Source organism: Sciurus vulgaris (assembly GCF_902686455.1).
Source record: "Sciurus vulgaris genome assembly, chromosome: 19".
NCBI classification, from domain to species: Eukaryota; Metazoa; Chordata; class Mammalia; order Rodentia; family Sciuridae; genus Sciurus; species Sciurus vulgaris.
The window spans coordinates 22,433,627-22,577,805 of NC_136480.1; the positions used below are offsets into that span (position 1 = coordinate 22,433,627).

Below are 144,179 nucleotides of genomic sequence, written 5' to 3' on the forward strand. Positions count from 1 at the left end.
GATTGAACTAATAAGTGAATACTGTAATACAGACAAACAACAATGTAGGGTTCTTCCCCCTTCTTCAGTTATTTTCTTCAGTTATTACTATTTTTTTTTTTTTTACCCACCAAAGACCTCAGGAAATCTGAAAGCTGCAGTAAAGATATTATATGAATACAAATATAGGTAAAGGTAAAGGTAGCTGTCTGAATGTACCACTTAACCGTCATTAGTTAATTTCACTTTTTCCTGCACATTAGATTACTGATGTGGTCTCAAAGTGTTATAACTAATTATAGAATGAGATATGTGGGGTTTGAAAAATTTAGATCAACTATTATTTCCCCAAGATTTTAAAATATGACTTTAAAATGAAAAAAAAAAAAAAAAGTTTCTGTATTTATTGATATGACTGGTATTCAAGTGAAGGCTCAGACCCAGGGGAAAAGAGATTCAGGACCCTGGCAGGTGGAAGAAGATGCGAGATATTGTTGGGATGGTAGACATGCTGTGTTTGGGAGCGGCAGCAGCCCCCAGCCAGCCCTCGACATTCAGCTCTAGCCCCCTGAGTCCTGTTAGAGGCCTTTTTTATATGCAGACTGGACAGAGAAGGCACCCTGCAAACAGGCTACATCAGTGGTACATGCTCACAAGCAGATGTTGATGACGTCAAGTACAAAGTCTGACTCAGGGTACTCATGACCTTGGCTACACGCTGAAAACAGCCCACTGGAAGCCTGGGAGAGGAAGCCCAAGTATAGCCATCTTGGTCCTGCTGGATATCTCTATCGCTTCTCAAGTTTCCCTTAAAATCTATATATTCTTTCCAAATTAAGCTTATAATTGGTTCGTGTTAAAGAGAATCTACACATTTATTCAGAGTTTATTTCTTGTCTTTGAGAGTTAATTGTCCTTTTTGTCATTGGAATCAAGTTTTATATCCATTTTTTTTACATAGACTTAGATTATATTTCATCCTTTTAACCTGTGGGCTCCCAGGAATTTTCTTTTGCATATAAAATTACTTCAGGTTCTACCAACACATGACAACTGCTTTGAATGATCCAGGTGTTCTTCTGATAATTAAAAAAAATACAAAGATGAAATCACCCCAAATCATTCTGATTATCTAATGAGAAACATTTTATTTTGCTCAAGTTATAAGAAACTTCAACCAAGCAAACCAGAGAGAAACTGCCTTATTCAGTCCCCCTATTTTTTTTTAAAGAAAGTAAAAGATCCTGTTATATAATTTTGCTTCAATCCCAGAAAATATATCTGGGATTTTATTAAACATGCTCAAATTTGTACTTAATTTTCCTCAAATAGGGAATGTTTTCTAGTTTCTCTAGCACACTGAAGTCACCTGAAAGGCATCATTAAAACAGAAGTTTTATGCTGAAGTTACAATTTCAGTCATAAACCCCTGACATCTTGCTGCAGTCCACTGCTTTCACCATGATTCTGCCCAACTTCCTACTTGGACTTGGTGTACAGGACTGAATTCCTCCTAATTGATTAATGAAACCAGACATAAACTCAGTTACAAACCTTTCTTGTAGAACTGACTGATTGAAAAGGATTTAGAAAAATCAAGTGAAATAATAAAACAGTCTAATCATTAACTGACTTACTAATAGTGTTACTAAGTTTTCCGAATTCAATAAATAAAGACAAAAGTTAACAGAGCTTTTAAAATCTAGTAACAAAGACAGAAGATTAAACTCAAGGAATTCTTTGTTTTTTAAAATTTTTTCCCAACTTTACGTCTAAATACATCCAGGGATTTACTTTTGCTCTTGTCTCATGAAGATGAATGCAGAGCTGCAGCTCAGTGGTGGGCACTTTTGCAGCCCAGCCCCAGAAAAAATAAATAACAGGAATGCCCATGAGTGAGTATACGAAGTGCTTGTCAAAAGCTCTGCACTTGATTGATGGGCACAGAATTTGAAGCTGATTCTTTCCTTCCATGTTTAGAAAAGCTGCACCACCGCCTTCCAGTTTGCCTTGTTTCCAGTGAGCTGGCTGATGTCTATCATTTCTTTTAACCTATCTCTAACATATCATAACAGTACCTTCAGAAAGAATGACACATCTTTTTGCCCCAACTTTTAGATAATTTGATATGCTTTGATACAGTTTTAGTTCTGTTTCCTGTGTCGGCAGCTCATTAAACTTCTTTATTTAATTTGTAGGCTTATAATTTTCACCAAATTTGGAAAATTTTTGACTGTTAACATTTTTTTTATGTCTTTTTTCTTTCTTTTTGGTATTGGGGTTAAACCCAGGGGCACTTTACCACTGAGCTATATCCCCAGTCCTTTTATTTGTTATTTTGAGGCAGGGTCTTGCTAAGTTGCTGAGGCTGGCCTCAAAAATTTGATCCTCCTGCCTCAGCCTCCCAAGTCTCTGGGATGACAGGAATGCACCAACATACCTGGCTTTTTATGTCTCTTCACTGCATCTCTTTCTGGGTCTCATAGACTTTCTAAAGTTGTTCTAAAGCTCAGGGATGTTTCCTTCTCTCTTCATCTTTGTATGCTTATATTTTTAATTTGTGTAATATTTTGGAGAAATTCCATTGCTAGTTCTTCCAGATCACTAATCTTTTCTTCTGTAGTATTTAATTTGCTTTTAATCCAACTCAGTGTGATTTTTCATCTCAGAAACTGTATTTTTCATCTCCACAAGTTCCAACTGGTTCCTCTTTAGCTTGTCCATGTCTCTCCTTTTGCTGGCACCTTCTTCTACCTTTCAAAAGACGTAGAGTTCTGATAGCTGGCCTTAGGTCCTTGTCTACTTATTTTATCACATTGGCCATTTCTGGGTATATTTCTAGTAGTTTTTTATTTCCTACTTACAGAATTTTTTTTCTTGCCTGCTTCTTTGCATGCCTGGTAATTTTGGGTTGGATGTCAGACACTGTGATTGTATATTGTTGAGTTCTGGAGAATTCTTTATTTTTAAATATTTCCACCTTTGTTCGGGAGTAGAGTTAAATCACTTGGGGAAAAAAATTGATCTTTTTGTGGTTTGCTTCTACATTTTTTAGACTGATTCAAAGGCAAATTTTTTAATACGACTAGGTTAATGTTCTTCTAAAGACTGACTTCACACCCATGACGTTAGGGCTTTCCACCCTTCCTGGTCTCGTGTGAGCTCTGGGCTTGGTTTTTCCTCTTCCTTCCTGTAAGTCTTTCCTGGATTCTGCAGTTCCCTCACCTATATGCTAAGTCTTATTCACTCCCTAAGACTTGACATTGGCTCTGTGCACAGCTCTGTCCTCTTCAGTACTCTGACATGGAAATTCAATCCATCTTGGTTTTCCTGAGTTCTGAACTCTGTCAACTTTGGGGGACTTTCCGACTCTGTTTGTGTCCCCCCACTCTGAAATCTCTTCAGGCGGCAAGCTGGGACAATGACGAGTCTCAACCCTCCCCTTCTGATCAATGTCTGGTGCCTGCAGACTATATTTGTGGGTTTTATTTTTTTCAGATGGCAGAGTGAATCTGGTTCTTAGTCATTTTATGCAGAAGTACAAATTGCTTATTACCCACCCGACAGATGTGAATGGTGATAGTAACCATTACTGCCAGCATCAAATCTGCCTCGCCCTCCCTCAACTCCTGCAGAGCATTGAGTCCAGACCCCTCAAGTGTCCTGAAAAAAACCCCAAATCAGCAGGTGCTCAAGCTCCTTATATAAAATAGCCTATGCATGCCTTCTGATATGCTTTAAATCATCTGTTATTTATAATACCCAATATGATTAAAATGCTATATAAATAGTAGTTACACTATGTCGTTTAGGGAATAGTGACAAGAAAAAAAGTCTGTGCGTGTTCAGTACAGAGGCAAGATTTTAAATCCTTTCCATCATGGTTGGTCAAGTTCATGGATATGGAAAGTCGACTGCACATTTGATGTCCAAAAAGGGTAAAATGACTCTTATTCATAATTGTCCTGACATTGTGACGCAGCCTAAATGCTCATGGGAGATGTACACTGTGTTGATCTGCTTCTCTTCATTGTGACAAAGAACTGACGAGAACAACTCAGCAGAGGAGAAGTTTATTTTGGCTCCTGGTTTCGGAGGCTCAGTTCATGGCTGGCCAGCTGCCCAGCTCTGCACGCCAGATGAGGCAGAGTGCCGTGGTGGAAGGGCGCGGAGGAGCAGAGCTGCTCAGGACGTAACAAGCCAGAAGCAGCGCAGGCTCTGCTCGCAGGGACAGAACAGCACTCCGAAGGCATGCTGCGGGAGACCGGCTTCCTCCAGCCACACCCTGCCTGCCACAGCTGACACCCAGTTCACCCGTGTCCGTGGGTTAGCCCACTGATTAGGTCACATCTCTCGCAATCTAACCGCTTCACCTCTGAACATTCCTGCTCTGTCTTACCTTGAGTTTTCAGGGACACCTGTTATCCAAACGGTAACAGACAGCCCCTGGTTTACAATGTTTCCATGTGATTTTCTGGCTGTACAGAGGTGTGAGAGCAATATGCATTCAGCAGAAACCACACTTCAGTTCTGACTTTCACCATCTTCCCAGGCCACCACCGTGCCGGCCGCCACCTGATCAAAGGGGAAGCGACCAGTGCTCTCTGGTGGCCAGCAGTGTTTGGATACTGTGCTTCGGGGTCTTGCATCTTACTATGTCTAAAAAGATGCCTCCTTATCCCGCCTCTGGTGAGGAGCAAAGCCATTACTGAGACGAGGCTCCATGAACTGCCAGCACAAAGGCAGTCTCCAGAACGACCACAGCACGTGAGTCAGGACCTGTGCCCCATCCTCAAGGACAGGGAGGAGCTCATGGTGCGGCCTGGGAGTGTCAGCACTGGTTAAATCCACTGTCATCACACGGAAAAGGGTGGGGCCCCGTGGTGGTCTGGAAAATTCACTCGTCACGCAGTGGAAGGCCAGATACAGAGTGCATGCTACTGACTGATCTGAGCTGGGGCCAGAAGTGTTTTTGACATGCTAACAGATGATCCTATGCATATGCAAATGCAGAAAGCGAGTCAGAGGTGGTTCCAAGACTTCAAAAGTTATAATTGTCCTAATGTGAAGGCTGTGGTGGGGCAGCACGTGCCCATATGGAAGGTGCTGAGGCTTTGAGGGAGAGCTGCCTAGGATAATGAGGGAGGAGAACAATTTATCAGAACAACTAGTTAATATCAATGAAATGGCTTATCCTGAAAGTATATGCCAGAGTGTACACACATTCCTCAGCAATCCAAGACAAAGCCAGAATCCAAGGCAGGCAAAGACTGGGCAATGCTGCTTTAGGGCAGCAACGCACCAGGGTTCAATTTAAAGCCGTCCCCAGTCTACCACTGGAGAACTCCAGCACATTCGAGCTTGGGAGCAAGCGCGTGCCTCCTGTTTATGACAGCACTATTGTACAAAGACTGGTTTCTGAACTTGGTATTCCACGGGCAGCAGAATGTGCAGGCACCACAGCACGGTGTTCAAGACTCTGCCGGTTGTAGGCAATGCTCTAGGGCATCCACAGCACATCCGCAGCTCTCACCCTGAGCTGCTGAAAGCAATCGTGTTTGTGCAATCGGCGGAACAAGGGGCACTAACTGGGTGCAAGGCATGCTATTTATGCCACACATTTGCACAGGCTGTTGAAGGGATTGAATCTGGCCAAACGCGCTGAGAGTTTTGGAAAGGTTTTAACAGTCTAAATCTTCCCCGGAGCGCCATGGCAGCATGGGTTGGAGTCACACAGCAAAACATGAAGAGCATTTGGAAGAGAGCTTTGAAGACATATGTGAACACACTCAAGGGCTTTAACAAAGATCCTACTGTTGATGAAACAGTCGTGGCTGGGAAACAGCTGGCAGTGCACCCTGATGAGGAGGTTCCTGAGCCTGCCAGCATCGAGGCAGAAGGGCTTTCGGAGGAGCTGGTTGAACTGGAGGAAGAAAGAAGAAAATCAGTTGAGGCACTGAGGAAGTTCAGAGCAAGACCCTGGTGGCTGCTGCTGCTTTTGGCAGCGCCTTAGGGATGCTGGAAGAAACAGACCTCCATCAGGAGGTTTGCAAGAGTGGATGTGCCGATATAGGATGCTCTGATTTGCTGTGAGAAAAGACAACACAAACAGGAAACACGCTGTGGTCGAAGCTGGGGGTCTTCCTGCAAAACCGAGTGCCGGCTAACCCGTGCACAAGTGTCGGTGCCCAGTGCACTCTGCCCGCTATTCTTGAGCCTCAACGGGAGGGTTGATCGCTGTCATTGCTGCATGCCCAGCATCCAGGAGTCAAGTTTACTTCAAGGCTTCAAATGCCCGTCCAGTTCAGCCTACCTTCAGCTGTGCACTCAGGGGACACACATGCGATCATTCTGCTTTTCACTGTTGGTATGGATTTAAATAAATTATACGAGATAGGCAACTTCTTATTGTAAAATAGGGAGTTAGATGGTTTTGCCCACCTGTAGGGTAACCCAAGTCTTCTGGCACGTTCAAGGCCACGACTGAGGGCTGATGTTCCATAGGTGAGGTGCACTTCCAACTGGTGCTGCAACATTCGGTGATAATTTCAGCTACAGTGACACTAAGGGATGGTCACTCTTACTAGTTCTCATTCAACAGAAGAGGAAACTGGTGCAAAGAGTGGGTAAGCCACCCGCCCCAAGTCAATACCCAGCAAGTGGGGGTGCTGGGACATGGTGGCCCTCAGTCAGGGGCCATGTGAAGGATCTGTACCAATCACTCATGTGATAGCCTGAGCACAAATGACAGAGACAGAAAGAGTGACAGGAGGGAGGAAGGGAAAGAGAGAGGACTTTACAAATGAGATCGGAAAACCCAGCACTCAGATGTCGTGCAGGTGTGCCGTCCCAAATCCATCAAGCTGTGGCTGAAATCAAATGGGCTCAGCAAGCTGGGCACAGTGGTGCATGCCTCCCAGGAGGCTGAGGCAGGAGAATCACAAGTTCAAAGGAAGCCTCAGCAAAACCCAGGCCCTAAGCACCTCAGTGAGACCCTGTCTCTAAATAAAATACAAAATAGGGCTGGGATGTGGCTCCATGACCCAGTGCCCCCGAGTTCAATCCCCGGAACCACACTCCCCACCCAATTCCCCCAGTAAAACAAAATTGACTTCGCTAAGAACTAGAGAGAGGGATGAGGAAACAAAGAGTGAAAGAGGATGTAAGAAAGGAAACAAAATGTTTTAACAATAACCTGGATTGTAAATATGTGAAAGAAAATAAAAACAAAAACAGTTCAACACCAGGAAAAGTATCTATGCAAACCTAGAAGGAAAGTCAGAGAAGTTTATCAGACATTGCAGGCCCATCCAGGATAGGCCAAGGCTGCCGGTGGCCTGGAGTTCAGATGCAGTCTGCGTTATTGAGACAGAGATGTGAATACCGACCAGCCCTCCTCCAGGGCTGGCCCTCTGTTTTTAAAACATCAATTTACAAAAGCTAGAGGTTGATGCTAGGCAGGTGCAATATATATTAGGCATATCTTATTCTTTTGCAAGAGGGCACTGTGAGGAGAGGGACAGACTGGGAGATGGTAGGATTTGAAAGGAGCAAACTGGAACAGAAGAATAGATAGGTCTCAAAATTTCTCTCCATATAAGGGGACTACATTATTATTCTGATAAAATATTTTAATATATTTCGCTCTCGCTGCATCAATTAGTTAGAGACTCTTTTGAGCTGATTATTTTCTCTTTTGAAATGTAAATGAACACTTGAAAGTTGAAGTCGAGCCTTACTCAGCCTTTCAGCAATAACTTATATCAGCTCATCAGATCCATACCTGGTGGAGATACACACGGCTCTCACGGGTGCGGCGACTGGGATGGAAAAGGAAACACGCGGAAGCTGAAGGGACACTTCTACTGCGCTGCAACTGAGAGGCAGCTCGTCTGGGCCTGTTCTTTACTGGGCGGGGTCTTTTCTCGCATGGGAGGATACTCACACCCCAGGCACTGTCCTCGATATATCCGTGCGGTGGCCGCCCCCACCTGCCTGGAATTTTGGATGCGCTCAAATCCTTCACGTACTATCTTTTCTCCTGTACATACACACCTCTGATAAGCTCAATCTATAAATTAGACACAATAGAGATCAACGACATTAATGACATTAATCAGCTAGAATTGTAACAATATGCCGTGAAAGGCCATGTGGCTGTGGTGACTCTTTCTCCCTCGGGACACCCTACTGTGCTGCACCATGCGACGCACGATGTGCACGAGTTGATAGGATGCCTGCGGGTTGAGATGAAGTTGGGAGCTGCAGGGACAGTGGATCCAGCGTTGGGCTCCACGAGGGTTACTAGAAGCCAAACACGGTGGCAGCTGATGTGGCCACATGGAGGTCCGCTGAGCGGCTGCTGGGTGAGAAGCACAGTGTGGCTTACAGGAAAAGGAGTGATCCTCACCCTGGGTGGGATGAAGGAAGATGGTGCCATGCTTTACCACACCCCTCAGGATGCTGCACAATCTGACGCTTCAGAATTATTTCTGGAATTTCCCACTTAATACTGACAGACTGCAAGTGAGTGAACCCATGGGTAAATAAATGTGGGAAATGAAATTGCAGGTGGGGGGTCCGTGGCACTGTTTCCAGCCACTGCAGTGACCCAAGGCACTCTCTGTTGACCTCTGCCTGCTTTGACAAGGGACTCCGGGTGTGTCAACGAGGAGCCTGGTCTGGCCAGCCTCTGCCGAGCTGTCTGCCTGCAAGTGCAGAGTTCAGGTGCGCGCGCAGGGCGGCTGCCCCAGGCTCAGCTTTCCTGGTCTCCCACAAGGCTAACGGGCTTCTGGCTTTCCATGCCCAGTGCCCTGGTCTCCCCATTGACCTTTGCTCTTTCCAGTCATTTGCAGTCACCTCTGAGGAGGGAAAAGGAGCAGAGGAGGAGAGGAGACCTGACCCCCCCTTGCTCTTGGATTACCGTGGTACCTTCCCAGGTCAGGGGTGCTTTCTGCCGCTGGCCTTTCCCCAGCAGACACCAACAGAGGGGGATGTTGTGATTTGGACCTGGAATAACCCCAAAGTTTCCTGGTCCCCAAAAGCAGCAGTGTTCAAAGTTGGGGCTTCTGGGAAGTGACTGGATCGTGAGAGCTCTGACCTCCTCATGGGTTAACCCACTGATAGGGTCACGGCTGAGTGGACTCCTAGGACATGGGGGACTGCAGGAGGTGGGACCTGGTTGAAGGGCGTGTGGGCGTGTCCTTGGAACCATGTCTTGTCCTTGTGCCTTCTTCTTCCTCTCCCTCCTCTTTCTCCTTCTCTTCCTCTTATGCTCCTCCCCTCCCTTCCTTCTCTTCATTGTTCCCTCTCTCTCCCTCCCTCCTTCTTGGCTCTCATGAGCTGAGCAGCTTCCCTCCACCATCTCCCTCACCTCAGGCCCAATGCAACAAACAAAGCCAATCAAAGATCAGTCCTCTGAAACGGCCCAAATCAATCTTTCCTCTTCCTCTTCTGAGATGATTTTCTCTGCTGTTTCTGGCACACTGAAGGAAAGCTGGCTAAGATTTAGGGGTCTGCTGTGGGGATTTGACCTTACATGGTTAGGAAACCTAGGTGACTAGAAGCTGAACAGCTCTTGTCTTTCTAACATTGGATTCTAGCTGGCAGAGCAGATGGTCAGGGAGGCGAGACATCACTTAAAGAGGACAGTGGCAAGAGCAAGCCACATCACAGGGACAGGGGTAGGACCCTGAGTTTGCACTGAACCTTCACTGCTTCCTGCCTCCAGTCCTGAAGAGGCAGGTGTCCTACAGGAGAAGTGGATGTCTTTCATCCCAGGCCTACACATTTGACAGCTGGGGAGGCAGGGAGGGTGAAGGAGGAGATGGTTGGACACAGACTGGTAGTTGCCACATACCCATGAGGAGCCAGCAGATAAGGAACGATACTGAGGAGGTTCACAGGGGAGCCTCGGCCTTCAAGTGTGAAGAGGCAATGTAGCTAACACTGCACTGATGTCTTCTGAATCCCTAACAAAAATATTGTTCGTGGTGCTCCTAACTGGAAACATGCGAGGAAAGGACCTCTGGGAAATGTGTTGCAGCCTAGTCAAGCTGCCACCTTATAAGGCCGCCTTATATACTTGGAGTTTTACAGTGCACAGCCTGCACAACTGAATGTGCCAGCCTGGAGATCTGAATCAAGCAACCACTAAAACGTTCTGACTTGCAGGTCAGGGCTACAGATTATAGTGATGCAAAAGGCTGGCTAGAGACACCCTGCTTCTTCAGAGCAGCTGGCAGCCGGGAGAAACGAGCTGGCAATGCAGGAATTTGCCCTCTTAATGGTATTGTCTTAGTGGCCAAAAGCCTGCCCAGGAACCCCAGTCCTACCATGTAGAAGGAAATGGACGCTTTCATGTCACCTTTCACAATGGTGAAAGATCTTAGATTAATCCTATATGTTTCTTAACTTCAAACCAGATTCATAAGAAAAATAGCGTCTTTTCATTTTCTTCTTGTGTCCTATGCATCTTAGAGGAAATTTACTGTTGAAGAAAAAGAACCTTAGGCCTTTTATTTATTATAGAAGGAAAGAAATGCCCCTTTTAGTCTAATTGGTGGGAGGGACAGTTCCCTTTTCATCATCTCTACTTTGTCCCATTCCAACATTCAAACATGTTGTTTTTTGTGGTTTTGTTTTTTTATCTTTGCTCACTAAAATTTTCTCATCTCCAGAAGTCCCATTTTTTTTCCCTTAGAATTTGTATAACATTCACAATTGTGTATTCTTAGTATGCTGTGGCATTACCTATATATGCCCTATGTGGTTTTAACTTTATTGCATTCATCATTTAGGGACACACTGATATTCTTTTCCAATTAGTCTCTATGGCTCTTCAAAGAATTATTTTATCTCAGATAACATCAAATAAAACTGCTTACAATTTTTATTTGCTTTATAGTTCTTTAAAGGACACAAAGACATCATTTGTGAATAGCTGATCAAATGTTAGAATTTCCTTTTGGATCCAAACGTCCTGTTAAACAGATTGCATTTGAAGTTCAACTTATTTAAATATCTTGCTTTACGCCCGACCCATGAGGGGTGGTCTAGAGAAAAGACGGATAAAGATAAGGGGTTTTCTTTCTTCCCCTCTTGTCATGGATGCGGAGAGAAGCCCCAACACTGCCTGAGAGAAACGACGCTGTCTGTCCTAGTGGGGACGGAGTTCTCAGAATGGTAGGAGCAAAGACAGTCACGAAGAGGACAAAGAACTTGGCATTAAAACACCTCCAAGTCGGTTCCTATCTCCCTCCCCCAAAGAGGCAGACACTTCCAGATGTTAGCATTTAGGGAAAATTCTTCTGGCATGCTGTATTGATTAAATAAGATTTCACTTTCAGCATCATCATGCCTCTGTCGATAATATCTATTCATTTACATAATTATCTTAAATAATTATTGAGGATTTAGCAAGCGGTACTGTACTATAAGTATCTTATAAATCGATAGCTCCTCATTAATAAATGATGTCAAGATAATTTATGATACAAACTCAGGAACGTCTTAAAGGGGAAATGACATTTTGTATTGCTAGAATCACTGTCATCCAGGTATTGCAAAACATCTAGATCTGTCTTAATAAAACAACACTGCAATTTCTGTAATTTGTAAAATAAAATAGGTGAAGCTTGTTAATGTACCGAAAGTTCATACTTTTCAACAAGCAATACCCCACCTACAGGCGGAGGTATTCCTCATCTCTGCAACAGCCTCGCAAGGTTGAGGAGGAGAGTCTATTGCTGTCCTCAATTTTATATGCTTTTTCCCCTTCAGAGGGTTCTCCAGTTTATTTCAGTTTAGCAAAGACTTCATAGTAGTCAAACACTAAGGAAACTCACCTGGATCTGAACCAGTGTTTTAAAGGTAAAGCTGTATTCTCTAGGATAAAATGAATGGTTAATGAGGGCTGTTTTAAAGACTATGTTTTCTAATAATGGTTTTATTTATTTTAGGGGGTTGTCTCAGTTTTCCTCCCTTAAAAGTTTAATTGTGAAAAAAAGCATAAACCATAAAAATTAAAATCACAGACTTGTTCAAAAATTTTTGTAAGGTATTATCTGTAACAGCCAAAATGGAAAGTCACTCAAATATCCATCAAGGGTGAACATGTAAATAAATTGTGGTATATCCGTACAATGAAATGCAATAAAAGTCAATGAACTATTGACACAGACACACAAATATAGATGAATCTGAAGACAATTGTGGTTAGTCATGTTTACAGAGTGCAGATCGTAATAGTCAAGCTACAGACCTAGCCCAGGTGCCTGCCAAGAGATAAATAAAGAAAATGTGTTACATGCACACAATGAAATTTTGCTCTGCCATAAAGAATACAGTTATGGCATTTGCTGGTAAATGGATGAAACTGGAGAGCATCATGCTAAGTGAAATAAGCCAATCTCAGAAAGTCAAGGGACATGTGTTTTCTCTCAGGTGGAAGCTAAAGAGAAGAAAGGAATAAAAGAAGGATTTCACAAAAATAGAAGGGAGATCCACAGAGTGGAGGAAGGGAATTGGGGGAGAGAGGAGGAAGGGAAGAGAGGTCCTGGGGAATGAGACTGAGCAAATTATGTGCATGTAGGAATACATCACAATGAAGCCTGCTGCTGTGTATAATCATAATGCACCAACTTAAAAAAGAAAAAGATTATTATGCTTAATGAAAGACTTTAGGCAAACAAGAATCCATGCTGTATGATTCCATTTGTGTTTAGTTTAGAAAACACAAGCTGATTTATAGGGAATGACAAAGGAAGAGCAGCACTTGCCTGGAAGCGGATGGAGGGAGGATGCGAATACCAAGGGGTAAGGGGAGGGGGGACTAGGATGTTGGTTTTGATTACAGAAATGGTCTAGTGAGTGCACCAATGTCTCAAAACTGCCCCGACTACGCTTTAAATGTGTGTTATTGATGGGACTAGCCAGTTAGCTGCATGTCAATCATATCTCAGTGAAGTAGCAGAAAAGTGGCTCACATGAACACGTCTTCACTGCGTGCTTATCGTAGGCCAGACCCTTCTCTTCAAGGTCTTCACCTTGGTTAACTTGTTCAGCATCACAATCCCCCTCCCGACACAACTCCAAAATGGCTATAGAGGTTTTCTCTACAGCTGAAGAGACTGACACACACAGCTCGCCACTCAGCCCACAGGGTCCACTCTCCCACAACCCTCCCAGGCCACGCCTGCTCACAGCCCTGCCTGACCAACTCTACTGGCTGCTAACTGGCTGGATCCCAACTCCAAACTGGCAGGTAGGATTGGACTGGGCAGCTTAAATCAACCACATGGTCATGGCCAAGGAGCAGGGTAACCAGTGCTGCTGGACCCTCTTGCCACCCGAGATGGAAGCCCTTCTGACAGGACTCTCAGTTCTGGCTACATCGCTGAGCTCATTTTAGAAGTTTGGCAGAGAACGGGGGACTAGGATTGGAAGTGCTGAGGAAGACTATGTGTTCAGATAAAAAAATATATATTTATTTCTCTGTAAGTGAACTTAGCATCTGCACCCACATTTCTGCACCTGGGGAAACAAGTTTTCAAATTCGAGTTAAGTCAGTCTCTTTCGGCTCTCACAGTCAGTGTAACGCCCCCTTGCTTTGTGACTTTGAGAGCATGGTATCCCCATCACTGCTGGTCTTTCCCTACGTGGAACACTTCCTGCTGGCCTTTGGGGACGATCTCTTTCCCCACTGCTTCTTCTCTCCCTGTCTAACACCCTGTATTGCCTCTACTTGTGTCCTCTACTTGTCACCTACTAGACATCTCTTATTGTGACCCAAAGCCCTGTTCCTATTTGCTGGTGATTCTGAGCACCTCTCTCAAACCTGGAGAAGTTTAGAATTCTCCCCAGATGTCCTGATAATGAATTGACCTCCTGTACTTCCAACTAATACTTGTCATTGATCCACTGATACAAGGTGGGGTACAGAGACTTCCTGTAAGTCTTATCAGGCGTGGGGTGTAGCTCAGGGGTAAGGGGCATGCCTAGCATGCATGAGCCCTGAGTTCAATTCCCATCACCACAAAGAGTGACACAGAGAGAGAGAGAGAGACAGAGTCTGACTTAGTCTCAAAATTCACTACAATCCTTATAGAAAACTAGTTCTAGAAAACTGGCAAAGATTATTTAGGGATTCTATTGCTTCATTCTTCAGGATTGTATAGTAAAATATTATCCCAAGTCCCTTTTAAATGAACATCCAGTGTCTAAACAAACCTAGTCACACATCCTCTTCAAACTTTGCTCCTATTTCTTTTGTCAGAATTTAATTTTCTGGGATGGTTAGCTTAAATGCTACTTTCAAGCAATTTTATATTCTTATCTAATATATAATTTATGGTTTAAGTGGGATCGTGACTCTGTGGTACTTATCCTAAGAAGGACTTGCTTTTAAAATGACTGAGTCTTCTGTGAACCTAAAGTGAAATTCGAATCTCAAAGCTAAGTAGCCCTTTGTTCAAGACTGCATTTAATTTAAAAACTTCTCCTGCTCTTGGCCATGATGAAATAAATGGCACTGGATTTGTGTTTATTCAGGCAGAGTTACAAGGCCAGACAAAGTACACGAAGCCTCCGTTTTCAAGCACCGGACAAGAGGCCAAAAGCAAATATATATATATATATATATATATATATATCTCCACACTGATATAGATATAATGCCTACTATTTTGCTACTATCAGCAAAAGAGTAGGAGCTACACAAAAGAGCCCAACGAAAGGCCTAAAACTGAAAGAAGCCTGATGTGAGAGTGGGGTGTGGCAGAGGACTTGTGGCACGTTGGCTGCAGCTCTGCACTCGGCAGCCCCTCTTGGCTTTGGTGCAGGAGGGGACACAGGTGCAGGGCAGATTGCAGACCTGAGAACACAGACCAGAGCTGTGGAGTGTGGCTATGGGGAAGGGGCTGCCGAAGTGGGAGAGGCAGGTTCACCCCAGCTACATGGGGCGACGAGCTACCTTGTGCATGTGGAGGTGAGGGTTGAAGGAAATCTGGAGCCATGTGACGTGTGAGAGTGATCACTGAATGCAGGCCCTGTAGTGCTAGATGGCCTCTGGGACAACCAAGGGCAGACATCTTGCTGAGCATCCTGGGCGTTCAGCTCACACTAAGAAAAGACATGTGCTGGGCATGCCCACCAGTCCTAGAGCATGAACTATATCCTAGAACTAAGGGAGAAACTGAAAGGATCCACCCCAAGGAAAAACAAAACCAAGCCTACCAGGTGCAACCAAGTGTTAGAAGGAAAATCAGTGCTCTAAGAGAACACAGCACAGTCCAGACGCTGCAATGTGTCAATCATGATGTCCAATATAGAAAAAGGAACCCACAACACAGAAACAGGAAACAGAGGGTCCAGATGTGGGAGCTGCCCCATAACCAGGTAATATTAGTAATGATGTGTATGACCACGGAATTAAAGATGGTGAGGATAAACAAGACTGAGGAGTATCAGCAAAATAGCAGGAACTCACCAATGAACCAAATGGAAATCATGGAACTTAAGTTACATCTAAAATGAAAACACACACACACATACACACACACCAGGTAGCCTTAACAGTATATTAGGAGCTACAAAATAAAGCGCTAGTGACTCTGATGGAAAATCAAGACAAATTATTATATCCAAAGAACAGAGAGAAAGGGCTGGAAACAAATGAAGAGAGCCACCATGTGTGCAGACCTGGAGAGGTCTAGGCTGCAGAGGACTGGAATCCTGGGGGAGAGCAAGAGCACCTGGGACAGAGAAACAGTATTTAAAAAGCAAAGAGGTGCTGAACTTGGTGAAGAGCATCAATTTCCAGAACCAAGAATCTCAGCGACATGCAGGATAAAAATACAAAGAAAAGCATCAATATGTACAGCAAAGGGAGCTGCTAACCAAGGAAGAAGGAAAATGTCAAGTACCTAGACAGGACAAGATAGACATGATAAGTGTAGGGGACAGTAATAGGAAGAGAGAGAGGAAGAGGAAGGAGAGGAGGAAAAGGAGGAGAGGGAGGAGGAAGATGAGAAAGGAGGAGGAGGAAGATGAGAAAGGAGGAGGAGAAAGAAGAGGAGGAGAAGAGGAGGAGGAGGAAGGGGGGAAGGGAAAGAGGGGGGAGGAGATGGAAAGAAGGGGAGGAGATAAAACGGAGGGGAGAAAGAGGGGGAGGAGGTGAAGAGGAAGAGAGGAAGGGAGGAAGAGGAAGAATAGGAAGGGGGGAGGAGGAAGAGGAGGGGAGAGAGAAAAGGAAAGGGAAAAAGAAAAAACAAGAAGAAAAAGAAAGTCCCATCAACCAAGAATTAAATATCCAGGGTAAATGTCTTTCAAAAAGGACAGTGAACTAGACATTTTTAGATAACCAAAAATGGTGAGAGTCTCTCACCTGTAGATGGGCAAGACATGCTGAAGACAGTCCGTTAGGCTGAAGGGGAAGGGAGACAGATGAAGATACAGGTCTCACAGGAATGATACAGGAGAATGAACTGGACGTCACTTTCCTGTGTTCATATATGATCACACCACCAGTGAAAGTCCACGTCATAACAACCACAAGAATGGGATTCTAATTAGAATAAGTCATACTCCACCTACGTACAACATGTCAAAATACACTCTACTTTCATGCATATCTAAAAATAAAAAATAATAACAACAAATACAAATTAAAGTAAAAAGGTACAAGGAAAGAAAGATAGACAGCTAGATAGATAGCTAGAGGTCTCCGTGAGGGACGGAGAGAAATAGAAACAGAAACAGAAACTGAGTCGACTTAAGAAATTTCCTTCTCTAAATTTCAAGATTACCAGCTATAAATACAACTTGATTTGTATAAAATGTGTGTGTGTGCATATGAAATGATAAGTCATTACCCATGATAGTGAGGGGAACAATGGTTACACTAATATTTACTGTGCATATTGCCACTCTCACAGGAATGAGGAACCTTCAAAATAACGTCACCAACAAGCATCATCCACATTTAACTCTTAACATTTCTCACTGTCAACCAAGGTCCAAAGTGGTAAAAAAGAAAAACCCAACCCTGTAATGTATAAAAATAATTTGGTCAAGGTAAGCAGTTTTTTTAAAGACCTGGCATGATACAATGATAAAACTTACTCTTTTTATTTCCCTTACTATCTCACACTTAACTTATGATGAACTCTAACATGTACTAAATCCTCATGCTGGTATGCTGTGTGGTGTTGTGGAATTTTCTTCTTGTTTTATTTATCTTTGTCTTTGACATTTTCAGCCAATATTTATTTACTCCATGTGTATTCTTGTACCAAGGGCACAAAATCCCAAGGAGCAATTTTAGATGTAAAATATTTGATCACATACATTGGTTATTGGAATGAAGATGGAGAAAATTCAAATCAATCATACTAAATCATAAAGATTCCATTCTGCAGTTGAAAACATGCTTTCGAAGGAATGATACCACTTCCTGTGACACCTAATTTGTGTTTGCATCCAATGCACAAATGATTCAGAGAACTCCACTCTGCAAATTCATCCTCAAATCCATTAATCTGAGTTGGTGACATTATCTACACAATGATTAACAGTATAGCCTTACAGTATGCATGTAATTTCATTGTTTTACAAATAATGGGAAGCAAAAAGTGACTTTTTCAGTTCATAAAAAAGACTAACATGATAGCATGCACTTATTACTTCTTCAAAGTCTTAGCTTCACGCTGTGGATCCCATTTTAACAGGAACAAGAACATGTCACAGAATAACCTTGCAGGTTCTTCTCTTAACCAATGCTGGACAGTTTGCCCCTACAGTTTGCATTTTTGGATCAGATTTTGGTTATAAAGTAGAGATATTGAGGTGTGAATGAAAACAGAAGAAATAGAATAATAACAAGTTCATTCAGAGTGTCTCTATTCTAAAAAGAAAAGCAGAATTTAGCAAGAAAACTTGAGCCCTGAGACCACACCCCTGGAAAGGAACTGTGCACAGTAAACATTATTTGGACAGGGATTTTTTATTTTTAATGTGCTAGCCCACTGATTCTGACCTCTGAGGCTGGCCTGTGCATTTGGACTCCAGGATTGACTGCACATTGCCTCCTGGTTTGCCCTGCCTGAGCTACGCTAGACTCTGTGCTCTCTTTACTCAGCCATGAAGCGTAGGCTCACCTCCTTGATTCTAAGACCCAGCCCAGCTCAAGAGATTCAAATCCCAGTGCAAACCAGATTCCTCTACCCAGAAGGACACTCCTGTGGCCCAGAGACATCACTAGGCCGAGGAGTAAATTGTCCCAAGAGTAGAGTCAGTAAGGGACATGCTTAAACCATGCCCAACACCACTCATGCCGTTCAGATAATAGGAAGAGAGTCCGGGTGCCTGTCCTATCATCTTTACAGATAAGGTGCATGAGAAAATCAATCTGTGCTTGTTTAAATGCACAGCTCCCATAAAGAACAGCTGCTAGTGCTCAGAGACAGCAGCGCAATTCAAAGTGTATCATCCACCTGTGAAGGACAGGCTTTCCTAAGTCAAAGAAAATCCCATATGGAAAATTCAAAAGCAGGCTGGGGATGTGGCTCAGTGGTAGAATACTTGTCTAGCATGCTGGAGGCCTTGGGTTTGATCCCCGTACAGGGGAGAAATATGCTGAGAAACTAGAAAGTCTACCACATGTGACCTCTCAGAAAATTCGAGAAAGGTCATATACTGCTAAGAACAAATGCTATTTTAAAGAGCCAAGCCCAAGTTAAAGGACAGTGAGAGGCCATGCAGGGAAAAATAAGGCCAAACAACAGAAAAAAGTTTAGGTGTTAGGACTAACCCCATGTTTAAAATATATCAGTCGAGTTTAGTCATTGTTTTAAATTACAGAATTCATAAAATTTCTTTCCTCATAAAAAATTCACTCTTCATAATGAAGTCTTACTAGAATGAAGTCAAGGATTTGAAATTTTGAAACTTATTTAACCCTACGTTTCAAATATCATAGCCATTCCCTAAGTAAAACGTGTAGAATACGGTTATAGGTCAAGGATAATCAGAGAGAAACTGTCCAACAATCCGAAGCCTCTGAGGTGAGAAATGTGGACAAAAGATTGAGGAATAGACTGCTTTGAGACAGAAATATAGGAAAATGGATGAACCAAGTATAAAACATGGAAATGACCATGGGTCAGCAGGGCATGCTCCCGGGTGGGGACGGGTGGTCCAGCTCCTTAGGTGCCTGGGGAGCCATGCTTACCTGCCTCGTGCAGAGTCCACGTCCGTCTTGAAGACGAGACAGACGTTGCTTTCACTGAGGAGCAGTGCTAACGACATGGTCCAGTGTTCCAAGGGGTGTGGAGATGAGCGGGAAGGGTGTCTCGGCCCTGTCCTCACCACTCATTCCACGAAGGTACTCATCATCACTTTGGGTCTGCATGTGTCCACCTTAGCTCCTCCTTAGCTCCTACGCTGCCTCTGCTCGCTGCTTTAAGATCATCGTGATGCCTTCCAAATGTCTTTCTGGCCCCAATAAAATGCAAAATTTAGGTAATTTGCTTTACCCAAGAAGAGTGATTAAAGGGAAGCCGATCAGGGTTTCAAGTACATGAGGAGCTGGCATCTAACGCTATGGCTACAGAAAAGACAAATGAAAGGAGGCTGGTGATCCTGTGTACTCTGACTTTGGCATGAAGGAAAATCCTATCATCAACTTTTTTTTTAATCTACTGCTCTTGTTTATCTAGCAATTCTTCATTTGATGATCATGTCAAACATGGAGTAAGAGGCAGGAGACAGAGACAGATAGTGAGCTCTTGTGGATTTGGGATCTGGTCAGGATGATTGGACAGATTTACAGAGACTACAATGGAGGTACTCATACAAGAGCTCCGAGTGGGATCAGAGAAGGGAAAGGTCACTTTCAGATATATGAGATGGGAAAGGCTGTAGGGAGGTGGGGGACATGCAGAGGGAGGCCAGCCCAGGAGCATGTCTAGGAACCTACACAGAATTGTGACTGTCAGACTAGGTACGGCAAGTCCTTTAAAGAAACCTGACCATCCAAGGTCATCACCTGCTGTCTAAGCAATTGAAATTCACCTTATTTATAGAGGAGGAAATGAAAGTTATTTTGTATGAAAATTGACTGATCTAGGTTGATTTTAAAAGATGAGAATTCTTGAAACAAAGTACAAGAAGAAATGAAGTTGGGAAAGCAGAGGAAATGGACAAAGGCAATCCAATAAAATTGCTGTCCAGGCAGAATGCTGAAGGAGACAATCCACTTTGGGGCAAAGAAATAAGTATTTCACATGAAGAAGGAAATGACAACTTTTAGGAATGGGGAACTAATCATCACCCACTCCCAACATGGTGCTTTTAGTTTTTAATCTTCCACTGAAAATAGTATTATCCTTACTTAAGAACCTAACAATAAATGCTCCTTAGAATATTATTCCAATTTTTTAAATATCTGCACATGATTGAAATAACTTGAAATGTTTTCTGTTGCTAATAATATGCTAGAAAAAAAAAATCTTTTCAAAATACCAACCGCTAGATGAACTTCCAGAGACTGTAACTTCCTTTTAACCCAAATCAACTGTGTATACATTTCAATACATTTTTCTATATCTTTTAATATTAATGCTAAGCAATGAATGGACGGTGTGGAAAGAAGGGATGGAGGAATCTTTGTCCATTTGGAAAGAGTTTGTTATTTTACCCTGTTTTGCAGACTGTCATTTTAAATGAGTGCTGGCCTGGAGGATTCATTGTTTGGAACCACAGGCTTTATATTACCTTTAAAAAAAAAAAAAAAAAAAAAAACAACCTCTCAGCCACAAGTCGGAAGATTCTGGCAGCAATGCAAACCTAGCACCACCCAGGGAGCGAGCGTGTTTGCTCCTCCGCTCATTTCTGCCAGCACAGAGGAATGCTGGGCATCAGGAGAGCAGAGAGGCTGTAGCACGCTGCTCCCCAGCCCCACACCTTGGGCCTCCTGTTGGGACACACAGGTAAGCTCCTGGGCACTGATCCAAGTAGAGCATTACTTGGGAGCAAGCCCTGAAGGTCAACTGCACCGCGCTGGAGAAGACTCACAGGTCTCCTCAACACCTCCCTGCAGTTTGGCTGGTTAGGCCCTAGGCTTATTACTTCACCCATAAATTCCTAAAAGGTCCTTTTGCATGTTATTATTTATATCTTTGCATATTACTTTGCATCAGACTTTCCAGAATGCTATAAAGATATACTAAAACAGTAACTGAATGTGTTTGTTACAAATCCACAGCTAGTTATTAATCTGTTATTCTTTGTTATTCAGAAACTGGACAACCTTTCAGCAATCTTTGTTGCTTTAAACAATGAAATACTGTATCAAACAAAGTTCCATTCTCAATGTCAATGTTTTAAAATATCAAATGGATAAAGTATAAGAGAACAATGAAGTAAAACACCATAGAGATGAAAATTTCCCATAATATGGCAGTGGTCTCAAAATATAAGGCTTAATGTTATAAATTTGGGTTTTTAAGTGAATGTTTTATATCACAAATTCTGTTTACATTTAGATGTCAGAAACTGAGCTGGAAAAGATAAAACTAAGAACAGCCCAGCATTTTGAAAATGACAAAAAGAATGTGTCTTGGTTGAAGGAAGGTAAGTCCTCTTGCTCTTGATCTTTTATATTGGTGTAAAAACTGTACTTTTATTTATAAGCAAGAGACGCTGAGAAAGAAGAATGTGATAGGCCCCGAGAGTTCAAGTGACTTTTATACTTCTGATTTTCTTTTTGACATATAAGTGGCCGAGATAGTAGCTTAAGCATCTTCAGTACTGAAATCCCTGTTGAAGTCTCCTCGTGGCAGGAAATGGGTTACTCTGCTGGTAAGGTGTACTACTCATTTTTACCTTGGGAATGTATTCTCTTTGAGGGTCTTGTACTGCTGGGGGTTTTTCTCCTTTATGGGCAAGAATATTAAGTAATTGGAGGACAAGTATTTTTACATAATAATCACAGAAAGGAAAGCCTGCTGTAGGAAATGATGGCTACAAATAGAATCACCATTTACTGCAATTAGAGGCCACCTTCCCCCAGGAGAGCACAGCAGCCACCAGCACAGCACGAGTAAGACAGTGGCTTGAAACACACACAATTGATATCTCTCCTGTGAGGAGTACCCATGCATCCCTGTACTTTGGAAAATGGGTATAAAGTGATGAATTGCTAGAAGGCTTCATTTTCTCCTCTTTTTTTTTGTTTTAAATCCCTTTAACATCTCTTAATGAAAGTTGATTTGGTATTGCATCTAAAGGGATGCTCCGTCTTCTTCACCCTTTAATTAGTTTATTAAATTGCAAGGGAACAGCTCTTAAGTAGTTAAAATTCTTAATAATTGTCTTATAAGGTGGAAGGAGACTGATAAAAATATCAAGAAACTCATACAAACCCAAAGAGTAATAATGACGTAACTTTCGGTGTGTTTTGGCAACTGCTGAATCATTAATAAAATCCCATTCTGCATGCCCCTCATCTACTAGTGAGACAACAGAGCCTGACAGAGCTCCAGGGACTCGCCCAAAATTACAAAATTACAAATCCCAGGGGGTGTGACCCTGGGCCATGACTCTAACCACCACCACTACGTTCCCCAGGAAAGATGCCCGAGTCAGCTGTCAGGACGGGATCTCTGCCTACAAGGCTTTTTCTACAGTTCAAATCAACACTTCCAACAGCTTCACCAGACCCTCACTCCACTCCCATCCTACCTCCTCCCTTATATTAAAAATATTCCCTTTAAAAAAAATCCTTTCTTTTCTCCAAATGCCTGTGACTAAATTTAATATTAAGAACTCATTCTTTAAGGGACTTTATTTCTAATAAGATAGTAGGTACAGATATAAAGTACTCTCAGAATTACTCTCTTCAAAAACCACAGGGCCAGAAAATTTTCTAACTTCTTCTTATCAAAAGATCTGTTAAATAGAATCCTTTAAAAACAACGGGAAAGGAAAAAAATAACTTGGATCAAAGAGCCCCCTGCTTCTCTCATGAACCCCAAATCCACGGAGACAGAGCTATTCCTCACTGCTACTCACAGTGAAGCTCTTATTACTTATTTTTACTTTAATTGCTCCAAGCTGTAGGTATCTCACAGAAATATAGTGATGAAATTGATAGACCAATCAATTGTTTCCTGAAGAATTTTCTTTAAAAAAATTATGTCCATTAAGTACAACGTAGGCATTGAATTCTTGTAATCTATAAAGTCTAATTTCCCAGCTGACCTGTGTTATCCCATTTGGACACTTCATTTAAGCTACACTCAAATTATGTTTACAATATTTCATAAAAGGAAATTGAGCCAGATGCGACATGACAACATCTTAATTAGGAATTATCAGGATGGGTTAGTTTTCAAACATAACTGTCTTTCTTTTTTGCAATTAAGAAAAAGTGTATGGATATGGCTTATATTAAAAATAAAATAAAAGACAAATCGTGCAGTGAAAAAAGCCCACATCTGAAGCCAGGCAGACCTGGTGTTAGATCCACAATCTCCTGCTCGCTAGCTGTCTGACTGCAGTGTGTTACTTCACCTCCCTGGGCCTCAGTTTCCTTGCCTGGGGATTAGACTACCTGCTTTATGAGATTATGGGAATGAGATTTCATTATTTCTGCTTTTTTCCCTTTTTAAAGCATGATTCAATATAGTACAGTTACGTTTTTATTTATTTAGTTTTAGTTGTTGATGGACCTTTATTTTATTTATATGCAGTGCTGAGAACAGAACCCAGTGCCTCACACACGCTAGGCAAGCGTTCTACCACTGAGCCACAAACCCAGCCCTACAGTTGTGTTGTTTGAGAGTGTGGTTTGCAGCATGATCACCTGTGCCAGCCACAGCACTCTGTATTTTAGTGTTTTATGTTCATCCTTTCTATGCCTACAACCTGGTGTGCAGTAGAATTATCTCCATCTTATGGATTAAGGGATTGTGGTTGCGAGAAACTTTGCGTCTTGCTCAAACTTGCAGAACAGGCAAGTGGCAGACTGAATCTCAAACCCAGGCATCCAGATTCCAGATTCTATTCTTTTCATTAAACCACTTGATCAAGGGACTTCCCTAACAGCCATAAATAAAAAGTTTAAACTCATCAACCTTCTCCCCACCACCCTGATTTATTAAAGTGAAACTGAAGCTTTAAGGTTTTCAAAACAGTTTTCTTTAAGTGGTTGGGGCGATGTCTCTGTTGCCTCCAGAGGAAGCTTCCCCCCACATTGTTGCACTGAGCTGGGTTCAGGTAGAAGTACCATCCACAGGGCCGTGAGGACACAGAACCCAGTGCAGGGAAAGACCTTCTGCAAGCATGCAGCCAAGGAGAGTCAGCGCTTTTCCCATCCTGAGCACAGCTACTTTTCTAACTCCTCACCTCCAAACATCAGTCAAACATCTTTCAAATCCAACCCAGGGCTCATTAGCTCTGGCACTACCATGGACGAGGTCTGAGCGTGCCAGAGATAAGTATAGGAAACACGGCGAGCTTGCTTTCAGGGAGCTTGTTAGGTTCTTTAGCTTTTGTGGGAAAGAAGAAAGGCTCTTATCTGCCCTCACATGGATCATGGGCTTGATAGCTCAGGGGTTGTGTTAAAAGAACTGAGGAAAGCCACACCATAGCTATCTCAATAACTAAGGTGACACTGTTTGAGAAACACCACAGGCAGGCCTGGAACTGAATCCTATTTCACCCTCTCTCAAGCCATCCATCCAGTCAACTACCAATACCAGTCACTTTGCCCTGAACTTCTAATATTGCACACATGTCTGATTCCTGGGATCTATCTGAAGGAATTAGAAAATAATTCTTAAGAGCAAGACGGCTGATTCTAAAGTAAGATGTTCAGGGACATTTTTGGAGAAAATCTGCTTTAAGATAATCAGAAAACTAAGACATGATCTTTAAATAAACACCAAAAAAAAAAAAAAAAAAAAGGAACTGTACCATGTAACTGGACCCAGGAGACCTGAAGGCACTCACCATCTTTCTGTGCAGGTAAAGAGGAGGAGTTACAGCTGGGGGCAAAGCTACCAGGGAAGATGCCTCTGTTGATGCTAGGGAAATGGGTGTGTGGGCTAGCTGTTTGTGTGTGAATTAACACATTGGAAAGGGGAGAACCAACTGAATTCCAACTCTATGTCAAGTGGTTGGACATCGGTTCCATGTTGTCACTGTGGGTCTCAGAGCGGGGACTAATGTGCATGTCAGTCTGTAAAGCTAACTGGTGTGCAGAGTGGAATAGGGCAGGCAGAGGAAAGGAGGGGAAGGAGGAGGATGGTGGCTAAGACCTCAACACAGAACCCGAATGAAACTCAACACAAGAGGCCCTGATTTGAAAAACTATGTGGAGGAAAAACTGATGTAACATAGACCTTGAGGAGAAATTGCAGGTGGAAGAACGGGATGGTATGCAATACGCCATTAAGCCAGGGAGCATTCTGGGTAAGCATCTCAGTGCTTGCAGTTCACACCATTTGACAGGGAAGAGAAGAGTCAGATAAAGGGACGGAGGCCCTTAAATCGTTGCCATTTGCAGTTTGACATCACAGCATCGCCAGGGTTTGAGCTGCAGGAAAGCCTTAGTGTCTCCTGGTTTTACCGCAGAATTTGGAAGTCTGGGTTTCTATGAGAAATCTCTTGACTGCTAAAGATTAAGTAATAAAATGATAATAAATGATAACAAAGACAACAATAAGATAGCAGCCAGGTTTTGTGGGTCTCTTTCAGTCCATGGTTGCCAGTTGGTAATTGCTGCCAACTGAGTTTGTATCTAGACAAAATCTAATAAAATTTCCTGAAAACTACTTTTCCATAAATATGGCTGCCTCAGCACAGATAGGTGTCAATCAGTCAATCAGTCACCTCCCTCCCTACCTGTCTGTACTACCTGTCTGCACCACCTGTCAGGTACTTAGGTATATAAATGTGCATTTATATATATACATATGTATACATATATACATGTATATAATCATTTAACCTAAATAATGTGAAATTAAGAATATTTAAATAAAAACCCTTCTTCCAAAGACTAGCTACCTGTGATTGTTCTAGTGGAGCTTTCTCCTCATAGTCATCAATGGGGAAGGACAAAATCATGCCAAGATGCAAATCTACCCTCAGTGTACCAAAACAGTGATTTGGCATCTTGAATACACTCGTAATCATTTAATCAGAATTAATAAACATTAGAAACTAACTATCTAAAATACTGGAAAGTAACCTACAGGTCCGAAAATCCACATTCCCCAAGTTCCCTTCTGAGTATAAGGCAAAGCCTGAAATCCTGCCTCGCTCCTGACCTCATGCTTGTTTGCAAATGAGATGGAGAAAGTGAACATCTTACATTTATTGGCATTCATAAAACCATGGACTTTCCTTTAATTCCGAGTGAAGGCAATTTATTCAGTTGCTCAAAAATTAATTTGAGGTCAGGAACATTAAAATGATTCCCAAGCATTCATTTTATTCAATTTAGGAACCATCTGATGTGGCTCCTCTTGAACTTACAGACAATATGCTAGGCAAAGACCAAGATTCCAAAAGACGAAAATGTCAACAGTTCCAGCGCTTAAGGAACTAAGAGCTCTGCCGTAATGCCTAAATACTAATCCATGCTAATTCTGTCACTCAGATAAATCTTCCTAAAAGGGTCTTTTTTTTTTTTTTTTTTTTTTTTTTGGTGTCTGGTTTAAAGATGCAGCTCAGGTAATGCCTATTTTACATTGTTAATTTACCAGTAGCCTATCTGGACATCCCCTTACTATGTAAGCACAGGAAATACAATCATTAGCTCTTACTTCTATACTTTCCATTAATTTGTGAAAATGTGTTAGGTAGCAGTCACAGGAGGGGAGAGGAGAAGGCAACAGAGAAACTGAACGTTGTTTTGCTTCCTGCATGGCTAACGGGAGAAACCAGATATAAAGACGTGCCCAGGGGAGTCACGTGAGTGAGTACATCAAGGACCCTGCCTCAGTCTCTGTGGAACCCCACAGATACCAACAGAGCACCACAGATGGGGTGATTTGGGAGGAAATGAATTCTTGCAGTTTGGGGGGCAGGGAAATCTAAGGTCAAGCAAGGGCCACCAGCTGGTAACACCTCTGATGAGGTCAGCTGTTCCCACACATGCCTTCCGGGGACGTGCTTAACCCTCAGCAGACATTCAGATGAAAGTCCCACGAGGGCCACTGCTTGAAAGTCCTGGAACTGGACAGCGTGCAGGAGACTGGTATGGAACCAGCCCTGAGCATCAGCCCCCGTGGTCGTCGCCCCTGAGCGTGAGGCACTGAGCTGAGAATTCAGTCACAAAAAGGAGCCAGCTCTGAAAACCTCCAGGGAGCAGAGGCTGTGCTCGGATACCATGGCTCAGGGTGGCTGGACAGGAAGGACGAAAACAAAGAGATGGGGGAGGAAGGGCGGGGGGAGGGAAGTGCTTGAGTTGAAGCAAGGTGGGAGCTTGCTGACCAGGGGGCCGTTGGATAGTCTTCCTAATGGGAATGAGCAGCCACGGGAGATTCCAGGAGGGGGATGTGAGCAACCATGCACATTGCATGAGATGAAGACATGAACAGAGAGAAAACAGAAGACTGCAGTTGAAAGATGATGGCAGGCACAGGATGTCCCTGGGAAGGTGGAAGAATTAGATGAGCAAGCTAATTAGCACTGGAGCCTAAGGAACTGGCTGTGGCCTTGGCATGCAGTGACAGAAAGAAAGGAGGCCAAGGCTACTTCTGGTTTGAGACCCTGCATGACGGAAATGCTGGGTAGAGAAGAACAAGAGGCTGACCAGCCAAGGGAGGATCCAGGGCAGGTTAAGTATGAGAGGAATCAAACACCTCCATGAGCATTGCCACCTGGCCCACAGCACGGGCAGGGTAGGTAGCACCAGTGGACCTGGCAGAGTGACACAGACAAGGACATTCTCCTTGAGGTTTTGCTTAGGCCTGAAGCATGAGGAGGTATGTGTCATGGAGCAAGGAATGAAAATGAAATAAAATGTCTGGTTGAAGGAATGGCAAGTTCAAAGGTGCCACGCTCTAAAAAGGGACAGAAAGCAAGGGTGATGGAACATCTTGGCCAGAGAGAAGACTGGCATAGACAGGGACCTCAGCCAGTAAGGAGCCCTGGAGCCTTTCAACCACCTAGCTGAGCAACTGGACCGCTGACCTCTATCAGCTGGACCGCTGGAGACGCAGCTCGCGTCACAGTGACCATCCCTGAAGCACCCTGGCATGCTGCTTCTGACACTTAGCGGAACTAAAGGCAGATTTATCAGCTCTTGAGAGGAGAATGGTGGGTACTGACTCTGGCTAAGTGAGAAGGGGGTTTAGGAGAGGGCAGGAGAACGGCTCACAGTCCAGAAGGCAAGCTGCAGTCCACGTAAGGCAGGGCCTATCCAGCTCCTGAGAGCGTGAGAGGACGACAAGGCGTTCAGGTCACCCCTCCTGGAATAAAGGAGCTCCACAGGGCACTTCTGTCCTCAGCCCTCCTCAGGACTCCAAGTCCCTGTGAGAAAGGTCAGCAACTTTGACCCCAAAGCCACCTCCAGGCCAGGCCAGCAGTGCACCCTGAGTAACAAGGCTACACCCAGGAGAGGGACATGGTCCCCCACCAGCACAAAGGCGACCAGCTGCTGCCCTACCCCAAACAGCTCTACTCCAAGAGCCAGAACAGCAGTGACCCACTTCCAGAGCTTTGCTCCACGAGGGACAGTATTTTCTAAGTACAGGACGTGCTGCTGATGAAGCGCTGAACATTTCAGGAAGAAGCAGCACTTAAATGTCTTGGCTTCGACTAAAGGGCTAATGCCAGGATCATTTGATTCTCTGATAACCTTATTTTATGTTTAGAAAGTTCAGGGAAAGATGAGATCTTCTGTGTTCTCATAGGTTAACAAATTAAATTCCAGTGGCACATCCTACAGCTGGCGGTTGAAATTTCCTCCCAACTCAGCCTATAAAGCAGTCAGTCCATTTCGCATGAAATGATGCTCTGATCCCAATGGAGTGGAGGCCTAGAAGTTGCCATGTCAGCCTGAGACGGTGACCAGATGAATTAATTAGCACAAAGTCCCTATCAGTTGTTAAACAGCAGATTTAAAGACTCTCTTCCAATGATGATAGGGTAGTACATCAAATCCAGCATGATCTTAGCTCACCATTATTAATTGCGATTTTATGAACTAGGAGTGAAACAATCCATAGAGACTGGGAACCAATCTCTCCCATCTCAACAAGAAAAGGAAAATTGTACATAACTAGAAACTTTGAGAGATTTACGCCTTTCAGCAGAGATTTCCAGCCAAATCATTCATTTTTGCCTGTGTCACAACAGCCATCTATGTGATGCACTTAATCAACATGAGTAGAAAGAGCAATCTCACAGCGACAGGGAGACTTGGGTTCCATGCCTCAGGGATAAGGACATTGCGTTTCTTGTAAATTCCACAAAGAGATACTTTGCCTTTATATGATTATGGCCCATTTCTCTCAGCTTAGGAGCTGCATTTAGAGGGAATATACTCTCCAATAAAAGGCACCTCCACAAGGTGCTCACCAGACCATTAGTACAGAAAAGGAACGTGAACAGAGAGAATGGAGACATCACTCCACAGGCGTAAATCATTTCAAGCATTTCAACCATTATTTAAGTCTGCTGAGAAGTGAATGCAAAGACAAAAGCAAGGGCAAGCCTTGCCTGTGTGACTCCAAGCAGCGGCAGGGAGGACGTGTGGTGGCCTGGTGTCAAATAAGACACATGGCAGTGCTTCCTCCTGAACTGCACTGCACACCAGGTCAGCCAGCTCCGCATCACTGAGACCAAAGCATGACCTGAGCAACTTGGAGGAGGGAAGATTTATCTTGGGCTCATGGTTTCAGAGGTCCGGTCCATGGTCAGTGGACTCCACTGGTTTGAGCCCAGGTGAGGCAGAATGTCATGGCAGAGAAATACTGTCACCACCTGGTTGCCAGGAAGCAGAGAGCGAGCCAAAGGAGCCAGGGATGAAAGGCACAGCTCACCAGGCACAGCCCCAGTGACCCGCATCCTCAAGCCACAGCCCACCTGCCTGCAGTCACCACCCATAATCCATTCAAACTGTTAACCCATCAAGTGGATTAATCCCGATTAGGTTATGGTTCTCATAATCTAACCATTTCACCTCCTCCATTAACATTGGGATTTGGGGGTTCAACCTCGTAACCAAACCATGGGCTCTGAAACAAAGCAGGTGTGCTGGAGAATGTAAGAGAAGGCTTCATGACTTCCTATTTTTCTCTCTTTCCTGGTACTAGGGACTGAACCCAGGGCCACTCGGTCACTGAAATACATCCCAGCCCTTTTTATTGTCTTAAATTTTGAGACAGGATCTTGCTAAGTTCCCCAGGCTGACCTAGAACTTGAGATTCTCCTGCCTCAGCCTCCCGAGTCGCCAGGATTATAGGGAAGGAGGGAGGGAAGGAGGGAGGGAGGCAGGAAGGCAGGAAGTAAGAAAGGAAACCAGAGAAGAAAACATACATTTTAACTCCTCTTTCACTTCAGATATTTGTTTTTCTTATAAAGTTCAGCATTATAGATAGAAAAGCGAAGCTCTTCTAGAGATACCAAAAGATCAACATAAAACATCTTAAGTATAAATTTCATGATAATATAAAATGTATATAGATAGATAGATAGATAGATAGATAGATAGATAGATAGATAGATAGATAGACGCTTCTGGAGAATGAAGAATAAAGCAAATTCTATTTCCAGGTCACAATTTAAAAAAGTGATACTGCTGTTTACATGCATCTTAAAACTAATCTCCAACATGTGCATATCCAGATTGCCAAAACAAACCCTTCACACTATACAAGCAGCATTTGTTTTATAAAATAATATAAACTTAAGTAAACTAGATCAACAAATGTTCTCTACACATGGGATAGTCAGTGATTCTCACACTCGATGAACTTAGAATTTGGTTTGGGGAGCGAAACACCACAGGCACCTCCTGTCTGCTGTGGGATTAGACAAGCAGAGGTCTCTGGAGGGACCTCGAAGGCAGGAGATTGTGTGAAACCTGTGTGGATAGACATTTTCAGTATTAGCTCTCACACACAGGAGCAACCCACGTCCCCAGAGAGACCCAGCTTTCTCTTAAAATTAAAAGAGAAGGTGTTTGTTTTGCCTTTGATGGATTTAGCAGGTCTGGTCAAAAACAGCTACACAGAGAAGGCACTTCAAAACAGCAGGATTGATTTCAAAACATCAAATTACATTTCTTACGTTTATCTCTTTAAAAGACCTTTTGTGTAAATGTCCTTTTTATTTTGTCTTAGTGATTCTTTGAGTTATACATGAGGATTCATTTTGACAAAATTATAAAAGCATGGAATTAGTTTGCTCTAATTCAGTCCCCAGGACTTTCCCTTTGCCTCCCCTCCTCCCTCATCCTGATCCCTCCCCTCATGCTGCTGATCTTCCAGCAATTCTCTTAGTGGTTTTTTTTTTTTTTTTTTTTTTTTTTTTTAATCAGGGCCTTGTGGATACGCATGACAGTGAGATTCACCGTGGTCTACTCATCTATGTGCACAGGAAAGTTAGGTCAGATTCATCCCACTGTTTTTCCTATCCCACTCCTGCTCCTTCCCTTCTTTCCCCTTTGTCTACTCCACTGATCTTCCTTCTATTTTTTTTTTTTTAACTCTTCCCCCCCATTCCAGATAAACTTCTGCATATCAGAGAAAACATTCGACCTTTGCCTTTTTGGGACTGACTTATTTCACTTAGCATGAACATTTACTGGCAAGTGCCAGGTCATTTTTCTTTATGGCTGAGTAATACTCCATTGTGTATAAATACCACATTTTCTTTGTTCATCATCTATTGGAGAGCACCTGTGTTGGTTCCACAGCTTGCCTATTGTGAATTGAGGTGCTATAAATATTGATGTGGCTATATCACTGTAGTATGCTGAATTTAGTTCTTTTAGATAAATACAGAGTGGGATAACTGAGTCATATGGCAATCCCATTACTAGTTTTATGAGGAATCTCCATACTGCTTTCCAGAGTGGCTGCACTAATTTGCAGTCCCAGCAGCAATGTATGAGTGTACCTTTTCCCCACATTCTCACCAACATTTATTGTTATTTGTATTCTTGATAGTTGCCATGTAATATTCGTTATCACCTCATCCTTTTTCTTTAAAAATTAAAATAATGAATATCCTTTTTTTTAATGAAGAAAAACACAGCACACAGAGATAAACACAGGCATCTGCAGCTGGGTGGGATGTTGCCAGGGAGAGGTGGGTAAGGCGTGCTCCTGAAAGTCAGCAGACTCGGCCAAAGGGGAAATGCTGTGAAGAAGATGGCCACTTATTCCAGGTCAGGGGGCATCTGGTTTGTTTGCCTCTAAGATGTCCCTGGGGCATAGCAGATGCTCAAAAATAATACAAAGGAAAAGACAAATCCATGAAATTCAAGGAAGATATGGGGTTAAAGTTAACATCCGGAAGTCAGGAACACTGGGAGTAAATTTAGTTGGGATATGAGTGAGTGGATTTCGCAGGCAGCAATACTGCAGACTGAGGGATTTAGTGGCTTCAGATATGGAAGCAGGGATATATGGGGTGTGTTCTGCCCAGAGAACAAAACGCAGTTTGACAGGGCAAAGGGTGTAGAGAAAGGACTACCTAGACCTTGCCTATACAATGAAGGACTTCCTCTAGGCTGTGAGTGTAAACTGAATGTCACAGGAGGCAGGGGAACTATCTCCACCCTGGGACTAGGGCCAGGAAGGCAGGAAAGACCTAAGATAAAGACTCAGCTCTGCACTGGAGAAGAGAGATCTGTGATTGGAAGAGTTTCATGAAGATGGACTGGAAGAGAAGAGCCTGAGGACAAAGCACACGGCACACGCAGCTTACAAGGGGTGACTTCTGAACTGGGGTGCTGGTTTCCAGAGTGACAGATGCAACGGGGCTGGCCCCAAGAGAGTGCTGGCCTAGATACAGAATGGAATTTAAGGGGTGAGAGGGAGAAGTGTTGAGAGGTTATATAAACCTCTGTATTTAACTGAAATTTCTAAACCATACCTCTCTGTGTATGACTTCATGTAAATGATAAGCTTATTTTAGAAAAATGGGAGAATGCAAATGGCAAAAAAATTATTCCAGATCCCTACACCCATAGGTGGCCTCTGTATATATTATGAGGTTTAAATTTGTGTATGTCATGAATTTGTAGACTTAATAAGATATTAACACGCTATATACTTAGTACCATGTTTTTCTGAGTCAAAGTGGATGTGAATACCTTTCCAGGCAACAGATGCAGACTTGTAGTCATTCCAATGGCTATCACATAGTATTCCGTGAAGTCACAAAATATACGCAATACTTTTGGATATTCAAATTTTAGCTTTTAAATCTCAAGGGATACATTGCAATATATTTTGGAATCTCTTTATAAGTTGAAAAAACAAGATGCAAGGTCCTCATACCTTGCCTTTGTCTTCCCAGTGACAGTTTACTATCCATGGCACATCGGTGCCTCAGTTTACTTGCATAAAAGCAGTATGTAGAAAGTTTTGTCATACTTTTTTTTCTTCCATATACAATTTATTTATTCATTTAATTTTATTAGGGGTTTATAATTACACATAGTAGTTTGGTTCATCCCAATAAAATCATACATGTGTGACATGTGATTTCAGTTCACAATACCCACTTTCCCCTCCTGTCCTCTCACCCCTTATATTTTCCTTCCTTTACTGTTGACTTCCTTTCACTCATCTATTTACATTTGTCTCTTTTTACTTATAAAAAGGTGAAATTCCCTGTGGTGTATTTATACATGCACAAAGCATGATTTTTAAAATGATTCATTCCACAGTGCCTCGCCTTTCCCATCCTTCCACTCTGCTTCTCGATCTCCTCCTTCTACACTACTGGTCTTCTCTGTATCACTATATCATCCTATCCTTCCATTCCTCTTTCCTTTATTTTACTCTAGCTGCCATGTATGAGAAAAAACATTTGAACTTTTGAATTTCTGAGTCTGGCTTATTTTGCTTAGCATTATATTCTCCATTTCCATCCGTTTACCAGCAAATGTCACAATTTCTTCCTTCTTTATGGCTGAGTAGAACTCTATTGTGTATACATGCCATGATTTCTTAATCCATTCATCTATTAATAGGCATCTGGGTTGATTCCATAATTTAGCTGTTGTGAATTGAGCTGCTGTACACATTGAGGTGGCTATGTTGCCATAGTATGCTGATTTTAGATCTTTTAGGAAAATACCACGAAGTGGGATACCTGGGTCATATGGTGGTTCCATCCATAGTTTTTTAATGAATCTTCATACTGCTCCTACTCTCCAGAGCTCCAGAGTGGTCATGCTATTTCTAAAGTCCCACCAAAATGTATCTGTGTACCTTTTTCCCCAGATCCTCACCAGCATTTATTGTTGTTTGTATTTTTTTTTTTTTTTTGTACTGGGGATTAAACCCAGGGACACTGCACCACTGAGCCAGATCCCCAGCCATTTTTGTATGTTATTTAGAGACAGAGTCTCACTAAGTTGCTTAGGGCCTCACTAAGTTGGTGAGGATGGCTTTGAATTCATTATCCTCCCAAGTCGCTGAAATAACAGGTGAGCACCACTGTACCCAGTTTGTTGTTTGTATTCTTGATCATTACCATTCTGACTGAAGTAAGATAAAATCTTAGTGTAGTTTTTTTTTTTTAAATTAGTTTTTTTCTAATTAGTTGTACATGACAGTAGAATACATTTATACTTTTTGATAAATGGAGTACAATTTTTCATTTTTCTGATTGTATTATAGGATCATATCAGTCATGCAGTCATATATGTACATGAGGTAATAATGTCTGTTTATTTCCCTGATTGCTAGAGATATTCAGCATTTTCTCACATATTTGTTGGTCATTAGTATTTCTTCTTTTCTCAAGTTTCTGTTTAGCTCTTTTGCCCATTTATTAATTGGGGCTTTTTTTTTTTTTTTTTTTTTTTTGGTGTTAAGTTTTTTGAGTTCCGTATATACTCTGGTGTTAATCCCCTATTAGAGGAGTAGCTGGTCCCAATTTTCTACCATTCTCTAGGTTGTCTCTTCATGTTCTTGATCATTTCGTTTGCTGTGCAGAAGATTTTTAGTGTAAAAGCATCCCACTTACTGAGTTTTGGTTTTATTTCTTGTGTTTTGGGGGTCTTGTTACGGAAGTTGGTACCAGCACCATTATGATAAAGTGCTCACCCTGTTTTCTTCCAGGAGTTGTAAAGTTTCTGGTCTAATTCCTAAGTTTTTGATTCATTTCTATTTGAATTTATGCAGGGTGAGAGACAGGGATCTAGTTACATTTTTTTTCTACATATAGTCATCCAGTTTTCCCAAACAATTTGTTTAAAAGGCTGTCTTTTCTCCAAGATATGCTTTTGGCAGCTTTGGCACATATCAGATGGGTGTAAGTATGTGTGTGTGTGTCTCTGGGTCTTCTGTTCCATTGGTCTTCATGTCCATTTTGATGTCATTTTTGTTACTGTAGATCTGTAGTATAATTTCACATCAGGTATTCTGATGCCTCCTGCATTGCCATTTTCACAATATTAATTCTGCCTATTCAAGAACAGGGGTGATCTTTCCATCCTCTAAGTTCTTCGATTTCTTTCTTCAGTGGTTTATAAGTTTTCCTTGTAGAGCTCTTTTACCTCCTTGGTCAGATTAACTCACTTTTTTAAGGTTATTGTAAATGGGATGGTTTTCCTGACTTCTCAACTGCATCACTGTTGGAGTACAGGAAGACATTGATGTATGGGTGTTAATCTTGAATCCCGTTACTGTGCTGAACTCATCAATACATTCTAGAAGACTTCTGGTGGTGTTTTTGGGTCTTCTAGACATAAGATAATGTCATCAGCAAACAAAAATAGTTTGACTTCTTTTCCTATTTGTATCTCTTTGTTCCTTTTCTTGCCTGATCACTCTGGCTAATGTTTCAAGGATTATGCTTCGAGGATTATATTCTGGTAAGAATGGATAGTTTTTGTTGTGTTTGTGATTTTAGAAGAACTGTTTTTACTTTTCCTCTGTTCAGTATTATGCTGGCTTTGGGTTTGTCACAAATAGCCTTTATACTATTGAGGCAAGTTCCTTCCATCCCTAGCTTCTCCAGCATTTTTTAACGTGAATGGATACTAGATTATATCATAGATCTCTTCTGTATCTATTGAGATGATCATGTGATTCTTATCCTTAATTGTTTAAGCAATGAATTACAATTACTCATTTGTCTATGTTGAAACAAACTTACATCCCTGGAATGAAACCCATTTCATCATGTTGCACCATCTAATTGATTTTTTTAAGTGTTTTGGTAATGTTTTCTTAAGGGTCTTTGCATCTGTGTTCATGAGGGCTATTTGTCTTGTAGTTTTCTTTCCTTCGTGCATCTTTATCTGGTTTTGGAATCAGGGATATTCTGGCTTCATAGCATGTATTTGGGTGAGTTCTTTCCCTTTCAATTTCACGGAATAATCTGGGAAAGACTGGTGTTAGTTCTTCATTAAAGATGTAGAACTGAGCTGAAATCCATCTGATCCTGGGCTTCTCCTTTTTAGAAAGCTTTTCTTTTTTTTTTTTTTTTTTTTTTAATAAATTTAAAACACAGCACATTTATTTGAACTGTTAATTTTCACAATTCATTGACTCTTATCACAGGTCAATAGCTTCATTCCATACCATATTAGTACATTTACTGGTTTTACATAAAACTTCCTATAAAACTAAGAATTAAAAGTACAACCAAGAGAAAATACAGAAATTTCCCAAACACTTCCTTCCCTTATGTACGCACATATCAACATCCCAAAACAGTTTGGCCCATTTGTTACAATTGTCACTGTAGTTTTAATTTTCATCTACCTAATTTCCCTCTCCTTTATTGCCATTTTTATATCTTCTAGGTGAAGAGTTCAGAATTTTTGACCATTTTGTTATTTGGTTATTTTCTCATTGAATTTCAAGGGTTTTTAAATTTTATTCTGGATATCCATCTCAGTCAAAATGTAATTTGCAAATATTTTCTCTTAGTCTGTGGTTTGTCTTTTGTCTTTTGCAGAACAAAAGTATTCAGTTTTAATAAAGTCCAGAATATTTTTTTAAAAAGCACAACTAAGAACAGAGTCGGGATTTGTGTGTGAGGATTCACCATCATGCAATCCAGTCCCTAAGGTGGTTAATTTTTTTTCTGTTTCATTGGCCTCTCAACCTTAAACTCGCTTTCCTTTTAGGGAAAATAAAGCCTCTTCTCTGAGCTCGATCCCACCGCATGCCTGGCCACCATGCTAGAGTTTTGTGTTAACCCAGTGGTACCTGTCCACCCGGTGCCCAACGGCAGACCTGTAACATTTAAGATTCTTATGCAAGGCATGAGGAACATTCCCTTGGAGGCCCACACGCCCATCCATCACATTCTTTTTGCGGGGGATGTGGAACCAAGATTGAAAGGGCTGTTTTATGTTTTCAACCTGATAGATGCTCTTCGGATTGCTGACTTTAGGAATGATCCGAGGTTCCCTGCTACAACTTTCTTCATCAGAGGAAGTGCCAGAGAAATAGTCTAATGTGGCTCTATTAACAGCATAACTGATTTGTTGGGATAGTTCCCATTCCTTCCATCTACAGCACACTTCCAAGGGATCTACCCATGTGGTCATCTCCTTTGGAAGCCCCAGGTGAGAAAAATTCACATTACTCTCGACACAAGCCCTTTCTAAAATGGGGTCTTTATTCTGATTGTTTATCCTGATACACCTGAAGCCTTGCCCTTTAGAAGGGCAACCAGGGTGCTAGTGACCTCTGTATGTTTCAAACATGATTGTCATCAGCTTTTCTGCAAATTTTTCTATTTTCTCTTTACTCAGTTTTTCATGTTCCTTCACCAATCTTGTGACAAAGAAAACTGCTGCTGCAATTTCATCTCTCATGATTCAAGAACAATCTATAAGGAGACCTGAAACCACAGAAAAATCTCTTTAGTCCCCACAAAAGTAGACCAGAGTTCAAAGACCAAGTATGCCATACATTTCATGCCGCCAGATCTCACTCACACCTCTAGAAAGCTTTTAATTACTGTTTTGATTTCATTACTTGATAATTATCAGATCAGATTTTCTATATCTTCCTGGATCAATTTGGTGAGGTCATGTGTATCTACAAATTGGTCAATGTCATCTACATTTTTCAGTTCATTGGAGTATAAACTTTCAAAAGAATTTCTAATGACATTCTTAAAATTGTTCAATTTCCATATGTTTTTGTGGTCTCTTATTATTTTTCTTGCTGTTGATTTCTACTTTCATTCCATTATGATCTGATGGTATGCATGGACTTAACATTCATTTTTTAAAAAATATTTACTAAGATTTAATTTATAATCTAGAATATGGTCTACTTTTGAAAAAGTTCCATGAATTGTTGAAAAGGTAAATTCAGCTATTTGGAGGCAGAATATTTTGTAAATGTCTGTTAGATCTATTTCATTTATAATTTTCTTTAGGTTAGAAATATATTTATTGATTTGATATTGTGATGACCTGTCTATTGGTGATGAGGGTATGTTAAAAATTACCCAGTATTATTGTGTTGGGGTCTGTCTGGAATTTAATGTCATGGAGTATTTTTTTATGTAATTATGTGTGTCATTTGGGGGCATAAATATTTATTATTGTATCTTCTCATTGGATTGTTCCTTTACCAGGATGGAATGAATGGCCTTGTCTCCTCTGATGAATTTCTGCTTGAGATCTGCTTTGTCACATATGGGAATAGCTACCCCTGCTTCTATTTGGTGTCCATTTGCATGGAATATTTTTTCCATCCTTTCACCTTCATCCTACAAATGTCTTTGCCTGTGAGTCTCTTTTAAACAGCATATAGTTGGATCTAGGTTTCTGATCCATTTGTTAATCTATGTCTTTTAATTGGGGAGTAGAGGAACATTCAGTGTTAGTATGGATCTGTTTGTGGTTTTCTGCCATTCTGACTTTTTGCTATATTCACTACTTTCTTGATTGTCATTTACTGTATTATTATTCTATTTACCTTCCTATATTTGAGAGCTTTGGGATTTGTTTTTGAGTTCCCCTTCTTCTGTGTACAGTTTATCTTTGAGTATTCTTTGTATTACTGGTTTGGTGGTCACAAATTATTTATTTATTCTTGTCATGTAAGGTTTTTATTTTCCCCTTGAATTTTAAAGTGAGCTTTGGAGGATCCAGGAACTTTGGCTGGCAGCTGATTTCTTTAAGAGCTTGAAATATCTCATTCCATGCCCTCCGAGATTTTAGGGTCTCAATGTGTCTTATTGGTTTGCCTCTAAATGTGACCTGATGTTTCCCTCCTACAACGTTTAATATTCTTTCCTTATTTTATATGTTAGGCCTTTTAATTATAAAGTGTCTTGGAAAACTTTTTATTTGATAAGGTCTATTTGGGGTCCTGTATGGTTTCTTTATTTAGATGTCTATTTCATTTCTGATGTGGGAAAATGTTTGAAAATATTGAAAACATTTCAGCTACCTTTATCTTATATCTCTATATTCTCTTTTATTCTCAGGTTTGGTCTTTTAATGTTGTCCCAGAGGTCTTCTATATTTTGATCATGTTCTGTAACTTTTTTCCTTTGTTGCATTGTGTACTCAAGTTCACACACCCTATCTTCAAGGCCTGAAGTTTTATTTTCTATTCAATCTAATGTTAGTGATGCCTTCAAATGAGTGAATTTTTAATTTGTGTCTTTCACTGCTAGGAGTTCTGCTCAGTTTCTTTTTACTATTTCTTTATTGAAGTATATTTCCTTCTTAATACATTCCTAAGACCTTCTTTTAGTTCACTGAATATTTTAATAATCAGCATTTTATCATCTTTAAGATTTCATCCATGTCAGTGTGAATCCTTTGTTGGGGATTGTGGATTTTGGTGGGATATTTACCTGTTTCCTCATGGTTTCAGAGGTCTTGGACTTGAACATGAATTGAGGTAGATTCCCTTTCCTCTTTTTTACATGAGTCCTTTTGTGTGTAATTATCTGATTTGTTCTCAGACTTCTGTTTTTGATATGAGACATCAAGGGGTGGGACCCAAGGTCCTCTTTCTCCTTGGGTCCTTCTTGTTGGTTTGGGGATTTTGTCTCCTCTATTTTTGGAGTTGGAGTAATGTCAGTGCTCAGATGGGGTTAGATTCACTGTAGCTTGGTTGAGATGTAATTTTCAGCATCAGGACCTCTACTCTGTGATCTTCAAGGGTCACAATCTCTTTCCAGTCCTTCAATGAGGGAGGTTGGAGCAGTGTGGCACTAATGTCAGCAACAGATGTATATCCTTAAGAAAAGTGTCTTGTGTCTTCTCTGACATCTATGAGACTAACTGCCACCTATATAGGTGGGGGTGGCATTTGACAAGAGTACCAACAATAAAAAAATGTGAACTAGATCAAGCATTTGAGAGCAAATGTCTACTATGTTGTCCACTGTTTTAATAGTCACAACAACTTGAAGGAGGTGGGAATGACATAAACCAGTGGGTTCACAGTTTCTTAAGTAAGAGAAAACAGAATAGAAAAGTAAGAGAAAGTATGAGTGTTTGGAAAACTAAAAAATAACCAGAGGAGAGACAGAGGAGAGAGCTGGTGTCAGCAGTAAAGAAGGAATAATAAGCTAACTGAACATAGTGAAAAAGAGAGAGGAAGGGATGGGATATTTTGACTGTTACTGTGGAGAGAGAATGAAAAAGGGAAAATAGAAGGGTCCAGAACCCAGGTAAGAATGAACCAGCAAATGTAAGAACAAAACCACTGGAATAAAACTACCCCACCTAAGTCTAATATTGGTTGTATAATGAACACATGATTACACAACCACACATAAACACTCACACACAAAATCGTGCATAATGGAGGAAAAAATGAAGAATAATATAAGATGATGCTTGAAAAAAATGAAAATAAACATTAAAATTTTGAAAAAATTAAAAATGGGAAGATGAAGGGAAAAAGAAGAAAAAAGAAAAAAAAATAGGTGGTACAGAGTTTGTTTCTACTATGATGGTCAAATTTGCAGGCAGGGATGGACTTTTCAGTCTTTGTATTCTTTCTTTTTTTGGTTCTGTGGTTTTAGCCACTGTCCTTGTGTTCCTCGCCTTGCTGCCAGCTTCCAACCTCCCAGTGTTAGTTGGGATAGACTGGGGTGCTGATGAAGTGTGTGTTCCTGTAGTGGGGGGTGATGCAGAGCTCTTGACTGGAGCTTCCGGTTGGTGGGGATTGAACTTTGGTAGGTTTGGGGATTTTATTGGCAGGTACTGGAGATATGGTCACTCTTCTATTGCTGTGGTGCTTCCTATCTCTGCTGGGTTTCTGGATCTCTGGGGCTTCTGAGAAAAATCCACTTTAATGGCTAAACCTCTGCAGCTTTCACCCTCACCGCTGGGGATGCGACTTACCCGGTGTCCGTCCTGCGTGCAGGTGCGCTCCCACGGTTGGGGTGGAAGCGGCCCTTATGGGGCGCCAGCTCTTTCAGAGTTTTCTCCCTTGGGAGCCAGAGGCTGAGCGGTGCAGGTATACGACTCTGTGCCCATTTCAGCCTCAATGGTTCAGGTGCTGTGGGGAATGTTTGAGGCTGCTGGTAAGTTCTTCGAGTTCCCACTCTCGCGTCTGTGTTTGCAGCAGCACGAGCTGCAGGGCTGAGCTGCACGAGCTGCTGGGCCGCACTGCAGTCCGCGCCTGCGCACTGCTCCTCCGTGGGCAGCAAGCTACACAGTGGAGGGGCGCCGCTCCTCGCTGGCCTCGGCCGCCATCCTCAGGCACCACTTTCCGTCTGCTGTCACCTGGCCGGTCCCCACGACGCCTGCCCGTGGAAGTCGGCCTTCCTCCAGGGGGTTCCCTCCCGCCCGCCGCCTTGGCCGGCCTGCTCCGCCCTGCGGCCGGGCTGGCGCTCCAAGTCGTCCTCTGGGCTCCTGTCGCCCACGCCTGGGCCTCGCTCGGCTTGTTTTTTTCTTTACCGTTCAGCACTGTGACTGAGCGGGCTTCCTCGGCCGCTCGCCTGAGGCGCAGTCCGGCCTCGCAGGCCTGGCGGAGGCGCTTCCTCTCCTCTCCGCCATCTTGCCCGTCAGCCGCGCAGAGCTCCAAGGCGGAAGCGGAAGTCCCGCGGGGTCACGTGACGAGGGCGGAGGCTGAGCGGGTGATAGACAGAAGGCAGGGGCAGGGCGAGAGCCCGCCCTTCTGGGCCCCAAGGCGCTGGTTTTCCCAGAACTGAATTTGCTGAACTCAGGGTGAGAATCCATGACCAAGAGCCCCTCGTTTGCACCTGTTTTGACAACTAAAGTTAGAGGAGGCTGCAAAAGTTGGGCAAGACCCCGAAGTTGATGCATCTTTCCTCATTCTTCCTTTTCTCTAAACACCTATTTTCAGTACATTCCGTGATTTGAATGGTCAAAGATTCAGTGGCTGACTTACCTGGTAACTGCAGTCCTTAAACAGTGCAGAGTGAAGGGTGACTATGTAACATTGCTGCATTCATATTTGAGAAAAATTTTGGAGCTTAGCTTCCATAAGATCCAATCATTTAGGACACAGTAAATTACATGGGGCAATAATTTTACTATCTTCCCCTAGATGTTGGCTAACTAAGCAAAATCATGGCTGAGGGAGGAGGGAAGTAGAATTCTTATTTTGTTTGCTTTTCTTTGTGACACAAGCACTTGAAAATAAAACATAGCACATCAAAGTGTGTGGGGGGGAATAACTCCAGTGGCAGAATCAACTATGATCAGATTAAGCAAGAGCAATATTTTTTGCATGGCTAATTAGCAGATCAAACCCCTGCAAATCGAAGGATATTTGGATGACGACTCTAACTCTAATTTTCAAATACCCATATCTGGCAAAAACATCTCTCCAGCAATAAAATCATATCACATTCAGCCAGTTTCTCATATTCAGTATAAGTTGTGTCCACTGCAAATTTAGACGTGACTCTGATTTTCCTTTGTATATTTGAGATTTTTAAAAATGCATCTCCCTAAACCTTCAAATAGCAGGAATTAACAGAATAAAAGAAAATACAGTGTAGAAGCATTAACCCTAAACAGACTTAGACTCTTTCATATGACTATTATGAACTGAACCCATTGTTCTTTCCAATTCTGAATTAGGTTCAATGACACGTTGATGGTCAGAAGGCTGTGAATTGTGATAATTATTCTTTGTAACTGAACTTTTTTTTCTGACCATTAAATAATACTTTATAAAATGCATAATTTCTTAGTCTACCCTGCAAAATTAAAAAAAAATCACAAAATGCTTAAGGAAGGAAGAATTTTTAACTCCTCATTTTACATAAGAGAGGAAACTAAGTGAAATCATTTTACATCCTTGAAGAGATGTGGAGTGACTTTCTAGCAGAGCTAGAAAGACACAAAGTGAATCATACAGTAATAGCTTTATACCTTAAAAATGTTTGCCTTCTTTCAGATTAGAAATCATCCTCTCTTACATATGCTAGACAAAGCTTGACAAATGAATGCATCTTAGAAATAAAGTGGGGCCATTGCAAACCATTAGGCAGGATTTAAATAAGAGCTATACAGATAGCAAATGCATATCATTTTGAACTATTTTTTCCCCAGTGCTGTGAGTTGAGCCAGGGCTTCAGGCATGATGGATGTGTGCTTTACTACTGAGCCATATCCCAGCTCTCTTTTATATTGAGGCAGGGTCTCAGGTTGGCCTTGAACTTACAGTCCTCCTGCCTCAGCCTAAGAGTTGCTGGGATGACAGACATGCACCACCATACCCAGCTTTAAACTTTTATCAACTGTCAGTGACTCCCAGGGGTGCTGAGATGAAGCAGATTCTGAGCAGGACAAGCGTGTCTGAGTGCCTGAGGGAACAGCATTTGCAGGTTTGCAAAGGAGTCACCCTTCCTAGCTTCTGTTTGCAGCTCTGTGCTAAGGATGTCATCCTTTCTCAGAAAAATCTTGGAGGTTAGAGAGAGTTAGGGTGAAAGAGTCAGAAAAAGTACAATACACTGAAATGTACAAGAACAGAACCATGTCCAAGATACTGGGTCTATCCAGAGAAGAGAATTATGAGTTCTGCTGACAGATTAGACACTCAATCTATTAGTCGTTATGACAAAAACAGGTGCACATATTGAATGCTTACAATGTGCCCAACACAGTCCTGAGTATTTATATGCATTAACTCAGTAAATTGTCTCAAAGATCATGTGAGATTTTGCTGTTATTATCCCAAGTTAAAGATGAGAAAACTGAGTCCTCGATCAGTACCAGAGAGATGGGAGCTGGTTCTAAACCCTGATGCTCTGGCTCCAGAGATTTTCATGTTAACCATTAGAATGTGTGAAAAAATAATTTCACTGATAAAACTATCAGTTGGTAGAGTGCTTGCCTCACATGCACAAGGCCCTGGGGTCAATCCCCAGCACCACAAAAAAAAAAAAAAAAAAAAAAAAAATTGCTTCAAGAACATTTCTTTCCTTAGTAAAGAATCAGTATTATAGAAGTATATTGATTTCAGTTTAACCCATGTATCACTGGCAGTGAAACTTCAAACTGACAGGAATTAGTTAGTGGTATGAGTCGTGCAGATATTCGATATTTGTCATTCTCCAAAGACAGGGGTTGTTCTTTGTTTTTTATCTGTTTTCAGAAAGGCCAATGGGATTTTGCTGGAAGCATCTGGAAAGTCAAATGCAAACTTTGCTGGTTGACAATTTGGAATGGGCTAACTTGGTTCTATGAAAGCAAAAGGCAGGATTTCAGAAACGAGTCACAGGGACCAACAGCAACACACACCCTGGCCTTCTCTAGGGTGCTGTAAACATGTTTGCTGCCAGTGCTCAGTAGGTCTCTGTTACGAGGTAGAGCCTGTCAAGGATCCACCAGATGACCCTCAATTTCACAGAACTTTACAACAAGGTAACAGCTTTTAAGTCTAAATCAGCTTTAAAGCCAAGTTCTTTACAGGATTTCCAAGAGCCAGTAGTTGATTATGTAGCCCAGAGGTAGAGAGCTGACCCAGCATGTGTAAGGCCCTGGGTCCAGTCTCTGGCACCCCAGAAAAACAAAATAAACAAAAAATGAGAACTAGATAGCAAGTCAGAATCTTTGCCACCCAAAGTCACACAGAACCCTCAGCATGATGGTGGGGTGGAAGGACGCTGTGTCCAGGAGCAGAAACAAGAGCGAGTTGATAATCCTGCAGGGTTATTAAAGGAAAATATATCCACTATTTGATTTTTGACATTTCACACATTCTTTTAAAAATATATTATGTACTCGCCATCCAGATTTAACAGATGTTAACATTTGGCCATATTTACTTTCTTTCTGGAAAAAAAAAAAAAAAAGACTACTCACAGGGTAAGAGAGAATGATTCAAGATTCCAACTCGAAACTTTGAAATACATAAAGATATCCAGAACCCAGCCCTAAGGACCCCACCCAGTATGAAGCCCTTCCATCTGCCCAGGCTCCCGGGTGAGGGGGACACAGCCAATCCCCCCTGAACAGAAGCTGGCAGAGAGTGGGCATGGAATTGAATCAGCTCTGCAGGTTCTGGGACTGCTCCACTTGGCAAGTGTTGCCAAGTGCAAGGCACACCCCGTCTCCAAGGTTCCCGCTGCTCACGTCAGTCCATGACACCCAGGACTGGCAGTCTGAACAGGACCCACTTGGTCCCCACTCTGCCAAGGCCAGGCCCTGTGCATTTAGCCACGTCCAAGCATTCTTCATGGCCACGTACAGTGCACCCAAAACCCAAACGACCGGATGCAGAGGACTGGGCATCTTCACGAGCTTTCCACACATCAAGTCCCCATCTCCCTACCCAGTGAAGAAGGGGTACAGAGCCACCTTCCTCCCCAGGACTGCTCACATTCCCAACCACCCCGTGGTGCCCAGATGAATCCTCAGTCATTTGGCTGTTGATTACCCAAGGCCACTGGAGGAGAGGGTTTGATGGTGGTCTCAGAGCTTGATGACCGAGGTGCACTCAGGCTGCCTGTGTCCTTCCCCACACTGTCTTGCAACACTTAGTGTAGACGACAGGCATAGAAGACCCAATCATCCTGACTCACGTTGATTCCCCTTTGCCATCTCCTGCTGGGGAAGGAGTCTCGGCAGACTCATTTGCTCTATGAATATTTACTTCCTCCTGCTTTCTGGGCACAGTTCTCACCATGCTCTAAAAGGAACAAACCCCACAGCTGGGAATTTGGACTCTGGTGGGGAACAGCTGGCACCCAGTTAGCCGTGGTTTGTCTGGTGCGGACACTGCTGAGACTCATGCAGGAAGGAGCAGACGGGGGATCCTTGGAGGCCTCACCTCAGCAAGGGGCTGGGGCCCAGCCAGAGGGTCTGGAGGGGAAGTGTTTCATTCACAGGAAGGAAAGGTGCAGAGTCTCTGAGTGAGACATGTGCCTGGTGTGGGCAAGGCCAGTGACCAAGGAGGGCCAGGCCGGGTGCCAGGGAGGCCCAAGGCCTGCTCTCAGAGATGGCCTTGAAGGCCATGATGTAACTTTAAATCCGAACTCAAGAGGAATGGGAAGTCATTAGTATGCCTAAGTAACAATCTGATTTACAAAATCGAGGTTGTTGGGCTAAGAGGTAAGCATTTGGAATCTCAGTAGAACCACGAATCTCCATGGGCGGACACATCCTTAGTGGTGTGTCTGTCCAGGACTGGTCCTCACAGTGCCTCGGGGTATTAGGTACTATCAAGAGAGCCCCGTGTCAGACTCACCAGAGATGCCTGTCAACCTGAAGATCACAGGCCCCACTCAAGGTGTGATGAACCACCCCTTCTGTGGTCCGAGTTCAAGAACCTGCATTCCAAACAAGGCCCTGGGGACTGACACGTTCAAGAACTTCAGAACGTGACGGGGGCCAGGGAAAGCTTTGCTGCGCAAGGAACTCTCAAACTGATTCCAAAGAGGAGAAAGTGTTCATTCGTAGCAGCGGAGCAGAGAGAAATGACAAGGGGTTTTCAGGACAGGCACCCCTGGGGGCAAAACCCCAGAGACACAGAGGTCTGCCTGATTTGAGGTGCAAAGCGATAGTTGTTTTGAGCTCCTGCCCTGCGCCAGGCATGTGTGTGATCTCATCCTCTCACCTCCATCACCGTGAAAGAGACAGTGGGGAAGTGTGGATCAGGGAATTGAAAAACGCACTGGACCAAGAGCATAGGCTAGCAGACAGGGAAGGGGGAGCTGAACCAATGTCATTAACTCTGCAGCTTATGGTTGAGCTATCATACCGAGGAGAGTCAGATAGTGACATTCTGGAAAGAGTGGGTCCAGGCAGGAGGCCTTACGTGCCCTCCTGTAAGCCAAGGTGTTTGAGAGTCGGCATGAATCCTTGAAGGGTGCCTCAAAGACACGTGTGCAGACGTGATTGGAGGAGCATTTCAGCACAGACCCCCGGGCAGCGGGAATACAGGCAAGAAGTCATGACGGTGGGAGCGGCCTAGCCCGGCTCCTCCAGAAGGCAGGGCTGGAGGCCACGCTTCTTCAGAGGTGTGGCTCTGGAGTGTGGAGCCAAGAGACAAGTCCAGCAGGGGGAATTATGGCCGCCCAGGGCATCACGTGCTCATTCCTGGAATCTTACGTATTATGTAGAGAAAGGGCCTTTGTGCTGTGATTATGTATTGTGATGTGCAGAGATTATGCGGGATCGCCTGAGTGGGCCCTAAACTAAACCGTGAGTGTCCTTATAGAAAATGGCAACCAGAGCCAGGCGTGTTGGCACCTGACATCCCAGCTGCTCGGGAGGCTGAGGCAGGAGGATCACAAATTCAAGTCCAACCTGGGAAACTTAGTGAGAACTTGTCTCAAAAAATAAAAAGGACTGGGGATGTGGCTCAGTGGTACAGCAACTCTATAGTCAATCCCCAGTACAAGAAAGGGGGTGGAGGAGATATTGAAAAGAGACATCTGGGTGCACATGGAACAGGAGGACCACAAGTTCAAGGCTAGCCTCAGTAGTTTAGAGACTGTTTCAAAATAAAAATAAAAATGATTGGTGGTGTGCTTCAGGTGTAAAGAACCCCTGGGGGAAAGCACAGATGGAAGGAAGGGAGAGAGGGGGGTGGGAGGGGAGCAGCTGGGTTCACATGTAGTCCCAGCTACTCAGAGGCTAAGCCAGGAGGATCACTTGAGCCCAAGAGTTCAAGACCAGCCTGGGCCACATGGCAAGATCCCATTTCAAACAAAAGAGAAAACAGAAGAAGAAAAGGAGGTGGAGGCAGAGGTGATATATGCAACTGCAAAAACACAGACTGCAAAGCCAAAGCCACAAGCCAGGGAATTCGGGCAGCTTTCAGGAGTGGAAGAGACAAGAAATAGGTTCCCCTCTGGATCCTCAGGGAGAATGCAGACCTGAGGACATCTTGATTTTGTTCTAAGACTTCTGGCCTCAAGAGAGCAAATCTCTGCTATTTTAAGCCACAAAGGCTGTACTGTGTTACAGCAACCCCAAGAAACCACTATAGCAGGAGAGGAAAAGATACACAGTAGTGAGGTGTCTTACGACTCTGGCCGCCACCCTAGGAAGACCCGGGGCATAGCATCACAGGTGGCTGGCAGGTGTCCCTCTGCAGCTCAAGAAGACCTTCAAGACGATGCCCAGAGCAGCCCATAGGACAAAGGCTGTGGCCTTTCTCACTGGCTACACCCCAGCTGCAAGCCCAGCTCTGTGACCTATGGCATGCCTTCCAGGCCAATGCAGGAAAAACAGAGCCACTGATGCAAACAGGACTCTGCAGGAGACCCGCACACATTTGTCTGGGTCTCAGATCCCATCGGGACAGGGGACTGGTCTCAGAACTGGTGACAGTGATGGCAGAGGAACACTGGGAAAAAAATGTGCAGGGTGAGGTTGGCACACCATGCAGGTGTGAGACACAGAGATGCAGGCTGGGCGGGAGGGATGGTCCTGAGGGCTTTCGGACTCACGGGACACGCAAAATTAAGCCAAGCAGCATGAGAGTCATACAGATGTCACACCTGAGTTCTGCCGCCCACTCTGTATGGCAAGGTGGTCAAGGACAACTTGTTAGATCTCTCAGACTCTGGGTTTCTTCCCATCTATAAAATAGAAATAATAATACGTGCTTTGCAGGTTCCTTAGGAAACACTAGGTGTAAAGCCTTTCTCACCACATTTGGCACATACCCCGTGCCACATTAAAACACGGATGGCACTTACTGTTGCAATTGTTCCATGCAGTGATGGAGCAGAGGAAAGCATCTGGGGTGACTCTGCAGGGTCTGGGACTTTAGGGAGGGAGGAAGGCTGACAAGGGACAATGTGGGGCTGTGGGACTGGCAGGCAGCTCCGCAGAGCTTTGCTGATTTTCTTGGCCATTCAGACCATTATGGACTGGGGAAAGAAACCATTCAGCCCGCCCAGCCCTCTGTGCACTAAACTACTCAACTCTCTACGTTACATGTGCGTTACGTCACTTACCCTTTGATGTGCTATGTTTGCTATGAACAAGAATAACAGGAAAGGGAACGTAAGTGATGTTATCAAGGCCACCCAAAGACTGATGGGCGGAGTTAAAGATGCCGCCTAGACCTAATTCCAAAACCCAGACTCCTGCCACTTCTCCGTGGCCTGATACATTCTTCATAGAGGTTTGATCACACCTAGTAAACCTCCTGTCCAAAATCAAGCTTGTTTTCTTGAGTTTTCTGTACATGTGGTGTGGAAAGGCATTCAAGTCAATGAGAATGATATTGCAAATGTCAACACCAATAGCTGGTAACAAAGACCAACCAGATTTCCCAGGCACTGCTGGTGGGTAGATAAATGGGGGCCATTTGGGGACATTCCTACGCAGTACCCATCTAAAGCTAAAATCTGCCTAGTTACAATCCATCAATCCTACTTCCTGGGTCTATACCCAATAAAACTGGGCATTTAAGTCTACCAAAGCACATATAAGAATGTTGACGTCATCCTTATTCATAAGAGCCAATTGCTGAGCCTTGCCTAAATGTCCCTCCAACAATAGAATGGGTAGATTTTGGGTGTAGTCCTGCAAAAGAGTGCTATAAAAAAATGCAAAGGATGAAACACTGGTACATGCAATAGCATGAATGTAAAAGGATATAAAATCTTGAATATAAAAGGATAGACACTGCTTGATTCCATTTATAAGGAGAACCAGGGAAAGGAATTCACAGTGACAGAAATCGTGAGTTCCTCGGGGGGCGGAGCTGCTGAGTGGGAGGGGCATGGAGGAGCTGTCTAGGGTGCTGGAGATGACTTGTATCTTGATGCATAGTGAATACTTAGGTGTGCATATGCATAAAACAAACCGCGCTGTCCAGGGAAGGTTTATCCCCTTTATTCTAAGCTTTGTCTCCGTAACAACTGAACTTAGAGGGAGCTCCTAAAGGTGCCACTGGGCTCTCGAGCACGGACCTCTGATTAGAATGGAGTTCCGTCGCAGTGGGACTGCCTTACCCCATTCACTCCCTGCACCTGGCACACAGTGGGACTCAGCAGCACACAGTGGGACTCAGCAAGTGCTGCATGAGGAACCAGTGCATTCCTGTGGCATTAAAGAAGTCCCCGCCCATCTTCCGGTGGGAAGATGTTGCTCAGGCGAACCGTGGACCCTGGTGGCACCACGGCCTGCGGCTCAGGAGCCAGTGGATCCCTCCTGTTACCTGACCGCAGGTTCCTTAGAAGAAACAAACCAGAAAACCAGGCAGCAGTTGTGCGGCGTGACACAGCAGTATTGCTTGCGTTAGGCCAATTTTCCACTTACGACAGCGGTAATGGCACTAAAAGCCAATAAAAGCCGTCTGTTCGTTCAGAGATCAGCTTTTATGGCTTATTCTAAATATTATCAAGTGAATCAAGAGCCGTCATTATAGTGTCTAAAAAGCCTTCATACCTCGTAAGCAAACAGTGTGACTTTGACAAATAATCATTAGCATGCCCGTGTGAGGCCAGTGCTGAGGGAAAAAGTCAAATAACAGATATTTCCGTTTACATAAGTCATTGAGGTAATGCTGGTGAGTTTCAGAATAAACAAAATGGATTTCATGTGTAAAATGATACACTATCCCTTCAATAATCCCAGCACGTCTTGGTACTTGATTTCCAGGTTGTGGAAGATATGGGCTACTTTAGCCTCACCAGCTTCCTCAGGCCTTTGGGGAATGTGAGGAAACATAGATAAAACAAAGCAGGGCCCAGCCAACAGCCAGGCTCTCTGATGTTCTTTAGGCCTCATGGAAAGCAAATAATAATTCTACTCCCCCAGTACCAAATTCAGTGATGAGTCCTGTAGGCCAGGCCAAGATGGCTTACTTATCAGGAGTTTCTTGGGAAAATGTCAATCCCATGTGCAAACCCAGGAGAAGCAAAGCTCAGGCAAGCTCTGCTTGTTCTTGAAGGATTTTGCACCAATGACCATGGAGAACACAAACTCTCTGGGGTATAATTTGGCAAGGTGATCAGTTTCAGGACCAACAGATTGGCACACACTTTTCCGGAATGGGCTAGCTAATAAATATTTTTGGCCTTGCAGGCCACACCGTCTTGGTCCTGATTCTTTGACTGCCATTAATGGTATGAGAACACACCCAGTGCATGTAATGAGCACCACTGTTTCAGCAAGACTTGATCTACGAAAACAAGGAAGGAGGCTGCACTTGGCCTCTGAGCCTCAGAGTACCAGTCTCTGCACCAGATTATGATTGGATCCACTGGGACAGGACTGTGCCTATTGTATTTGCCATGGTACCCTCAGGCAAGCATCTAGCTCAGAGCTGGATACTGGGTATTTATCAAATACACGTTGAATGGATTATAATCCTTTAAAGTACATAAAATTCACTGACTAGCCACTTCAAGGGATTATTCTAAGAAAGCAATCAGGTGCATGCAAAGCATTTGCTATGAGAACTTGACAACAATATTTGTTTACAATAGTAAGACAATAGAAATAACCTAATATACAGCAATTGGGGAGCTGATGAACAAAATATATCCATTCATAAGATGAAACATTAGTCATGATGACAGATGATTAAATGGTGACGTATGATGTTGACCATATTTAATGCTTTAAAAATAATTTCAAATATTTTAAGCAATTATTAAAGCAATTATTAAATATTATTAAAGCAATTTTAATTCTCACAGAGAGCTATCACCTTATGATGGATTTCATTCTCCCTACTTACAGACCCATTTTACAAAACCCGTAGAAATCATACTGGAAACTTTGCAGAGTTTACCGGAGGAAGCATAGACAACTCAAGTGTTAAAGGTACATCAGTGGCAAAAGCTAGTAATTTTTTAAAACATTCGTTAATGCATATTCAACTTGGAGGTGCTGTACTAAGTTCTCCAGTCAATGCAATGTTAATTATTTGGAGAAAAATACTTTTCACATGTATCTTGTAATGCTGAAATGATGAACAATGTCATTTAAAAAATTCATATCCGTGCTCACTTCCGTCAGTTGCTTCATATTTCAAAGAAGTTAAGTTTATTTTGCTGAATATAATGACTCTAAGCCTGGGTGCATTTTCAAAGTGATAATTTATCTGCAGTCAAAAGCACCAAAATATTATATTTGAAGTTGCCTAGTTAAACTCCCTGAGATTGCTAAAAAATATATCAGCTCTCCTTCTCTCTCTGTACACATACAGTCACACACACACGCGCACAAGAATTCCACATTATTTCCTAAAGAATTTCTTTATTACATGCATACACAGAGAACAGCTACCTGTTACTTTCATTTATGCTTGTAACACCACCTTGGGTTTTTTTTCCTTGGGGTGGGGTACTGGGGGTTGAATCCAGGGGCACTAACTCCTGATCCACATATGCAGCTCTTTTTATTTTGAGACAGGGTCTCACTAAGTTGCCTAAGGCCTTGCTAAATTGCTGAGGCTGGCTGCAAACTTGCCATCCTCCTGCCTCAGCCTCTGGAGCTGCTGGGATTGCAGGCATGTGCTACCAAGTCCGGCACCACCTTGGTATCGAGAAGCAAATGGTGAGCCCCACTATTATTATTATTATTATTATTATTATTACATTTAACTACTACACAAATCTGAAATCGCTACCCTTGAGGAACTGATGGGTTGGCCACACTGCAGGCAGCTCAGCCTGAGCCTTGACAGCACGTGTGCCCACCACATGGGCACCTCACCCATCTCTCCTATGAAGCTCTTGAAAGGCTCCCAGAAGCCACAGACAAGACCTGCATTTTCTTTTTTTTTAAATGTTGTAACCAAACTTTTCACCAGGATCCACCTTTCCTGACTCGGTGGCCTCACTGTATTATCTGGTGTTTGCCGTTTTAGGGAGTTTTTCCTGGACCAAATCCCAGGTCATGGAAATGATCCCAAAACACTCCTGGCGAGAAACAATCCTGCGACCTCATCCTGGAGCTCTTAAGACTTTCCTTTGGATTAAAGTCCTTAGCATTGCATTTTTAAGAGGAAAGAAAAAGGTGATAAGTACTATATAAACACATGCTTTCCTAGAGACATGGTCAGAGAATTGGTTGAATCAAGTAAGTTTTAATGAACAAGCTGGGCTCAGCCACTGGCTGTTCCACCTCTGGGTACAGCACTGCATGGACGTGGAATCTCGGGCGTCCCTCTCAAGCCTCGCTGACCCCTGGGGAACACTGGAGATCTGTCTGCCTCTCGGGACCACTGTGTCTGCCTCTCGGGACCACTGTATCACCCTCCTGTGCCGACAACCTTCCTCAGACAGAACCCGGCTTCCATTTGTACTTCCTTGTGACGGGTAGGCAGGGGTATGTGGGGAGTCTGTGGAGTGGAAGTGAGGAGGGAGGGTCCGGTTTGACCAGGACTGAGGCCACAGTGGTGTTGCTCATGAAGCACATGACCGCCAAGGACTCTGGAGAGTCCAGTGTTGGAAGCAGGCTTCCTTCTTTGTTTCCTTTCAGGGATTCCCCTGACCTCTCTGCAGTTTCCTCTCCTCCTCGAAATCTTGCCAGAAGGAAACATCCCTTTATGCTTTTCAGTAGGGAGCTGGAGGAGAGCATGGGGCACTCACAGGAAGAGTGATCTAGTGATGCTGTTATTCTACTGACTCTCGAAAGTCAGAACTTGTCAAGCAGCTTCTCATAAACATATGCCCACCATTCGACCAGGCAATCCCACTCCTCGAATTTACCCATGAGTAATGAGAAAACATGTCCACGTAAAGACCTGTGTGGGAAGGTTCATAGCAGCCTTACACATGTTAGTTAGAAATAGGAGGCATCCTTCTGGGAGAAAGGCTAAGCAGATCCGGATTCAGTCATGGAAGGGACAGAGCCTCAGCCTCTTAAACAAATCAACTTGACCACATGGACAATGCTGAGCCAGAGAGGCTGGACACAGAAGAAGGCACACAGTATAGCATCCTAAAGGCGGCCAATCGAGGCTGTGGAAGCTGGGAGGTGTCGCCTAAGGCTGGCTAGTGGGGGCACAGTGACTGCAGGAGAGGAGGGAGCTTTGGGGGCCATGGAAGTGTCTGCACCTCAACCGTCCTGGTGGTCACATTTGTCAAGACCCCACTTTACTGTGTGCAAGCTACACTTACGTGAAGGCGGGCGTGGCTGTGCTGATGCATCAGCTTGCCCTGGAGTTTGCCATTATCCCTTTCAAAGTCACTTTTGCATCATCACAGTTTTGACCACTATCACCCCGGCTACCTTGTCACTCTGGTGCCTTCCTAAAGTATTTTCCGCCTAGCGAGGCCTTGGTGACTTGAAGTCCAAGTGCGGCGACTGGAGGCTCAGCTCTGCCCTGCCTCTTTCTGAAACCCCCTCAGATGCACCAGGTTGCTCGCCCTGGTCTCAGTTTACTCAGGTTGCAGGTCATGGACCAGCCCAGTATTTGTGATTTGGAGGCCCCTGGGTCACCTTTGCTTGATGTTTGCAACACTTCACTTGAGAATAGAATTTTTTTTCTACCTATATTGGACTCATGTCTTACGTTTGGACATTTAGCATTATCTTTGCTTTTGTTTTCTAAATATTACCTAATTTTGTTTTGATTTTTGCTAGTAACAGTTTGGAAAAATTATATTTAAACTTCTAGCTGACTAAGCTTTTAAAAATAATCATTTTTCAGTTTAAATCACTGTAATAAAATATGGCCTGTATATTTCTTAAATATTTGAACTAATTAATATTTAAAAATCAGAAAATTTTCATATGAATTTCACACTTATGGCTTCCTTTGAGAAACAAAGATCTGATGGTCCTGAATCTGCATCCTAAGGGATGCCTCTGAGCCGGGGAGGCTTAGCCAGACTCTGCCCATCCATGTGCCAGACTGTCCAGTGACACAGCCAGACTGTGTCCCAACAGATGCTTTCATCATTTGCATACCTACCTAGTGCCCCCACCCCCATCACTTTGAGTTTGCAAACCCTGAGCAAGATCAGTGGTGAATAACCAGGATCCTCAAGATGCAAACTTTTATAAGGGGTCTATGATGTGCTATTATAAATAATTGTAATGTGTTACAAAACAGTCCCTTGAAGTCACTCACCCAGGTGTGCACACAGAGAAAGCGCTGTCAAGCTGTGAAGTTCCAGCTTGCCTTCTGTGAACCCTGAACTGGAACTAAGCAAACAGCCTTGTAAGGACTAGAGAAAGTTTCAGCAACTTGGGTATCCCAGGACTCAGGATACGACAGCCAGCTGCTGATCAGCAAGTGAGGGAAACAAGATCAAGCCCCGAAATAGATCCTGTATTTCTATGAATTGATTGGCACTTTTCTTTGTAGTTTAATATCAGTTTAGGGGGTGGGGCTATATAGTCTTTATAAAACTATTTTGCAAGTTGTTCTTACTTTCCACACTATGAAATAGTTCAAAATATTGCATACGTATTGTGCCATAGCTTGCAATACTAATATTACTCTGCTGTGTCTTATAAGTTTACAAGGGCTCATTTGTAACATCAACTGATCAATGTGACTTCAACTACTTTTCCAAAGTTTCTTAGTCTTTCCCACTTGTCTGAATACTCCACATTTTAAAATAATCTAAACTCTAATTCATTTGCTTAATGCTGTAGCTTGCCTTATGAGATTTCTCAGAATTTTTGTCTTCCTGGTGTCTTTCCTTCCCGGAAGGAAAAGAAGACTCAGGGACTGCTTTATCTTTGAACATCTATCCAATTCTTAATTTCTACTTCAACCTGTAGGCCTTTCCTTTAGTCTTCCAGTTTCTTGTGTTGACTGCTGACTTGAGTTATTGTCACTTAAGAATACTAATTTTTCGGTTTACCTAGGACTCATGTCATATGTTTGGAAGTTTAGTATTATCTCTTCTTTAACTTTCTAAATACTACATAATTTTGGTTTGAGTTTTTACAAATGGGAATTTGGAAAAATAATATCTAAACTTCCATCTGGCTAAACTTTAAAAAAAAATCATCATTAATTTTTAGTTTAAGGCACCATAGTAAAATATGGCCTTACAGGTTTTCAGCTTTTTTGGAGTTTATTGCTATTTTCTTTTGATCAAGAATTTGATGAGTGATTACTATCGTTTTGTGAATGGTGGATGTGGCTATTTCAAATAAATATTACCCTGACTTTAAAAAGAATATGATTTTTCTGACACAATTTAGTCTTATAAATTCTGTTATTCTGATCTTTACTGTTATATGATTTATCTTACTCTGGCAGATTGATAAAAGGTATTAAGATCTCCCACTTTAATGTTGTTTTTCTCATTTTAAACTTTGTGAAGACTACTTCTGGATCAAAGAGAACACTGTGTTTTAACTGCCTTCCTGATTAGATCAATCATCATAGTCATCCGTGTGTGCTCCAGAACATGTCACTCTCATTGATTGACAGGTGTAAACCTCTCTCTTCCCCCCCTTTTTTTTTTTTTTGCTATCAGGGATTGAACTCGGGGCACTCGACCCCTGAGCCACATCTCCAGCCCTATTTTGTATTTTATTTAAGGACAGGGTCTCACTGGGTTACTGAGGCTGGCTTTGAACTCTCGATCCTCCTGCCTCAGTCACTGGGATGACGGGCATGCGCCACTGTGCACGGTTTGTATAAATCTCTTAATACTAGATAGTTAGTAATTATAGTTTAATTTGCTTGTAAATGAAAAAAATGTTTCTGAAGCTAGTAACCATAGATGAAGCAAACACTTTATCCAGGCGCATCTCTGAAGGTGTTACCAAAATCAATACCTTTTTAAGAAAAACATTATTTGTCTTCAGCTGCCAAAAAAAAAGAAAGAAAGAAAGAAAAAGAAAGAAAGAAAGAAAGAAAGAAAGAAAGAAAGAAAGAAAGAAAGAAAGAAAGAAAGAAAGAAAGAAAGAAAGAAAGAAAGAAAGAAAGAAAATGTGGGAGACCGAAAAGGTCATAGTTTGAGAAAGAATACCGAATGCCGTCATCTGTCTGTCCAGACCCACAGTACATACAACCCGAATGGGTCCCAGCTCAACCGCGGTCCTGGGGGATCGGGGACCCAGTGGCCACTCGGCTGAGATGAGGCAGCCCTGTAGCAGGGCTGCTGACAGCTGGCAACAGGAGCCTGTCAATGTGGACAGAGGGCAGGAGGGAAATGCCTGCACCTTTCTCTCAGTTTTGTTGCAGACCAAAAACCACTCTAAAAACACCCAGGAGAAGGAAAAGAAGAAGAGTAGGTAGCAGGCGACTAGAACATTCCATCCTTGGCTCCAGTTCCCAAGCGGGTGACCTGCTTCTCTGAAGAGATTAGTACTCATAGAATTCCCATCTTCCCCTAACACGACTTGTTTCCTAAGAACACTGAGACCTCGCTCCAGCGTCCTTTATCTTAAACTGTGCTGCACAGCTGCTATGGAAATACTATGTGGGAAAAAAAAATCCGTATGAGAGAGGAGAGTATGTGATCCTATAAAGTTAGGCCCACAGGAAACTTTATGCCTAAACTACATTATTTCAGAAATACCTTCACACTGCATGCCTGTAATGCCAGTGACTTGGGAGGCTGAGGCAGGAGGACAGTTTGAAGCGAGGCTCAGCAATTTTGTGAGACCTTATCTCAAAATTAAAAAAAAAAAAAAAACATAGAAAGGACTGGGGCTGTGGTTCAGTGCTTAAGCACCACTGGGTTTAATCCCTGGTACCAAAACACAACACAGACACACACACGACCCCCAAAACTTTCACACTCCTAAGATTTATCCATTGGTTATTGACTTTCCTTTTGCCCTTTGTAAAAATGAAGCCTCCCACTAAGACATAAGGGGTAATTAAGCAAAGTCATTGCTTAATAATTTATTTAAAAGAAGGAAACCTGACATTCCCTCCCCTCCTCCCCATCCGACAGCCAGCAATTCTGGGAGTGACCCAGCAGCATTGCTCAGAAGGAAATCGGAACCGGTCACTTACGAGAACGCAGATAAAGGAATCCATGAGAGGCAAGTGTGGGCAGGGTGCCCCCAAACACAGCGAGGGGGCTCCTCAGCCCCCACGGGGGGCCATGGTGCTCTCACAGGGCCAGGCCCCGCCTGCTGGGGTGACAGAAGCATCAGGTCATGCTTCCCAGACTGCCATGTGTGTGCACGACCTTTTCTGGTATTTAGCGATTTGTTTCACAATGGATTTGTTTCAAAATTAAGTAAATATATCTTAAGAGAAAATGATGCATCACCGTGACAAGTAGAAAATGTGAGGCAGTTCCAGTTGCCACAAAACGTTGACATTAAACAATCGCAGCTTCATCCAAATGGCACTCAACTTCATACATGGAAAGTCTGAAATCTGATGTAAACAAATCAATTTGCGAAAACGTAGAGCTAAAAATGTTCCTCTTTCAGTGGAAAGAACAGAGAGGTTGGTAGACATTTTATAATAAAGCAGGATTCTGCTTAAGGCTATTAAACTGCAGACAAAGATGAATCAGCCAAAATAATTTCAATAAACTTCTGGTTCAAAAAGAGCCAAAGAGAAACCATGTTCTGTTTTTCTCCTGGAAATACCAGCTCACTTGGAAAGGCCCAAAGGATACTGTGCGAGATGCGCCTTCCCGGCTGACTCCCGCCACTCCATGTGGGAAAGGAGTGATAAGCTCCCCAGGTGGCTTCCCTGTGTCTGGGTAATGCTCAGGTGTCTTCATGGAGTCCTTCCTATGGGCTCGAAATAAGGCTGTCCAGAGAAGGGGAGAGGCTGCCGATAGCTGAGGATCGGTGGGCGGATGAAGGAGCTTCACAGAACTTCTCTGGGGTCCCTTGGTATGCACAAGGAAGCCTGCTTTCCATCTCGCTTGCGTCCCCCCATCTCAATCTCACCGTGACCGTGGGAGGTGGTCCGGCACCTCAGCCACTACACACACCTAAGCAGACCGGGCTGCGGGAAGCCGGGCAGCGCTGAAGATTTCCTCCACTCTAGAGCTGTGTGCAGACTCTTGCCCTCACGGAAACACATTTCAAAGTCACGGTTCTTCTTGAGCATTTCCAAAGTTTGGTCCCTGCTACAATTTGAATGTGGTCTGTCACCACCAAAACACCCACTGAGGCTCAACTATGGGACCTGGCAGTGTTGGGAACAAGACCCAGGGGGATGGAGGGGGACCCCCGTGGACAGATCGGTGCTGCCTGGTGAGGGAATCCTCCTGCATGAGGGGCTGGATGAGCCGCTGCAGAACCAGGGTACCCCCTGCCCAAGGCTTTGACCCTTCCACACACTGGGGCTTGTCCCTCAGCTTTCCACCGGGAGGACCGCACCAGAATCCAAGTGGACACTGGACCCCCCATCCTGGATTTCCAGAATCATGTGCCAAAATGAACCCCTTTCCTTCAGAAACGATGCAGCCAGCTATTCCATTACAGCCAGAATGGGTTACGACAGTACCCCCCACTGAGCCGAGGATGAAGTTAAGCCCCCACCCTGACACTGGATTGGTAGCCAGTCCCCAATGGCTATTTCCAAGGGCCTCTGCTCCTGATGGCCCAGCCTTTCCTGAACTGTCCTAGGATGGCCAGGACGGCTCCCTCACCAGCTGTGTGTCCCGGTGTCTATATAGGGTGTTTGGAGGTGGCAGGGGTGGGGAGGCTGGTGCTGAACGAGTCCCAGAGTCACAGGAGGTTTCCTGCCTGCCGGCTCTCCCGTTCTTCCCATTTATCTGCTCTAAGTTGACGGCTGGCCTGGTCTTGCCTACCAGGAGTGCAGAGTATTGCTGTGGAGAATATTTCACTAGGTTCATCTTTCTGCCTTCCTCACCTAGATAATCGTGATTAGTCTTCTGCATCCCGCTTCAGGGTGCCCTTCCTGGAGCGCCTTACCTGAACCCCACCCTGCTTTCCATTCTCCCCGCTGCATCTGCCCACGCCCCGGAGCACCCATTCCTCCTTGCGTTTCCCGTTCCTCTGTGTTTTCCCTACTTGGCATCTTACAGAGCTACCGTGGGACTGCATCGGACTCGCTCACGATGTTTAGTAAAGGAAACGGCCTCTTTGAGGCATTCGGCAAGTTTTTCTTGGCTAGATGACCGACTCTGTGCACTGCCTGATACGTGCAACTCTGATTCCCCAAACTCACTTGTTCCTGTTCCATGCTCAGAAAAGCGTGTTCAGATTGTGTGTCCCACAGGGAGAGGACGTGCTGGCCACGTGGGCCAAGGCACCCCCGTCCTTGTGAGAGTTCTCTCCGTTTTAGACCTTCACCTTGTAAGCCTGATAGCTCTGAGGAGGCCCCGAAAGATAAATCCACTCTTAGACGATTCAACAAAGGTGTGTTTCTCAACTGACAAAGACAATCAAGTCCGGCACCATGGAAATTATTGAGGGAGGTTCAAATAACACAACCAAGGCCTCTTAAAAGTCAAAAGATGTAGAGAGAACATGGCCCTGTTCTCCTTAGGGAATCTGCACTTTTTGCCAAAAATGACAAAGTACAAAATTCATTCAACATTTTAATTATCTATATTTTAGTCATTTAAAGATAATGCTTTATGAGAAAAAAAAAAGGTAGCATAATGCAGAGCGATTATGCTAGTCACAAGATGATCATGGAAACTTAAAAATAATAATAATGACTCCTAATGAACTTCATACTGCCAGGCATGAGAGGGTAGAAGGTCTGAATCATCCTCACTGTCACCGACTCAAAAGCTAGGAAAACATACAGGACACTTGTCCCAGACATCCAGGAACAGGGAGTGCAGGGTCGTGATTCTGGAGGCAAAGGAAAGAAGCAAGGACAGTCCACACAGAAGTGACTTCTGACTGTGGTACAGCAACGGGAATTCAGAGCTGGGAGACAGCTGAGTTCCCAACTTGAAGAAGTGGGTATCGAAGTAGCGGGAGGTAAACGAAAATAGAAATTGCAGGGCAGAGAAGCCAACTGCAAGGAGCTCTGTAGGAAGATATCCTATAAATCTGCATGGAGGTGCCTTTGAGTCTTTTGCTGAATAGGATCCGCAGGTGTAGGGTGAACCCCCATGAGATAAGGAACAATGCTTTCTGGCAAGTCATTGCAAACTGAAGAACTGTGTTGACCCCTGCACTAGGTTTAGATATTCAATTCTGGGAAAGAACAATTACCAGAATTCTGTAAGTCAGATGCTTCCCAGAGAGCACTCAGGACTCCGAAGTACTTGAATTCCCATCATCCAGAGTCAGGAAGCCTCTATGACCTCAAACAGGTAGAGCAAAGACCTCAGTTCACACCCCAGAGGAAGGGCTACATAGCCCTAAAGACTGCTGAAAACTCACCCATGAGGCCTTAAATGAAATGTAAGAGAATCTTGCTGGTAACAGTTAACTGTCAGTAGAACCAAGTCAATACTCAAGAGGAATTTAAAAAAGCTCAGCACTCAGTAAAATTTACACTGCCCAGCACACAGTAAAAAATTACTAAACAGGGAAGAAGCAGGAAAATGTGATCCATAATCAGATGGAAAAAAAAATCAGTTGATTAAAAACAGAACCATAAATGACACAGAGGATGGAATTTTCCGTCAAGGGTGTCAAAACAGCTATTACAAATCCGCTTCACATGCTCAGAGATGTAAAGGAAAAGACAAACAGAATAAGGAGGCTGATGAATTGTACAGAAATAAGTTAAAGAGAATTTCTAGGAAAAAATGAAATACCTAAAATTAAAATTTCCCTGGATGGTATTCACAGCAGATTAGACACTGCAGATAAAAACCCCAGTGAATTCAAGAATACAGTAACAGAAACTATTTAAAGCAAAGCACAGAAGAAAAAAGTCACTGGGGACAAAACAGACTTATGGACCTATAGGACAGTATCAAGCATCTGACACAGTGGAATTGGAGAAGAAGAGCAAGAGAGAATGCAGAAAAATACCTGCAGAAATGACAGGTTTGGGAGGTCGAACTTGATGTAGACAATAAACCTACATATAGATCCAAGAATCTCAACACCACATGGAAAAGCACAGTGCACTTAGCAGTCCACGTATAAGACACAGTGCAAAATCTTCAAAGTAGCTGCTTCGTGGTCCAGAGCACAGCAGTGCATGTCTGCATGTATGTTACATGTAAATTCATTTGGAATTAACTTCACAATTCTTTTATTTTGACTGTAAAGTTACTTCCAAGTGAAATGACCTTTCAAGTCCCCCTGACATTAAGTAATTCTGTGTGTACTGAAACCAGTGGAAACATCCTAGAGGCAGGTAATCCAGAAAGCCCAGGCTGATTCTGAGAGTCACGACACAGCAAGGGTTTACAGACGACTCCCAGCACACAGACCCGAGAGCCTGTAGCTGGACGGTGTCTTTCTGTGGAAAACATTCTTTCCAGTTCTGTGAAAGATGGGGGAAACTCCCACCCTGACCTCTTTCTCTTAGGCGTTTGGCATAGACTAGGAATTCTGGGAACTGCCTGGAACCAAGGCTGCAGAGCTGAGAGAAGAGCCCCACAGGATCAGCGCCCTCCTCTGCCATCCTGACGTTCACAGTGTGCACTGAGCGTAAACAGGACCCACAGAACCTTGTAAAGTAGCAAACCAACCTGATGACAATGCACATTATCTTGATTTGCTTAGCATGCTCCAACTTTGATGCCTTTATTATCTCTCTCGTGTCTTTCTTTTAACTATTTCTCAAAACAGCATTTAATCATAAAAGTGAGAGGTTCATTGTTGGGGTATGAACCCAACTTAAAGAAAACAATAATAATCAGTCACTGGGCCATCACCTGCCCTCAGCACTTCTATATATGTCCTGGCAGCTTCTCTTTTACATGAAGCTTTCACTGTGTAAAACATGCTTCCATTCACATTCTTACACATGAAGCTGTGACTGCATAGTCTCCTTTTATTTTTATAAATTCCCAGTAGCGTAGGAGCCTAGGATTATTTTTAAAGAATGTGCCGATCTGTACTCTCCGTTTGCAATTGATAGAAATTCAGATCATGCTAACTTTAGAAATAAACTTTACTGGCTTGTACTAGTGGATAGTGTCAGCACTAACCTCCATTCAGTTACAGCCAAACTTAAAAGTTGATAGAATGTCAATCTCTCTCTGTGTCTATATGTATTATATATCTGGGCATGTTATATATATACACATGTATATGCATATATACATATACTTATATATATATATACATATACACAAATAATACATATGTGTGTGTGTGTGTGTGTGTGTGTGTGTACTCTCAGTTGAAGTTCATTGCCTGATAAATGTGCTATATTTTCTTCACTTGTATCTTGCTTTTTTATTTTCTTCAGCAGTGTTTTCAAAGAGATTTTTTTCATTTTGATGAATCCCAATTCATTATGTTTATAATGGTTCATGGTCTTTGGTGTCCTATATAAAAAGTTGCTGCCTATCTTAGGGTTCAAGGTTGTAAAGAGGTTATCCTGTGTTTTATTCTAGAAGATGACGATTTGTACCTTTACCTTTAGATCTATGATCCATTTCAAGTATACTGTTTTATGTGTGTTGGGAAATGAAAGCTGGGATTCATTAAATTAAAAAAAAAAAATCCAGGTATTTTAGCAGCATTTTTTTCATTTAATGACCTTGGTAGTGTATCAAAAAATCAATTAACTATATGCGACAATATTTATTTCTGGACTCTTTCTTATGTTCCAATGATCTATATGTCTGTCCTTATACCAATACCATGCTGTAGTGATTACTGTGGCTTTTCTGTAAATTGTGAAATCAGTTAGTGAAAACCTTCCTATGTGTTCCTCCTTTTCAAAATAGTTTAGGTTCATCTAGGCTTTCTGCATTATTACAAATGCCTGCTGCTGGGATTTGGTATGGGATTGCACGTAACCTATAGGGCAATACGCAGATGATTGTCATCTTAGCAAGACTGAACCTACGTGTCCAAGAACCTAGGTGTATATCTCTGTTCTCTTGGGCAGTCTCTTAGCAGTGTTCCTTGGTTTTTAGTGCATGGGTCTCAGATGAACTTCCTAAATCTATCCCTAAGTAATTCATGCAGTTTGATTCCATTACCTGTGACTTGTTTTATTCTAATTCAATATCAGTTCTCTCGTCTCTTCCTCTCCATTCCTCCTTTCTACTCTCTCCCCATCTTTTATTTATTTATTTATTTATTTTTTTAAATTTTATTTTTGGTACCAGGAATTGAATCCAGGGGCACTTAACCACTGAGCCAGATCCCCAACTCTTTTTCATATTTTATTTAGAGACAGGGTCTCGCTGAGTGTCTTAGGGCCTCGCTAAGTTGCTGAGGCTGGCTTTGTTTATTTAGGTTTTTTTTTTTTTTTTTTTTTTTTAATGTGGTGCTGGGGATCGAACCCAGTGCCTTGAGTGTTCTAGGTAAGCGCTCTACCACTGAGCCCCAGCCCCAGCCCCTGAGGCTGGTTTTGAATTTGTGACCCTCCTGCTCAGCCTCCTGAGCCTCTGGGATTACAGGTGTACCCCACCGTGCCCAGCTCCCTCCCCATCTTAAAGCTCCTCTCATCTGCAATATGTTTTGCCCCTCTTAGCTACATTCTCTCTTGCCACCGCAGTTTTTCTCCATGAGGAGTGATGGCCAGTGACATTCCTACACCTAATTCCTTAAAGGCAATGATTTAAAAGTGAACAATTCTTTCCTGTTCACTCCCTGGAGAGTTTCCCACAGAAGTCCCTTCTCCCCTTGCGTTAGTGGTCCGATGGTCCAGGTGGTAGAACTGGGGAGAGTTTGCTGAAGGTGGCCAGGGAAGGCCAGTGTGCCCCCAGCCCAGGCCCCAGGCAGCATGACAAGTTATTATCAAATTGCTTTCTAGGAAAGCATTATAATGCCCATGAGCAGTTTTAATGTCCCCTTTGCTGTCCACGCACTTGTGCGATTGGGCGCTGGCTCCCACAGCTGACCATCTCCCCTCTGGCCCTGCCCTCTTCTCAGCAGTAATCTGGGGAGACAATTTATTTCCCTGGGAAAGGCAGGTGGGTGCTAGAGTTCTAAGCATTGACCTAAGAAGTTTATTCAAGCTCCTAGTTGCAGACATCTACAGTATCGGCATCTTAAACTTGTCTAGAAGGTTCTTAACCTGCAAGTAAATGATTAATAGAGGAATTTATCACAGAATAAACCAGAAGACCAATACTATTATTTGGTCCTTTCCATTGCTTCTCTGTACCAAAGAGGGGCACAGCTTTAGGCTTTCCTGAGTAATGCATTATTTATTTTACAGATGGAGGAGTAAGTGGCTTGGGTTTTCCTATATTACAATAATTTCTTCAAAGCCTTTATGGTTCCTTGGTGAGTGCTTAGCAGACTTAGAAGAACTAATTGAACAGTTGGGTTCTGAGATCCCCCTCGAGTTAATATACCTCCCTGAACTAGAATTGGGAGCACAAGGTGTTATTAATTCTGGTTTACAGTCAGTACTCCATTTTAAAGAAATCTGAGAGATTAGTTTGCACGCTGGGTCCTCAGTTGATAAAGCAAGCCAAATCTTGTCTCTCCAATATCAAGTGCATTTCTCTCTGTATGGTTCAGTGAACCTGTATCAGGATTCCCCGAAAGTGGTCTTAATTTTACTGGCAACATTTTACAACATAATTTTACAATGTAATTAAAGTTTTAGCATTTTAATCTAAATTAAAAGGACCCCATCTTAAATAGGTATTCCTAACCAGGAGGAAACACACAGATGAAATTATTTGACCTTGGTTCTTGCTCTATAACTGAGCTCCCTAAATTTGCAGTGTATTATTACTAATCCTACTAAAAGTAATTTCAGGTAATAGTATTATACCTATAAATTGGCTCAATTCTAGGAGGTGAGAGAAGGGGTAGAATCTGATTTTAAATTTCATGTTGTAAAAATTTTACTAATTACCCATGTAACTTTGCTTTATTTTCCATAAATGCTCAGGATCCTCAATTTGTGCCTAGCCAAGGCATAAAAGACTCTTCCACTGTGATCAGGCCTCCACCAATTGGTGTGCACTGGTCTTTCCCATTCCCAAGGTTCAGAGGGCACATATGTCATTGTTGATGGTGGGCATCTGTATACACCCCAGAATCAAGAGCCAATCTGACAGCCAGCCTGCTCACCACCCCCCTACAAACTGGCACCAAAGCACCAACCTGTTTCTCTCTATCTGCTTATTATGGACAAACATCAAGCATAGCCCAAACTCATCTTTGGCCCTTTTATTTGTGTGTTTGTTATGCCTATTAAATTCTAAAATACTTCTCATAGAAGTTCTGTTCTTAAAACATTGGCATTAGTCCTATCTATTTTTTATCTGATCACTGATTGACATTTTAAATTCCTTTTACTTTAAAAAAAAATATATATATATATCAAAATAACTTCCCGGACATCAAAGGATGGATGTGGTTCTAGAGCTTCAAGGCCTTGGGAGAGTGAGGCCCCTCTGACCCACAGCTTCCACCTGGGCATCTGTGTCCTCCAAGCCAGGTTCCCACTCATTTCAAAAACTATTATTTAAAATTATAGGAAACAGTTTAAAGGTCCATCAACTGACGAGCTACGTACAGTGCCACAGAGAGAGAGTTAAGCAACAATAAAGGGAGGTGTTAAGGTGGAAACAAGAAACGCGGAACTACTGCGTGTGAGTTTCCATTTTTAAAATAAAAGTGAGGGATGCTGTGTGCCCATGAACCATGCGTGGAAGAAGATACGAGAAACTGCCAAAGGGTGAAGAATATGGGCAGGTGATTGGAAGTCCCTACTGGGCAGTGGGGCTGTGTCCTTGTAGAACTTCATGTTATAATCTTGAGGAAAGATCTCTTTCTACCATGATGATAAACTTCAGTAATGAACTTCTCAGTAATCCTTGATTTTATAGAGAATTTTTTTTTACTTTGAGTTTTTAAGTATGATTACCTCTGCCACCTTGCCATTGGGGAAAAGAGACTTACTTACTGCTCCCAGAGCTTTCTTGGTGAAAACTCATTTACTCCAAAGTTGAATGGAAAGAAAGTCCAAAAGCATGTCTATTTTTGCTTTCGTATCCTTTGTACCTAAGATGGATTATGTTATTTCAGTTCATGCCCACATCTGTTTATAATAATGTAAAACTTGTACAAAACAAAATAATAATTGAGAATAATTGCCCAGACTGAATACAAATAAGCAATTCTGGAATGTTTGGGGTTGAGCTTTCTTTAAAAGACTCTTTTAAGTAGTCTTAAAATATGACTTTAATTTATCCATTAAATTCAACTGAATTCAAATACAGATTTTATAGCTGTTAAAATCATGCAATTGACACTAATGTTTTATCATTACTAGTTAGCATACAATTTTTTTGTAATTGCAACTGGGTTTTGTTATGTACAATTGCCCTCAAATTTTAATGCTCTGAAAAGAATATTAAAAATATAAATATGCAAATAAAATAACTGCTACTTGAATCAAACTGTACAGATTCATAATTAATTTTGTCTCTGCAATTATTACCCCTGTTTGATTTTACAGAACCACCTCTACTATGCCAATGGCCACAATAGGAAAGCTCCTGGGTTTTATTTTTAGCAGTGGTTGAACACTTTTGATCTATTTAAATATTTTCAATCTCCTGGAACAGATTTTCCTGTAAACAGGTTTACTTGATACAGGAGTTTCACATGTCTAAATGAGGCATGGGGTGGTCTGGTTAGGGTCTATTTATGCTCGGAGTTCAGGGTCTGGGTGTTCAGGACAGCTCCCCTTGGGCCATTCAGTCCCCCCACGCCAGGCCCACCCTCACCACATGCCACCTCTGCACCTTGTGCTAAAGCAGCCCTCTCCCCTGCACACGGCTCTAATGCAGCCCCTTCCCCTGCACACAGCTCTAATGCAGCCCCTTCCCCTGCGCACGGCTCTAATGCAGCCCCTTCTCCTGCACACGCTCACTCCACTTCCCTCGGGTTATCACCGGGAGGCACCTTCTCACAAGGGGCTGAGTCTGCTCCCTTTCTAAAATGTCCAGTATCACTCAGGAGCTGCCTTATATTTCCTTATTAGCACTTATACCATCTAAAGTAACTGATTTTATTTCTCTGTCGTATAGTTTCTTTATGGGTTAGCTTGTTTGTCCAAGGTTGGATCCTGCCACTTATTAAGGGTTCTATTTTGTTTTATTGTTTTATTTTGTGTAAATAAAAGATACTATAGTCCTCATGACAAACCCAGCTGGAGTCAAAAAGTTGCCCCTCTACCTGGGCACACATTCCTCAGCTCAGTATGAATGTCCCAGTCACATTACCTGCCCCGCTTTATTGATTTATGATTTCCTGAACTTGCTTAGCTTTGGGGATCGTTACCTTGGAATCGAGTTTTAAATTTGCTATTCTCTTTAACTTGTCTTAGTTAAACCACTTAAGCCTGATAGTCCACCAACAACTACGACTACTATGACTTATACCCTCAGTAGAGACCACTCACCTGTAAGCTCCAAACCATCCAAAGAGTCATACATTGAGCAAATGAGGTGGCACCCAGAAAGGCTCATGGGACACGCTCATGCCACACCACACCCCATGGGAAATCACAGTGTATAGAAATGCAACGTAAACCTAAGCAACAGATTGTGTGAGAATCCACTGAGTTATAGGTTTGTATCTCCCCTCCGTCTTGTTTGAGGTCACCAAGTAACAGGTCTGGGTATTGCTCAATTATAACTCATTTCTTTACTGAAGCTTTTCAGACCTATGTGAGCTGAAGCCCCACTGAGATTTTAGAGCTATATAAGGTGGTTTCCAAAGCTCATGTGTAAGACAATGCAAGAAAGTTTAGAGGTAAGATAATTGGGTTAAGAGATTATCCAATCACTGCATTAATCCACTTGACTGGATTAATTGAGCAATAACCTTAGACAGGTAAGGTGTGGCTGGAGGAGGTGTGTCACTGGGGTGTGCCTTTGGGGTTTGCATTTTGTCCTTGGTTCCATGTCCTGAGCTGCTTTTCCCCTCCACTCCCTTTCAGCATGATGTTCTGCCTTATCTCGGGCCCAGAGCTATGGAGCTGGCCATATTGAACTGAGACCTCTGAAACCATGAGCCCCAAATAAACTTTCTTGTCAGGTCATGTCAGTTGGTTTCAGCAACTGAAAGGTGCCTGAAACAGGAGATAACGGCCTTTCCTCCTCTCCTGTATGGAGTGTTGCTTTGCAGACACTGCTTAAGGAATTGAAGTTGGGTACTCCATATCAGTTAGACCTGGCCATGATAATACTGCAGAACAAACCATCCTAGATTTCAATGGCGAATGATGACCTGCCTTCATTTCTTGTTTACCTGCCTGTGAGTTAGCTGCAGTTTGGCTAATCAGGGCATTCAAAGAACAGATATGTCCAAACTGCTTCTGGATATTCCTTTTCTTCCTTGGACCAATGGCAACTCAGACACATTATTTTAGTGCAAGAGGCAAGTGAGCTCACATGAGCACTGCACTCAGGGCGTTCTCAATCTGGGTCAAGTCATCACTAAGTTCTCGGAAGAGGAGCAGGGATGCACAATCCACCATCGTGAGGCCAGAGCAAGGGCGTGCATGCAAGACACTACTCAGAGGACCGCAAACAGAAACAAGAAGTTGATCTAATATGCACGGTTGTGCAAGTGGATAGAGATGCAGTACATCTATAGCCTTAGACCTCAGGAGGCATCATCAGATAAGTATGATTGAGACGATGTCTTCATCATGGCACAGACAGTGAGCGCAGGATACAAGGGGGAAGGCTGTAGCAAATCACATTACCTCTGGATACTAAATTCTAACAGCTCAGAGGTTGGAACCTTCCGGTTCCAAAACAGAACTGGTTCCAAAACAGAACCTTCCGGTTCTGCAAAACACTGGCATCTCAAAATCCTGGACTCCAGCAATTAGAGAAATGTAAACCAAAACTACTCTAAGATTTCATCTCACTCCAATCAGAATGGCAATTATCAAGAATACAAGCAATAATAAATGTTGGTGAGGATGTGGGGGAAAAGGTACACTCATACACTGCTGGTAGGAATGCAAAATGGTGCAACCACTATGGAAAGTAGCATGGAGATTCCTCAGAAAACTTGGAATTTGACCAGTTATCCCACTCCCACCATTTGACCAGTTATCCCACTCCTCAGTTTATACCCAAAGGACTCAAAATCAGCATACTACAGTGACATAGCCACATCAATGTTTATAGCAGCTTAATTCACAATAGCTAAACTATGGAACCAGCCTAGGTGTCCCTCAACAGATGAATGGATAAAGAAACTGTGGTATACACACACAATGGAATATTACTCGGCTTTAAAAAAGAATGAAATTCTGATGTTTGCAGGTAAATGGATGGAGTTAGGGAATATCATGCTAAGCAAAATAAGCCAAACCCAAAAAACTAAAGGTCAAATGTTTTCTCTGATACGTGGATGCTAATTCACAATAATGGAGGGGGATAAGGAAGAATAGAGTTATTTTATATTAAGTAGAAGGGAGTGAAGGGAGGAGAAGGGGTGTGGGGGTAGGAAGTATAGCAGAGTGAAACAGATATTATTACCCCATGTACATGTATGACTGATGGGATCCTACAATATGTACAATCAGAAAAATGAGAAAAGTATAAATGCATTCTACTGTCACCTACACAAATTGGAACAAATTTTAAAATATTTTCAAAAATCCTGAGACAATGAATAACCACAGGAAGAGAGGAGTCACTGTTTCCAAAGATGTGGGAGAAGACACCTGTCTGCAGTTTCTCTAATGGAATTTCAATGACCCGCAGGTGAGGTGGGGAGTAAGACTCCACTGGGCGTTGAGCTTGGCTCAGTGAACACAGTTCCCCAGGGCGAGGCACACCCCAAGCCTCCCAGGAAAAGCCTCAGAATGACAATCTCACAAAATCTCACTTTTAATCAGATCACATCAGCGTGTCATTGAACTCTCTCTCTTCCCAACGTAGATTAAGTCTCATTGGTGATCAGTCTTCTAGCCGAAGGCACTTCTGCTTGATGACGCCTTCGTACTCTTGGACAATCTGCCCACAAAACCTGGCTTCCCCTGTAAAGAACCGAGTCTGCGGGGGAGTCCGTATGTTTATGTCTATAAATCCAGAGGGAACACAATATTTTCTTGGTCCACAGTTGCAAGATGCTCCCAGGACAAACAAAAGAACTGCCAGTGGAAACTCTGGATAGTAGTATTTTAAGTGTTCTGGGCAAGTTGGAAATTTTTGTGAAATAAAAACATACAGTGATTTGAAATTACACACATTGACTGAAGGACCCGCAGGCAGACTGCCTGCTCAAAGGCTCTGTTCCTGCCCAAAGAGTTTAATGGTTTCTCTTTTAAGTATTACTTGAAAATATTTACCTACAAGCTCAAAGGAATGTCCTGGAGTTTATTGAAATCTGGGTGGAAAATGCTCTATTTTTTAAATGATTCATTATCAAGAAAAATAAAATTTAAAAAAAAAATTTTGTCAATGAGCGAGAGCATAGGGTGTGGCTTCTTTTACCCTAGCAAAAAATCGTCATTAGGGACAATAAAGTCCCGACTGATTGACAAATTATGCGCTAAGAGGGTAAAACTAACGAAGAGTCATGGATACAACTAGAGAGTGTTGGTGCTTCTGCTGCATGGAATGGGAGGAATCAGAAGTTGCGAGAAAGTGTTCAAAACTCCAGAGCCCTCAAAATATTTACTGAAGAGAGAAAAATAACTAGCAACAGATTGGAAAGAAATACCTTGGCTTAAGCCACTCAGCTGAAGAAGGGACATAAAATTTGCACAACCTGACCACTCCCTTTGTTGAAAAGCAACCAGAACCCCAAAGTCAGCAGTTGGCGCTAGACTGGACAGCAGGGTTTGGTGTGGGGGGAGTTGGATCAGAGAGGTGCCAAAGCACACGCCACTCGGCATCCGTCTTTAGCCAGAAAACTCTCTCGCCCCCCCCAAGAATTTTTTTTTTTTATTAGAGTTAGCAAATAAAGCAATCTTAGTACTTTATTTTATGACCGCTGGCCTTGGTGGTTATGATTTGAAATAACCACGGTGTCTTAGCAACTCTGATCTTAACAAAATAAACAGAGCAAGGGACAAAGCACCTGCCCACCCTGCTGACGTCTCACCCACACCCACGCCCGGAAAGGAGGCCGGCGGGGGCGCCTCTCCCACGTGGGCGCTGGGCAGCGGGTCAGCGCCCGCCACCTAACGTGGCACTGCCCTGGCAGTGGAGACACCTGCTGTGACATATTTCAAGAAAACCACTCACTGCAAGGGCAAGGAGCAGCCCTGGAGGGAGGGAGGGAGAGAGGGGAAGCTGATGTTGAGTCATTTTCTGGCCCCTGCTCTCCTGGGATGTGCCAGTCGCCACCTTGTTGGCATGGCGGGTTGTTCCCTGAACTGTGTTCAAACCGAGGCTCCAACCTGCACCAGGCAAGTTCCATCCCTGAGCCAGCAACGCCCAAGGGGGCTCCACATCACAGGACAGCAGAACCATGGCATCAGATGATTCTTGAATGAATGAGTGAACCCAGTTCTGGCTCCTCAACCTGGCGAGGCAACATTACAGACAGCGGCCCCAGAAAACGTCAGGCGCCTGCACCTGCCCCTCTCTGCCGCCGGGTGCAGAGCACTGTCCTGTTCAGCAGGGTGCAGACACATACAGCCCCTCCTACGAGGCAAGCTCGGGCTGCGCCATGTGAAGCGAAGACGGGGGCTTTGTGACTGGGCAGACTCCAGTGGGGCCCTGGTGGGGGCCTCCATCCCCCCGGGCTCTGCCACCTACAGAATGACATTGAACTTGAGCTCTGGGTTCTTCAGCCAGAAGGGATGGGACTCTGGAAAAAGAGGTGGGGGTGAAGCTGTCAGTTGGAGTAACCTGAACATTTCCTGGTGAGCTGGTCCACTTCCGTCCATCCCCTGGACTTCTGTTGACCCCAGTGACGTGCATGCAGGCCACAGGACTGCCTTGCTGTGCTCTAAGCAGGCTTATCACCGCTCTCCAACGTGTGGAGCGGTTGGGTCCCTTGCTTCGTTAACTCTCCAATCTGTTACCTCCTCTCCATTCCCATTTGCAAATCAGCATCTTGTTTAAGCCTTCATTACCTCTCGCCTGAACTATTGATTGCAAGAGCCCAGGCACTGCTGTTCTAATCTTGTCCCTCCCAATCTGCTGCCAGCTCTCTTTCTAAATTTGACTATGAATTCTCCTGTTTTAAATTCTCTTCTCAGTGACACGCGGGGCCTCCAACTTCTAAGCCGTGCCTACTTCTCCAGTCCCAGCTCCCAGTTTGTTCTCCCTTGAGCCCCACCCTCCTGTCGAATGCTACTCCATGACTCGACATGTTGGCAATTGTCACGCCGCTTTACTTTTTTATCCAGCGGATAGACTCCTGCAGAACTTAATTCAAGCACTGTCCTTACAGTGAAGATGTCCCTGCATCTTTAGAAGGCAAGAGCCTGTAAGGATCAGAGCTGCGCGTTCTTCAGTCTCAGTGTGACCACGCTGTGTACAACGAGGCCTGGCAATCATTGCTGTGCCTCTGTGGCTCTTTCACTAGACTGTAAGTCAGCCAGTCCCAGATTTCAAGTCAGAAACTACTGTTCAGGGCCTCCGGCCTGGGTTCGGTAGGTGCTTAATAAATCTTAGCCCGTTTCCTCTACCACTCACCCTCCTACTCTTTGAACAATAAAAACGTGGATTGGATTGACTTGCTTAGACATTTATTTTCATCATCTCCACTACAAGCGCTATCTTAATAATGTAATGTTTGATCTGAAAGAAGACTAAGCTTCTTCACCACAGAAAACAGAAACTTGGAAGAAAAAATGATCTGGGATGCTATTTTTGTGCTTGGTGAATATTTTTAGTTTTTGTGTTTTCTCAGTGACCATAATTCCATTTTGTGGGTTCGTGACCTTGAATGTTCCATTAGGCTCTGTCTCACTCTGTCTCATCTTCACTTTCCTCACTCTACCTGTCTCTTCATCCCACTCCTCTCTTGCCTTATCCTGTCCTTCTTTGACAACTGCCCACTACATGGATATGCTCAGAACAAAAATAATGACAATGATGACTTGGATAAAAAGACTTTTTGTTTTCTCTTAAGGAGTCATAAATTCTGAATTTTGAGAGATATATAATGTTATATATTAAAATTCTAATACAATGAAGTTGCAGATTGGGTTTGCAGTTCAAAAGTCAGGGCCATGCCTAAGATAAAAGTTCTTAAAGTCTTCTGAAAAATTTGTGACTTGTTCATATGATAGACAATATATATTATATGATAAAGAACACATACAAAGTACTCAAGAGTACAATTACATCTCTATAATGTAACTTTCCTGGTAGACTTAATACTTCACTAATTCTCCCCAGGAGAATTATTCAGGGAGATTTATTTTCCACCATCCAGAATGCCTCTGTTCCCAGCATTGTGGGAAATGCTGCCTATACCTATGGGTAAGATGGTGTCAAATTCCATCTTGTGTATGCTGAAGAATATGTCACAAATGAAACCACAGAGGAAGCATTATTATGTGTTTGGAAATGAAGGGAAATGTGGAAAGTTAGAAGGAAGGATAGAACTTGAATTCAGTGGCCCAAGAATAAATTCACTCCAGCAATGAGGATTTGTCTTCCACCATGTGCTTGATACCATACTTAGCAGTGAGGAAAAGGAACTAAAAAAATAAAATCCTCCATCCTTCCTGGGATGTAGGGAAGACTGACTGAATATTGTGCTATGACTTGAGCCTAACATTGTCCAAGAGTATTCCATCTAATTTCTACAATCATGAATTATAGAAAGAGTCAGGTCTAAATATAATATAGTTGTTTATATTATTATGTAAAAAGGAAAACAGATTTACAGATTTTTAAGATGAGAGGTTTAAGAATAACAACAACAAAAAAGTTCTAATGCCTTTTCTCTAAAAACTTTCTTTATCCCAGTTATAATCTATTTCCTAAAGAGTACACAAAGCCTTGTTTTCCTAGTTAGGACTGCCAGATTAAATATAGACTGCCCAGTTAAATTTAAGTTTCTGAAAAATGATGCATACTTTTTTAGTATTTTGCCCCATATATTGTTCTATAGATGTAAATTGTTGTCAATTTCAGTGTTGCATCTTACATATTGTATGTGACATCCTTATTCTAAAATCCTCTGTGTCATTTAGCTCAAATTCAAATTTAACTGCGTTTCCTGTATTCTTATTTGCTGTATCTGATAACTTTATTTATAGTGTCCCCATCAATCATCAGACTCCAGATTGGAGTTCACTGCGTGTTGTCTCGAGGGGTGCGACAGTCTGGGTGATGACTGAGAGCAATCGGCAGCTCTCGTCATGTCCACAATAGCAAAACCCTCCAAGCACATTGCCCCAGACACTTCCTGCCCAGGCTTCTTTCCTAAACTGCTTCTGGTTTAGCGCACAAGCAATAACATGTGACCTTTATCCTTACTGCCTTATGAAGAAAACAAACTTTCTGTGGAGGTAAAAATATCAAAAATTAAAAACGATGAACTTTTCCAAGACTCTTCAGGCTGTCAATACTTTATGCTTTTAAATAGTTACCATGGTTCACCCCAGAAGCATCTGCGCACATGCACGGTTTTGTTCGTGGTGTGTGGTGAACTTTGATATCTCTGGGGAATAAAAGAACTCTCTATCTGTCTATCTACACATATATATTTAACAATGCAAGTTATTGTTATATAAATGTAGGCTGTTGTCAATTTCAGTTCCCTGCCACATCAGAAGAACAAAGCAGTCAGGAGGAGCAAGAGGGTGATCTCATGTGCCTACGCTAATAACAAAGCCAGTGTCCTGAATTGGCAAGGCAGCGAGCACTCTGCTGCAGAGATTGTTTTTAACACCACCAGTAGACATTCGAGAACGCTGGATGGTGACAGGAAGAGCACATTTTAAATTGTCAACCTTTATGATGTCCTTTTGAAGAATAGCAATTACATAACTCAGGGAGCTTTATTTTGCATTTGAAAAAAATATATATATATATTTATACACATATAAAGCAGTTTGCAGGGTGTTATGCAAGACTCCATATTCTGAATTCTTTGTAGAAATTAAAGTTACTTATTTTTAACTGTCATCTTTTCCTTTTATTACCTGGTTGCTAGTTAAGGTTGGCATCAATATTAAGAAGTGCAGAATTTATTTTTTTATTTGAATTATTGATAAATTAATTTATATGACCATATATGACTTTTCGTGTTATTTTGAAGTATATTCAGTGTCCAGTTTACACTTTTCCAAGGTTCACGCACCGCTCTCATCTCCGTAGCCTTAAATGCCATTAGGAGATTTTGCTAATATTTAAGTATTCTTTTTAAGTTGTAAGCTATTTTCTCTTAGACAATGAGAGAGGAAGTAATGTTATCCAGAAGTAATTTTATATCACCAAAATTTCATTTTTTTTCTTTTTCTAAGTCTCATCTTCTTCAGAAATAATTTTAGAAAAGAAAAAAAAAACTCTTCAAAAATATAGACTTAATGCCAAGAGGAAAGCGTTGCAAGCCCCCTAAATAGTTCATGTATTTTCTAAATGAATGATTTAAAACAGCTATTAAAGGAGAGGAAATGAGCTCAGGTTTCTAGTAATGACTTCTCCTCTTCGAAATGAAATCTGTAAATCCCTGATTGCAATTCCAAATACCCAGAGGAGCGGCAGCTCTGGGACCAGGGCTCACTGGCTTTATGTCTAATAGCGCCAGAGAAGTAGCATGACTTTTATATAAGTAATTTGGGAGAATATTCAGAATTTATAGTCCTGGAGACAAGTTATGAATGAATTTCCTTTGTAAAGTACATTATTCTGAAAATCAACTTTTCTCTACCCAAATTTTAAGCAGAGCACACAGGAATGTGAGAGGCAGGGGTGTGTGCACAGGGATGCATGTGTTTATATATGCGTGCACACACATGCACAAAGTACAAGTACCATTTTATGTGTAAGAGCATAATAATGCAGTCTGCGACTGTTAATAAAAATGCATTTCTAACCATCACATTTGAGTCTATTATTCTAAGTTAATTGCATTTGCCCTAAAGAGACTTAGAGCTGGCTGTCAGCCTGTGTGTGTCACTTTTCTTTCATTCACCAGTCAATCTCGTCTCCTCTCCTTTTTACATCCCCTATATTGATCAGATAGATTTGTTAGCAGACCTCCGCAGCTCTCACAGCATTAAAAATAACAATCATCTCGATAATCTCATTAGATGCCTTGATCACTTTGTTAGTTTGCATGTTATTTTAATTGCTATTTCAGGAGCAAATAGAATGCCCTTGGACAGGCTCCTCAGACTGCCATTAAAAACAGTAACTGTGACTCCTTCGAAGGGGCAACGAGAAGACGCTAAACGGGAAGTCTGCACTGCAGTGGCCTGTGGCACTGGGCCTCACGGCTGAAGCAGGAGAACATTCGTTCTCACTGGAGTGCTTTAGAGAGCAAGGCAACATCGGGTTAAAACTGGTCCTCCGCACTGTTAGGAGGCGAGGTGGATTAATGCAGCCCACGGGCGGGCAGTGTGTTCCTCTTGGAGCCAAAGGAAGTCGGTGGGGGGAGCAGATAAGGCGGAGGTGAGGCTGGGAAGCAATCAAGGTGAAAGTCCAAGAAGAGTTAGCACCCTCCTTATGCGTATCAGGTGGCGGAGAGGGGCACACATGGCCTGGGGGCGGTGAGGAGATCCTTAGTGGATCAGAAGTGAAGCAATTGGAAGGTGACCCTCGCCTCTTCTGTTGCTCAGTCTGAGGGACTCCAGGCAATTAGGACTGTGTTTCCTGGTTGTGTGATGCAGGGTCTCACGCTTCCTCCAAGGTCGGCACCTGCATGCACGGCCTGCAGGCTTCAGCTGTTTATGGAAATTCCTTTACTACCAGCCTATAGACCTGCCATTCCCAACCAGGTTGTTTTCACCCCCAGGGGACATTAGGAATGCCTGGGGACATAACAGGAGGTACTGCTGGGCATCTGTAGGTAGAGGCCAGGGACACTGCCCACCCATCTCCCATCTTACCACACATCTACAAAGAATTCTCCAGCCATGCCCATGTTAAGGAACCCTGCCTCAGAGGGGGGCTGGGACATGCTTAGAGCTGAAGACCAAACGCTATGTCCCAGTTCAGCCACCACACAGCAAGAGGGACTCAAGCAGCTCTGGGGACAGCAGCACAAGGAGTCTCACACTCACCTGTTAAATAACTGACCCATTCCCTGACCCCAGGAATGCTCGAGCCACACGCAACCATTCCGAGACACACCAGCCCCCAAACCCCCAATGAAAACACTCCGCAGGAAAATCGTGTCACAGCCCCTAATCTTCAACAGACCTTCACCAGATGTTCCTGAGCCACAGACGCAGGTCTGCAGAAGACGAGACAGAGGAGAGGGGTTATCACTGAGAGTCAGGAGACCCTTCAGCTCACAAATAGAATCTCAAAAAGGAATGACCAGAAGTCTGCTAAGTTTTGCCACAATAACAGGTATATGTTGCTGCTCCTGGGAAATTAATATTCAGGTTAGGCCTGGGACAGTATTTCTAAAACCTATTTTTTTGCTGGAGGCTTTTTACCCACCTGACTAGACACCCTACCACTAAACCCCTCCCTGGCACAGATGGCCAGGACATTTGCTTTGTGAAATACTCCATATTTCCACAGCCACCCACCAGACAAAAATTAGATTACCAATGCTTGTGTAAACTTTCCAAGCTCTGACACAATAAGATTCCAGGAAATGTACATGCGCAGCTAAAAGCAGTGTTATACATAATGCACTGTAATTCCAACAGACAAGTTGCTATCTTCGATAGATATACACACTTTCCATGCCAAACACATGAACGTCAATACATTTTTCTCAAGTTAAAATGGAAACCATTTAACAGATATAATGGGCACAATGAATTTCATTTTGCATTACTAACACAGCAGAGGAGGTGGGAGGGTTTGGCAAGACTCGCAATGGGACCGAGAAGACAGAAAACAGCTTAGAAGTCACCCCACTGGTCCCAGTCACTGCCCCAAAGCGCAGCCACGGAACCCGAGTGCCACTGAGATGCCTTATTCCACAAAACCTAGTTCTCCCCAATCAAATCCATGACAAATAGAACGTTTAGAGATGGACGCAGCCATAGGTCCAGGTTTGCTAAGAGATCGAGAGTGCCACTATGTATTTTCCCTGCTCTTTCTGAAGAGACATTATCATGGCCGAGTTGATTTCCGAGGAGATTAATTGGAGGCAAATACAAAGAGTGATGTGTCAGAAGAATGGTGCAGGAAGAGGCTCCAGAGCCTGATTCCCAGCGCCTTCTTTACCCAGCGGTCATACCCCTCCACGTCTTCCTTGGTCACTGGCACAACTACATCAAGAGTAGCAGCGGGCATCATCAGCCCTTACCCAGGCTGGGAAGCCGTCACAAGTCTTCCCGCCACCAAAGATGGTGCGTTCAGTCATGGCCAGTCATTACTCACCAAGGAACTGCACTGACCCCAACTATTAGGTTTAGATATTAAATTCTAAGACCCTAAATAAAGGTTGCCATGCACTTTACAGTGGAACCTGCCCACAAGTTCCTGGCACAAGCAGACCTTGGTTCTAAGCCTGTCTCCCCTGTTTAGGAACTAGGTAAGCTTGAGAAAATGATCAGTGTCCGTTTCTCCTTCCACAAAATGGGCACGGTGTCCTCAAATTAATGGATGTTAGGAAGGATTCAAAGTGAAGCTTTGGCACCATCAGTGGCGGTAATGCCTAGGTGGCAGAACCAAGAGAAAATGTCCCACCCCTCCCTGTGGAAGTCTGCATCCCCACCGCCTCCCGACTCCTGGGCCTTGGGGAAGTTCTTCAGCACCTCTCAATCTGTTTCCTCACCTCTAAAGTGGGCACGATGCCAATAGCAATACCTCTAGGATCCTCTGAGGATTAAAACGAGAAAATAGAAACAAGGGGCCTAACAATTGGCTACCGCATGACGCATTCCATTTTAGCGCTGATCATTCTTTCCATCACATTTACTGCTGTGGTATCAGACACCAGAACGATTGGTGGAAAACCTCTGAAAACAGACGCATATGCAGAGAGAGACCCAGGAAACAACCAGACCTGCGACAGAGGCAGGGCCGGCAATGGGCTGTTTGGACTTTTAGCCTCCAAAACTCAGAGCTAAATAAACCTCTTTTCTTTGTAAGTTAAAAAAGAAGAAAAAGAAGACTGTTGGCAAAACATGGCAGATTCTTCATGGTTTATCACGAGTTCCTCCAATTATTTGCTTTTGATTTTACTTTTGCCCCTAGAAAATAAAAACAAACCTACACGTGATGAAGTTCAGAAAGCAGAAATAGGATGATGTTCGCGACCATCCTTCCCGCCACTGTGGCCCCTCCCAGGAGTGCCAGCTTCCTGGGGTCAGCGCATCTGGGGTGCCTCATCCAGACGCAGAGCTCCCGTAGCACACTGTGCATCGCAGGCTGCAAAGGCCGGAGGGCTGTCGGGTCAGGAGGAGTGAGACTGTGAGGGATGAGGGAGGAAGCCACTCACTTGGCTCCTGGCAAATGATGAACCAAACCCGATGAGAAGACTTTGGAGTTCACCAGCTGCTCATCCAGGTCCCCCTCCTGTCCTCTTTCTGGCCCGTGTCGCTGATGTCTTCGGATCACCCTTCTTACCTGAATGTCAGATCACGGTGCCTAGTGTGCGAGCCTAATTCACACTTGAAACTCGTTTCTGGTTTTCTGTGCAGAAGAGACTTTTGAAAATGAGGGGCTTCTAACGTGTTTCGTGTTTAGCCAGATGAAAAATCAACCAGATTGGTACTGTAGTCAGCAATGGAAAGAGAAACAAATTAAGTACTTGTAATTGAGGCTTGAGGAATGGGAGAATTCACACTTCCCCACAGCTATTATTTCAGGCAGTCTGTGTCAGAATTAAAAGCCAACCAGTGCATCTGTTTATATTGCCAAGGATTTTTCACAGTAAGAAGGGCTAGGAAACACATATTTTTTAATTAGGGTCCAAATTCCAAAAGAACACCAAAAAATAGTATTTCAAAAATATATGTTCTTATGATTTTTATTGTCCAATGTCTAAACAAAGACAAAAAACACGTTGCTTATTCTACATCACAAACACAAGTGAAGGGGGGAAAAGTAATTCTGTTGCTTTGGCCACAGACTCCTTTCTGTCTTTTTAAAATTTTGTTATCGCACTTGCTTCTGGCTTAGCTACTGCTTTTCTTTCCCACAATGAACTAATATAGGAAAAGCCGATTCATTCATCTCCATTAGAAGGTCCACCAGGTTACCAAGTCTTCACAGCTGAACAGTTAACACTCGAAAATAATTTCCTACGTTTTGGTACTGCACTAACTGTTTGGTATCTTGAGTATCTCATAAAAGAAAAAAAAAAGGCCTGTTTAAAATTCACCTTGAACCATCGAATCCGTAGTACTCGAATCTATCATTCCCCTATTTTTGCAACTCATTCGCAAAATTTTTCAAAGTATTTTCTGCCATTTTGAAGATCATTTCTTTTGTCAGTAAATAGGAGAAAAAAAAAAACTGAACTAAATAAGCAATATTCTACCCACAGAGTAAACTTCTTTGCCTCATTTGTTTATCCAACAAATACTGATTGCTGGTAGATCACCCGCCAGATGCAAACCTGGGAAACTGAGGAGGTCAAGGTCTGCCTATGACATAACACACCACAGGGCGCCGCAAGGGAGGTAGGGAACTCTGGCAGCGTCCAGGAAGAAGGCTGCTCCTCCTCGCTGCCTGAAACCCAAGTCTCATCCAGGCTTCAGAGACTGCTGACCCTCAGGCCTTCCATTTCACTAAGGATTATATTAAGGTCTCAGGAAGTTGAGCTTCCTAATGACAAAGCAGCTTAGTAGAAAATAACTGGATTAGAATTCATGTCCCTGTGTGCAAACTGCAAACTCTTTAGACAGCAATATACTTCCCCCTTGAAAATAATCAGACCTCTTTTTCTCCAATATTAAGCATAACAATGATCGAGACACAAACTCCAAGTTCATGAAGTTCAAGTTGATTGAAGTTGGGAGTTGCAATTTGAGAACAAGGAACAGAGTTAATATTCAAACGAATTGCACAGCGTCCTGGTGGTGGAGAGGCAGGGCCCAGAAGTCAGACCTGGGTTCTAATTTCACATCTACCTGGGCTCTGAGCTGGTGGACCCTGTAGAATGGAACTCCAAGAGTCACTTGATTTTTAAAAGAATCTTTCAAACCAGGATAACAATATCTACAGGACATGGGTCAATTTCATCACATAGTTGAAAGGAGTAGGCACTCACATAAATTCCTGTCCCTTCTTTTCACTATTGTAAACTGAATAAAATAAGAGATGAAAGACCAGGTCAGGTCAGCAGAGACCGTATCTCCGTTTTTTTATTCCTTTCCATTCATTTTAGCCTAAGACTCAGCCTCCAATGTCCGGTCATTTTTTTGAAATCATTTTTGGCATACCTTCACAAAATTAAACATTTCCATTGAGTATTTTGGGAGTTAGAAAGCAAAGACTAAACAATTAGATTTACAGAATTTAATCAACATATATCCTTTAAAGAGAAGCGGGACGAAAATAAAATCATAAGAAAGAGTAAAAAATTAATGGAATCCTATCCATTTCTGTGAGTCCCTTCCACTAGGTGGAGATGGGAATGGCTTTGGAGACCCAGACCCAGGATGTGCAAGTGTTCACAGCTTTCCAATCTGCACAAGGAGCGCCTAAATCCAGGGACCTGCATGATGAAGTCAGGGCCTACCATTGCCCTCTTACCTGGCTGTCTGCCCTATCCTGTGGCTTTATTCTCAGGTGGGCTTCTTGCCTGTGGCAGGAAGGATGGCTCAGTCCATCCCAAGCCGGCAGGCTGCATGCCAACCCTGTCCTCTGTGCTCATTTCCAGTCTCAGGAAGCGCCCCGAGTGGTCCTCAGGGAGTCTCACAACCATCACAGGACAAAGCACCACAGCCAGAGGTGGAGGACCCGGGCTCCCATATGTCTGTGTGAACAGGTGGAGTCGAGCTTCACCCCTCGAGCCACTTGGCCCAGCCCTGCCCTGGAGAGTAGAGCTCTTCTTCCTGAGAAAGGGTGGAGGGGGATCTGGGATAAGCAAAGGACAGATATATCCATTTAGCTCCTCTTCTTTTCCCTTCTTGTTGGATTCTCCAGCTCCATTCTAAATCCTCTTGGGGGTTCTGGTAAGCTCATCCTACTTTCTCTGGGGTGGGCTCCTGTGCTGACTGACGAACACTCTTGGTGTCCTGCCCATGTCTACAAAATGGCTGCGACCGCACCAGAACGCCAGTGATGACCCAGGCCCATTAATCCAAGCAAACTTCTGTCCTCGAGGCACTCGTGACCTGTATGCACACACACTGGACAACAAAAGGCAAGCAACTGTTTACTGATCTGAGCGATGCGTAGATTCCCAGGACAGCAGGTTTAGCTCTGTGAGAGTAAAAGACCTCAAAGGATCCACAAGGAAGAGGTCTCAGTCATCACCTTCAGTAACATCTGAGCCACATTCTGGAGAATAAACAGAATTTGGACTAGGAGACTCGAGAAAGAAGGCCAAGCACGAGAGGCCAGGACAGAGAAGTATAAAATGTGTTTTCTGCTTTGGTTAAAACCCTACACAGACGAGAGGGACAGGAATAAGCAGCCGGGTAGCTCGTACGCATTCGCACGGGCCAGAACAGGCCGCCGCGGTGGCGCTGGAGCTGAGGCAGGTCTCTGTGAGCGCACCTCCGGGATGCACCCGGGAAACCCAGCTTCCTGTTGATAAATGCAGCAGGGCCCCACTGACAGCAGGTCCAGGTCAAGCTGTATGTGTCCATGAACAGATGCCAAGGTGTGGAGGAGAGTTGCCCTGCGATGGTGAGATCGGTGCGTTCTCCAACAGTCCTGTGGATGGAGCAAGCAGCAGCCAGGCGGAGACTCTCCCATCTCTCCCCACATCCCTGTTGCCTAAGTCATCATTTCCTACAAGAAAATCTACCTGCACACTGCTAGCCTAGTGCAGAAATATTTTCACATAAATAAGAGGTGTCTACTAACGTGCGGGCCAAGTGAATGGAACGACAAGGAGTGGAGCATTTTCAGAAAATAAATTTTTTTGGAGTTGTCCACGTGGCAGGTGGTTATGCATTAAACCACACGTTAGGAAGAACGCAGTTTGCAAACTGGATCATCTCAGAACCGGCATGGAGGTGGGCCCAGGGATTTCTTTGGAGGCTGTTGAAATAATTGTGTATAATAAACAAATATCAGCAAGCGCTAAGGGTTGAGGGGGGCAAGTGGTTCTTTTCTAAGTTTAGGAAGCTTAAGGCATCAAGACGAAGTCTTCAGGAGTTCTTTCAGGAAGTGTCTAGCAGACAACAGATCTGGGCCCGGAGACCACAGGGCAGAGCCCTGCTGCAGTTAGACTTGCCAGTCATCGCCATGGAGGAGACAGCTACCCAGGGAATGAAGTCGGGAGGTCACCAGGGCAGAGACAAGCCCAGGCAGGGAAGGGCAGAGAGCTGAGCCAAGCTGAGAAAAGGCCACCAAGGAGGGAAGGGGAACGGTAGGTCTGCTCATTCGCTCCCTGTTAACATTTTCTAGCACTCTGTGCCAAACATTCCTGAGGTCTGAGGACAGAATCGTAAAGTTTTAAAAAAATGGCACAGGACCGGCCTGTAGGGGGCGCACATCCTGACCCCCCCACTCCAGGTCCTGTAAGCTCTCCCAGCATCAGGTGTCTGCAATGGCAGGTGAGGATGGGTCCACCTTTGAAGCGACACTTTCTCTTTGTCCTGTGATTGAAAAAGTGAGACTTGGGGAGTTGGGACCATTCATCCGGGGTCATGCAGCATGTCAAGGACTAGATCAGGACGCCAAGTCTGCTGCCACCATGGCCCTCACACAACCGGCAACACCGCCTCTGGGAGGTGCCAGCAAAGGGCTCTCAGAGAAGCATCCAGGAGAGGAGAAGAGCCAGGGTTCCACGTTACGGATCAGGGCAGAGTCGCGGGCATGACTGACGGTGAATCAAGGAAGATGGAACTGTGGAAGGTCAACTGAGTTGGGGACTGGCGGCCATGTGCTTCTGTGTGCACTCACTCGGCAATTGTTTATTAAGCGCCTAGTGTTATTGCCTGGGCTTTGAAGCACCCTTTCATCAGCGTAGGGATGGAGACCAACTGCGAAGGTTTAGGGGCAGGTGCGTGTCGACAGCAGGGTTAAGGATGCTGCTGAGGAGTTTGATGATGGAAAACGAGTGCAAGGAGAATTTTAAGGCTCTGGTACCATCGAGCCTGAAAGCGGAGGAGGAGGTTGTCAGCAGAGTGACTGAAATACTGGAAAAGACAGTGATGGCTGAAAACGCATCTTGTGGAGGTGAAAGAGATGGGGCGCAGCCACTGAGGCAAAGGTTCACCTTCTGAGGACAAGGCCCTTCTCCGAGCAGGTGGAAGAAGATGCATGGAGACAGGGCAGTTTTGCAGTGAAGGGCCATCACAGGTAGCGGTTTGAGGCAGCTTTTGCATCTCTGCGACCAATAAACCCGACAAGAACAATGTAGAGGAGAGAAAGTCTGTCCTGGCTCACGGTTTCAGAGGCTCAGTCCATGATCAGCCCACTTGATTGCTCTGGGACCAACATGAGGCAGAGCGCTTGGTGGAGGAGGAAAGCCGCTCACGACATGACAGGAAAGAAGCAGAGAGAGAGCCTTGCTCACTAGGGACAGAATATAAACCCCAAAGGCCCACCCCAAGTGATCTACCTCCTCCCGTCACATTTCACCTGTCTAAAGTTACTTCCCAGTTAATCCATAGTAGTGGATTAATCCATTGATCAGGTTCCAGCTCCCATAATCTAGTCATTTCATATCTGAACATTCTTGCATCATGTTTTGGGGGGACACCTCATACCTAAACCACAACAAAAACGGTACTAGTAAATCCCTTTGGGACAGGGGTCAGACCTGGCTACTTCTGAGCCATCTCCCCATCTGCAAATGCAATGCCCAGATGCACCCCAGATCAAAGAAGTCAGAAAGCCTAGAGGTTTCCTTAGGCAGAGACTGTTTAATGCAAGCTTTAAAAATGAGCTGGTGATGTGAATCTACATCACATACAACCATAGAAATAAAAAGTTGTACCCCATTTGTGTACAATGAATCAAAATGTAGTCCACAAAAATAAAATTTTAAAAAGTGAGCTGGCAAGATGTAGGTAGGGGAACTCAGTTTTGGTACCCAAGTTTCCCCCAAAATCATTCTGCTAATGCAAAGGTCAGATATCAACCTCATTCCTTTGAGGACCCCAATATTTATGGTTAATTATGATTTTAAACGATTTTTTTTTCCTCCTTCTCTTTATACAAAACCCTAACCCTAGGAAGATAGGTAGAAACCCTTCAACCCAATAAGAAGAAGTTTGTGGGTGTGGTGGGGCATGCCTGTAATCCCAGCAACTCCAAAGACTGAGGCAGGAAGATCTCGAATTCAAAGCCAGCCTCAGCAACTTATAGAGACCCTAAGCAACTTAGTGAGGCCCTGTCTCTAAATAAAATACAAAAAGGGCTGGGGATGTGACTCAGTGGTAAAGCACCCCTGGTTTCAATCCCTGGTACAGAAAAAAAAAGAAAAGAAAGAAAGAAAAAAGTGAGATCTTGTCACTGGTAGTTCATAAAACAACAGGTGACCACGTGATCACGGGGAATCACTGAGTCTCAAAATCATTGTCTTTGGTTAGAGCCACGTCATAGTGCCCAGTCGCATGAGTGGTGGTATGAATACAGTGGTGCTCAGCCCATGCACACTCTTCATGAGGCTAAGGGTAAAGAGGAGCGACTTGGAGATTTTAGACTTCATAATGGCAGTCTTGGTAACAGCCACTTCTATGTCCAAAGCTGTTTGGAAGGATTAAGATTTCACGTGGCGCACATCCTCGGGGGGCAGATCAATATTTATTCTTTCCAGTGTGTATACAGTTGGGGCACCTCAAGGTGACGCGTCACCCTGCCAGTGCCACCATGTCAGCCTTGGAACTTGGAAATCACATCTCCTGATTCATTATGTCAGAGTCATGAAATGACCCTGGCCATGGAGCAGATTCATTAGTGGACAGGCTGGGAGGGCAGAGGGGCAGAGGCGATGCTCGGGGGCCACTGCCCGGGGCAGCCACCAGGAAACACGATGTGATTCCGTGCAGTGTCAGCCTGCAAGGAGAAAACACGTCCAGCCGGCCCGGGTCTCCTTCCTACGTGGGAATTCACCTCTGTGAGTCCTGGTCCAGGCAGGTCCACTGCCACTCGTTGGCAGGCGTGCTGGAGAGTGGAGGGCTCCTCCCGTCCCCTGTCACCTTTCTTCTCCCCGCCTTGCTGAGCGTGCTTCACTGATTAAGCAAATCAACCCTCATTAGTAACGAGCCGGGCAAGGGCTCTGCCGGGTGTCCTGCAGCAGCCTCCAGCCCAGCCTGGCTCAGCCTGGCCGGCTGGGATCCCGTTAAGAGGCAATCTAAGGGGTCACTCAGAGTGTACCAGGACGGGCTCCTTGGTGCTGTCAGTGGGGGAGCTCGTGCGGTGCCACTCAGGGAAGCTCTGTGACAGGCTTCACTCTGGCAGGTGGCAGGAGCTCAGGGACTGAGCTGGCCCAGAAACAGAAAGGATGCAAGTTTGCCTGGACAGCTGGATCCCAGAGCGAGAGGCGGGCAGCCTATCCAGCAGTTGCCCCGGGATGCAGTGCGGCCGCTCAGGAGCATCCTTTGGGGCCAATGGGCACAGACAGTGCTGCAGGAATGATAACCCTTGGCTCTTCACATGGCTTGCTGTCTGCCAGGGCTGTGGCCATCGAGGAGACCTCTTCTCACCTGCCAGTCAGAGCCTGCCAGGCATTGAGGGTTTCCATGCACACACACGTTCTAAAATGCCCGGTGTGCCCTTCAAACGTTTAGTTGGTAACAACAGTGCTGTTCTGTCAGGAAAGGAAGACAAGTATGTGCTCCAAAAGCGGATCCATGGCCAGGGTGGGGCTAGGACTACCGCTATGCCCTTGGCCTCCCACAGGAGGGTCACCAGGCCCCCAGGCGCAGGGAAACAGCAAACTGTGATCAGGCTACTCTTTCTAGTCACATTTGGCTTCACCTTTGTAATGAAGAACTGTGTCCCCCACATGCTCTCCTAGCCTTGCGGGCAGAGGGGAGGCAACCTCCTTCTCTGTGACTACTTTCTGGCCCTGCCTCTCACCATGGAACAGCGCCATCAAAACCAACCAGGACACAGGGATGGCATAAAGCTTCCCACAGCCAAGTCACCAGTAGAAGAGGAGCCTCCCCAAACTACTAGAGTCCCTGGCTAATAAGTTTCGGCTTGGTGTTGCTAAATGCAAGTGGAAATAACCAACCATACATAGTCAATTTCCACCAGCCAATCTCAAGAGAGGTTCTGCTACGCCAGCACCTCTCTGGCCAGCACTAAAAACGTTTGCTACGTGATCCATCTATTATTCACTCAATGGTAACCGTAAGTGTGTCGAGGTTTGAGGAACCAAATAATCATTCTAGGGTTTGCCACCAGTCTGCAAATAAAGACAGATCTTTAGGAATGACACGCTTGATGGAAAGAATTGTTACTGCCACACACAGGATGGAATGGATCAGACACCTCAGCAGAATGAACTGGAACCTTATAGGGCGTGTTAAACCACATTTGTCTTCTTCAAAAGAACAGGGTATTCGTGGTCCAACGTAACCCATGGTGTGTACCAATGACAGACAGCCACAGTGCAATGAATGGCTTTTGCTCAGACACCTTGGATTCCAGCCCCGGCCTCACCGCTTATAATGCTACAATCTTAGGCAACTATCTCCAACTGTGGGCCCTCCAACTTTCTTAACTGGCAAAGTGAATGGTAGTAACTGTCGCGACCACGTAGCGTTTCTCATGGGATACAGTTAGATAGAACATGCCTGGAAGTCAATAATCAAATATTTCTTTCATTGTCATTCCATAACATATACCAAAACATGTTTCCTGATTAATTCGTGTATTAGTTGTATTCCAGATAAACATGTCAAAATAAAGAATAGCAGCTAAGTGAAAACTCCCGAATTTCTGGACCTAATTTAATCAAAGGCAGTTCCTGGCTATTGAAACCTCAAGGCAGCAAGACTCTCCCAACAGCTTCACAGCGTCGGGTGACTCAGGGGTCTAGGCTTTTGTCTCTTGTAGCTGTGCTGTCCCCAGGTTGCTCCTCAGAGTATTCTGTCCCTGCCTTCTGCTGGCCAATATGCACACTAGCCAGGTGCCGCCTTGCGGTGCACACTGTAGGGCCCAAAAGTGCAAGTGAGGGGCACCATCTCTGCCCTCACCCTCTGGGCCAGAACTACCTGTATGCCCCAGCTAGAGGCAAGGAGACCAGAAAGTGTCGTTTTCACAACCAGGGAAGGTTGGGTCTGTAACATGTGCATCTAGCCTGTTTGTCACTGACATAAAACTTTGGGAACTAATAGTCTAATTATGAATATATCAGCCACATCTGATGCACTGGATATACCATCACATGCAATACGGGTCTTTCTGCATATGTAATGTCCCTAGTGTATGCAATGGTTCTGGTGACCACTAGGTCTTTCACATGCTTACCTCCCTGGGATGTCTCTGGGCTTTCCTCCTATTTCCTGAGTATTCTTCTTCTCTCTTCTTTCCTCTTCTTATATCTGTACCAGGATGCTGATAATTTAAAAAAAAAAAAAAAAGAAGAAGAAGACACAAAATGTCTCATGCCTTTTACACAAGAGAAGTCGCGCCCTTCCTACTGACCCTGCAGTCAGCTCTGGGTTCCTCTTCTCTGGGAAGACTGATGATGGAGGCTTAGCTGGGTGTCCCACAGGGGTCCCCACTATGCTTGTGAAACCATTTGTCACCTGTATTCTGTGTCTCTTCAGTGGACTCGGCCACTGGACTGGGAGCCATCAGAAGTCTGGCTTATGTCTTTTATCCGTGTTTCTCCTTGCATGACACACTGTCTGCCACAGAGTGGACACCAGACACCACTGACCAAAGGGGTTAAGGAATTTCAAGGTGTAACTCAGCTCATATGTCCTAGGAGGTCGAGAAAACCAGCGACAAAGGAAACTTGAGTGTTGCTGGTCAGAAATCAAGCAATGCATGGAAACAATTTATGGGAAGAATGCATGTTTTCTTTAGAGCAATATACTATTCCAGGGTGTCTCGTCTTTGCTTTGATTTTCAACATTTATTACCATACTTATGAGTAAAAATAAGCAGTCTTAAGCATTTCCCAGCTTTTCATAACTGGTCTAGGAAAACAGTTTCCTTTTGTTTATAGAGTTTAGAAGTTAGAAAAAGGGACACTTTGAACAATCACATGAGGGTCCTTCTCCCCACTTTTTGGGTTGTATCAAAGATAGACTTTGAATCTCTATTCATATTTTTTAGTAGCCAAGTACAGTTATGAGACGAATAATGCCTTCTGAGAGTTAGGAGAGAATATCTATGCTGAGATAGTTACTTTTCAAGTTGAATTTTGAATAGAGGATAGTTTCGATTTATTTTTGCCAAGAATTTCTACTAAGGGTGAAACAAAAAGCAACATCAGTTTCATCAGTGTTCTGGCATTATTGTCCTGTTCAAATCTTATTATAGCTACTCATCTTGAAAAAGTTCCTTGATATTAAAACATCCTAATTAAGGGTAATAAAGACTACAGACCTAATATTAAAATATTTAGCACATGTTATTGTAAGAGTAGGGGTGACCTATTCAGACCTGACCTTATTCAAGCCTCTCCTTTGCATACCATTCCCAAGGCTTGCTGTGTTACTATTATAACACTACTGCATTTGCAGCATGTATCCAACTTGCACATCCTTCCTGGGCCTCGTTTCTGAACTGTGGCCCTGATGCTCAGCCCACAGTTTTGTGAGTGTGCGGAAACTTAGCCACTGATAGTCTTAGAACACTGCTTGACCTATCAAAATCCTCCTGAAATGCTTAGTTCTTGTTACCTATTCCATTTCCACTTCTGCGTGCATCACCCCACTCAGCCCACTCCCTCCACCTACTGGCCTTGGACCCTACTTGGATCCACAGCCTCCACAGGGCTAAAGTTAAGGGTCTGTTTTTTTATCCCAAAGCACCTGGTCTCCTTTGCAGCATTTGGCTCATTTAATCTCACCTCTTCTCTTGAAATAGTCTTAGCTCTTTGGGGCAGGAGAAGAGGTGTGGAAAGCAACCACAAATAGGCAGAGACCGTGCCTCGGCAGCCCAGGAGACAGCAGAAGCAAAGCCTGCAGTGGGTTTGCAGGTAGTTTGTGCCCAGTCTTCTTGACTCCCTAACTTCCCCTTCACAAGGGCATTTCTAGGACAAAACCAGGATCTGTGTTCTTCCCTCTTCAAACCTGTGCTCAGGCCCTTAAAGAGCAGTTAAGGAACTTGCATATAGTTTGAGTCCATAAGTATTTCCTGGGCAAGGCGTGAACTGCCGACTGCCTTCTGGCTTCCGTCTCACCTCTCGGGTAGGGACTCAGTGGGGTTTCTGAGGGATGTGATCAATTATCATCAGTTTTAAAAAAAGAAAATGAATGAAGATTAATTCATCCTGAAACATGCCTAGAATATTCTCCAACGTGGAGATAAAGGTTTCAACTGTTAGGTCGGAAATTAGGCGACTATAGGGGGCAAAGCTGAGCGGCTGGAACAAAGACCAGCCCACCAAAGGTGACCAGAAAGTTTGCAGCGAGGTGGATGGAAAGCTCCACTGACCCTTCACACCCACTTGTCAGTCAACAGGACCCCCTCCTATCCTAGTCTATAAAACCCTGGGCAGCCAGGGCCATGTGCAATTTTCTCCGGGTCCCTATACCCTGGGGGTCTGGGAGTTTCACCCGAGAGCCAGATTCCAATAAAGTTGGCTTCAGCCACTTTCTGTCCCATTTTGTTTGGCTGTTAACTGTGCCCGCCAAGCCTGCCAAGTTTACATTTGGTTCCACCGTTGAGCCCGCCGAGCCTGCCTGAGCTTATATCAAACCTGTACATTGTCTCTAATTGTGTAAATGTCTCATCAAACACCACTTGGTAGAAGGTGGTGGAGCCAAGTTTTGATACCTTGATTTTTATAGCAAGAGAGCAAGCTCTCTACCCACGAGCAACCTTTGTCCGAGAGACCCTCATTAAAAGTGATTTCAACACCACTGTGGATCTTAAACTGGAGAGCAGTATTTCCAAAGGAACACATTTCCACAACTGATGTCACTACAAAGCATTTCACTCCATTGTTTCCTCTTTATGGGTTCAAGAAACACCAAGTGTTTTAATGCAGAGGAGAAACATTTTTTTCTTTTCTTTTTCTTTTTTTCTTTTTTTTTGCAAATGTTATATAGGAAACTTGGAATTAGCCATGCTTCCTGCATCTTCACCTTCCAGAGAAAGGGATTCTGGGTAGGTCTGGGGGGAGAATGTAAACAGTAGACACTGACTCTCTGCACACCACTGCTTTCTTCAACTAGAATAAAAAAATTTTGCAAATGAACAAAAGAGTGGGAGGTAGCTATCTGATTTACAATGTTTTTGAGATAAAGAACACTGTAAAAAAAGATCAAGGTGAATAATGCAGCATTGTTAACCGAGTCTGACATTCCCAGGCTGCAACTCCAGGCAGAGGCTCAGATGAGCACCTGGAACCACCCCCCAAAAGGGGAGGGAGGCATGTAATTACCACCCTCACTGACGAGGCTTCAAGAGACTCGGGGAGAGTTTACTGAAAAACATATTGACATATCAGTGTTATAAATTACTTTCTTATTAAACCAAAAAAGAACTTTCTTTTGTGGGCCAGCTCATCCTGGCACAAAAGGTATATCATGAAAAGACAGACCTGCTTTGAAAAGCCCTTTCTGATGTCGGAAAACACCCACCAGGTTTTTATTCTGTAACTTTTCCAGCACCCAGCATATACTAGAAGCGTATTTTCCAAACAGTCTTAACCTCTGTTGTCTTGAGCTCACCCCGCAGGGTTGGCATGTCACCTACTGAAAATCTCAAGGAAACCTTGCATTGAGTCAAAACCAATGAATCCGTTTCCCCGCCCTTTGCAAAAGGAAAAGAAGATCTGGTCTTATAGGTTCACTTAACATACATTGCCAGCCACCTCCGTTCGTCAGAGCCGGGTGAAGGGCTGGGGAGAGGACCGCAAAACTCCAGAGACGTTAACGGTGTTAGCACTGTTTTGAGAGAGTCTGGGTCTGCATTGCGCTGGGTGAACATGGAAATGAACCAGCAAACAGCGGGCTGAACTTTCCCCCACTGCTCAGCGCCAGTGATCTCCGGTGAATTTCCAAGTGAATGTGGAAGGAGGCTCTCCCACAGACTCTAGCTCCTCCAGCACTGAGCGGTCAGGGGGCAACTGTAAAGCGAGGTGCTTCCAGAGCATTGTGGAAATGAGCGTCCTGCTATATGCGCCCTCTGTCGGGAGCTTCCCGTCTTCGACAGCATGTCCCTTAAGTGCTGTCGCTGAGCGGACCGAGGGGTTTGAGGTTTTGACTTTTTTCATAAAAAGAGGCACCTTTTATGGAACCCCTGGAGTGCCTCCGACGGCTTCCGGAGTAGCTGGTAGAACAGTGGAGGGAAGCAGCCCAGCAGCCATGGGCACTGCCAGCAGCCACCAGGAGTCATCGGCACAAATGCCCTGTTACTGCCCCACTGCAGACGTGGGTCGTGGTGATGAGCCTGGGACAGAGGCCAGGAGGCACCGGTGGCAAGACCGTGACAGCCCACGGAGCAATGGTCTCAGCAGGTTTCTCTTTCCAGTGCACCAGTTTCCTGGAATCTAGCAGAGGAACTTGTGCTCATAGAGGAAGGACGGAGGCCTGGCCGTGGGCCTGGAGCACTGGGTGATGTTTTCTCCATTCCTGCAGTTGACTTAAGGGAGCTGCATAGAGACACACGTGGCAAGGCAGGCCTTTGACATCAGAACTGCCCGGGTCCGTGCCTTGGCCTGTGGCCCTGAGCAAGCTGCTCACTCTGAGTTTCCGGTATCTTCCGACTCTGACCAGGTGCGTGGGAAACGAAACCTCTGGCTGGAAGCCACACGTTCCCCTGTTACCATCCTGCTGCCCACATGCCCACTCAAAGGACAGGAGGGCCCGAGGGGAGGCGGGAAGTCAGCAGGCTTGCCCCACTCTCCCTTCAGCTTGAGAGGTGGAGGGCTGCCCCACGCAGGCTCGCAGAGTCAGAGTGCTGGAGGGGGGACCCTGGTCTGGGTTTCCACCTGCGGGGGATGCCGCCCGGGCTGGAGCTGGAGGACGCTGTCCTCGGCGTTACAGAACTGGGCCAGGTGGGCTCTCGCCAAGACCACGTCCAACCCCATGGATCATCGGCCGCTCTGCAGCCTGCGCCCCTGAAGCCTTCCTCACCCAGTGACCTCAGAGGAGCAAACGCAGTTCCTTGGCAATGCCCTTGGCAGCGTCTGGGGACTTAGGGAGCTCCCTTAAAGAAAAAAGTTCTCTTGCCGGTCTGCCACGGCGATTGACTTGGAGTCACCAGCGTGCTTGTCCTGTCACCCAGGGACAGCTTCATAGCATGGAGGCTCATTTCAGGTTTACCTATCCCATAGCTAAGGGGTTAGGATGCTGGTGTGACCAGGAGGCCCTACGGCTCCCTCTAAAATGTTGACCCTTCAGGAGCTTCTGTTTCTGACCTCCTGTAAATGTGTGTGGCATGCAGGTCGGAGGGAAGAGTACAGAGCAGATTGAGCACTACTACCAAACTGCTTTGTTGAAAGCTACCCATCCCAAGAACGAAATCATAAGACAAACACACAAACAAATCCATATCCCAAGAACAAAATAAGACAAACACACAAACAAATCCATAAATATCAATTACTTAAATTGATAGAGAATGCATGACTTCATATAGCTCATTTCACAAAAATTAAAATGTCAAAGAGTTCTTAGCAAGGTCCTAAGACAACTAGTTTAATCTATAAGTAAAAAACAATTTCAGAGGCCAAGACCCTGGAATTGCAGTCTTCATCCCTTGTTGCCAAAAACGGGTTTTTTTCCAAACCCACAGCCCTGACTTTGCTCTCTTACCTTGGGGTCTTGAGGAATCAAATGGCAGAACTTCTTGGCCTCTGGAAGCCCCTGAGCCTGCAGTGAGGGGTGAAGCACGTGTGCAGGAGAAGCAACTGGAGCAAGCCCAAGTCCACGGGGCAGGTGTGGCCAATACCCTGATTGCTATTTACTGAGTGGGCCCACGTACCCACGCACACTTGGAATTCCAGCCAGGTTCCACTGTTTTCTTCCTTCGACAATCTAATTGATGGAGGTTCTTAAAGGGAATCAGGTGACCCACAGTCACCATCTCATTCAGCAATGCCCTGTAACTTTGGAATACTGCTTCACAAAGCCAGCCGGACATAGGGTGTGTATGGAGCCCTGGGAGGTGGGACAACAGTCCCATTGCCTTACCCCATCCTACAAGACCTCTCGCATTGTCCCCTCTACCACTTCATCTGAGCTGAGGTCTCACTATGGAGTTGCAACCTGTCTGTCAAGAAGGGGAATTAAACTGCTTGATGAAAATCAGGTTAGAGACCGCATGGAAGGGATGCCTAGGAGAAATGTCAGCCCCAAGGGCACAATCATGCCTCATCTCTCTTCTCATCTCCTGCTCACCTCACAGTGGTTAAGAGGAAGGACAAATGCAAAGACTTGCTCGGCCCTGACTAGCTTAGGGATCAGAAGGCGCGGCTCCTCCCTCTGCAAGAGTATTTTCCTCACTAGGAAAATGGAGCTTATGATAACTTTCTCTTTGGGTTATTCTGAAGATTAAATGAGAATTCATCTAAAGCCCTTGGTCAAAGCTTCCTAGTGTGGAGTGCTAGCTATCACTACTTTTATTCTGAAGCAGATACTAAGGAACGGATGGATGGGTGGATGAATGGATGGATGGTTGATGGATGGCTGGATGGTGGATGGATGGTGAACGGATGGATGGATGAATGGGCATGAAAGAGAAGAAAGCATCTGCCAGCTGGGTTTATTCCACATATAAAATGCTACAGTTCTATTCAATTTCCAAAGAACTTCTTTTCTGCAAACCGTTTCAGTCAGCTTTCTCATTGCTGTGACCAAAAGACCTGACAGGAGCAATTAGAGGAGGAAAGGTTTACTTGGGGGCTCACAGTGTCAGAGGTCTCAGTCCGCAGATGGCCTACTCCATTACTTGGGGCCCCAGATGAGGCAGACCAACATGGCGGAGGGGTATGGCAGAGGAAAGCAGCTGAGGACATGGCACCAGGAAACAGAAAGAGAGAGAGAACTCTGCTCACCAGGCACACCCCAGCAACCCACCTCCTCCCGCCACACCCCCCATCCACAGTTACCATGCAAGTGGATTATGCACTGATTAGGTTAAGGCTCTCCTAACCCAATCATTTCACCTCTGAATGTTCTTGCTTATCTCACACATGAGCTTTGGGGGACACCTCAGATCCAAACCATAGCATGAATATTTCACCAGTCTGGGTATTCTTGTGGCTGTTTTGGATGCATACAGCATGGGGCGGATGTGACTAGGACTAGAAGCCTGAGAGGGAGGTTTAAGGTACCTCCTACTGCCAGTGTGCAGGCTCCTGTGCACCTGTGTTCCTTCGACCTTTGTGCCAAATGTGGTCCCTGCTCAGGAATGCCCGGGCAGGCCTCCTTCCCTCAAGGTGGGGAACGCTCACTTACCCTCATGTCATGTCAGCACAGAGAAGGAAACGACCCTCTTTTACGCAAGTCAAGGAAGGCCTCCGAGAGGCGGATATCTTCATGAGGGCGGGAAACGGGTTTGTTTGTTCACCTCATGTTCCCGGTACTTGATGAGTTTCTAGAACATTCACAAAGTTGGGATGTACAACTGTGAGTGTGGTGTGCTATCAGGTAAAGCTGCCACTCCAGGGAGACCAGGGCCCTGGAAGTTGACAAACATTCCTATTCCAAAAATCTTCCTAGTTTCAGTAAATCATTTTGAAAAGGAACATTCCTTCAGGGAAGAAATATTTTCCTTAGTTTTTGGTTATTTTTATTTTATTTTATTTTATTTTATTGCATAGAAATGCTCATGAGGAAAATTTGAAAAATTCACAAAAATTGGAAAAAAAATGCAGAAAAATGTGGAAAACACTCTCAACAAGAACATTTGGAAAATGCAGGAAATGCTTTTGTGGATGGAGCTTCCATCAAAGAATTGTTCTAAGGTGTCATTTTCAGGTTAGAGCTGAAAAGAAGAATAAAAATCAATTAAAAGTTATCCTCACGTAACATATCCAGATGCCACCCTGAGAGAAAGAACAGCCATCCTGTACTTTGTGGCTTCTGAGGACATCAGGTTCCACTGGGGTTAACACTGGCTAGAGATTTGCCTTGGCACTTTGTAGGAAGCATTTGTAGCAATCAATACCTTCTTTCTTGTGGCTTCTTAAAACTTGGCTCCCTGATTTTTCCTCTCCCAATCAGCAAAAATGGACATTCGATAATGATTTCAAGAAGTTCCTCATGGGACTTTATTTTCTTCTCATAATATATGACGGAACTATTGTTGTCTCAGAAAACACAGGTTGATTGAGTATCACATTTTTGGGATATGATGGTACTCTTTCAAAATTTTTAATATGTTACATCACTGTTTTCTGACAGTTTGGTACAGGAACAATTTCAGGAAAAACTCAAGACATTTCTGTCTTTCTTAAACCATCTAATTTTTTTGTTTGGGTGCTTGAAGAAATCCAATTTTTTGTAATTAAAATATTTTCTAGGATTGTAGGTCTCTTTTTACTAAATTTTAGACAGCAGGGGCACATTTAAAACTGGTTTCTGCTCAGGATCATCTTTGATCAAACCTGCCTAGGTTTCCCCATCGGGAAACTGTGTCTCTCACATGAGATCCATCTGCTCTGACCTCTGTTTCTAGCACCAACTTACCATCATAAACAAACTCTTTGTCCCTCATTCTTTAATAGGAGAATTTTAAAAATTTGCTCTCTGTATTACCAACGGTATTTTCTGCAGTGTCAATTCTGTTCTTTACTGCCTCTAAAGCAGATTTAAATTCTGTAATTACACTTTTGATATTTCCATGTCTTTCTTATTTCACACAAGACCCTTTGGGTTTATTGTATTGACTCTTCATCTTGCTCATTTGTTCTTTAAGATAGTTCTTTTCTTTATGAAGTTCTTCTTGCAACCTAATGAAAACCTTGCATGACTTTTGGAAATGTTCTTCTATTTGCTGTAACAACTCACTTGTGGCTTGGTTAGGATGACTAAGAGCTGTAAACCTCTCTTGGCCACGTTGAAAGCAACATCTTTGGGGAGAGATGCAGCCCATCTCTCTGGTTGTCACACTAAGGTTCCTGTGTCAGGACAAGCAGAACACAAAGGTAAGTTCATCTGTTTCAGCAGAATCAACACAAATGCTAGGTGGATGAGATTCTCTAGCTTCACTCTAATGGGCTGAAAGTTTACATACACCTTTCCCAGGAGTACCAATGTCAAACTCCGTGGATGCATGCTTTCTTCTCTTCCTGAATGTTCCGAGGTATTACAGAAGGAAATGAGGAGGCTGCATCAGGGCCTGTGTGGCAGAGTCTACCCTAGACTTGGAAGCCTCCATACAATGACTACTTGGTCTTTCGAAATAATTTTTTAAAACCTGTCATTATTCATAAATGGAACAAATGAACACTCTTTTTTAAGGGAGACATTTTTTTCCTTGAAATGACCCAAACACTTCATAAAATTGTCCCGTTATTTTTAAGACCTGAGATTTTAAACTAACTTTGCGGTAGCTTATTTTAACACTCTTAACATACATTCAGCACAGTTCACCTCGACAGGCTTGAAGGCTGCATATTTTATGCTTGGACAAAGAGCAGACTGTAGGTCTTTCGCCAAGCACAGTCAATGCTCTTGAGTATGGGTTCCCGAAAATGCTGAAGAATTTTTTTTTCTATTTATTGTTATAGCTTGAATCCTTGTGTCTCTTGTAGGCTTTAAGTGACATAAATATGCATTTCCATCTGCACATCCTTGTCAGGAATAGTTCTGCTGGGAGGTGTTATGCCACCCAACTACTTCCAGAATAGAGTCTGTTAATCCTGTTACCACTATAGAAACTCAGAGGAGAAGTCTACTCAGGCCACTTCTGCAGCTGCTGTGGCTGCGAGGGTTCCAGCCACCACACCCACGGTACCGAGAGGAAGCAGGAGAGCTGGATTCCTCCAGTAGCAGGGCGGTAGGGAGTGCTGACCTCAGTCTCTTGCTTGTAGTGGTGGTCTTCCAAATTCTAACTGTGAACCCTGCAAACCCTGAATAGTAAAAATGGAGGGATATAGCAAGCCCACCTAATTCACACACACGTGGATACATATGCTACTGTATTCACTGAGATACACAATATTAAATGAGTAGAAAGAATTATATATTAAGATTTAAAACTAGAAATAGATGGTCTAACCCCAGTGGATAGAAATGTACCACCTGGAGACCACTGGGTTAACCTTCTACCAGGTGGGACACCAAGAAATCGATCACAAAACTCCAATCAGGCCTTTCAACAGATTCCATAATGCAGTCGGGCACAGCGTGGACAGAGGAATATGAGTACGCCTGAGGTTGTCTTCCCCAGATCCTCCCTCCCGTTATCTCTTGAGCTTCTGCCACTGTTTCTTGGCCTCTGTCCTCTCTGGGGCCTTAGCTTAGATCTCATTTCCAGCCTACATTTACAATGTCCACCCTAGATGGATGCCAACAAGGAGCATCCTAAGTGCCCCACTTGATATGTCATCTCTGAGCCCTCATGACTCAAAGACCAGACCATCTAAAAGAACCAGATACAATCACTGGCCATTCAGTAAAATATTTTTAAGAAGAATGCATTGATCTGTAAGTGCAGAGTGAGTGTTTTGAAGTGCCCAGTTCCATACAACACAAGAGTTCTCAGAACTACCCAGAATCTAGCTGTGGAACAAAACTTCCATACAAAGACAGTGGATATGAAGAAAGTTTACCCCTATGGGACAGAAAGACTGACTACTCAGCTGTATCGAATGGACACTTGGATCCAAGTTCTTTTTAAACAGATAAAATAAATCATTTTAATGGTAAAACCTAGAATTCACCAAAGAACAGTAGACAAACTCTTCCCAATCACTGTTGGTGCAAGAAAAAACTGATGATCTCTCTGGAATTTCAGAAATTCCGCCATTAATTCAATAGGAGTTTTCCTATGGTTTCAACCTACAGAAACAGATTCACACACAAAAAAAGTTCAAGAGTATTTATCATAGCAAAACTCAGAAACAACCTACATTGTATTGAGTGGGGAACTGATAAATAATTTCTGACATTACTATGCAAGAAATGTTAGTGCGTTCTTGCTTCTTCTCACATTGAGCACCTACTCTATGCAGGTGCTCCTCCAGGACAGGAATTAATAAGCACAGACAAAGCTTTCATAAGGTGGCACCTTAATGAAGTGTGGGAAGAAGCATAGGAACCAAGAAAATATTTTTAGTGTTGAAAAGCACTCAAATTAAAGACCGGTGTGATAGAAATGGCTGGTGGTGAGGGCTGTGGCTACTTCATGTCAGGTGGATCAGGCAGGGTCCTCTAGGGACCAGAAGCAGAGCCTGGGTAAATGCAAGGTTACAAAAGGGGACTTGTTAGACTGCCCTATGGGATCAGAAGTAGCTAGTCCCACAGTGGTCATCTGTAGACTGGACCAGCTCAAGACACTGGAGCCTCAGAGCAAGCGGGACCAATGACGCAACCCAGTCCAGGACCAAAGGCCCAGATGCTTCCTGGGGAATTGCCAGTCAGAGTCCCTCTTTGGAAGGGTGAAGGAGCTGGCGTCTGGCATCAGGTGCGAAGGCAGCAGCGATCACATGCTCAGGAAGGAGGAGCTTACATCTGCTTTGGCGTCTCTCCTCTGCCGCCTTTGGCTCCATCCAGGCCCCCAGCCCAGAGGGTGCTGCCCACATTCAGGGCAAGTCTCCCCCTCGGTTTGCTGTGTGTCAGTCATCTCTGAAAACACTGCGACAGGTACACGCAGAAGCCTCTTAATCCTAGGCGTCTCTCAACCCCGATGAACCCTCACACAGGACTCCTCCACTTTGGCACCATGAACATCTGCAGCCCATTTTGGATGGGCTTGTGGCGGAGGGGAGGCAGAGCAGGATGCTCAGCAGCTCCTGGAGTCTAGATGATGCCCATAGCTCCCGTCTTGTTCGTGACAATGAAAACTGTCTCTAGACATTGTCGAATGTCCCTTCGGAGGTAAAATCTGCCCCAAGTGAGAACTATTGTTTTAACTTTAGCAAAAGGGACGTCCTCTCTGAGGAGGTGATGTGTGAGCTAAGACCTGAGTGTGTTTTAAGTCAGCTTTAAAGTACACTCATACGTTGCTGGTGGGACTGCAAATGGGTGCAGCCACTCTGGAAAGCAGGGTGGAGATTCCTTAGAAAACTTGGAATGGAGCCACCATTTGACCCAGCTATCCCACTCCTCAGTTTATACCCAAAGGACTTAAAATCAGCACACTACAGTGACACAGCCACATCAATGTTCATAGCAGCTTGATTCACAATAGCGAAATTGTGGACCCAACCTAGATGCCCTGCAACAGATGAATGGATGAAGAAACTGTGGAATATATACACATATTAAGGCTGAATATAACTCAGCCTTGAAGAAGAATTGAATTATGGCATTTGCAGGTAAATGGATGGAGTTGGAAAATATCATGCTAAGCAAGACAAGCCAATCCCAAAAAAAAAAGGAAGACCAAATGTTTTTTCTAGTAAGTGGATGCTGATATATGATGGGGAGGGTAAGGGAAGAATGGAGGAATTTTGGGTTGGGAAGAGGGGAGTGGGGGGAGGGGAGGAGGCGGGGGTGTGAAAGATGGTGGAATGAGATGGGTATCGTTACCCTATGTACCTGCATGATTGCACAAAGGGTGTGACTCTGCATCATGTGCAACCAGAGAAATGAAAAGTTGAGCTCCATTTGTGTACAGTGAAATCAAAGTGCATTCTGCTGTCATGTCTAACTAAATAGAACAAATAAAAAAATAAAATGCAGCTCAGGGAAAAAAATGAGATATAGGGAGATGCTTCTAATAGAGTGGTAACAGGAGATATTAAACAAGATCCCAATACTTGTTTCTAAAATCTTTATCTAGACAGACAAAATAGCATTTTGGTTGGGAGCATAGAGCTGGAGCAGGCCCGTCTTGGTTAAAATTTCAACTCCACCTCGTGCTTGCTGGGTGACCTTGGATAAGTTGTTTGACATCTCTGGGCTTCTGCACAATAATGGGAAACCAGGATGCCATCAGTACCTGCTGCACAGGGCTGCCATGAATAGTAAAGGGGCTAATAGTGCAAAGGTGTTAGAAGAATGAGCAACATTTTAAATTCATACTCATATATTAAGTAAAACCAGGATATACACTATTAATTGATATTCACACAAGTTTTAATAGATTGGCATTCTAGTTAATAAATTCTAATGTCATGTTTATTGATTAAAATGTCATATGCATTTGAATTTACAGATAAATTAGAATATACAGGATGTATTTTATTCTAAATAATGCCACCACATATATGCACCAGATATTTCCATTTTTGTGAAAGAAATTCAACCATGCATTTAAAATCAAATGAATTATACAGATTTATTTACTTTCTATCTTTTTATGTTCATTACAGTTTCACATACAAATGCAAATATTGCTTTCAAATAAATATGTGTTTTAGCATAAGAGAGAAATTGGTAGATTTCTCCCAGGACCAACGGTCATTCCAAAAGTGGAGGAGAAAGCCCAACGGGATGTGCTCGGAAGACCTGTCCTCGGGATGAGTTCCCATCATCTGAAGGCTGACACCTGCCTGTCATCTGTCAGCCAGTCTAGCAGTCACCTGAAAGTCATTTAACACTTGAGTTCTGCCAAACGCTGTGCTGGGTGCTGGGAAATCCAAGGTGACTGGGGCAGAGTTTCCTTAAGGAGCTCAGGGAGAACGGGGAAGAGGACTGGCATAGAACTGGGGGAAGGGCCAGGAGGAGGGTCAGCGTGCACCCTGACCTCTAGGCTGCCCAAGGGAACATGCGTTTCCACCGGCATGGGGCAGGGGTGGGGAGCCGCTGGCACTGGGCTTCAGGGTTGCCAAAAGGCGCTTTGGCCTGAACATCCACTAGTGGGGCCCCTTGATGAAATAGCAGCAGCAACAGTTTCCCTGGAGAAGGCATCTAGAAGGAACAGAGTCGTTAACTCTAGAGAACACCCCAACCTCATGACAGGGCCCCTGATTTCCAAACGTGTCTGAGATCTAGAAGACACAGGAAAAAGACATAAACAAGTTCAAAAGCCAACTCACTCGGGAGGCTGAGACAGGAGGATCGCAAGTTCAAAGTCAGCCTCAGCAAAAGCAAGGAGCTAAGGAACTCAGTGAGACCCAGTCTCTAAATAAAATACAAAACAGGGCTGGGGATGTGGCTCAGAGGTGGAGTGTCCCTGAGTTCAATCCCTGGTACCAATACCACCAACAACAAAAGAGCCAGCTTGGCCTCTTCCCAGCTGGGCACTCTTGGGCACTAGAGTGTCTGTCCACTTCCTCATTCATCTGTCAGCGAAAATACTAGGCAAAACTGTTGTGAGCATCAAAGGTGATAACACATGGGAGACGTTAAGCGGCATTCACATAGCTGGGATGAACAATTGTGATTGTTCTAACGTAAGAGAGAATATTTGAGTAGAGTTTAATTTTTTAACATTTATATTTAACACTGATAGTAAAAATACCTGTGTATACAGTAGCAATGATGCTGTTTAGAGACAGGGTCTCACTGAGTTGCTTAGCACCTGGCTTTTGCTGAGGCTGGCTTTGAACTCCTGATCCTCCTACCTCAGCCTCCAGAGCCGCTGGGATTACAGGCGCGCTACCCAACTCCTGAGATACTTTCATTACAAACATTGGACTCAAGGTAACTGCATAACACTGCAATGGAGACTCATAAGGTCAAACTGTCTCTGAGTTGGAAGAAGGTTCCAGCATCTCCTAGGAGCCAGTCGCTCCCCGTCACCAGCTGATGACCTGGCTACAAGAGTGGCTCCCCTCTCCAGGGCTGGTCTGCAGGTGCAGGGCGCAAGGCAAGCAGAAAACCCAGAAAGTCACCTGGAACAGAAGCAGACAGCCATGCGGCCCGTCAGCCCCAAGGTCGGAGCAGCTCCGCAGGGTGGAGGAGGCTGGGAGGCCTGCTCGGCCTCCCTCCCTCGCGCTGCATATCCTTCCATCGTCTTCATCTTGAACGCTCGCTGCTATTATTTCTGGAGAAATAATGTGCTTCTGCTCTTTCCCACTCTTTAAAGGACATTTGCTAAGGCTGATTGAAAGGGCTTCAAATGTTCTCCTGTCACGGCCCCCGATAAACATTTCATCTGACGCTTTTGAGGCCTAGTGCAGTTGAAGGACTCTGAAAGACCAGTCAAAATGAGAGTGTGTACAACTGCCTTTTTTACTTGAAAGTCTTTAAAGGACATCTTCCAACCAGAGCTGCTGTTGGAAAATTTAAAGAAAAACACGTCAGATGTCTTTAGCTCACTTATTCTTCCCCAAAGTTAGAATGAATGAACTCCAGGTTTTGTTCCGTCCAATCCGACAGGCAACAGCAATTGGGTATCCCTTGATGACCGATGCCCATGCACTACTAAAAGGTGACAAGGATTTAGAAAGTCCCCATCCGTCAGCAGAGAAAACTATCTACTCGTCGGCTTCCTTCACCCTCCAGAGAAAGTGCGGTTTTGTTAAAAACAGCCTCCTTGAGGACCAGCCACCTTTTATTATTTTGCTTTGGCCAATGCTGAGGATTCTTACCTTCCTGATTCTGCTGTTTGCAGCCATCCTCCTCCATTTCCCAGTTTTTCTGACTTTCGTGTGAACTTTGCGAGATTCTCATAGTAAAAGATTTCTCTGCCCTGTCCTTTTGGTTAACAGTTTTACCAGTCAGTCATTAATGCTTTGGTGGCTTATACCTTGAAATGTCACTTGTCTGCCTTGATCTGATCTCAACCACAGACAATGACAGTGCTAAATTCTAAGCCAGAGAACAGTCAAAAATCCAAGGGAACATATAATTCACCTCTATAACTTAGAAAATGATCCGTGCATTCGAAATACACACTCACTTTTTAAAAAAAGTGAAAAGTTTTGGTCGAGAGCTGCAGTTACAGCCACTCTGCCTTAAAGGCCAATGCAAACATTTCTGTCTAGGTGTATGGAGTCTTCCACTCACAAGAAAATCTTAGCCACAGCTGCCTGTTTCCAAGGCAGGCTGGCCAGAGGGTGGTAGGTCAAGTGAGGACAGGAGGAAGGGGCTGCAGGCAGGCCATCGGTGTCCTGTGCGTGCGTGATGCCGTGTGCGCTGTGCTGCTTCTGCTTTATGAGGGAGGAGATCAGAGGGTAGAATGAGAAACCTCATTTTGATCCCAGTGTATGAGATATGTTGGGTCCTCTCCACGTGGACACCAGTGGCTATTCTAAGAAGCCCACCATGAGGGCACAGAGGGCGTCACTCGCGTGGTTAGCAAAAGGAAGAGCAGCTGTGGACTTGAGATGTTAGAAAGGAAGAACAAAACGGGAATCATAAATGACTGGACAGAGGTAAGAAGGGCTTTGCACCCAGGGACCTGGGGAAGATGGGAAGAGACAGTCCAAGAAGAAAAACCAATTCTGGACTCCTGGGAGGGTCAGAGTTATCCCTTTGGGGGAGGAGAAGGGGCTTAGTAAAAGGAGAAGGACTTCGTAAAAGTCACGTAAGACAGAAAGGATTTGGCTGGAAATCCAAATAAAATAGCCAGTGGTCAGTTCCAAGGTGAACCTGCCGTGGTGATGACCCAGGGCCTTGCTTGGGCATTGCTGGAGGCGGCAGCTGGCTGGCCTCACGGAGGTTTCAGGCCAACGACATGGATTCAGCTGCCAGTAAGGACAAAAACAACCTTCCAGGGTGGGATGCAGGGAAAGGGACAAAGGGACCAAGTTCTGTGCAATAAGGATGTTGAAGGAGCTGGAGGGAAGGCAAATGAGTGAAGGGGCCTCTGGCAGAGGGAAGAGAGGAGCAGGAAGAGAGAGGCCAGGAGGCCAGGAAGAGGGAGGCAGAGAGGCAGGGAGGCCAGGGAGAAGGGCAGGAGAGAGCAAAGTGACCAGAGCCAGGGGCCAGGCAGGGCCCCTGCACACCCACGTCTACATCTATAAAGACTCAAAAAGGTGCCAAAGCGATAAAGTCACATTAGTGAGCAGAGATGAAAAGCACTAAAATGTTTCCTTCATAATGAAAAGTAAATAAATTACCAGCGCCTGTCACCTTGATTCATCTCTCGCATGTGGGTACTCAATAAATGTTAATTGAATTAAATTAATAACATTTGCTCAGTGGTAATAAAAAATTAATTAACTGTCCATCGTTCTGTTACTTAGTTTATGCCCACTGGTCCTCACGATTATGTCTCAATCAAACAGGAGTTTTCTATTTCACTGATGTTCATGATTTGCTTTTATTTATTTATTTATTTTCCTAAGAACTAGAGAAAGCTGCTAATTTTTGGTCCTAATTTTGTTTTTTTAATTTTTTTTTTCAACAGGAAAAAAAATTATTTTCTGAGTTAATGTCAAGAACTATGTATAACATCCCAAATATAGTTTCTCACGCCTTATTTAATTCCAAAATAGTTTTCTCTGCAGAAGATGCCATGGTGCATGTACTTCTCCTTTTAGATTTTTCTACTTTATAATACTTTGGGTGCAGTGTCAAGTGCCACCGTAGAGGAAGGAATCTGGGGACATTATTGCTAGCATTCCACCTTCAAAAAATGGAAGATGTCAGTAACAGTCACCCAAAAACTGTGACTCCCTTCAGATGTCAGAATTCTGGGCTGAACAGACTGAGTTCTGGAATGTGTATGTCAGATGATTCTTTAATGAGCAACAGATAGCTCCCCCTGGGGAGTGAAAAAAAATAAAAATATAAACAGAGAGATGGAATTAAAATAACTTTATGAATGGCAGTTCAACTTCTCCACAAAATCCTCTCCGTACAATCTTCGTGCGCTCCAAATGGTTGCTTACTGTAGCACCAACTTACATTCAAAATGCTATACTTAAAACGGTCGCAAAATTAAAAAGAGAATCATACCACTTGGCTGTAAGCTGCGTTCTCCCGTGTTCTTACATTCCAGTAACCTCTATCCAACTTTTTTTTTTTTTTTTTTTTTTGGTTACTGAATTACTTTGTGCAAAAGCAATTTAGATTACATGCAACCTGACTACATGTAATGATTTGAACTGATTGTTAATTAATTCTAATAAGTAAATAGCTGCTGCAATCTCCACTCTCACCAAGGTTTCGTTATCTATCAACTCTTTCTCAGCTGAGGTCTTCAAGGCTACTTGTGACTGAACAGGCAGGTTTCCCCAAGTGTGCAAGAGACTCCTTTTGCCTTGTGAACATCGCTAAGGAAAATGGGGCTTTTTGCCAGGCTGGCTTGGGGTAAGGGCTACGCCTCGGGATTCAAGGTGCAAGGGTTTTGCTGAAGAGCAGCTTAGCAAGGCAAAAGCTAAGGACGAATCAGAGGTGTCTTGTATAATGCAGAAGAGACAATGATAAGCGCAAAACCGGAGCCCACCAGCCCTAGGTTCGAATCCCAGTGCTAACACCAACTGATGAGCAGGCCTGGGCAGCTGACCTTGGCCAATGCTCTATGTCCTGACTCCTCTTGTTCACCTATGAACTGCAGGCACCGACTTCTGCTTCTCCCTTCTGCTCCAGGAAGTGAGCAAGGTCTACTCCTAGCCTCAGAGAACACACGAGAGTAGGGAATGTGGTATGAGTTAGGTGAGGCTGCACGTGTGTGCATTTGTGCAAGGCCTCGTTTGCATCCTGGGTCACCCTGTCCCACAGGGGAAATCTGACAATGTCCACCGACACTTCTGATGAGCACAATCTAGGGGTACAGGTGCTGCCCATTGGGAGCTACTGGTGCCCAGTGGGTAGAAGACAGGGATGCCACTGACCGTCCTCTGGCCCACCATGTTGATCTTGCTTCAGGGGGTCTCATGCAGTGTTCCAAAGTCCATCTGTTTGTGATGATGGCTGGTTACCGGGAGATTTGACATCCAAATAAGGAAAACGAACTTATTTTCATCATCATCATTATCATTATGTCATTAACTTGGTGAATCCCTCTTGTGTAGAGCAAGCCTAGAATTTCCCCATCTGTGGAGCCAATTTGATTTCTGTATTCAACACTGTGCTAATTGCTGTCAACAATTGATGTTTTCCTGAACCCTGTCTCTGCCAATCCTTTCAAGGGCGGATTAAACCATAACCAAGAGATTCAAAGCCAGCAACATACAGGGATGGGAATAAAAATTAAGCATTGTTGAAAACCAAAGCTGTTTGAAAAATCATAAATAAAAATGGCCTATGATGACTGTATGTAGCAAGCCGACTCCTAGGCCTCCTGCCAGTTCTGAGCTGCCAGAGAGCAGCCACTGCATGGCCTGCCTGAGAATCACTGATTCACGACTCTAGGATGTTCTCTCTCCTCTGCTGTCAAGCGTGGAAGGTCCCACGGTCCCCAAACTCGACTGCATGTTGGGGAATTTTAAAAAATCCTCCAGGGATTATGTCTTAATTGGTCTGCAGGGGAGGGAGGTGTTTGACCTTTAAAAAACATTTCAGATTTTTAGATTTCTCAAGTGATCCTACTCCACAGAAAACTGCAGAGATTTCCATTTGCCCCAAATGAAGAAGCACCTGGGCCAGGAAGGTGCCCAGAAAGAGGAGGGCGAGGAAGATGCGCGTGGCAGGGACACTTTCCTTGCCGTGAGCCATATTCGAAGGGGGAACCATGCCAGCTGTCAATCAGGGTCTTGGTGTCACTGACTCGGGGCACTATTCAGTCACACAGGCCCCGGGCTAGCTGTGGGACTGCCATCCCAGACCCTACCCTCGTTTGGGTCCTGAGATGTCCCTGGGAATGGCCTGGCTGCACGTGTGAGAAGGCCTTCTTCTGTTCCCCCTCTCACCCACCTGGGGACTCTGCTTGCCGTAGAGGCGAGTTGTGAATTCACTGCTCTGCCGTCCAGCCTGGCCTTGCTCTCAAATGCTCTAAGGATGCGTCTCTTGCAGGCACTTCCAATTGCTGTCACGTGCTCAGTCACTGCTCTGCCAATCTGCACTGTGCTGTAGTCACCACTGTGCCCAGGTCCTCCCTAGTACCTGTCTCATAACAGACCCGATTAGTATGTGGAATGGATGGATAAGCTCTGGCGCTCCAAAATGCAGGAAGTGCTGACCCTCCCAGCCCCCTTGACCCCTCTTCAGATAGGAATCCTCATCAGGACCTTGGCTAGAAGTTCCTTGAACATCTCTGGCACTTGTGCCAGCTGATTAGACGGAATAAGTTGTGTCCCCAGGAAGCACATCCCCAAAGCCACAGAGGCTATCATGTGGCAGGATCTAGCAAATGCTAAGGCAGAGAAAGGGGTGGTGACAGAGTGTCTTGGAGAAAGAAGTAGGAAGGCACTATGTAATAACTCAATCAAGCACAATACAATTGATAAAGAAAAACATAATAAAGGGACTTGATTGAAGGCAGGCCTGTCACTCAGCAGGACTGCCCAGCAGTTAAGACCTTCTTCCTATTTATCGGATCCATCATGTACCACAACCGGATGTTGATGACCTCCTATGAGGTTTGTTGATCTGAGTGAATGGATTTCTTGATTCTCCCTACTCACTGAAAAAAAAAAATCCAAAACCTATAGTAGAAATACATGTTACAAATTGATGGTATAGGCAGAGCTTGTAAAATATATAAAATTAAGTGATTGTACTCTATTCTTAATTGTACTTTTTTCCAGAATGGTCACACTCAATACTGCTTCCTTCTTTTTCAGACTTTATTCTTATATCCTAGAATGTGAACTTTTCTGCACATGTCCATTCTTAGACTACCAGGTAAACTACAGGAGGTTTGTGTGTGTGTTTTCTTTTCTCGTCTAGATGCACAACTCACAAATGAAAACCATGCAGATGAGAAACCCATTAATGCTATGGTTATAAATTCAGTATCCGAATTCGATATCACAGATGGACCGGCCAAGGAAACCCCCAATGAGAAAAAGCTGTCAGAATCCAGCACGTCACTGTCCTCCTTGGAAGAATGTCAGACGGAATGCTCCTACCTCCAAACCAACCCTTCAGAGCATCGGAGAGACACTGAGGGTATGTTTCCCAGAATCCAACCGTTTCTAAATAAAGCACCCAGCCCCCAGCCCCTGCAAAATCACCACATATGCTGTGAGGGAAAAAAAAGTCTTTATGAATATTAAACAGCTTGACTTGGATTTGGAATCCCTGGGAGTGACACATGTCAAGGTCACTTTGCAGTTGTGAGGTGCTTGGCAGATTGTTTGCTCTCCAAGTGGGGAATCAGAGGCAATGTATCTTAAATAGTAGGGCTGGGCAGAATCATTCTTATGTGGGACTGTGAAGTGGGTAGAGGGAAATGGCAGACTTCTTTCCCTCCTCAGAGTTGGGATGATTCAGCCCGTGGATCCAGGAAGACAGGAGAAGGCAGAGCAGAAGGGAATTAAAATGCTGGAAGTACAGAGATGGAGGCAGTATCAAATACCAAGAGGCTTCCATCAGCCCTCTCTGAAGAAGCTTTGCTTCCCCTAGGTAATATCACTTTCCAGGCATTCTGATCAGAGAAACCTAGACCAAAGCACCCGGGCTCAACATAAAGGGCACGTCATGTTTGCAGAGGCGATTTCAAATTGATCTCTGCGCAACTCTGAGCATCATCAAATTCAAAGTCTCGGACTCTGTCCCAGGAACGTACAGAGTTTAACTCAGGTTAAGGTTCCCCTGACCTTTACAGGGGACACAACCACTCTGGAGTTCTGCAGCTTTCAGAACCTGCATTGCATTTAAAGGAAGCCCGGGGTTTCTCAGAGGAAAACCTAACAGGGTATTGTCTGTCATCTACCCTTAAATTCATATTTAATTTTATAGATAAGAACAAATTTTAAATAAACTGCACACACACACCCATCTAACTCTTGCCTCTGAAGTTGATTCACTGTACAAAACTGGGCATGTTTTATTTCTTCTATTTTTTAATCATCTCTGACTCTCAGTCTCAGTTACATAGCATGACATGGTAGAGCTAGCAACACACGCTGGCTCCTTTTGAGGATCAAATGAAATAACATGGATAAAGCCCTTGGTACCTAAGCTGGCACACAGTAGGGACACAATCCCAGCTTTTATTATGGTTTCAGTGTCAGGCAGAAGGAAAGAGAAGACCCCTAGCATGTGCTATGAAGGCAGCACTGTGTGCGAAGGTTGAAGTGGCTCCTTTACGCTAGAAACCCTCGGCCGCACTGCCAGGGCTGCAGGAGAGAGGGGAACCACAGCGTGGGGCAGAAGGGAACAGGTGGGACTGGGCAAGCCTGGAGCAAGGTCATCTAAAGGTCACTTCTACCTGATCCCATCTGACGGCTGCCAGAGGACACACAGGCCCCGAGTCACAGACCTCGAAGCTCTCCAAGCCAAAGGTTAGGATGTGAAATTTCTGAACTTCTCAGCGTTGGGAACTCGTTCTATCTGTTTTATGGAGCACAGGACACTCCCACGGATGCATCTTTGCTCACTTTGGGCTGCAGACCACAGCGCCCATCCAGAACCATGCTCAAGTTTCTGTCTTTGGCAGAGGCTAACACCAGTCAGGAGAACAAGCCATGCAGAGGAGTTCTCTGCAAAAGCATTGCGACACTACAGTCTTGCGCTGGGTTGTACCAGGAAGCATGGGTGGTGCTTCATCAGGAACATTCGCTAATGGTCCCAGAGGTAGGAACTGCCATTGTACCTTTCCAGAGAGTAAAACTTCCATCCCTCCCATGAGGGATTGTGAGAGGAGGCAGGCTGGCCAACTACCACGATATCTGGTGCCTCGTATTCTCAGAGCCGGGCAAAAATGACATCTCTGTTAAAATGACAGCTAAAACTCAAAAGCATCCTGCAGAAAAATAACAGCTCACTCCTGGCTAAAAAGAGCAAGGAGACTCACAAGGATAAATGAATGCAGTGGTTTTCTAAAGAAAACCAGCCCCACCAGCAAATTCAGGCAAGTTCAGCCCCCCGTGAACCCGCTCCTTGATGCAGTTAGAGCCGTGGACACCTGCATAAGAGAGAAGGCAAATCACTCAGGCTAAGACCCACAGACAATGACAGGGAACTCGTCTCTTAAACAGCAAACATCAAGGAAATTCAAGGCAATCAAGAGTTAAGTCAGACATGCTTCGTTTTAGGGGATTTTTGATAGTAATTAATTTAAGGATGCAGAAATTGAGAACTGGGGTCATTGTTCGTACTGAGATAAATACAGAAATATCTTTGAGGAACAGCAGGGAAAACAGAAGGGAAAAGAGAAGATTGCATCCACTTTCATGTAGTTTGTGGTTAATTTATCTTCAGATGTATAAACGAGTGCATAGGAATGGATGCTTAATTGCTAATATCTATTATTTATACACATCACCCACTTAAAACAGGATGGAAAAGCCTCGCACATGCAGATTTTGTGAAACGTTCTGCGTCCATTAGCGCAGTTCATGGTGTGTGATCTGATGGGAATTAAGAGGATCTCTACTGCACATCACAGGCGATGGGCTGCAGCGTTACTTTGTTATTAAGTCGCGGTTCGTCATGTGTGGTCCCTTTCCAGAATAAAATGGGAAAAGTACAGAGAGCTCTCTGTACCTGCTTCTGCGTCTGGGTGCTTCTGATTGCAGAAGCATTCCCGTGAATAAGAAAACCAGGGCTACACCTGGTGTTAGAAACCAGCTCCCTTAAAAATATAATCCTGAGCGTATGCCTAATTGATGTATAATTTTGAATTCGAGATGTCTCATTCAGGTGGAAGAGGCAAACCATAAATACAAGACACCTCAAAAGAACAGTCTTAATTACAGCATGGGCTACTGAATAAAATGATTACATTTTCTACACTGTAAATTTCATACAATTAAATATAGTGGTGTCACCTTTATAAAATGTTTCAATTTTATAATTATTTCAGTTCATTTGCTCAGAAAAAAACATAAGCACAGATTTACCAAGTATCACCCAAACCTAGTCATTCTGGTTCTAAAGAACTGACTCGGATGTTACTTGTGCTTGTCTGAACTTAAATAGATCTTGACATATTTAAATAGCTATTAAAATTGATAACATCAGGGATGATACCCCACCCAAAGGCATTCAGTCACACTTTATTTATTCCCATATTCTATCTTACAGTTTTTTTTTTTTTTTTTTAACTTAATGTTGGGGGAGTGAGAGTCAATTTTTAGACTTTTCAATCAAAAACTTTTAGCCATGAGTGGGAGCCAGGAGGTTCTGAGCCTCATTACGAGGCAGCTGTGTGAAGCACAGGCTTGCTGGAGAGACGGGGTCTGGGCCGGTTTCACCTGGCCTCTGATCTTGCCTTGCTTTGCTTCAGGGGCGAAGGAGGGGCATTGCTGGTTATGTGGAGTGGCTTCTGTAAGAACCGCATTCTTGCTCCTTGGGATGAGCTCCCGCGGTAGCACGGGGTGCTGCTGAAGTCGGGAAGTGGTTGGCGAACTGCAGTTGGCAGCCCAGAGGCCTCATCCTGCCTTCCACCTGTTTAGGAGCAAGGTGCAGACAGTGGCGGTGGCCGTGACCATGGGGCTGACCTCAGGACCCTTCCTGGGACTTCCTTTATTATATTTTCACTTGAATTAAACGTGACCCTTCCAGTGGGACAGATCCTCCCTCATAATCAGCCAGTCCCCAGAGTATGTCGAGCACCTCTGGAAGCCGGATCATCCTCAGCATCTTCAGGCCTCTGGGTCCCAGAAGTTCCCCGTGGGTGTGAGTGGAAGACGAAGCCACCTTGGGAGGGACCTGTCATGGCTTCTCACTCCAGTCAATACCCCTCTGGGCTGTGTGGGCTGCAGGTGTCCAGCCATCTTACTCCAGGCGTAAGAAGCAGGATGGCAGATGGGCACACTGACAGCAGCGATCAGAGCAGACGCAGGGACCAGTGGCTCGGCAGAGGGCGTTTCCTGTGCCGGGAATCATTGCAAGGTCACTGAGGAGTTAAAAGATTCATATGACGAACAGCGAGTCCACAGCAATGGCCACACGAAGGCCCTCCTCCCCCAGTCCCAGCAGACCCGTAGCAGGGGGCACTGCACTGGCGTGCAGGCCATGGCAACCAGCCTTCATGGATGGGCCACCAGTGACTGGCATCATCCACAGCCTTGGGAACAGGACTCCAAGGAGAAGACACCACTGCCACTCAGGCAGCACCCAGAGCTGAGAGAGGTGTGAGGACCCCTGGGTTCCCTTCTCCCAGCTTCCCAGTCCTCCTGCTGCCTCCTGGGCGCAAGTTAGGCCAGAAGCGGCAGAGCGAGGAGAGCAGAGGACAGCAGGTCACTGGTAAGCGCAGCATCCTGCACCACGGCCGAGACTGGCAGGAGAAGAGTGTGAGCGTGCAGAGGGCTGAGCCCTCTGCTTCTGAGCCTGGGCCAGGCAGGCCGGGCTCAGGAGCTGTGCCACCTGCCATGCTTCCTGGCTGCCTCTCACACTCCGTCCCTCCTCTATAAACAGGGCAGTGACTATACCCGACCTGGACCCCTTCTGAGACCCATGTGGGATGCACAGAATGGGTGGAGGGCGCAGGCTGGCCCTGGGTGACCCAGGGACCCCTGCCTGTGGGACAGAGAGCACCAGCTTGGATCCAGAGGGAATGAGACAGGCATCCCTGCTGTACACCTAGAGCCAGGAGGCCTGAGGGCGGTCGGCGGCGGCACGGAACCTCGTCCTTTCAAAAGCGGGAGGGCAATGCTTCCCTCTGAGACTCAGTCACTGATTCGCTCATTCAGCCAGAGATACGGCTTCCCACCTCCTGAAACGTGGAACCAGCGGACACGCTCACTCGGTCAATGCCATCTCGCGGTCAGGGCCCTGAAGGAGAATAGCAGGTGCCGCAGGAGTGCCGGCAACGACGTGGCTCCAGGCATCTTAAGATGGACCTGAAGGTCCACGCAGGGGTTGGGCACAGCTGGAGGAGGCTATGCCAAGCACCACAGGGCCCAACGCACACCCAGGTCCCGAGCAGGGCTCGTTCCAAATGGGATGTTCAGACAACGGAGCTGCCCTATGGTGAGGATTGAGGAAAGTCAGCCCCAAGGTCAGCAAGGAGGCAGAGGCCCAAGATGCAGGGCCTGTAGGCTCTGGCAAGCACTGGGAACCGACGGCAGCTGCACTTTCTAATGTCAGATTACAAACATCACAGCTGCTGAATCTGAAGCTGGCACATGTGGTTGCAGAACGTCTCAAGAGGAGGCCATTGCCGTGGGCTCTGGTGACGGCTGACGGGGCCAGAGTTCAGGTGGCAGCTCTGCAGGGGGCAGAGGCTTGAGGAGACATGGCAGGATGCAGGGGTACCCTGGACATGGAAGAGATGGTGAGGAAAAGAAAAATAGCAAAGGGCACCCACCTGGTTTCTGGAGAATTCATTGGGCGTTCAGGAGCCCCTCCTGCGAGAAACCAGAGGGACAGGTGTGGGAAGGGGAAGAGGATGCAGCAGGGCCTTGGCACACGCCATGTCCTGAAATCACTGAAGAGAGAGATGTAGGCCACAACGTGCATGGCGTTCCTTCCTGGGGGCCAGGGAGAAGGGTGCGAATCTCAGGATGCGACTGATGTCAATTTATAGAACATGGGGAGGCAAAGGAAGGTCAGGTCTGGGGCAAGCAGACCCCGACTCCCTTTCCAAAGAGCTGCACTTTCCCCCAACTTGCCAGCGTTACTTCTAAGCAAACCAAAGTTGGTCCTATGCAAACCAGTTTTTTGCCTGCTGATGTAGAATGATTTAACATGCAATTCAGGAGAAGTCCGGAACATGCCTGAAAGTCTGGAAAAATCTGTTTTCAATTCATTAATGTTACCTTGTTTTTTTGGGCAAGAGGCTCTGCCTTTTATAAGCAAATAAAAAGGACTGACTTAGAAACAGAAAAAAAAAAAAAAAAAAAAAAAAGCAGCACTATTCTCAAGTGCAAAATAGAAGAGGGCGGAAATCCAATGCCAAATTGGTCGAATGATTAGGCCAAAACACACTCTCTCTCTCTCTCTAATGAATAAAATCTAAGATTTGCATTAGAAGCAGAGGTGTCCAAAGTCTGCAAGGCCACATCACAAGCAGGTTCCTCACACTACAGCAAAAAACACCAGGTCCTCCCTCACCAGCAGCCCCTATGTCTTGCCCTCCTTACTCCAAACCAACTTTGAGCCTTGTGTGTATAAAGCACAGGGTCCCTGGGATCATTTTTACAGGGTCGTAAGCCTGAGTGGGTCTCTTGAGCCTCCAGCCCCGGGGATCATGGAGGACCCCTTGCCAGGGGCTCCTGTGGGAGCAACTAAGCTCGCCAGGTCACAGGCCCCACCCACTTTAGAAGAGCCAGGACAAAATAGAGTCCGTGTCCTGTTACTAACTCACTCCTGAGTTTCCGTGGGTGGTTCGTGGTGATAGGAGTGAGTTGGTCATTTGTTAGGAGGCAGCCAAAGCTCATAAAAACATACCCAGGCTGGCAAGAGATGAGCACCCAAGCCACAGAGGTATTATGGAAAATGCAGCCTAACTTTAAATACCAAGTAATGGCCACCACACCTGCAGCAATATATGGCAATTAAAGTCGTTGTAAAAGTCATGGTGTGTTTTATTTTACCACCATCTCACTGGGAAGGAAAAAGGGTGGGTGGGAAGGAGCAAGGGCGATTTCAGTTTATCTATTCTCCAGATTCACTCTAGAACTTCAGGTAGTATTTTATAATACGTTAAAGCCACTTTCTTTAAGATATTTGCTCCTTTTCTGAGCCGGATTACAAGTTCATTAAAGAAAGCAACCTTTTCTGGAAAAGGCTGTTGGAAGTAAAGGAACAGGGCAGAAAGCACGTCCACTTCCTCCTGGGGGTCTCTTCTGCATGCTCTGCAGTCCTGTCCACCCAAATCTGAAAACCTGAAAGTCAGTCACATGCCATGGAGAAATGAGATCCTCATGAGAATCAAAGCTTGATCAGTCAATCAGCCCGTCTGGAGGGGCGTTTGCAGCCCAAGCCGGAAGCTGACTCCCCATCATCAGCAACCTTCAGACTATAGATTTTGATTAACTGGACGACTTATCACGTGAACACTCACCTACCTTCTACAGAGAAGCTCACACATGTTTGAGGCGTTATAAACTTGAAAATAAGTTATATTTTAACAAGAGAACTGCTACATCTTCTAACTAATTCCCTTTATGGAAGCAAAAAAATAAAATAATCCATAACCCATTGCAGCTGTTTGGCTAGAATTACCAATTACCTTCAGTGCTGCAGAGATACTTTCCAGATTTTTACAAGTCTGCATAGTAAATTTTTAAACCAATTTTCTTAAAGAGACTGATAAGATTTAAAACCTTTTAGACCTATGATGACGTACTTCACTTAAATACTTGGAATATAAAATCAAGGCTTTGCAGAACTGGAGGAAAATGGAGGCAGGAATTAAAAGTGAAACCCAACCCCAAAAGCTGTGATTCTTTTAAAAAACATTTATATTAAGTTTTGAAATGTACTTTTCACTTGCATTTGAATATGGGTGTGGTGAATTTACTGGAATCCACGGGGAGCAAATACCAAAGACAAGAAGGGAGACCTGGTAGCCTCTCCTGCCCTGGCTCACCTGGCTCCAGGAAAGGCTCTGCTCTTTTTCAAAACAGCTGCAAAGTTTCCAGGTAGGTAGCTAATTCTGTGGCGTCCTAGCACCTCTGTAGGCCAAGTAAGTAAAGGAATAGAGAAAAGTGCCAGCACTTTAAATAACCTGGTGATGTGGAATCGATAGGAGATGCTCAGGAAGTTAATCAAGCCATTACTTGGGTAGTGAGTGTGGTGGCGTGGGGGTGAGGCTGGAGTGAGCCATGGTGAGCAGCGGCCCTGGCATGCAGGTAATCGAGAGCGCACTGCAAAGCTACCCAGTGTACCGCTATGCTGGCCTGTCCTTGGCTGAGGCCCCCACGGGTGTTGCTATCCATCTTCTTCTTTCTTATTTTGTTTTTGTTCATGTGCAATAATAACTCTATTGGCCATTATTTTAATGGTACACATTTCTGGCTACGGAGTGGTAACTCAGTGCCTGGAGGATGATCAGCAATTCCATCTCCTCGGACACTTAACACTCGTTCCATTCTGGTGTAGTAATGGTGTCTCCTTCTTTGAACAGAGGAGTGTGCCTCGCTGATCCTCGCCTGTCTGTTTTGCCAGTTTGGGGACTGTCTGCTGATGCTGCCCGACACCTGTGAAGTGGTGTGCACGGGGTTGTGCTGCCCCTCTCACGGGTACCACCAGGCCGCCGACCAGGAGCACCCGCCCGGCGACTGCAGCTGCAATTGTGACGTGGACTGCAGCCTCTTTGAGTCCTGCCATGAGACCAGCGAGTGTCTGGAGCTGGCCATGGAGATCTCGGAGATGTGCTACCGCTAGCCCCGCCCCGGGGCCCCCGCAAGGCAGGAGATTCCATGGCAAGGAGACAGGTTTCCATGTGCCCAAATGCAGGGCTGTGTTGCAGTCCTTGGGTGCCCGGTGCCATTTTATTCTGCATCTGTCTGGGGACCTAGCATGGTTCACTCAACAGTCTCATTCCAAATTTTGCCAAGGCAGGGCATCCAGAGAGTGAGCTTCCCGGTCAATGAGATGAACAGATCTTTAATACCTTCTAGATGCCATAGGTGCACGATGTTCCCCAACTGCCCAACAGCACGCTAAGCCCCTCTGCGCAGCAGCACCCGGCTCACTTCGTGGATTCAACCTCATTCACAAATTCAGGACAGATTAGTGCTTTCCTTCAGAATTGACATACATTAGCTCGTCTTTCTAATGGACTCATGCATAAACATTATGCATTGTTGGTTATTATTAATAATGTATTGTATAACATCATTTTGTAATTAAAAATTTATTTATACCGTCTCTTAAAATTCACTTATAGGTACAGTTTAGGTAGGAAAGGGAATTAAATGAATTAGAAACCATGTTCCTGTAATTACAACAGATGTCTCTGAAGCATCTCCAGTGAATTCTAAATCTGATGCTGATGCTCCTAGACCGTGCTATGGTGTGTGTGTAGCTGTACCATCCTGGGCTGTGCATACTCTTGGTTTGTTCCAGAAAGGCTTTATTCTAACAAAGCTATGTGGGAGCAATGTGCGTGTTTCAAGGAAATGATCTCTGAGACTCGATTCTTCCTTTTCCTTGTTTCTGTCAGACACCATAAGCAACAGGATATTAAAACAGACTCAGCTTATTTTACAAACTCTCCTTTGTATGGCCCCCCCCCAAATAAACACACGTGCATGTTCCTCTTTAGCCCCGAATTCCCTCAGATGGCATGTGCGTCAACAGCCACATTTCTTGTCTGTGCTGATAATCAATGGATGTTGAATACTTCTTTATACTCACGTTGTTTTCTCTAAAAGACGTAATGTGAAGGGATTGTGACTCAGTTTGCAAACCAAACAGTTTGCAGGGAAAGCAGAGGGAGTTTGAAGTCACTTTGGAATCTGTAGGCCTGATTCTACAGGTGTCGGGGGGACAGTTCCTCACGAGTGCTTCTATATCCCCTGGAGACGACATGTATAAAGAAGCACAACGCATCAATAACCAGATGGAGAGCAGAGAAGTGAAGGGGAGAGTTGAAAGTACTGTCAGGAAACAAGACAGACTTCAAAGTACATTCTTACCCTGCCTTGGGTACTATCAGGAAAAGCCTGCTTATTTTACGTCTATGGTCATCTAGCACATTTTTCCAGTGGGCAATAAATTCCCCCAACATTAAAAACTATTAACCTTAAAAGTACATTTTTTTCAGCTGCCTCCAGAAGGCATTTAACTGCCCTTGACTTGTGCAGGGCACGTGCAGCCTTGCTCCTGTGTCCCACCACGCTGTTCACTGACACAGAGCAGGAGGGCCCATAGGCCCTCGCGGATGCTGCATCCTGTCCCCATAAGGAAGCTCAACAACACAGCTGGGTACTCTACCACTCTACCATGGCACTCTGTGCACCGAACTTGCAGATCATTAACAACAGAGAGGAAAACATTGACAGGACAGGAGGGAACCCAGGGCCGCTCCTCTCCAGCATTCTCACATTCCCTGCAGGAAAGAGGAGGCCCAGAGCTGCCCTGCTGAGACCACCCAGGGAGCCCGGCCAGGTGTCAGCACTGGGAGTCTGGTTCTCTGACCACATGGCACTGCTCCCTAGTTCTCCATGGGAGTCCAGCTGGCACACGGCGGACAGCTGCTGCCACTGAAGGATGCCACCACCTACAGACAGCGGAGACCTGAGCCCCCAGCCACCCTGGCCATCTCCAGGCTTCCCCTCCACCCACCGGGCAGCATGAGAGGACACAGGCCTGTGCCCAGAAGGCCTCTGCAGCCCTATGCTGTCATTGATCTGGCCATGCCACACTGCGGTTAAATATTTCCATCACCAACCCCTCACTCTCTAACCTGCATACCCTCAAATTATGCAAAGCTCGTGCATTTCAAATGTGAATTGAATGCCTGTCGATTAGAGACATAAAAGCCACCAGGTCTTATTTTACAGTGTGGTCAGAACACTCCAAGATCTTTCTGCGGCCTTCCTCCACGGTTTGTTAACTTGCTCCTCACTTTCAGAATTCACTGCGCTCTCACAGAAAAGGTCGGTGATACAAAGTGTGAAATTTCTTTTCTTTATAACCAATAATAAAACATCATCCCTTTTGCAAACATGAATGGCTGTTTCAATTGAATTCTTACACAATAAAACACGCAGCTGGGGACACACACTTGTAGGGGTGAGATCAAAAAGGATGCGGTTATTGATTAAATACAAATATAAGGATCTGAGAAGGCTCATGTATTTTATGCAATCATGAAAGCCTGTGATTACAAATCATGTTGTTCTTTAAGGCGGGGCCTCCCACAGAACAGGGCATTCTGATTTAGGGAAGAATGCTAGAAGCTAGAATAAAAGAGACGTGAGAACATGCAACCTGTGTAAGAACTGAGAAAGTAGATCTCTCCGCCCCACAGCAACATGACCATGTAGTTACATTGTCTTTGCTTGGTTCAGTGAATTTCTGTAAAACCACTGCATCTCCAAAGCCCCCCAAATATGGAAAGCAATGAAGACATGAAGTTACATTTAACTTGCTAATGAAATCTTCCCATTATACGAGCTGATACAAAGTTAATTATCAATGCCGGATGATCAAAGTTAATAGAGTGAAAGTTGCTTCGGCTTTTTCCAAGAGAGCAAGAAAACACATCCAGGCAGAGAAACTTTACAAACGGGAAACATGATGTGAAAACATTTCAGCATTTTTTCCCCCAAGCATAAGCATATGTGTAAAATTGAAGGATAGATTTCATTACCTGGTGCTGGCAAGTTTCTCCCTGTACAAAACGGAGGAAAGAATAGCATGTACTGTGATCGCTTTCTGTCACTATAATAAATACCTGAGATAATTGACTTATGAAGAGGAAAGGTTTTTCTGGCTCACAGTTTTAGAGGTGCCAGTCTATGATCGGTTACTTTGGGGCTTGTGGCGAGACAGCACATCATGGCGGGAGTATACAATGGAGCGAGATCATTCACGCATGGCCAGGAACTGCCATGGAGAAAGAGGAAGGGACCTGCCATCACTTTCAAGGGCTCGTCCCCCAGTGACAGGAGACCTCCCAGGAGACTCCGCCTCTTAAAGGCCACACCTCCTCCCAAGAGCACCTTGCAGGGGACGGAGCCTCCAGCACACGGGCTGTGGTGGACCCTCCAGGCAGGCACTGCAGCACACACTCAGGTACAGGCTCTGGTCTTAAGAGCCACCTGAGGCCTTGTCCTCAGCCCTGTAGACCCGTGGCCTTGGATGAAACTCAGATGCTTGGCTTGCTAGCTCGCAGGGTGCTCTTTGAAGAGGAGACCTGAGTTAAAGCCTCACGGTCACCACACTCAGCTTCATGTGGGCTGGGGAGAGAGGCGAGGGAAGAGAAAATGGGATGATTTCCTAGGGATCATACACTACGCAGGACCGAGGCTGTTACGGGGCTCGTCAAGGTGACTCTAGACAGCTCCTGACGTCAGAGGCCGTCACCCTGGAGGCAGGAGAGGTGAGGAACGGGTGGGTGCAGCCTGCAGCGTTCCGTGGACAGAAGGGCCACCTTCTGGTCGCCATCCGGAAGTGCCAGCTGCTGTGCTTTAACCACCACCTGTGAATCGGTGCCTCCCAACCAGGGGCAGCTGTACCTTCTCCACACTTGTTTCTTAATTAGCTTGTTTTTATCGATAGACACATACATACCAACAGACAGATAGACGGGGTCTCACTAGGTTGCCGGGACCGTCCTAGAACCCACGATCCTCCTGCCTCAGTCACCTGAGTAGGATCACAGGTGCCCCGGTGCCCTGTTCCTCGCTTCCCAAATTCCAGGGACACTATTGGCGGTTGCAATGGAGGGGGAGGGTGGCTGTGTCTAGCCCCAGCGGGCAGAAGCCAGGCTGCTGCTGAGCATCCTGCAGTGAACAGGACAGTCCCACAACAAAGAAATACACAAGTCAGGAGGCTAGGCTGAGGAACCTGCTCAGAAGACCTTCATCAGTCTCAACTAACCATCGCACTGACCTCAAGGAACTGTTACTAACAGATTGCCAGCTAGGACGCACCATTGCCATATAGGACTTTGAATTTCAGAAGAGCAACAAAGAACATCTTAACCTAAGTATGTCCCGACCATTGCAAGTGACCTGTGTGGACCACAAAAGTTACTCCCTATCAAACGGCAATTCCCATGTAACTGGGTGTCCTGTATTTTCATTTTGCAAATCTGCAACCATGGTTCAAGGGACACCACATCTCAAGAAGGGATCTGCAGATACGAGGACCTTGGCCTCTCTCCTGGCCTCCATTAGGGGAGGATGGGTTTGTCTCTTTAGTCAGGGGCCAGGGCGTTCACGGGCCATGTTTGGCACTGATGGTGTAAGGTAGGATAGGTTGGGGAAGACCAGTTTAAAGATCGGCTCCGAAGCCCACTCCTTGCTGGCCAGGCTTCCACAGGACGCTGCTTGGAGGAAGCTATCTCTGGCTTTACATCCAGCCAGCGGCGGAAGAGGACCTCAGCCAGGACTCCCTTGCTTCAAGGGGAAGGAGCGGGCACAGCACAGATCTTAAGTGCCCCCTAAGTTCACAGGATAGAGGTTTGCCCCAGCCTGGCACTTGTGGGCAGTGTGGAATCTCAGAGGAGGGGCTCGGTGGCAAGTCTTTGGGTCATTGGGGTGTGACCTCAAAGGGGCAGGGGGCCACAGTCTGTTCCTCACCCCTCCAGGCCCAGCCGTGAGGTGGATGTTACAGTCCGCCTCCAGCCCCTGCCATGACAGCTGCCGGCAGCACAGGTCCAAGACACGGGGCACCAACTTGAACAGAGACTCTGAAACTGCCCCTCCTCTACTAGTCCAGGGTGTCTGGGGTTTGTCACAGTGAGGGACCAGCAACCCGGGAACATAAGGGTTCACTTAGGCCTGCGGGTCTGCAGTCTATTCCCTGGTTCAGTTCTTGGCCTGTCAGGCCCATCTTGAGGGGCTCACAAAGCCACCCATCTAGCTATTTTACTTTCCAAATGCCACTGTCTGTCAGGAGTGAGTATCAGGGAGGGACAGAGGCACTTCTTGGCTCCTGGCACCCCAACCTCAGCATGCGCTCTTAGTACAGCATTAGAGGTAGGCCATTTAAAAGAACAAATACCAACTATTTCATAGGTGAGAAAAAGTATCATATAGAAGATATTTAAGTGCTTCATAAACATTATCTGTTCTCCAACCAGCCCACTGAAACAGGTTCTGTGATTATCTCCATTTCTCTCGGGGAAACAGAGACTCAAAGAGACTAAGCAACTTGCCCAAGGCCATGCAGCTGAAAGCACTTGTCCCAGGTCTGAACCCAGGTCTGTCCGTTCAAAGCCTAGCTTGTAATTAGCCAAAGAGTGATGCCCGTGCAGATGGTCAAGCCGAGGTGAAGTTCAAACATTCACTTTCAAAGCAGAGAAATATAATGACTACGTACTCAAAGAAAAACATCCTCTGATAGTAAATGTCTTTAAAGTTGTTATCCGATGCAATGATTAGAATTTGGAACATCTTCAACATGCTTTTAAGATATGTACCCAACGAGTAATAAATGCAAAGTCGATGTATTGCAATTCAATCTTGGGGTGGGCAGCTCTGCCTCACTCATCTGTGGCCGCAGAGACTACCTTTTAGTGCTCCGGTTCAGCAAAGCAACTTTGATCTCTGCTTCCAGAGAGGCCATCGCACACAGGGTGTCCAGCGGCTCCTCATCAGCATTCCACCAGAGAGTTCCAGGAGCATGAATGGTTTTTATTCAGTCAACAACACTACAGTCAACCAAATGCATTCTGATCCTTAGACCTTTTATCTCGAGAGCTGTGCAGAATCCAAGGTCACGGTAACCTCTTTTATGGTTTATTGTTCCTCAAATGTACTTAGAGTGAATTTACAAAGCCACAACTTATTTTGTGGATACAGAGCTTTCATTAGGTTCAGCGCTCCCTAGAATCCTCTTTGTTTCCTCTTTCAGCACTTTCTGCTATGGTTCCGCGCTCAATAGCAAGTTCCCGTAAAATTTAAAAAATAAAACAAATTAGGAATATTGAGCCAGACTCGGTAGCTGAGCTACTCAGCGTTGGCCATTGAGACCCTTCAGAAAGCTGCGGTCATGGCCCAAGTCGGATGTCTCTGCAGCTCAAGGTTCAGGTCCCTGCAACCAGAGGAAGGCAGAAGGCGGGATGGTGTGGAGGTCACCCGCCACTACCACAGTCTCACGATAGCTGATGTGGACATGGCAGTAGCCCAGAGTGCGTTTGTAGCACTGTCCTTTGAGGGGCCACCAGGAGATGGGGCTACAATATGAGAGAACGGTTTCAACAGAGCCATAGACCCCATGCAGTTTGTGTCTCGGCGGGTTTTGATGACTTTCGTTCTAAGGAATCATGTGCCTGAGTTCTTAACCTGGCTTTACTGACATTTTCATAACAGTGCATTAGAAACAATTCAGAGAACGAAAGGGTCCATATAGCATCCAAAATCATCCCGCACTCTGCCGAGGGTGCTCACCTACTATTTTGGTAAATGCTAGGTGACATGGAAGCAGGAGTGTGACCAATTGGGTGATCAGTTGGGAGCCTCCTCTCAGGCTCGGGGGAGACCCAGGAGGGCCGGGACAAAGATGAAGCCTGGGAGGTAAGTCCTCAACTCCCCGAGGAGTAGATGAAAAGCTGATAAAGAATGGCAGAGGGTTAGGTGACAAAATGGTGGGGCAAGAAGAGGGGCCATGCCACAGGGTGGGGGCTCATGAAAGGAAGGGGCTCTGGGGACAGAGCGGGAATGACTGCAATCAGCACGGGTGCTGGAGGCTGGAAATAGCACGGTGGTGGGGACAGCAGGAGGGAAGAGGTGGATGGGAAAGAAATCAGAAAAGGCCCATTAGTGCTCTTGCAAACTCTTCTTATTTTAAGACCCAAATATTCCCCACTGTCTATCCCATATATGAGTCATGAGGCCATTATTTTCATTAGGCAAGGAACGGGTTGGGGAGGGGGGTTCTCTTCCAAGTGGAAAGTCAAGGTATATTTTTAGCAACATTAAGCCAGCCTCTGCTGCTCTGCACACTGATGTAATTCCAACATAAAACATAATCTATAATATTCCAGGGGAACAAATCCAATTCTTGGTCATATAAATTTTCATATAAGTCCATCACAATTCATTCCCAAAACATCTCATTCTCTTTGAAAGCTGGAGCTGCAGCAACTGATCAAAAAGACTATTTTAAAATTGCTCTGGAATTTTCAGAGATGCTAAATCTAACCTGCCTACGGTGCAGGACCAATCCCCCAAACTTTAAATCAGAGGTAAAGCATTTTATGCTTTAAAAGATATATTCCTCAAAGTTTATCATGGTGTATTAAAGTCAAATGTGAGTTATTACTCACCAAATCTGGAGCTGATGTCTCTCCTTGATTACCCTAGGTAGGCGAGAATAAGTATCTTCCAACCGACATATTTTTTACCTTTTCATCTGCCTCTTGCTATTTACAATAGAGTGAAAAATAATAGCCCAGGAGTGACTTTGCTGGGCTGGATGATGTGCAAATCCCATCTGACTACACTTTAAATCGTATTCCAGGCCCCTGGCAAGTTCTGCTGCATGGAGAAAATGGAAACTGACTTCTCAACAGCTAGATTGGTCCTGCAGGAATAATCAGTGCAGACGCATCTGATGAACCTGCAGCCCATTTGCATGGCTTAGAACCAGCGTGTGTTTATTGGCTGGGCCTGAAATTTACATCTTCCTGCCTTGGCTGGGGTTTTCTGCAGAAGGGACACAGTTTTGCCATGGTGAGGATACCCTGTGGAACTTTTCAGTGAGCAGAAATTGTATAAGTAATACTATTTGTGCGGGACAATTCTTGTCAATTACTCTGGTCTTGTCGATTGTAAACACAGCATCTATTGGTGACTCCAGGTTCCTCCTAGGAGCTGAGGGAAGAGGGGGCAATGGAGACCACTCTTCAGTCAACAGCGAGCTCAAAAGGGCTACACCTCTCGCTGGTGGGGACAGAAGGCACTCGGTCAGGGAGCATCCTGCAGGGTCACAGTCCCAAAGCCCCCTTCTGCTCTTTGGGGTGCTTGAGCTATTGGAAACCCCTGCTCCAAAATATTGTCTTATAATTAATGCAAGCGTGTTCCACAAGAAAGTTTTATGTTAGCCAGGTAATAAGGAGGAAAAGTTGCGGTCTACACAGAGACACAGTTCACGCCAGATATCATTTAGTGGCTAAATGCGTGGGGCTAATAACTAACCTGCCTGTGGTCAATGTGACCCCTCCACTTGTCGCTATGAGGAGTGAGAGATCATTCAGCAGGGCACTTAGTATAGTGCAATACCTTCAGTGCACCCACAAAGCTGTACCTTGGAGCCGTATTGGTATTACTACCTAGTTCACCCGTTTCCGTGATGTCTGAGAGATGTCTATGCTTCTGTGACATCCCACGTCGTATACAGTCCTAGCTACTCCTGGAAACCAGCACAGCTAACTCCAATCTCTTTATTTTTCCTGTTATTGTACACATCTTCTCCCAAAGATTAGGACAATGCTAACTGTAGAGTAATTTTAATGAGCACTTGAGATGTGCTGAGCACAGTGTGAACAGCCAACCGCAGATCCCCCCACTGAACCACGGCACCCCTCCTGAGAAGGGCATCAGGTGCCTGTTCTCTGATGGGGAAGAGTGAGGCTTGAGAGGTTAAATAACACTGGGGCAGCACCACAGCAGGGTGGATGTATGAACTTTGGGGACCGAGCCCAAAGCCCATGTTCTCAACCTCTCTACTAAAGTCAAGAAATGGGGGTGCAAAGATGGCCAGGGTTGAAGCCAGGCCGGCTGAAGGCCAGGAGGATTTTAAAATGCCAGCCAGAGGGAGACAGACAGGGATGTGCTTCCAAGGTGGCCTTCCTTGGAATTCCTCAGGGCAGCATGGAGCAGGTAGGAGGGGCTTCTTAGTAGCAAGAGGGACTCCAGAGAGAGCTTGTTACGGCCCCACTTCATGGGGACAAGGCGAGGTGTGGCGACTCCTGCTAAGGAAGCCAGAGGGTTCCCCTGATTTGGAGCGACAGAGGGAGAGCCGGAGACAGCAGCCCGCTCCACCGCCAGCACGGTGGGGGTGCCGTGGGTGCTTCTCCCCACCCTGCAGTGAAGCACCAGGGAGAGCTGGTCCAGGGCTGCCTCCGCTGCTCTCAAGGGGCAGCCGAAGGTGGTCAGGACCTCAGCAGAAAGAGGCCGGTGCTCACCGTAAGTGCGGGAACAGGGTGCTCTTCCCGACAGAGGAGCATGGGGAGCAGGTGATCCTCCTGACGGGGGACCCCAAGGAGCCCACCGAGGGCACTCTGGATGAAACTCACACGGTAAACATGCCCTGCCCAGAGAACATGATGCCAGCTTACCAGGGTGTCAATCCAATCAGGAGCTTCCTGTCCTCCCCACACTCCCACCCGACCACCCTTGGCAACTGGAGAGAGACAGCCACGTGCCTTCCCCCAGCAGCCAGCCTACCTGGCAGGCCTCAGCGGGAACGGAAGGCGTTCACTGGATGCACATCACACCGTGGCGATCAGAAAGGAGGTGGTGACGGCCCAAAGGCTGCCTACAACCTCGGAGCCACCAGAAATACCATGGGACCTGTGCCAGACAGCTTGCATTGCTGTGACAAAACACCTGAGAAAATCAGCTTACAAGGTGGTGGAAAGATGTATTTTGGCTCAAGGTTTTCGAGGGTTGGGTCTATGGGCACTTGGCTCAGAGCATGTGGCAGAGCAGTGCTGCTCACCACATGGTGGCTGGAAGCAAAGAGAGAGAGAGAAAGGGACTGGGGCCCCAGTGTCCCCTTCAAGGTCACCCCCCATGACCTGACTTCCTTCCACAAGACCCCACCTCAGTGGCTCCACCAGCTCTCAGTAGCCACAGGCTGGAGACTAAGCCTTTGGGGATATTTAAGATGCAAATCCTAACAGGGCCTCCCTGTGTGCGTCTGAGGGCCAGGGACGGCTCCTGCCAACACACACGGGAGAGGGTGAGGAGAGACAGAGTCAAAGAGGCTTTGACGATGCCTCCTGCACACTGCTTGTTCCTGTGGACGTTCCCAGGACTCCCCTTTCAGCCATGTGAGGTCCGTGAAGTCGGGGTCTGAGCTGCTCCCCCCACTCCCCTGCCCCCCCACTGCCAATTAAATCCCCTCCTATGATTAGGAAACCATTGGAAATAAAAATTCCATTACTGAAAACAAAGAGGATAGCTTTGGGATCTGACTGGGATTGATAGAGCCACGGCTTACCCAGTCAGCCAAGGTTTTCCTAATGCCTCTGGTTCTCAGAGCAGGCAGCGCTCCATGCGACCCTTGTAGTGATGGGAAAGGATCCTGCTTCCAGGGTCTGAGGGGACCATGGACTGGGTGGATCTCTGCGGGTCACCATGCCAGTTGCTGGCAGGAGAGGTGAGGACTCCACCCCATCTTTCAGAACATTCCATGAAAGTGCTTCAAGAAGGAGGTGGAAGTTGAATTCAGGTGGTGGGTTCTGCATCCCCCAAATATGGGGGTAATTCTTCAATTCTTTTTCCAGCCATGAAAATGGAGTTTCCAGAGACACCCAAAGTTAGCTCATGCCTTCTGCTGTTCTGTGGAGCTTCAACACGGCCCACACACCTGGGCAAGGCTTCCCAGCTTCTGCTTAGAGGTGCATGGGAACCTCCCTCCAGGGAGAAGCCTGGAGAGTGAGCGTGACCCTTACCCCTCACCTACAGGGAAGAGAAGACAGAGGGCACCCCAGGTACAGCTGAGCACCTGCAGGAAGCCTTAGGCAGACATCCCGAATTAGGAGGGGTGTGCTGGGCCTTTTTCTAAGCTAAGCTCGCCTGGGATAACGTGTGCCAGGTCGAAATTTCAATAGACCCCTCCTTTTGTGGCAAAGTCCAATTATAGTTTGGGAATGGGGAGGGTTTCACATTCTGTGGGGCTGGATGCTTAGCTCTTGGGAGAATCTCTTTTGAGAATCAAGGCTACAAAATTACCTGAACCGTCTCTTAAGTGATCTTAATTTCGCTCTTTTACAAGAACATATTAACATGTTGAGAGGGGCTCACCAGAAGCCCAGGTTTCATTAGCTTCTGGGTTGAAGGCTTCTGGCTGGAATAAGACAAGCGTCTCTGGAACCCACGGATGGAGACCTAGACATGATTTCACACCTCGTCACGGGGGGCCTGGCGAGGATTTGCTTGTGCTAGAAAATTTCCTGGTGTGTAGGCCTGCTGGGCAGCAAATCTGGCCCGGGTTTTAGAACGGCACCCAATCCCCACGCCCCATCTGGGGACCTGAGGGAGGATGCTGAGCACCAAGACCTCCTTGAGCTCCATCTCAGATCCCAGCAGAGGATTCCCTGTGAAGGTGACACAGTTACTGGTTCTTCCTCCAGCTCGTGCTCACGGCTGAATTATTCAGTGGGAGCCGGGACTTCAGATTTCAGTTTTTACTCGTCCTCCTGTTTGGCTTCCTTCTTTTACATCTTTAATTTATGATTGTCTGAACATCAAATGAGTTACTGATCCTTGGGAATCATGGGCTACAAGCATGAAATCCCGGGGGACCAAGGAGACGAGGGAGACCCCTGTGTAGCCACACGATCGTGCCCTGGCATTTCCCCAAGGCTGGCCGGCAGTACAAAAGTTCCAGGCAGGGACTTTGTGGAAGAAGTTTTCTAAGATCAAATGATGTAATAGTACCTCTTTTTGGAGACTCACAGGAGTCCTGAAGCAGAGGGAAAAAACCAAACCGTCCTCATTTGTTAACTCAGCATTTCCAGAACGTCTGTTAACCAGCCCTGCCTATTAATCTGGGCAAACATATTTGAAACATTGGCTTCCGCATTTATTTAACATTTCCGAAGCATCATGGATGGTGCACTTCACTGGGTATTATAAATTCTTTTAGACAGTTACACAAGACAGTTTTCAGAGAACACCAAATGACCCAAGCCCCATCTTTACAACCACACTGCTTCAAATAAGAATCTGCACCAACATGGAACATCCATCTGCTTTCACTCGCAGAACTAAGAATTGGGAAGCTTTTCAACATGACATCCAAAAGACTGCGAGTCTGCTACGGGGAAGCAGTGACATGCTCTCTTGTCCCTCTCTTTGTTTCAGAGTGTGCCACTTGCTCTCCTGTGTCTCCCTGTCCCTCTCACTACATCTCTGTGCGCGGGTCTTTTTTTCTTTTAACTGCTCCCTTTGGGAACTAGAAAGTGCTCCTTTCGTTATTGAATTGGTTCATAAGGATAGAAGAGCGTCACAGATTTCTGAGGAAGTGGGGTGGGGGGGACTTCGATCACATTATGCCACTCACAACTGGGCTTCCCCTCTTGGTGAGAATCCAGACACCCCAGGACACTGCCACTGGCTTCCAGAGAAAGCTGCTCTCCAAATAATAAAGAAGCCCGTAATTTGGGTATTCACGCATTAGTTACATCGGAATTTCATTTACACATTTCGGCAGCTCTTCTGTTAGAAAAAGGCACTGTTTTCAAACTCGGAGAAGTCTCTGCCTCTGGGAAACCCCTGCTCTGTATAATTCCAGGATAAGCATGCCACATGAGCCACCCAGATGAGAGAAGTGGGGGCAATATCTGTGCTGTGAAAGTATGTATCCTTATGTATCCTGAAAACTGAAAAGGACCAAAGAAATAAAACCAGAATGCACATTCATAATAATCTCTTTGGGCGAGTCACTTAAATTTCCCAAGCCTCGGTTTCCTCTGCTGGAACAGGGACTCACACTCAAACTTTAATCTAGTGGAGAGTGCACAGGGAGCATTTTGAGACACAGCAAGCGCTCGTGAAGAATCTTCACTGGTGAAATCTGAAGGTCCGAGGAGGATTTGGAGGTCTATTTTCCCTCAATCATCAGAGCAAGAAGAGACTTTTTAAACGTTCCAATTTCAGTTTTGATCAACTCTCTCATGGGGGTCGAGTTTTTTTGTTTTTGTGGTTTTTTTTTTTTTTTTTTTTTTGCATCATTAATATATGGTTATCAAAAAAATCTAATAAGTCTTTAGTCCTTGTGAAATTATGAGCCATAAGCAGGATAAGGAACCAAAAAGTGCTAGGAGAGAGAGGGAGACGAATGGTTAAGCATGAAGGGCTCCTTCGTGATGAACTTGCCACCGCAGCCCTAAATTAGCCAGAGATTTACATCACCGAGCAGGATTCTGCCATCGCCAGGTCTTGGAACTGTTAGATTTATGTTTCAGTAAAACTGAACTAAATTGGGCTAAAGTCACATTTGGGGGCTCACTGTAAACGAGCCCATGAAATCACTGAGATTGAGCTGAATTTTCCGAAAGTGTAGTCTTCGCAGGGGGAAGGAACAGACCGACGATCCCCGGGCGCCCGCCGCGGCCGCCCCAATCTGTTCCTTTTACGCCCAACGTCAAAGGCAAGCGCTCCCTGTTCCAATTGTACCCTGAACACGCTCCCCCATAAAGTGCGGTTTAAAGGCCAGCTGCAGCGGAGCCTTTTCTTGGAGCCCACGGTTTCAAACAAACGACTGGGCAGAAGCCAGGATCTATATGGGCTCACGAAGACTGTAAAACATTTGGTGCCGAGAGGAAGGCGGCGGCTGCGAGCGCTGCCAGACGTGTTCCGCTTTCCTGCACCTGTGCCAAATGTGCTGCGCTCCCAGCCCCTGCTTCCCGAGCTGGGGAGGGGGCTGGGAGAGGCGCGGGCTTCGAGGGCATGCGCCCCAGGCGTGGAGAAACCGCCGCCTCCCTCTGACACCCCTTTCCTACGCGGACCCCTCTGGCTAAGGCAGGACCTCCGCCAAGCTGGGCGCTGGGATTCTGAGCATGAGAGTCTGGTTCATCCTCACGCACCCTGAGGACGCCCCCTCTCCAACCCCACTCCCGCCTTCCACCTGGAATCTCTTCCCTAAGCTTTCATGGCTTTCACCCCTGTCCATCGCTGACCCCAAATTGCCAATTATTTCAAGGAAATAATTTGTGCCTTGACACAGTTTGTAATATGCAAATATATGTGTGGAAGAAAGTATATGTTTCTTAAAGGAAGAACACCCAAAATGTTTTCGGATGGAAGTGTGAAAATGCCTAAACATAGATGACATGATACAGACCATGAGAAAGTCAATTTGAAATTACCCTGGAATCTTGTGATAATGTTTTCAAAAGAGGGAGGATTCGGGAAAGGGAAGTCTCTCCCGCTCTGCACTGCAGGGTTGGGGACCAACAGCCCCTCGGTGGGGAATTGATTCCCCAGTGTTTTATCGCCCAGTTCAACAGCCCCAAGAGCTGAGGTGAGGCCCTTATTTTTTCCAGTTTGCAGATAAAGAAAGGGAGGTTTGAAAGACAGAATGGAAGCCAGTCGTGCTCCTGGGAGCAGGGCATGGGCTCATGATTCACCTCCCTTCCCTGCGCTCAGATGCCTCCGGGCTGACCACTCCCCGCTCCCAGAGATGCCCCTTCTGTTCTGCGGCAGGAAAAATCACACTTAGAGATTCATACGTCTGGCTTAAAACTGACACGTGTGAAAACATCAATGTCCTCTCAAGACCAAATGTACAGCTTCATCCACACTGCCTTATCCAGAGTGGGAAAATTGGACCCTTTTCTCCAGGCAGGAGTGAAACAGCTCTGGCGATGGACCCAGCATGCTGATGGGAAGATGGTGACGAGGAAGTCCCTAACACTGTGGCTGCGTCTGCCACCCCTTGGCTGCACCTTCAGCATGCAACCTCTGCTCCGTGGGCAGGATCCACGCCCCTCAGCCTGGCCTGTGAGGTCAGGGAAATCTGGCCTTTGCACCTGAGGAGTGTTTTGCTACCTCAGGCCACTTGCCCCTGTATCCTATCCACGTGGCCACTGTGACCGGCCACTCAGGTCTGCAACTGCTGTGAGTTCACACCACTTATTGCACCTGGAATTCCAAAGCCAGGGCAGGAATGGTGCATGTGTCTTGCACCACCAGGCACCTGACAGGTGTAGCTCCTGGCCTGCAGGAGTCACAGGCTGGTACCTGTGGCAGACACGAGGGTGCAAAGCCCCGTGTCTTTCAGGGCCGTCTTCTGAAAGCTCAGCCATAACTCACACTTGATCGGTTGACAGTGATGTGATTGAGAGATCAATCCACATGAGTAGCAACAGGATCTGTCCTCAGAAAAGACGGTGGGCCTTAGCTTTGTATTGTCCAAGGCCCAGGAATTGTGAATACATGTGTGTGTAAACACTGACACACTTGTATAGTCCACCTCTCTCTACCCACGGAGCACCCAGGTAATACATATCATGTATATACCTTTGCGTGACTATCAGCGTGATTATTATTTTTCTATTATTAGAGGAGCCCCCCGGGCCTAGGAGCTTATTCCATGTTTTGCACTGGCCTAAGCAACTTATAGACATTGTGTCTTCGGCCTTCGCAAAAACCTTCTCCAAAGGATTACTATCTTCATTTTACATCCGAAGAAGTAGGGCTCCGTCCAATTAAGACAGCTGTCCCAGGCTGCTCAGACCCAGGATTAAAATGTGAATTGACTTAAAATGATAGTTTCTGGTCAAGCACAGCTGACTTCAATCCCTCATTCTGTCACCTGAAAACACAAACCGAGCACATGGCCTTTTCTACACCCCTCTTCTCTCTGCACAAACACATACACACATACATACACAGAGAGAGACAGAGAGAGAGAGAGAGAGAGAGAGGGAGAGGGGGAGAGGGGGAGGGAGGGAGGGAGAGGGAACAACACACAAACCGTAAGTAAAACTACAAAGTCTACCCCTGGGTAAGAGCAGGAAGAAGAACAGCGGGGTTGGGGGAGGCCATGGGATGCTGGACTGTCCGCTGCACGTCCTATGGCTGCGTCCACCTGCTCAGCGAGGTCTGTCTCTCTGCAGTCAGGCTTGTCCCTGGAGACCTCAGGACCCAGCAAGCCTGTCCCTGTAACTTAACAGCTTAAGCACCAGTTCACTGGCCCTTCGCAGAAATAAAAAGAGGACATTCCAACCCCTGGGAGGCAGTTAAATAAGCCCTCGCTCTCTTCCCGCTCTGTGACCCCTGCAGTCCCTGCCCCACACCAGCAGGACCTGCTTAGAAGCCCAGACTGGGCTGGCAAATAAAGACCCTGGTCTGGAAGAGCCGGCTGTGCTGTGAGGGGATCGTCCTGGCCTTCGGGAGGCTGGTGACTGCCCTGAGGGGCGCTCAAGCCGCAGCTCTGGAGGGTCCACCGCACAGGGTGGAGGCCTGCGCCTGGGCCACTCTGCTGGGGCCTTCCCGGTCCCTTGTCATTTAGACTCTTCTCAAAGGCACTTGACACTTCCCGCATATTTACGGAGCACTGTGTTCAAGCAGCATCTCCACACCTAAACACTGCCCTTTGCAAAGGGGGAATCAGGAGCTTAGGGAGAGAGAGTGCATGCAGGCACAACCATGGCAGGGAACGCCTGGGCTCCAGAAGAATTTTGGGAACCTGCCAGCGGTGACTTTTGAAGTCTCAGGGTGGCTTCTTCTCCGGCCTCCACTTCCATTCTGTGGGACCGGCTGAGAACCCTGCGGGCTCCCAGGCCTCCTTGACAGAGCTGTCATGGCATCAGAGGCAAATAAAGACCCAGCAAAATTGGCCCCTGGCTTGCCAAGCTCTGACCCTGATTCTAGGAGCAACACAGAAATCACTTTTTCCTGTGAGGCGTCTGGTCGCGTCTCACACCTCGGCAGGGGAGAGTCCTCAGTGCCTGCCCAAGGTAATGGAGAGCTGGAAGCTCCCAGCATCCAAGGCCTCTGCTTGAGACCGTGCCCTGGCTGCGAAAGCGTGGGCCCTTCTCCGTTTAACGCATTTTCTTGGGTTGCAGAGACTCTTCCTCTAACAGACAGAGGTGCATTAGTGGGAGATTTATGCTAATACCTCATCCGTGGAAATCTCAAGGCTCACTATATTCCCACTCGGTCTGAGACAAGCGGCCAGGGTCCATCCCTTAACACAGTTTCCGGGAAGGCTACTGTAACTTAAGAAATGCTGATTTGCTGGCACTTATGTATTCCAGGAAGAGGGCTCTCTTAAGTGTATCAGGGCCCGGAGCAGAAAGTTGTTTCAAAGCCCCTCCTCCCTCCACACGCCCAGCCTAAGAGGAGAGCAGAAATTATGCCCTGGTAGAGAGTCCCTGTCGCCATTTGAAGAGCCCCCGTAGGACAATGGGACAGCCCTTCTGGGGGAAGGGTGCTGTATCCCCAGCAACTGCTCCTACGATGGCCCTGCCAGCATGTGTGCGGCCAACTGGTCCCTCGTGCTATCTATAACGCTGGGCATATGGCGGGGGAGTGTTGATAGATACATGCATACACCATACATCTTCGCAGCGAGTACATATAGAGACCATCCAACTGTATATTTTGCAGACATACAAACACGCACATATATCGTCCATATGTTCAAACAATTTTTAAACTGTACCACGAACAAATAAAGATCTCCTTACATTAAAAGTTGCTTGAGGTACCAGAGCGGACCCTTGAGAGCGTGCATCTTAAAGACGGGCAGAAGGAGGTTCAAATGCCAATCTTTTTCCAGTTATGCGACCTCCTCTTTGAAATGGGAGCAATACGAGGATCCTCACGGGACCACTGAAGTCTGCTGGGATCGCTTGTATAAGGCTCTCAGCGCATGGTCCAGCGCAAGGCAAGCTCCCAGGAATTATTGGTAGTATTAATACCACGCAGCGTTCCAGCTTGCGACCATCACGGGTTTTTAAGAGGGAGAAGGACAAACAGCAGGATGCTACTCAGTGTCCACCTTCACCTCCGCCCCTGGTAAGAACAGGTGCACCGTTCTGCCTGGGCAGCTCTCCCTCTCTGTCTTCATTGCACCATGACCTTGAACTCAGGGAGAAGGTGTGTTTATCTTTGTTTTTTACCTTCTGAACTGGAGATTTAGTTTGTGGTAGATACTCAACAAATTCCGATGGACAAAAACTATTCGGAGTGAGTAACATATCCCTCCAGAGTAGCCCTTTCTGCACAGAGGGAGGAGGCCAGGCAGGATATCTTCAAAGGTAAATTTTTGCCACAGTAAAAGCTGATCTTTTAAATAAAAAAATCCAAATACAGCAAATGAACATGAAAGGCACACATTTCTCTAGACAGTTTTTTCCACTAAGAATGTACAGGTGCACACATCTTCCCTGCTCTTTCAGGATATTGCCAGAGGCCAAAGGATATTTCACATCCATACTTCAGTGTCATTTTTCTTGTTCTTTCCTTAGGGGATCATCTAAAGTTTTCAGCTGAGCTAAAGCCAAGATCTCACAGATCTGTAAGAAAAACCTGGGTGAAGCATTCTTCCAAGTATTCATAACTATTACACCCCTGGCTGTTTACAGTCTTCTTTTCTACCTAACTGGAGAAGAATGTTAAATTTAAGCCTGTATCAAGTCTTCCCATCACATGCAACTTAGTTTTCTTCAGCTCCAACATGCAACTTCATTTTAAGAAAAAGCAATGATCTTTGCAGTCTAACTTTACCAGTTTGTGTAACGTTTGCCCAGCTGCATATATAACAAGCACATTAGGCATTAACAGATTTGGAATATAGTCACCTGATCTCGCGAGTATAGAACCCAAAGGACAGGTGCATTAGAGTATTTTGTCTTTACACCTGATCAGTGCATGTTTTCTGGAAGGCATAGAGAAGTATTAATCTGGAAAGGTGCTTATCTGGGATTTGGATACAAAATCCTTGAATTCTCTTCGAGTACCCATTTTGGAAGGGTTTTCGAAAGAAGAAAATTCAAAGTTTCACATAATGAGAATCGTTTTTAAATCCACATCATGTCAAGGTCATTGTGAAAAGTGGGTGTGGCTGCTCTCCCCAACGCATCCTGAGATCCCTGCGTCCACTAGACCCACATGAGTGACTTCTGCTTTCCTCCCTCCTCTTCTTACCTGCTATAATAAGGCCCGGGAGGTTCTCTCCCAGTGCATTTCCTGAGTTGCACCTGGAGTTCTAGCAGACCACCTCTTGTAGGGACACCAAGTACAGATAGGTTCAATCCTGACCTACCAGCCCTCCCTCCCTTTGCCTGGTCCTAGTTCCACCAAAGAAGATGCATCACAGCATGAAGAAGATGGGAGCTCTTTTCGTATCCCGTTTGTAAACACTTTGTGGTCTTGGTGAATTCAGTGAGCTCATATTCTTACCTGAAGTGTCAATCCCTGATGTGTGGGGAGTTGTAGCTAAGCTAAATTCGAGTCTCAGATCAGGGACAGAAATATCTCTGGCTGATAGGGCCACTGAAGGGCAATAAGTGCTACTGAATGGATAGCAATACCAAGTGAAGCCTAAGGACTATGTGCAGAGGTACTTTGGTGGTCCCTGTAAGGACCATAAGTTGTCAGGAAACCCCATCTACAAACTGTGTTCTCCTGGGAGCACCCATGACCCAGCTTTTTACCACCATACAGAAATTCAGTGCTAAACTGTCTTGTTATAATGCAATAGTCCCCAGAAAGCACCACAGGAAGCCAGAACATTCTAAACCCTTACCATCTTCTCTGGAATCCATTACCTAGACATTTGGAGAAGAAGGAGTAAGAGAAAGAATAAACCCAAAACCTTGGTGTGCACAGGCCCCACGTCTGCTGGGAAGTATCCACTTGCCTAAGCTGTTTGCCCAAATCTACTCCTGCCTCCTCTTTGAGGGTCCTGCTTTCAGCTCTGTACCTCCTGGGGTGTGCTCACGTGTCAGGGGACTCAGGGGAAGCTTCCAGGTGGAGCCCATGAGAAGGAGCCAGTAGGTGCAGGGCATTTCCCTGCTAATCCTGGTTGGTTCAAGGTAGGCTGGTGATTAACACTGACCCAAACAGACTACCAGGAAGGGCACCCCAGCAGGCGGGGCACAGAGGTGCTCTTTCTCATCTTCCTTTGACCTGAGCAAGGAAGCGAAGTGACTTGGTTGCTGTTCATGGCCAACATATGGCCATGAGTGACTCAATGCTGCATCTATAATCATATTATTGGCAGAGAAGAGATGGATTTCCAAGTCTCTAGCATAGTTAAACCACTGTGTCAATCAAAAGCCAAACTTGTTCATCTGCAGACTTTCTATTAATTGAGATAACAAATGTCTTTATTGCTTAAGCCAAGTGAATACCAGCTTTTATGATATAGAAGAAAAACTACAGTATTAAGAGTCCATATTGATTTTAAGATGTATTTCAATTTGAAACATTAAAATATATGTGGGGGGCATGGGGGAAAGTACTTATTAGAATTTGGGAAATAAGCTATAATACAAAAATATGTTAGAATTGGCTTGGTTCATGATTTTGAAATTAGATTGTCCACTTAGGATTTATGGTCTATAATTAGAAGTGGTTCCAGTTCACTGGCTACTCCTTCATAGATGGCAGCCTAAGAAATCTTAGACCTCACTGGTACTAATTGAGTAGATAATTGAAAGCATAGAAGATTAACCTTTTCTGAATTTTTTTTTTTTTACTTGTAGGCACGTGAATACAATAAAACTAGACTGTATGAAAAATAGGTACATTATTAAGAAAAACTATCTAAAATTCTCAGACACTATGAAGTACCTCTCGCTCACATAATTTTTTCCCTCCTGATTAATGGCAATTTACCTAACTCCAGAGTCACTACGTGTCTTAACCATTTCTAGGATTTTTATCACTCCACTCTCTCCCGGCTCCTTCTCCGCACGGCTCGATGTATATTCTATTTTGGTTCAACTCTGAGTCTGGTTTCAGATACAGCTGCTTCCTAAAGCAACTAACACTTTTCCTTCTCTATTTAGACACTTACACTCTTTAAAACACACTTAAAAAGATATCGACATATGATTGAATTCACCATTTAGAATTTTTGCAAAAGATGAAATACTACAGTTTCCCAGCATGAGCCAGTCCTCCTCACCGTGCCCCCTGCCCTTGCTGAACACCCAGAGGTGACACTGCTCGCTTCGCGTCTGAGACAAACGCACCAGTCCATACCATCGCCCCGAATATAAAATTCACGAGACAGCCCCTCTTCGTTACCCAAGAAGCGTGTGAGCAGTGTGGCTGGTGGGGCTGCTTTGTAAAAGGGAGGGGTCCAGGTCACCAAAGGGAGAACGTCGTCGGGTCACTCATCTGAAAACTCTCCAGAGGAGATTTTTCCTTTTTGTGAGTTCATCAGCCATTCTGCTTCCTAGACATCCAGTGCTCCTCAGATATAAAACGTGGATCTCTGTCGTGTTAAGATAGTTCTAGATGATTTCTCTACAACTTTAGTGCATTAAATTGTTTCTCATGCTGAAATGTAAGAAAATATTGCTTTAAGGAGAAAACTTTATGAGTGTTGGGGTTGCTGATCCTGATTTTTATCATCTTTAAAGAGCAAAATTAAGTAGAGATACGGATTTGATCTTGCTAATACGATTAACAGGGCAGTAAAAAATAATCATGCAAACTTTTAAAAAGCATTTATGTTCTGGCACTTCAGAGCATGATCACTGGAACAACCGAAAAGTCAGAGGAAAAAAAATGTTCTAAAAAGTGTTTGCAAGGATCATCCATCTTACTGCATGCAAACTCTCCTATTTATCAGAAGCACACACAGAAGCAGTAGTGATGGGAAGGACTGAGGATGATATATCGCCTAAACAGGTTGTTTAAAACATGACATATACTCAGGCTTGTTTGGTTGGCTGATTTTGTGTGGTGTGTGTGTGTGTGTGTGTGTGCATGCGTGTTGATATGGATTTTGATTTTTACTGCTGTGAAAATTTGAACAACTTTTTTACATGATTTCTTGAAATACCCAAAGCCTTTGTTTTTAAATGGATTTTGAAAAAGCACAGCAACTGGTAGGTATTCAGTAAATGTTTTTAGCAAATTAGACTGAACTGATTCATTTGCTCTCCCAAAAGGTCTGATGAAAACCAGAGCAGAGACTATTTTAAAATAATTTATGCTGAAAAAAGCTAAAACAAAAACAAAATCTGAAGAACAGTGGCACATCCTGCAATCTATTCACCTCTCAACACATTAGCACAACAGGGCAACGAGATCTCTGTGGGGTAGATTTAGACCACGGGCATCTATCCAAGAAGGCAAACAGGGTGGCCATTGGTAGCTAAGCATTCAAGCACTAGCTCAGATCTCCTCCTGAGCCCCTCTGGATGCCCACCTTCTCCACAGGAGAGGACCCATGTCCTATGCAAGGAGGCAAACCTACCTGCAAATCATCAGCACATACAAATTCTAATAAAGAAAATAAGGTATTAAAAGAGACATGTGACCTGAACAGATGTTTCCTTTCTTTAAATTTTTAAACATTTTTGTTCTATTTAGTTGTACATGACAGTAGAATGCATTTATATTTTTTGATAGATCATACATAAATGGAGTGTAATCTCTCATTTTTCTGATTGTACATGTTGTAGGATCACATTGGTCAAGAAGTCATACATGTACATGAGGTCATAATGCCTGTTTCAGTCTACTATCCTTCCTACCCACACCTCTTCTCCTCCCTTAACTCCCTTCTACCTAATATAAAGCAACTCTATTCTTCCCAAGGCCCCCCACTTATTGTGAATTAGCATTCACATATCAGAGAAAGCATTCGCCTTTGGTTTTTTGGGTTTGGCTTATTTTACTTAGCATATTCTCTAACTCCATCTATTTACCAGCAAATGCCAGAATTTCATTCTTCTTTAAAGCTGAGTGATATTCCATTGTGTATATGTACCACATTTTCTTTATCCATTCATCTGTTGAAGGACATCTAGATTGGTTCCATAGTTTAGCTATTGTGAGTTGAGCTGCTATAATCATTGATGTGGCTGTGTCACTGTAGTGTGCTGATTTTGAGTCCTGTGGGTATAAACCGAGGAGTGGGTTAGCTGTGTCAAATGGTGATTCCATTCCAACTTTTCTGAGGAATCTCCATACTGCTTTCCATAATGGTTGCACCATTTTGCATTCCCAGTGGCAATGTATGAGTGTGCCTTTTTCCTCACATCCTTGCCAACCTTTATTGTTGCTTGTGTTCTTGATCGCTGCCATTCTGATTAGAGTGAGATGAAATCTTAGATTGTTTTGATTTGCATTTCTCTAATTGCTAGAGATGTTGAACATATTTTCATAGTTTCTTAAAGATAAAAAGGTAAGAAACTGCTCAGAAAGATGTAGCTCCTGAATTTCACTCTCATTCATTGTCCTCTCTGAGTTGGGAATTTGGATCTTGTTCAGCCTAGGAAATGTGCCCAGCCAAGATCCTGAACTTCTCAGGCTGCCTTTGGGCCACCATGGGCCATGACTAATAGTTGTTCAACCAGCCTCCAGGAAAAGACAAGGCTCTCTCCAAAGAGATGGATCCAAAGCCACATGCCTTCTCCCTCAGCCCTCCCAGAGCCAGCTCAAACCCAAACCTGTCCTGACATCTTCCAAGCAGCCTACTGTTACTAAGTAGAAAAGATCTCCTCAAACAACGAGAGAAAATAAAACCAGCACTTACAAGGAAACTCACATATTGAACTTTTTACCCCTTTAAAAAATCACACCAGAAAACTGGCAGTAGCCACGTCTCAATGGCATGGAATTTCCAAGGACTTAGAAACGAAGCTTTGTTTGCACTTTCTCAGGGATGCAGGTGGGGCCATAAACTCTCTCTAGCATGACGCAGAGAACACCCCATGGCCAACATGAACGGCCCCCTGAAAAAAAAGCCTACTAATGAAACAAAGTAACAACTTAGGGGGGAAATCTGTTTGGGTTCCAATTACTAACTAGCCTATAAGGAATTTAAAAATATTTTACCTGGCCTATAGTTACCTATGGAATAAAGGGCAAAAGATGTAAAAACTGAACCTGAATTGCACAAAGCTTAGCAGAAAGTTCCCTGTAATGGGGACCATGTTTCCAGTGGATCAGATCAACTGCCTCCATTAAATCATGGTGGTTGAGCAGATTCTCTCCAGACAGTCTCCATCTCAGGTTATTTTCCAGAGACAAAAAGACCAAGTCACTGCCTACTCCACAGAGTTCCATCGGCACAGGACAAATCAGTTCCTATGTGGCCTCAGACAATCCAAACCCAATCCTTGAGGCTTCTGCAGCCAAGGCCCCCCTCCCGTGTGCCCAACATGCCAAGTGCCGTCTGTGATCCGTGGTGGGGTGAGGGCGACCCTCATCTCTGGATAGCCAGTGATTTGTGTCTTGTTTTTCTGGAATAATGATGGTGTCCTTGGAAAAGAGTAGAGAAACCTAAAAGACCACCAAATAGACCCCTAAATATACCCTACAATGTTTAAGCAGGATACGAACCTCATTTATGTTTTGTCTAATAGTCACCTCATATCAGAATAAAAACCGAGAGTCAAAATCCCCTAAAAGGCTGCGCCTTTTAAATGACATCAATGTCCATTTCTCCATGTTTTTTTTTTTCAAAATAATTTTAGCCAAAACTATACTCAGATTTTCCATTTTCTGCAGTGCTCATTTTGAAAATGTATCTTTATTTATAGCATTATACATAAAACCTATAAATGCTCAGAACAGTATGGGTTTGACACGCCTGCAGGTTTTTTTAAACTTATATTCACAGTATCTCCCAGGAGAGCAAAACGGCAATGAAGCTGAGCTTCTGCTAACCTTCGAGGCATACCTCCTGGTACTCCTAGATTGGCTGGTTGTCCATCCTCCACACACAGGGTGATCTATCCTTGGTACTTTGAGGTAAAAATTCCCCATAAAATTCTGATGTTCATGGATG

General features: G+C 44.8%; 1 protein-coding gene and 1 pseudogene across 3 annotated transcripts; one reads left to right on the top strand and one right to left on the bottom strand.

Moving 5' to 3' along the window:
* Positions 1 to 21,521: 21,521 nt before the first annotated feature.
* MDFIC2 (MyoD family inhibitor domain containing 2) lies at positions 21,522 to 119,225 on the top strand (the record flags this gene model as incomplete). Of its 2 annotated transcripts, XM_079122061.1 has the most annotated exons (4): positions 21,522 to 21,613; positions 83,725 to 83,753; positions 110,673 to 110,894; positions 118,966 to 119,225. In XM_079122061.1, the coding sequence occupies 4 exons, from the start codon at positions 21,522 to 21,524 to the stop codon at positions 119,223 to 119,225; spliced, it is 603 nt and encodes a 200-aa protein (XP_078978187.1). The 2 variants fall into 2 exon arrangements, with proteins under 2 accessions (XP_078978187.1, XP_078978186.1); XM_079122060.1 differs by lacking the exon at positions 83,725 to 83,753 and having other exon boundaries at positions 21,522 to 21,609.
* On the bottom strand, positions 37,370 to 38,011 carry LOC306650438 (protein BTG4-like; annotated as a pseudogene). Its single transcript has one exon. The product of its transcript is annotated as a protein BTG4-like (transcript).
* Positions 119,226 to 144,179: the final 24,954 nt, after the last annotated feature.